We start from the raw sequence: 144,179 nt of genomic DNA on the forward strand, positions 1-144,179 counted from the left end.
GTATTAATGATCAACTGATGTTATTTCTTGATAGGTTTAGTATTTTACATTCTTCACAATATGGTTTTCGAAAGGGTCATGACACGGAGACAGTCTTAGAAGTTCATAATAAAAACAAAAATACGTCTAAAAAAACCATCTAAATCAGCACTTGGATAACCTAACAGGTCGTTCAAGTGCTGATAATCGAAATGGGTTTTAGATGTATCAAGAGGCATCTTAGGCCTTTTGACTGCCCCTGTGTGACCAGAGCGAAAAGGGGCATTTTTCAAAGAGTGGTTAGGGTGAGAGATGGGCGGGATGTGGCCCAACCACACTTAGGGCTCCTTTTACTAAGCTGTGATAGCAGTTTTGGCACACGCTTAAAGCGTGCTGAATTGCCTTGTGCACTAGACCTTAATGCCAGCATTCAGCTGGCGTTAGTTCTAGCTGTCTAGCATGGGTTTAGCGCACACTAAAATCCTTTGCGCTAAAAACGCTATCGCAGCTTAGTAAAATGAGCCCTTAATTATCCTGCAGCGATAATCGAAAGTTTGACAAGACTGTCTAAATGGAACTTATGCATTGTGACTTAGGCGATCTAAAAACAAGTATAAGTGCCCAGAAGGTATCCAAAGTGACCAGATAACTACTGCAGGGACAAAGTACAGAACTCCCCCCCCCACACTTCCCCAGTGATCAGTGACCCCTCCCCCACCGTCATAAAAAAATCAGAATAAAAATGTACATACCTGCCCTCTGGAACTCTGGGAAGTAGAGTAATTCAATGACATCTGAATTAATACTTAAACAAGCACTTACTTCTATCAGAAGCTTTGTTCACTGAACCCTATCAGCAGAATTTCAAATATTTCTCAATCCACTACCCTATATGCCCAAAGGGAGAGAATATTGTGTACAATTCTGGAGACCGCATCTTCAAAAAGATATAAAAAGGATAGAGTCAGTCCAGAGGAAGGCTGCTAAAATGGTATGTGATCTTCATCATATGGTGACAGACTTAAAGATCTCAATCTGTATACTTTGGAGGAAATGTGGGAGTGGGGAGATATGATAGAGACATTTAAATACCTATGTAATGTAAATGCACATGAGTCGAGTCTCTTTAATTTGAAAGGAAACTCTGCAATGAGAGGGCGTAGGATGAAGTTAAGAGGTTATAGGCTCCAGAGTAATCTAAGATGGTAGATGCATGGAACAGTCTCCCAGAAGAGGTGGTGGAGACAGAGACTGTGTCTGATTTCAAAAGGGCCTGGGATAGGCACGTAGGATCTCCTGGAGAGAGAAAGAGATAATGGTTACTGCGGATAGGCAGACTAGATGGGCCATTTGGCCTTTATCTGCCATCATGTTTCTATGTTTTTATGGACTGGAGTTTCAGGTGGCATAGTGGAGAGATTGCTTGGAACTGGAGCAGCACAAGGTGCTGGGCCAACAAGCAACCTCGAACAACAAAATGTGCATAGTATAGTGGGGACCAGTCGCGTAGTAAGGGAGGTGCAGGGGAGGGGGGTGGTCCGCTCTGGACATGGTCTTCCTCGGGGCACTATTACTCCTCATGCTCTCTGCTCCCCCTGCTGTTCATGCCCCTTTCCTTCCATACCTTTTTATCTTCAGCACAAGTAGCCACGAAGACTGTGACGGGAGCTCACAGCAGCCATTTCCTATGAGTGATCTGCATGGGGCAGGAGTGTAGGAAGATCCCTCCTGCCCCAAAAGCCCGCTAGACCACCAGGTACAATTCTGGGAAATCTCAAAGGGCTTAAGGTAAGGGAATCCGGGGGAAGGTGGTTTTATAATATTCGCGGGCTGGCTCTGCCTCTAACCCTCGCAAATATTGAGGGAGAAATGTTCTGCTAGATTGCTGCAATAAAGACATCACTCCATGAATTATTAGGGAGACTGAAAAGGTTGGAAACGAAATCTGGAGTCCTGAATGACAGAGTGGAGCTGATGTTATATCAGTAGTTGGGATTACTGGACCTTCTTCAAGAAAATCAGGGTCTTTCATTTAAGGTGGAGGCATTAGAAAACAAGACTTGGAATTTGACGTTTTAAGTAGAGAATAACATGGGGACAATTTTTTTCCCGTCCCCGCAGGAACTCAATTTCCCTGTCCCATTCCCGTGAGTTTTGTCGCTGTCCATGCCCCATTCCTGTAAGCTCTACCTTAACGCAAAGCAACAAACCAAAACCAAGGAGGAAACCAAGGTTCAACTGTCCGCAGTGTAAAAACAATCCAGAACAAACAAACCAAAAAAACTGCAGACCTTGTACACGATGCAGGCAGACTTTATTTTACCCTTACCTGGTAAAAGGTTTTTAATCAAAGATTTACTTGTCATAATAAAGTCTGCCTGCATCGTGTACAAGGTCTGCAGTTTTTTTGGTTTGTTAGCTCTACCTTAACCGCATAAGCCTCAAATACTTATGATTTTAAAGTGTTTGAGGCTTGTGCAGATGAAGAATGGGGCAGGGACAGGAAAACAACTCACCAGGTCGGGAAAATGAGTTCCCGCGGGGGACGAGGAAAAATTGGTTCCCGTGTCATTCTCTAGTTTCAAGCTCTTAATATTCCCCAAAGATTCTGTATTGGGCCCTAGAGATGTACTTAAAAATATGACTGAGGTTCTTAAAGTTGCAGCAGAGACCATCCCTCCTTTGAATAACATATTTTATTTAGCAACTAGGAAGCATTCAGATAAAAAGAGTAATTCCTCAGCTGAAATCTCCCAGGTGTCTGTGGACAGTTCGGATTTAGAAGCTATCCTTGAGAGTTCTGATATGTCAGTGGCAGTGGATGCTACTTTGTTAGTTACATTTGTTTTTGAGGCTGACCAAATCAATATTTTGAGACTTTACTTTCATGCTAGGAACATGGTTTATAGGACTGACGATCTGGCTATTTCCAGATTTTTTGCTGATCAACTCAAATTACCCCAGGAGGCTGTTTGTTTTCTGGTTTTTTTTTTTTTCTTTTCAAAATCTAACCAAATGTTTGATAAAGTTAAATAATGTTTTACTGTTTGTTTTTTGGTTTGTTTTTTTTTCTTTTCAAAATCTAACCAAATGTTTGATAAAGTTAAATAATGTTTTAGATATAGGGCTCCTTTTACTAAGCTGTGTTAGGGCTTTAACGCATGGAATAGCGGGCGCTACAATGCGGCGCACGCTAGACGCTAATGCCAGCATTGAGCTGGCATTAGGTCTAGCCGCGTAGCGCGGGGTTAGCATGCGCTAATCTGCTGCGTGCGCTAAAAACGCTAGCGCACCTTAGTAAAAGGAGCCCATAGTTTATTTTTCAATCCTAAACATCTTAGACAATTTCTTGACAAGAAATCACAGACTTGCCACTTCATTAAACTTTTCATTCTGTTCATCAGGGTGCTCACATTTGTTTTTCCTTTGTGAGACTTGTCTTTCTGCTTTGAAGTATTTGGGGTTTCCTAAGACAAGAAATCTTCTATGCTTGCCGGATACTTTTCTTACAGTTACTTTATTTGATATATAATAATTATTAACAAGATTGTTAAACCAAAGCAGTTGATAGATACCTTTGGAGTTATTCTTCTTAATATAATTGCTCCTGTCTTTAGTGTTGTTTACTTTTCAAAAACGACCTATTTTGGACATGTGATGAGGGTGAATTCACAAGAAAGGGAGGTGCTACTCGGAATGGTCGGTGGTAAAAGGAAGCGGGTTTTAGTTTTTAGTTCTAGTTTATTTAAAATTTGATACAAACGCTTATAAAACATTTCAAAGCGATGCACATAATAAAATTAGGGGGAAACATGGAAGTCATAAAAATACGAACAAGGACAGACTCAAACGACAGACGAACAGAGACAGGAGGATACCAAAGGCCCTTTGGCTGAATACCATGAATGACAAGTGAATGGACATCACGCAATTGAAAGAAGCCGTGGAAAACAGGGAATCATGTCGAGGACTGGCCTACAGAGTATCTAAGGGTCGGACACAAGGGAATGGATAGTAGTAGTACACTTCTCCCTCCGTATTCGCTGTGATAGGGGATTAACAGAACCGCAAATACAGAAAAATCACAAATAACTTTTTCATATGTTATTTGCTGTTTTCTATTAAAAATCATCATGAGTATGGTGAAACCGTGAATAATATGGTGGGAGACCTGGCCTGTTCCTGAAGGACAGGCAAAACATGGTGAAGAAAGTGTAGGAATCGGTGATTTTCTCTGTAAACGCTTAGAATCGGTGATTTTTCTATGCAAACTGATGTAATTTTAGGAGAGGAGTCAGCAAACTAAAAAACGTGAATAATCGAAACCATGAATGCTGAAACTGCGAATACGGAGGGAGAAGTGTAGTAATAGTAGTTTTCAAAAAGAAAAATAATTATTGACAATTTGTGAGCGATCTCTTTTGGAATAACGAATCTCATGCATGCTTCAAGCTTACTACTGCATTTTTCCTTTAGAGGGTGCTCAAAACATGTTCAATGCTGAAAAGACTACTCATAAAACTTAGCATATTTACTTGTAATTATCTTCTTGAAATTCTAAGTTATTTCTATGATGTGTTTCCTTTTCTACTAATCGTAGAAGACGTCTTGCGGAAATAATTCTTGTCTTGTTTCATGATTGTATTTAACATGTACGTGATAAGATAATCATCTTTATTTTTAGCTCTTTTTGAACTGATTATCATGAAAGTTCCCCATTTAGAGTCTGCTTTATGCAAAATGTAGACATAAGAAGCTAAAAGCTACATTTAATCTAATAGACATCAAAGAAACCTTTGCCAGTTGCTGTATCTAAAAGGGGAAGCATTAAAACAAAATTAATTACCACAGTGAAAGAAGTCTGTATGTAATACAAATATATGATTTTACAAACAGAGCTTACGTGCTGAAAAAACTGCAAAATGTCCCAATATGTACTCAAACTCCAACATTTCGGTGACATACCAGACTAAGCTAGTTAACAATTAGCACCTTGTAATTGATGTAAATTGCACTTAATTGGATAGTAGGCACTTACTACTTTGAGGTAGACTCCTGGCATGGTTAGGGATTGGATCGTGGATCGTGGGCATGTTTTTTTCATGTAAGCACCTGATTTGGACTTAGGTGCACTCATTTAGGCCATGAAAACTCTGGCAAAAATAGGATGCACCTAAGGTTTGGATGCCTATCAATGCCTAAGGTCACTTAAGGCACCAGTATGCGCAATTCTATAAAGTGTTTCTACCTTTTACAGAATCGCACTTAAGTGCCACACAACATGGCACCTAAATTTTAGGTGCCATCTATAGAATTGGGCCTTCATACATAGGCTCTATTTGTGAAAAAAACATATTTGTCATGCATAGTTTGAGATGAACAAAATTTTACTAGACTTTTAATTAATGACCTTGTGCAAAGTGATATCATAAAAGCATTTCATTAATTCAGAATTATATGAAAAGTGACATGCACAGAAGTCTGCAATAGGCCAGGCCTTGTAAATAATTTTTTTTGCAACAGTTAACTATGGAGCTCATTTCCATCCATAGGACATTTTCACTGGAACAGGGCCATTACCGTATTTTCACGCATATAACGCGCGCGTTATACGCGTTTTTACCTACCGCGCATACCCCTCGCGCGTTATACGCGTGAGCGCGGTATACAAAAATTTTTTTACATAGTTCCCACCCCGCCCGACGCCCGATTCACCCCCCCAGCAGGACCGCTCGCACCCCCACCCCGAACGACCGCTCGCACGCGCTCCCACCCGCACCCGCATCCACGATCGGAGCAAGAGGGAGCCCAAGCCCTCTTGCCCGGCCGACTCCACAACTCCCCGACAATATCGGGCCAGGAGGGAGCCCAAACCCTCCTGGCCACGGCGACCCCCTACCCCCACCCCGCACTACATTACGGGCAGAAGGGATCCCAGGCCCTCCTGCCCTCGACGCAAACCCCCCTCCCTCCAACAACCGCCCCCCCCAAGAACCTCCGACCGCCCCCCCAGCCGACCCGCGACCCCCCTGGCCGACCCCCACGACACCCCCACCCCCCTTCCCCGTACCTTTGGTAGTTGGCCGGACAGACGGGAGCCAAACCCGCCTGTCCGGCAGGCAGCCAACGACGGAATGAGGCCGGATTGGCCCATCCGTCCCAAAGCTCCGCCTACTGTACAAAGGAAAGAATGGGCACAGGATATACAGTTTATTGAAGGGACATAGAAAGAGGGAAGATGCCATATAGAAGAGAGAGGGTGGGTAGTGGATGGAAGGGGCAGAGAGAGGGTGGACAGTATATGGAAGGGGTAGAGAGAGAAGGCAGAGGCTGGGTGGAAGGAGCAAAGAGAGAGGGCAGATGTTGCATGAAAGAGAGGACAAACATTGTATAGAAAGAAGAGAGCAAAGAGAAGATGATTAAAGCAGAAACGACAAAAGGTAGAAATAATTTTTTTTTGTTGCTTTATGTAGAATCAAATATTATTGCAACTGTATTGATAAAAGTTTATAAATAGGAAATGGAAATAAGGCAATTTTTTTGGGACTAAACCCCTTTCCTCATGTCAGGGCAGGATACCATAACAGCAGTATACTGTACTGTCCTGAAGAAAGATTTGGCCTCTGAAAGCTAATTGAAAAATGGATTAGTCCAATAAAATGGTATATTCTTATTTCTCATATTTGTTTTATTTCTATTTGTTAATTTGTAAAGTGGTGATTGTTATGTATCAGTTTTTTTTTCAAATTTACATCTATTGTCTTCATATTTTGCACAGTATTAGGGGACATGTGTCACCGTTTCTGTGGTGTTGTATTGTATGCAGAGTCTGCATCTTCGGGTTTCATTTTTATATATTAGTACTTTTAGGGCTCCTTTTACGAAGCCACATTAGCGGTTTAACACACGTAATAGCGCACGCTAAACTGCTGTCCGCGCTAGCCGCTACCGCCTCCTCTTGATCAGGCGGTAGTTTTTCGGCTAGCGCAGGGGTTAGCGTGTGATAAAAAGTCACGTGCGATAAAGCCGCTAATGCGGCTTTGTAAAAGGAGCCCTTAGTTTGCGGTCCTGTGTTTGCATAGGGGTTATTATTTGTGTTCTGAATGTGTAGGAATGATGAGAAGCATACAGTGTGTTTTGATGTAGTTTTGATTTTGTGGTTAACTGTGTTGTTAATAAGATTATACTGTATGTATATATGAAAATGAATGGGAAAATGGTATTACAATTAGTACTATTATGGGGGCAGGGTCTGGGTTTGAACTTTCAGGTCCCCCCAAACAAAAAAGCGTTCTGCTGCCTCTAGCTGTGGGCCAGTTGTGTTCACAATGCTTTAATTTCCTTTATATGGATTTCATAATTTACGGTGAGTCAAGCTCCCCCAATCATTCTGAAAAATTGGCTTCTATATATTCCTATGATACAAAAAAACTGGAAACTTCTATAGCCATCGCTGGAGACTACATTGTTCAACTTGCTTTCCAAACCACCCTCATAAATGTAAAACAAATTGGAGGAAATATTTTATTACACAATGTGTAATTAAGCTCTGGAATTCATTGCTAGATAATGGGTTAAGAAAAGTTCCTCAAAGAAAAGTTCAGAAACCATTATTAAAGTAGACTGGGAAAAATCTATTACTCATTCCAGGGATAAGGAACATAAAATCTGTGTTTCTCTTGTAGGATATTGCTAAGTACTTGTGACCAGAATGGGCTAGTGTTAGAAACAGAATACTGGGCTTGATGGATCTTTCATCTGTCCTAGTACGGCAATGCTTATATATTTATAAGGCAAAATTATGAGAGGAAAAAGGAAGAATAAGAACCCAAATGAGAGAAAGAGATAGAAGAGATACAGGGGAGAAGAAGGGAAATGTGGGATGTTAGAATAGAGGTTAAGATGAGAAATTAGATAATACATATGGAAAGAAGTTGGAGGAAAATGGAGAAAAAGGGAAGACTGAGGAAAGAAGCATATACTAGAGGGAGGAAAGAAGAGAGGAAAGGAGATGTATAAGAAGGACAAAAGAATCAGTTAGAGAAGCAGCGATGGGTGAGAAAAGGTAAGAAACATGTGGGAGAAGAAACAGGCTACAATAAAAAAGTAAGATACGGAAGGAGGAAAAAGAAAGGACAATGAAGAAAGAAGAATAAAAAGTAAAACAGAAAAGTGAAATGAATTGAGAAAAGATGGAAAAAAAACCCATATTTAGCTAGATACACAAAAGGATGGAAAATTATTTGAAAGAAACTTATTTTACATTGTATGAATATAAAATATTTGCATATATATGTACAGCTACCACAGAATCACTACAGAATTAATTACAAAAATAATGTACAAAATAATGTACTATTATTTATTTATTTATTCAATTTTTTAGCCTGTCCTCCCAAAGGAGCCCAGAACAGGTTACAAAGTACATTCATAATAATCAAGACAGGACAGAGATGACATGGGGCTCCTTTTACGAAGGCGAACTAGGGCCTTAACGCACAGAATAGCGCACGCTAAATTGCCCCATGTGCTAGCTACCGCGCGCTATAGCACGCACTAATCTGGTATGTGCGATAAAACTGCTAACGCACCTTTGTAAAAGGAGCCCATAATTTGCATAAATTACAATATAGACATGACAATAAAACATATGCACTAAGTAGCATCTGGTGAGATTATTAATGATATAAAAAAAATAATGTACTATTAATGATATTTTTGAAATTAGTGGGCAAGAGATACATAGACTATCTGGAAATATGGTGCAGAATAAAGGCAAGATGCTTGATGTAAGAGACTTTTTTAAAACTTAAATATAGCTGAGGCATGTAATGAGCATATAGATTTGAAGCTACAGACAGTAGAAGGTTAATGACAATTTAATGATCATCAATAGAATGTGAATACTAAGAATAAAGGAGCCATTCTTGCCCCTACTGTAATGAGCTCACCAGTATTTCACTTCCCTTCTCTGGAGAAATGATAAATCTAAAGCAGAGCTGTGCAAATCTGAAAGAATATAACCACTAAAGCTTGTATGGGCACAGAAAAATTATTCTTTTTTCCCCCCTTCTAATTGCTGCAATGTACAAAGGCTTATTTTGTCAAAATCATGTTTTAAAAAAAAATCCCAAAATCAATATCTTCTGTTCAGATGGCGCACTTCTGAATAGAGCAGAGGTTCGTGTGGGATAAGTATATTTGATTTAAGGTTTAAACCTTTCACAGTTCTGTGCCGATAAGATAACATTTAAGTGGAGGCAGTTCCAGGCATTCTGTTCAACAAAAGTACCTCTCTTTCTATACTCACCCAGGGTTTCCTATGAAAATTGACGAGTGAAGTTGAGAAATAGAATATTCAAAATCCAGGGTCATTATCCTAGGCCAGGGCCAATTAGTTTTTCTAACAGACTAGTAATTTCGAGGATAAAACATAATCAGAAATACTACTCTCTTCCACTGCAAGGGGAAAAACAGCCTGCAAAGCTAAAAAAAAACTATACAGCAGGTGGAGAAAAAGACCTCAGTTAAAGCCACAAGTGGTTAGGCCACAAGTGGTTAAAACCAATGCCATTTTTTACCACAGTTTGGCAAAAAGGTCCCTATGTTCCGTTTTACAAATTGCCACTAAAACCCGCACTATGGCCCTCTTTTACAAAGGCATGTTAAGCATTTTAGCACAGAATTAGCGCACGCTAGATCGACGCATGCGCTAACCGCTAATGCGTCCTTAGGATAACATGCACGCATTAGCGTTTAGCATGTGTTTAGCACACGTTAATATTTAGCGTGTGCTAAAAAGCTCAGCGCGCCTTTGTAAAAGAGGGGGTATGTGTTCATAAAAGTGGGGTAATTTGATCCAAAATCTATGAGACTCCAATTGTAAGTCGTGATCTAATGAGGCATAATTTTGGTAAAAAAACAAACAATAAAAAACCTGTCCTAATCACAGAACTAAGTTGAGGATGTAAAGATGAGGAAGAATCTACATGGGGGGAGGGGAGCGGGAGGGGTGGTATATCTTGTTTTGGTATTATTCTTGATGGTAATGATGGATGGGGGAGGGAATTTTTATCTTTTGTATAGATACTGATTGATTATAAGTGCTTGGTTGATTATTATTTGTATATAAATTGTATTGCACTTTGGCATTAAAAACTAAATAAAGTTAAAAAAAAAAAAAGAATCTAAAAGAACTCCAAGATAACATATCTCTGTCAAAATTGGGATGGAACAATGATTACGTTAGGTATGTTAGACATAGATTATCGTAATGCCCTTTACAAAGGCATAACAAAAAAGGAAATAAGGCATGTTCAGATAGTGCAAAACACCGCGATTAAAATCATTTTTAATGCAAAAAAATACGATCATGTTTCCCCACTTTTACCAGTAGAACATAGAATCAGCTATAAAATTCTATTATTAACTTTTAAAACTCACCAAAGTAATCAGCCCAAATTTATCGACAGACTCTCCATTCCTTACAACCCAACTAAAGCTCTTTGCTTCATGACTCAAAATCTCTGTACCATTCCATCTTTGCAACAAATTTATACCATTGGATCAAACATTTTCGCTGTTACCGCTCCCTTCTTCTGGAATTCCATACCTAACTACTTACGTGAAGAGTCATCCTTAAATCAATTTATATCAAAACTAAAAACATTTCTGTTCCAGGATGCTTTTGAACCATAACTGTCCTTTCAAGGACTATAAAATTTCTTTTTTTCTTTTTTGTTCTATCCTTACCTATTGTTCTTCCCTCTTTTTGTTTTCTTTTTCTACACATATTGTTATTCTTACCCTTCTCCCTTATGTTTACGTTCGTCTGTGGATTAACCCCTTCTTTTACCAAGGTGCGCTAACCGATTAGCGCACATTAATCGATTTAGTGTGTGCTAAACGCTAACATGCCCATAGACTAACATGCACACGTTAGCATTTAGCTCACGCTAAATCGATTAGCGCGCCTTAGTAAAAGAGGGCCTAAATTACTTGTTTTACTAATAATCCCTAGGGTTCCTTTTACTAAGATGCGCTAGCGTTTTTAGCGCACGCAGGATATTACCATACACTACGCGTCTAGAACTAACGCCAGCTCAATGCTGGCGTTAAGGTCTAGCGCGTGAGGCAATTCAGCGCGTGCTATTCCTTGCATTAATGCCCTAACGCAGCTTAGTAAAAGGAGCCCCTAGTGATATCTGTTATTGTTATTTTTGAACCTTGTTTTATTATATTTGTACTTTGAATAATCTTTTATTGTTGTACACCGCCTAGAAGTCCGATTGGGCAGTAGAAGAAATTTTAAATAAACTTGTAACTTGATCCCATAAGTAATTTTTGTACAAATAATGGGATTAAATCTAGTCAATAAAAACAAAAAAGATTTGAGTTTTATATGCATTTAAGCCAAATCTATTAGCAGAATCCATTGTCAAAAAATAAATTTCTGTCAATCAAATGTATTATCACTGCATCAGTTGATGTGGCAAATGGAAAATAAACTGTAAATCATCAGTGCAAAATCAATAATTTAATCCTAGACATGAAAATAATGTACTGATTGGTGTCATGTAAATTTTAGAAAGTAATGCAGAAAGTGCAAATGCCTAGGAAACTCATGACATAATCATACATCATTTAGAGGTATCTTAACTTTGTATTGTTTGAAATTAAAATTAGAAAGAAAAAAAATAAAATAGAACCATGACAGAACTGTTCCTCAGTGCCTAAATTAGAGAGATTATATTTCTCCACCTGTTTTATAAGTCTGGTAGCTTTGCACGCTGTTTCTCCCCTTGCAGTGGAAGAGAGCAGTATTTGTGATTTTGACTGGGATTTCCTACTCTATCTTTTTGGAAAATATTTCGTGTATGCACTAGAATTGAGGATAGAACATACTCATAGGTTAAATGAAAAGCAGGTATAATGCCATGTGTATATTTGGCATGGTGAATATTAAGTAGATCAAAGCAAAGGGAAGAAGACAGTAGAAGAATGAGGGACATTTTTGTTGTCAGGATAAACTCACAGGTCAGAAAAGTATGTTAAACAGCAGCATGAATGCCACTTAGTATAAGGAAGAAAGGGGTTAGCATTCCGAAATTGATTTGACCAGATCTGGAAATGTGTGAATGTGACACAAAGAGGACCAGCAAAAATAGGTTTGCAATAAGAGTAGGAAATAGGAAATAGGAGTTGTATGTACACAGTACACGATACTAAATATGGATGTTTATATATATATAAATAATAAAATGCTAGCCGCGCATGCGCAATTGTCTTGCGTGTTCCCTGATCCCTTTTCTGTCGGGATGTGGCAAGACAAGTGCGCATGCGCGCTTATTACGTCACTGAGAGCAGCGAATGCAGGAAGCGGAGTAAAAACAAACAAACAACCCAGCGAGCTGGGCCGCTGAGAAAGCGCGGGAGGCCTGGCCCGGGCTGCGGACGGGTAAGGAGCTGGGGCAGTGAGCCTTCCCTGCGGCTGAAATGGAGCCGGCCCACCCTCCGCTACAGACCACAGGAGTCCGTGTCCTTTTCCGCTCACCCCCCTTCCCGCGGACCCGAATACCTTGGCGATTCAAGCAGCGTGTGCACCAGTCTTCACATGCTGCTTCGGGCCCTTCTACTTCCCTGATTTGCTCTGCCGCGTCTCTGATGATGTCATCAAGGACGTGCCAGAGTAAATCAGGGCAGTAGAAGGACCCGAAGCAGCGTGTGAAGACTGCTCACACGCTGCTTGAATCGCCGGGTAGGTAGTCAGGTCCGTGGGAAGGGAAGGGAAGGGAAAGGGGGGGGGGGCAAAAGGACTCTGGGGAGAATGGCAGACACCGGCCCTGTACTAACTCCCGTGGACAGGGGGAGCAGGAAGGGGTGCTGATGGCAGGGGGGGGGGAGAAATGAAGGGAGGCCTATTGCTGGACAGAGGGACCAGGAATAGGTGATGATGGACAGGGGGGGAAAGAAAGGGAGGCTTATTGCTTGACAGGGGGAACAGGAAGAGGTGCTGATGGACAGGGGGGAAAAATGAAGGGAGGCCTACTGCTGGACAGGGGGAGCAGGAAGAAGTGCTGCTGGACAGGGGGGAAATGCTGGACAGGGGGGAATGAAGGAAGGCCTACTGCTGGACAGGGGGAGCAGGAAGAGGTGCTGATGGACGGGGGGGGGGAAAGGAATGGAGGCCTATTGTTGGACAGGGGGAGCAGGAAGAGGTGCTGATGGACACGGGGGGGGGAAATGAAGGGAGGCCTACTGCTGGACATGGGGAGCAGGAAGAGGTGCTGATGGACAGGGGGGGAAATGAAGGGAGGCCTACTGCTGGACAGAGGGAGCAGGAAGAAGTGCTGCTGGACAGGGGGGAAATGCTGGACAGGGGGGGAATGAAGGAAGGCCTATTGTTGGACAGGGGGAGCAGGAAGAGGTGCTGATGGACACGGGGGGGGGGGAAATGAAGGGAGGCCTACTGCTGGACATGGGGAGCAGGAAGAGGTGCTGATGGACAGGGGGGAAATGAAGGGAGGCCTACTGCTGGACAGAGGGAGCAGGAAGAGGTGATGATGGACACGGGGGAAAAATGAAGGGAGGCTTTCTGCTGGACAGGGGGAGCAGGAAGAGGTGCTGATGGACAGGGGGGAGGTAAAACAAAGGGAGAAGGGCTGCTGCTGGATAAGGGGAGCAGTGAAGGGGTGGTGGTGGACACAGGGGAGGTAAAAATAAGGGAGAATGGACAGGAAAAAGCGGCTAAGGAGACAGAGAGAGAAAGAAATAAAGACAAACACACATATATTCTAGCACCCGTTAATGTAACGGGCTATAAAGCTAGTATATATATATATATATATGTATGTATAAGAAGGTATAATATGAATAAAAATATTATATATTTTATATAGGTATATACAAGTACTATGTATATGCAGGTAGATTGATTATATATTATAGGCAGAAATAAGAAAGAGGATTGATATGGTTTAAGAGGGCTGTATTGAGAACCAACTCAGAAAACGCTTACTCTGTACTGTAACACCTTAACAAAAGCACAAGTATTGATTACAGTTTAATAATGCTTTGATTATGGCTTAATAATGTTTGTATTGAAGCCATCCCAGGAAATGCAAACTCTGTATTGCAACACCTTTACAGAAGCTCATCTATTGTAATACCATTACAGAAGTTCATATAAACCGCTCTGAATTGACTCCCCCCAGTCATTAGCAGTGGTATAGAAGCTTTCAATGAACAATAAAAGCTATGGCTATGTCAGCAAAGACATGGAACTAAGAATTACAGATTAGTAAGATCTGACTCAGTCTATGTTGTGGAATACATTGTTGGTCTTGTTTGAGTCTTTTCATAATTATGTTTTGATGTGGGGCATATCTATCACTGAGCAAGCCAAACAAAAAGCTGGCAGGGCCACTCGATAATAGGGGCTATTTCCTCTGTCCTGACAGGCACTCAACAGAATGCTCCCCACCGGGTACCAGATGCATGCATCAGAAATTTGGTGCACGTAAATTTTAATTAGTGCCAATAATTGCTTATTAATTGACAATTATCGGCATTGATTGACTAGTTAACTAATTAAGTGGCAAATTGGCAACGCGCACAGATTTGCGCATGCAACTTTGGCCACTAAAGAAAATCTGGCCCTCATTGCACATTAGTAAAATAGTCCCTTTTTCATATTATTTATGTTGGCATAAAAGTTTGGAAGTGTCATTCCAGCATCTCTCAAAATTTGCCACCTTTTATGGGGAAACACATTCCTAGAAGCCACCCTATTCCCAGGAATTTCATCTCCACTAATTTTGGCAACTGATCTGCAAAATAAATTTTGTTGAACACCTTTCTTTGACATAACCCTGTAGCTCTCCCTTGTGTAGAGTCTTGCACATCTCACATCATTTATCACATGCTATTGTTCCCTGTTTATCACCCCAGGCTGCCAGAACATGCTGTGAGAACTACAAAACTTTGTATCTTATCATTCCTGGCAGGTACTACATCAGCCACACTATCTCCACACATTCTTCATTTACAGTGGGCAGGCTCTTTTTTTCTATGAAACTGTGGTTTGTACAGGCTGGCCACCTCTATCTGCAGAAGGCAATTTTTTTCACTAAAGGTAAGCATTCTGAGGGACAAAGGAAAAATTACTCTTGTAGATTAGTTTCTTATTTTTTAATGAAATTAATTCATTCTGGTGGAACTCATGTGACTTGAAGCGGCACTTATCTCAAAAATTAGCACAGAGCCCTTTTTGGCACCTATTTTGTAGGTGGTAAGGGATCATGCAACAATCCCATGATAATCAGTTAGCATGCAGTAATGTGACTATGCTGATTTGTGCTGTCATAGTAACATAGTAGATGATGACAGATAAAGACCCAAATGGCCCATCCAGTCTGCCCAACCTGATTCAATTTAAATTTTTTAAATTTTTTCTCTTAGCTATTTCTGGCCAAGAATCCAAAGCTGTATCCGGTACTGTGCTTGGGTTCCAACTGCTGAAATCTCAGTTTAAACCTACTCCATCCCATCTAAACCCTCCTAGCCATTGAAGCCCTCTCCAGCCCATCCTCCCCCCAAACGGCCATATACAGACACAGACTGTGCAAATCTGCCAAGTACTGGCCTTAGTTCAATATTTAATATTATTTTCTGATTCTAGATCCTGTGTTCATCCCACGCTTCTTTGAACTCTTCCACCATTTTCCTCTCCACCACCTCTCTCGGGAGCGCATTCCAGGCATCCACCACCCTCTCTGAATTTCCTAACATTGCCTTTGAATCTACCACCCCTCAACCTCAAATTATGTCCTCTGGTTTTACCATTTTCCTTTCTCTGGAAAAGATTTTGTTCTACGTTAATACCGTTCAAGTATTTGAACTTCTGAATCATATCTCCCCTGTCCCTCCTTTCCTCTAGGGTATACATATTCAGGGCTTCCAGTCTCTCCTCATACGTCTTCTGGCACAAGCCTCCTATCATTTTTGTCGCCCTCCTCTGGACCACTTCAAGTCTTCTTATGTCCTTCGCCAGATACGGTCTACAAAATTGAACACAATTCTCCAAGTGGGGCCTTACCAATGACCTGTACAGGGGCATCAACACCTTCTTCCTTCTACTGGCAATGCCTCTCTTTATACAACCCAGCATCCTTCTGGGAAGCTGCCTTGTCACACTGTTTTTTCGCCTTTAGATCTTCAGACACTAACACCCCAAGGTCCCTCTCCCCGTCCGTGCATATCAGCTTCTCATCTCCCAGCATATACAGTTCCTTTCAATTATTAATCCCCAAATGCATTACTCTGCATTTCTTTGCATTGAATTTTAGTTGCCAGGCATTAGACCATTCCTCTAACTTTTGCAGATCCTTTTTCATATTTTCCACTCCCTCTTCGGTGCCTACTCTGTTACAAATCTTGGTATCATCTGCAAAAAGGCACACTTTTCCTTCTAACCCTTCAGCAATGTCACTCACAAACATATTGAACAGGATTGGCCCCAGCACTGAACCCTGAGGGACTCCACTACTCACCTTTCCTTCCTCCGAGTGACTTTCATTAACCACCACCCTCTGGTGTCTGTCCAACAGCCAGTTTCTAACCCAGTTCACCACTTTGGGTCCTAACTTCAGCCTTTTAAGTTTGTTCAACAGCCTCCTATGAGGAACCGTATCAAAGGCTTTGCTGAAATCTAAGTAAATTACATCTAGCATATGTCCTCAATCCAGCTCTCTGGTCACCCAATCAAAAAATTCAATCAGGTTCATTTGGCACAATTTACCTTTTGTAAAGCCATGTTGCCTTGGATCCTGTAACCCATTAGATTCAAGGAAGTACACTATCCTTTCTTTCAGCAACACTTCCATTATTTTTCCAACAACCAAAGTGAGGCTCACCAGCCTGTAGTTTCCCGCTTCATCCCTGTGACCACTTTTGTGAATAGGGACCACATCCGCTCTCCTCCAATCCTCAGGAACCACTCTCGTCTCCAGAGATTTGTTGAACAAGTCTTTAATAGGATTCGCCAGAACCTCTCTGAGCTTCCTTAATATCCTGGGATGGATCCCGTCTGGTCCCAACGTTTTGTCCACCTTCAGTTTTCCAAGTTGCTCATAAACACTCTCCTCCGTGAACAGCGCACTGCGGCAGTGAGGGAGCCAGCCAGAATATAACACCAGGGGTGGCAATGAAAACGTTGCATTGTACCCCAGGCCTTATAAAATGGCCAGGCGGGAGCCGGCCAGGAGGTAAGACACCCGCTGGAGGGAGGCACCTATTTGAGGCACAGCATTGAGGAAGGGAAGCAACAAAGGTAGGGGAAAAGATTTTATTTTCAATTTAGTGATTGAACTGTGTGAATTCTGAGAATTTACATCTGCTGTTTATATTTTGCACTGTTCAGGATGAAATGCATTTGTTTCTATTTCTGTGGAGTTGTACTGCATGCAGAGTCTTGAATCTTAGGGTTTCCTTTGCATATATTAGTAATTTTAGTTTTTGATCCCGTATTTGCCTAGGGGTTATCTGTGTTCTGGTAGGAATGAATGTTGAGAAGCATACATTGTGCTTTGTGTAGTTTAATTTTGTTGTTAACCATGATGTGTTGTTAATAAGATAATATTGTGTGTGTATATATGAAAAATGAATGGAAAAAATGGTATTACAATTAGTACTATTATGGGGGTGGGAACAGAGATTGGTCTGGTGCATGATTTAACCTGTGCTTTGGATTTCAGCCCCTTAATGTGAATGAGTTTGACACCTCTGGCTTAGTAAAAGGAACCCGTAGTATGTTGATTTCCTATTTAAAAATAGAAATAAAACTATTCCTGACTTTTAGTGTGTTCTTCTAGTGTTTCTTTGTGTACAAGTATTTGCTGATCAGTGTGTCTGTCATTATTTTTACCATAGTCTAATTGGGGAAAAAAGTCACCTAGAAAAGCATTTATGTAACAATAGGGGATCTTTCTTTCTTCTTTTCTTTTTGTATCTGTATTGCAAATCCAGAGCTAATAGTATTTCATTAACCTTTTAAGAATAGATTTACACCAGCTTTTATCCACAAGATCAGTTAGGCTCAGTACTAATTAATGTAAGAAATCACAACACAGTTTGTTCAAATCAATTCATGAGCTCCTTCATCTACAGGTGATGCTGTCTATTAGAGTAATTTTAGAACCGTTTGCTTTAGATGAAAATACATGAATACCTTTCGTGATGTGGACTTTGCCACATTTTCAAAGCAAAATTAGCCCAGGAAAACATGTACACATTAATGTCTGCTATTTGGGGTGCACAGTTTTTCTGGATTAAAATATGTGTGTATGAAGAATATTTCAAAAGTGTGGTATATTAAAAGCAAGAAACCGGGAAGAGAATCAATTGGACCGCTAGACAACCGAGGGATAAAAGGAGATCTTAGGGAAGACAAGACCATAGAGGCGAGATTAAATGAAAGTTTTGCCTTGGTCTTCACCGAGAAAGACATGGGGAACTTACTAGTACCAGAAATGGTGCTGACAGAATTGAAAATTGAACTTGCAGAGCTATTGTTAGTAATTAGTAATTTTTATTTAAAATCCAGCAAATTACCCGAAGTCTGAAGGGTGGTCAACATAACACTGATTTTTAAAAAGAGGTGATCTGGGAAATTATAGACCGGTGAGTTTGATGTTGGTACCGGGAAAAATGGTAGAGGATATTATAAAGAACAAAATGATAGAGCAGTGGTTCCCAAACCTGTCCTGGGGGACCCCCAGCCAGTTAGGTTTTCAAGATATCCCTAATGAATATGCATGAGAGAGATTTGCATACCTGTCACTTCCATTATATGCAAATCTCTCTCATGCATATTCATTAGGGATATCTTGAAAACCTGACTGGCTGGGGGTCTCCCAGGACAAGTTTGGGAACCACTGTGATAGAGCATATATTGTAAACGGCAGTAGAGTCTAGCCATGGGGCTCTTTACTGCCCCTAGTGGTTACAGCAAAACTCGCACCGGCGTGTGATTCAGTAAGGAGTCACCCTGCAGACACTGTATTAATAAGTAAATTAAACAAAAACCAGAACCAAAGCACACAGCTCCAAGGTTGTTTCATCAAAGGAAAATTTAATTATCAGAATGGCAAAGTGCAAAACAAATACTGCACCTTGAAGAACACAAAACAAAAATATTCAAAAGGAAAACCCTGGTTGCTTTCAGGATTTTCTCCTCATCAAAGTCAGTATTGAGCTCTGTGACTCTGCTCTCTCCTTACAATAAGGCTTCTAAAAGCCTGCACTTAGCAGGTTTCTCAAAATGCAATTCTCCTGCTTTAATGTCTCGAACACGCTCAGTCTCAGCACAAGCCTTCAGCTTATTTTGTAGCACTGCTGGGTTCAGGGGAGTGTCTCAGATTTGCCTTGCCAAAAGCACTAAACAGCTTTCAAAAATCCCTTCCAGTTTTTAGCAAATCTCTCCCCACTAAAACAGTCCAAGCTTCTTAATAAACTGTTCAGAGAACAAAACAGTGCAGTAACCAAAAAACTCTCACAGTAGAAACAGTCCAAGAAACTGGCTGGAAAACAAAACCACCTTAGCCAAAATAGCAAACAAAAAAAAAACCTCACAGTTTGCTCAGTCCTGGAAAAAGGTTGCCAAGCCTACTTCCATTGGCTCGGGAGTCACTTCCAAACCCTCAGGGACCAGCTCTCCTTGCAACTCCAGTTGCATTTTTTCCTCTGCTTAAAATAGCTCTGGAGTGGATCCGGTTTCTTCCACTTCCTCTTCCCTCCTGGCACTGGGAAACTCCTCTTTAGGAAGAGACCTGAACTTCCTTCCTAACCTATCCCCTTGCTTGCTAGCCTCTACTGGCTTTTCAAAAAGGGCACCACACCCTGCTCTAGCTGAGCTTTCTCTCCCAGGGGCTTCTCTCCGGCTCCCCCAGTGGACATTAGGGAAACAGCCTTCCTGACTATTCCTGGAAGGAGGTTTAAAACCCTTGTCCCTAACCCTGCTGTGTGCATGGTGGTGAAAGTGAGGGGGCTTCCTCTTCCCCCCATTCTGGGACAGTGTCATCCTCTAGTGCAGGGGTGTCCAATGTCGGTCCTCGAGGGCCACATTCCAGTCGGATTTTCAGGATTTCCCCAATGAATATACATGAGGTCTATTTGCATGCACTGCTTTCATTGTATGCTAATAGATCTCATGCATATTCATTGGGGAAATCCTGAAAACCCGACTGGATTGCGGCCCTCGAGGACCGACATTGGACACCCCTGCTTTAGTGGGTCAATTTGGTACTGGTAGCTATCCCTGGCAATCCCCTTTATGGGCTTCTCAGTACCCTTTCTTCCAGCTTTCCACGGGACCTTGGCAGGCACAGCGCCTGGCTGGTCACAATATTTAATACGGAGTGGGCCATGGAAAAGTAGCCCATCTATAGAAGAGCGAATTGTGTGCAAGGGGTTATGGCCATCACATTCCCCAGACTTTTCCACATGCAATTTTTATCTGTGGGGTAATTTAAAGCAGAAAGTATACGCCAACAATCTACAAACCCTAGATTAACTCAAGGAAAGCATCACAAACACTATTTGCAGCATCATTGTTGAAGAGGTACAAACAGTATCAGCCAACATGATCCGACATGCCCAAAAGGTGTATAAACGTGAACGGGGACCATTTGTGGGTAAGTGTATAAAAACAATCCACTTGTTTGTTCATCTTGTCATACATTGCTGGAGGCTACTTTTCTGTGGCCCACCCTGTATAATATAATACAATAAAAAAAATAACCAACAAATATTCAGAATAGAGCTGCTAATAGTGGAAGGTAACAGGCTGAAAGGCAAGTAACTAACATGGAGAAAAAGACTTCAGCGTTTCAAGGAAACAACCAAGAAACTATATGTTCAGTTATAATCTGCCATACAAAACACATCCCAGGTCAAAAAACTCCATGGAAAAGATTCATAAAGATACAGTTTAAAATACACAAATTAAACTGCAAAAAACAGCAAAAGCTATGAAAACTTGCACTTATCTGCCATTCATCTCCCACAAGCAGTGGAATAAAATATCCGTTGCTCCAATACGGAACCAAACACACTTTTCAAAGAATGAACTCAGTATTCCCGACAGGCCCTTTTTCGCCAAGTGGCTGCGTCAGGGAAATATCTTTAGAAAGAGAGCAACAGCTTCAAAAAATCTTCCGCGGGAAAAAAATACAATGACATATATACCACAATCTTCTGCAAGGGATCTATGTGGTTTACAATAAGATTTAGATCATTTAGAAGTTACATTGTTAGAATGAGAGGTAGTTGTTAGGAGGAAGGGGTAGAGGATAAGAGAGTGGCTATAAGGGGAAGAGATATGTCTTAAGTTTCTTCCTGAAGTCATGGTAGGTGGTGGGTTGTCTTAGGTGTGTTAGTAATTTGTTCCAGATGAGGGGACCTTGGTATTCAAAGATAGCCTCAAACATCTTCCACCGTACTTGTTGAGGTGATGGGAAGGGTCGTTTGAAGCATTGCAATACAAGTGAATTGAAGAAGGAGTATGGGACTTTAATGTCTATAACAGTGTACCTAAATTGCATAGCATGAAACTTTCAGGAGGACATAGATGTGGATAGAGCATGAGTGTGTCATGGGCATGTCACCAAATGACTCACACAACTTACAGAATACTATTTGTTACACATGTTACATGGTGCACTTAAGTGCCCACTTACACCAGCCATTGGCCTGTTATAAGTGGGCACACTTACTTTTTGTTTGCCAATGTGGCTTTGTATTCGAACTTTATAATGGTTATGGTGCACCTTTAAGCCCTTATAGATTTGCCAGCAAGTGCACACCTTTGTGCCACCTAAAATGTGGTGCCAAGTGATAGAATTGGCTCCCAGATAAGATATGTGTATATATTGCCCCATATTCAAAGTGATTTAAGCAGGCAGTAGAGGCTCCTGCCTGCTTAAAATGCTCAGGGCCACCCAACCACTGATATTCAGTGCTTCTGATTAACGGCTCTGACCAGCTGTAAAAAAGTGGGTCAGTCAGGGGCACTATAGGGGGTAGCACTGGGAAGGAGCCAGCTGTTATGCGGGTGCCAGCAATATTCAGTAATGACACTTGCATAAATAATGAGTGAATTTAGGACAGCTCAAAAGTTTCCTAATTTGGTTCAATTAGCTAGTTAGGTGCCAGCATAATTTTTAATATTGGTCACCACTTGCATAATTTTTTGCAAAAATTCCCAGGACCTCTGACCTCCTCTTCCAATCCCCTCCCCCAAAACAACCCCCATTCAAATCCTTCCACCCCCAAAATGACCCTTTTCCCCCTCTCAACAGGAATACCCCATTTCAACCTCCCCCTGGCATCTCTATAGGCCCTCCCCAGCTTAACCTAGCATCCCTAGTGGTCTAGAGGGGGCAAGAGTGAACCCCACTCGCTCCTGCCCCTAGCAGCTGCTGAAACAAAATGGCTGCTGCAATCTCTAGCGGCAGCTTTCTGGCAGGCTGAGAAGCAGGGAAATCCAGTTCAAATTACAATGTGGCTCCTTGTGATTTTGGGCAAGACAATTAACCCTCCATTGCCTTGGTGCAAACTTCCAAATTTCTAAGTTTATTAAGATTGTCTGTGGGCGGCTTACATTCTAAAAATAGTAGGGAAGAGATTGAGGGATGGAAAAATATCTATTGTCGCTTTCAGGCTATATAATAAATTTAAATAAATAAATACTGGATGTGTCATGCAATGAGGGCTGTACAAGAAACTATTACAGGTGAAAGGCAATGTCTCCAGTGGAAAGATAACAAAATGGATCCTTGAGACTCCAACTAAATACCAGGGACGAAAAAGGAGAATGCAAGGAGGAAAGTTTCTTCACTTATAGCTGCAGTGATTTAAGGACATCTTTTACAGCAGTAAATCCACTAATGTTGTGCAGCTGATGACTTGTGACAGGATAGCATAAGGGATATTTACCCCCCAAAATAAAATAAAATTATTTTTCTCAGTGTGGTAATGATTGCAATTGCTAATATAATAAGAGCATTCATCCTTGTCATTACAGCCCAGATTAAATAGCCCCACGAACCACTGAAACAGCATTTTTCTGATTAGGGTGATGTGTATTTACAGTCCTTAATGAAACATAATACAGTCATTTATAAAAAGCATGAGCATATTGTGAACCCAAATGGTCACATGACTAGGCTACAATTTCATATTTAACAGCATCACATTTGAATTTATTGGCAAAGTAATATGAAATGCTCTAGAAAGAATTGTCAATGGTAGTTTAAGTTTTGAGAAAATAGAAGCAATTTTATTATTCTTGTTCTTCACGTTGCTTAAATAATTTAATTTTTCTCTACAATTTATATTTTCTACTTCTGCTTACAATACAATAAAGGCACATTTTAATTTGTATTTTTAATGTTACACCTTAAAGGATTGTCTGATCTTAGAAACAGGAAAGGGAAAAAAGTACCAGCATGTTCTGTCTGTTTGCTTGCTCAGATGTAAAACAATCCTTCTTTGGTTGAAAAGGAAACATTTCACAGAAAAATTTAGAAGACAAACTTGTACAAAGAGCTTCGTGGGACTATTGCAGAAAACCATTTTCAGACAAGACAGGTGGAAATCATTGCATAAGATTTTACTTGTACAATTTTTTCCCCTGAGGATTTTCTAGCTGTCTTCAACTCATATGAAATTCATGGCATACGATCAGTATTTCATATCATGAAAGCAAGCAGACTTGTAGGCTTTTTTGAATTATCAGTTTGCCCAGCTTGTAAAACCAGCTCATAATAGAGTATTAAGTACTGAAACAGTGAACATAGTAAATAAGAATCATATGCCCATCTGGTCTACCCCATTCCTGATAAAATACTGCAGTTTACCAGATCTCGGTCTTTATTTATTTATTTATGATTTTATTTGCCTATTAGGGGGGAAGTTATCAAAGTGGGTTATCCTGCCATAACGCAACAACAAGGAAAGACAAGGGAAATGTCCTTATCAACCAAAACAGTCTTTATTCAAAATAATAAGTTCTTTATTTACTTCAATAAGGAACAACTAATTTTGAATAAAGACTTGTTTTGGTTGATTAAGACACCCCCCTTGTCTTTCCTTGTTGTTGCGTCTGTACCCTAAGCCGAGGGGCTCTTCTGTTTTGCCTGCTTGCGTTATCCTACCATAAGTCATGCTGTTTAATGTTATGAGACTCTATGAGAAAAAGTAGCCCAAGTTGAGGTAAAATAATCTGTCTTAATAACTCCTTCCCTTTTAGTAGAACTTTATATTCTACAAGGTCAATCACAAACTAAAGCAGTATACATTAAATCAAAACAGTAATCTAAGATCCTGTGAGCATATTGTAACCCATATCATATGAACATGTAAAAAAGGATGTTTGACATATAACAACCATTTGGGTGTATGCTGGTGACAGCCAAGCACTAGGGATGACTCTCCATTGCGGGCTGTGAGACTGAGGACTCCCCCACATATATATTTTAACTGGGTTCTATAGCGCTGCCGTCCCCGCCCCCCCCTTAGGGTACGAGGGGAGATTTTTTTTCTACTTTTCATATGAACATAAAAACAGCTTTACTGGGTCAGACTAATGGTCCATCTAGCCCAGTAGCTCATCCTCACGGTGGCCAATCTAGGTCACTAGTACCTGGCAAAAACCCAAAGAGTAGCAACATTCCATGCTACCGATCTAGGGCTAGCAGTGGCTCCCCCTATGTCTGTCTCAATAACAACACCATGGACTTTTCCTCCAGGAAATTGTCCAAACCTTTCTTGATACCAGATACGTTAAGCACTCTTACCACAACCTCTGGCAACATATTCCAGAGCTTAATTAGTGAAAAGATATTTCCTCCTATTGGTTTTAAAATTATTTACCTGTAACTTCATTGAATGTCCTCTAGTCTTTGTATTGTTTGACAGAGTAAAAAAATCAATCCACTTGTACCCGTTCTACACCACTCAAGATTTTATAGACTTCAATCATATCTCAGCTGCATCATTTCCAATTTGAAGAACCCTAACCTCATTAGTCTTTCCTCTTATGAGTGGAGTTCCATTCCCTTTATCATCTTGGTCACTCTTTGAACCTTCTCTAGTTCCGCTATATCTTTTTTGAGATAAGGTGACTAGAATTGAATGCAGTACTAAAGGTGAGATAGCACCATGGAACAATACAAAGGCATTGAAACATTCATCCCTTTTTAAATAATTCCTAGCATCATATTTGCATTTTTGGCCACTGCCACAAATTGGGTGGAAGGTTTCAGCGAATTGTTTACAATGACACTCAGATCTTTTCCTTGGGTGCTGACTTCCAAGATGGATCCTAGCATCTGGTAACTATGATTTGGGTTATTATTTCCAATGTGCATCACTTTGCATTTGCCTACACTTAGGGCTCCTTTTACTAAGCTGTGATAGCGGTTTTAGCATGTGCTTAGCGTGCACAGAATTGCCGCATGTGCTAGACGCTACCGCCAGCATTGAACTGGTGTTAGTTCTAGCCATGTAGCGCAGGTTTAGCGCATGCTAAAAACGCTATCACAGCTTAGTAAAAGGAGCCCTTAATTTCATCTGCTATTTGGACACCCAGTCTTCCAATTTCCAAATATCTGCCTGCTCTGCATGTGTTTAATGTCATTTGCCAAATTTAATCACCTCACTCATTACACTCCACTCTTTACCCTCCTTCATTTAGAAAAATGGCCACTTAACCCTACCCTCTGTTTTCTGATAACCAGTTCATAATCCACAACTGAACATTGCCTCCTATCCCATGACTCTTTAATTTTCTCAGTAACCTTTCATAAGAAACTTTGGCAAAAGCTTTCTGAAAATCTAGATACACTATATCAGCTGGCTCACCTTTATCCACATGTTTATTCACACCTTCAAAGAAGTCAAGCAATTTGGTGAGACAAGATCTCTCATGGCTGAATCCATGCTGAGACTGTCCCATTAAAACATGTTTGTCAATGTGTTCCACAATTTTACATTTTATAATTGTTTCCACTATTTTGCGTGGCACTGAAGTCAGGCTTACCAGTCTGTAATTTCCCCAATCTCCCATGGAGTAACATTGGCCACCTTCCAATCTTCAGGTACTACAGACAATTTTAGCAAAAGGTTACAGATTGCTAACAGCAGGTCAGCAATTTCATGTTTGAGTTCTTTCAGTACGCTAGGATGTATACCATCTGGTCCAGGTGACTTATCACTTTTTAACTTGTCGATTTGGATTAGTACATCTTCCAGATTCACCAAGATTTCTTTCAGTTTGTCCACATAATCACCCTTGTAAATCATTAATGGTTCAGGTAGATCTCTTATTTCTTATTCCATGAAGACCGAAGCAAAGAATTCATTCTGTCTCTCCACTATGGCCATATCCTCCCTGAGCACCCCTTTTGGCTCCTTGATCAACCAATGGTCCCACAGATTCCCTCTCAGGTTTTCTGCTTCTGATTTACTTAAAATTGTTACTCTGAGTTTTTGCCTCTTTGGCAAGTTTCTCTTCATATTATTTTTTGTAGCTTTCTTTATCAATGCTTTGCATCTAACTTGCCAGTGCTTATCTCACTTCTTATTTTCTTTATCTGGATCCTTTTTTCATTCTTTAAAGGATATTTTTGGCTTTAATAGGCTCTTTTACTTCACCTTTTAACCATGCCAGCTCTCGTTTTCTTTCTTTCCCATTTGTTAATACAAGAAATCCTGGGCTTCCAGGATAGTATTTTTAAATAGCATCTACACATAATTTACAGTCCTAACCTTTGCCAAAATCCTTTTAGCTTCTTTTTAACCATTTTCCTAATGTTATTGTGGTCACCCTTTCAAAAATGAAATGCTGCTACAGTAGATTTCTTTAGTGATGTTACTCCAGATATCAGCTCAAATTTAATTATGTTATGATCATTGTTTCCCAGTGGACCCAAAACAGTTACCTCCTATACCACTGTTCTTCAACCGCCGGTCCGCGGACCAGTGCCGGTCCACAGGAAATTTCTGCCAGTCCACGCAGGGCCGGCGAGATTGATGAAGTTCAATTTCCTGCCGGTCCGCGCAGGGCCAGCATGATCGACGAGATATTTTTAGCTTGTCCGCTGGGCAGGAGAGATCATGGGGAGCCTCCGACAGTGACTTTCGCCCCTCTGCAGCTCTCCTTTACTTCCCAGCGCAGCAATTCACGAAGGCAACCTCGGGGCTTTTGCTGAGATGCGGCTGCCTCTGATAATGCAACTTCCTCTTTCCTCAGAGGCGGCGCAACCCAACAAAGGACCCGAGGCTGCCTTCCTGAATCGCTGCGCTGGGAAGTAAGAAGAGCTGCTGGGAGGGGAGAAAGCCACTATCAGAGTCTGGGAAGCTGCTGGGCAAGGGAAAAAAAAGGGACAGCTGCTACTGGAGAGGGAGAAGGAGAAATGCTTCTGTGAGAGGAGGAGGGAAAGGAATCTGGGAAGCTGCTGGGCAAGGAAAAAAAGGACAGCTGATACTGGAGAGGGAGAAGGAGAGATGCTGCTGGGAGGGGAGGAGGGAAAGGAATCTGGGAAGCTGCTGGGCAAGGAAAAAAAAAGGACAGCTGCTACTGGAGAGGGAGAAGGAGAGATGCTGCTGGGAGGAGAGGAAGGGAAGAGTTACTGCTGGACAGGAGGAGGAGGGAAGGGAGAAGGGAAAGAGGAAGGAAACAGCTGGCAGGGAGATTAGAGTAGGGGAAGGGGAGAGACAGGCATGAGAAAGTAGAGAGATTGATGATGGGAAGGGGTCAGCAGAGAAATAAGCAGAGAGGGACGATGCTAGATCTGGTGTAGGAGAGATAAAAATGAAGAGAGCAGTGACGCTGGAATGAATCATGTAAAAAGGAGAGAGGGGGCACAGGCTGGATGGAAAGGGGAGAGCGGCATAGAAAGAAGACAGATACCATATGGAAGGGGGAGAGGGCAGACAGTGGATGGAAGGGGCAGATGCTGGATTGAAGAGACAGAGAGGGCAGATGCTGGAGGGAAGAGAGTGAAAAGAAGATGAAAGCAGAAACCAGAGACGACAAAAGGTAGAAAAAATAATTTTATTTCTATTTTGTGATTAGAATATATTAGATTTGAAATATATATATCCTGCTAGAGCTGGTGTTAGACAAAACTGGGGACTGCAAAGCCTAGGCAGTGCTTCTTTAGTTTCCAGCTGGCTTAGGTTGCTCTCTGACCAGGGGGCAGTTGCCCTAGTTGCATTCCCCTAACACTTTTCCTGTCATGTATGACTGCAGTATTCTGTTAGCATAATATTTCTGTGTAGCATTCTGTAATAATTTGGCTTGTTCAGTTTTCTTGATAGTAGAGGGGATATATGTGAAGGGGAGGGGAGACAGGTGGTTTGTTGATCGTTGTTCTGTATTATTTGTATTTATAAAATGACAATTGTATAGAATATTGTTTCTTTTTATACTTTAATAAAATACATTCAATATAAAATCATAACTGAGGCTTGTACGGATGGGATCAGAAGATTTGTGGGGACCGAGCTTGCGAAGATGGGGCAGAAACGGGGTTTTAAAATTTTTGTCCTAATTGTTTGCCGGTCCACAAAATAATTCTTTTATTTCTGCTGGTCCACGGGTAAAGGTTGAAAAACACTGTCCTATACTACCATCCCATCCCAACCCATCCAGTTTCTTATACCCCACAAAATTTCAGCAAGGATTAATTGCGGTTTACAATAAAAATTTGAGATTAGTCATTAAAGTTGACAAGGAGTTTTAGGACAAAGACGGGTAGAGGTCATGAGGGATTAGAAGGAGAAACATATGTCTTTAACATTTTTCTGAATTCATTGAAAGAAAGGAATTGAGGCAGACATAGAGTCAGGCTATTCCAAACTTTGGGACCCTGGAATTTGAAAGTAGGCTTGAATAGTTCGAGTCTACTTTCGAATTCCAGGGTCCTAAAGTTTGGAATAGTTTCTTCCACGGTTTCTACTATGCCCTGCATTCCACTAAGGACCAAATCTAATATGCCTCCTTGTCATGTCGGTTCTGGACCAGTTGCTCCAAGAAGCAGTCATTTTACCTCCCTAGCTCTCACTGATGTAACAATTATCAAGTCAATGTTAGGATAATTGAAATCACCAAAATTTATAAATCACTGAATAATTAACCACTACATACTACATACATATATTCACTACATACATATATTCACTAGAACTACTCTCCCTTGCTCATCCAGCCAAAACACAAACAAAAATAGCAAAGTGGATAAAAAACCTCAGTTAATCTTCATGGGTTAAAAAACCTCACTTTGGAGGTTTGGGGTTTTTTTTTTGATTATTTGATATGTGATAATGTTCTGCTTATAAGTCCCAGGATATCAGCCTTCAAGGAGAGAATCAGTTCCATAATGTTCAGTTTCCAATTCATATATATTAGCAAGAATCAAAATAGAACAACAGGGGGACAAATAGCTGCAAACCTCATAACACATGCCAGTCCATCAACTTCATAATCTTCTCTGGTGCGCTGCCGTGTCCCACTACCAATAGGGAATCCCTGCTTTGCCAATAAGCTGTGTCAGTCGTTTGTCCTCTGCCTTGCAATCAGGAATATCTCAGCTCAAACATGGAACTGGCTCCCTCCAATTTGATCTGCTCTATCATTGTGATATAATTTGTACCAGATAACACAGTGTCATTATCCTCATTTCACCAGGTCTCTGAGATGCCTATTATATATATCTCATCATTAAGTACTATATACTCCAACTCTCCTATTTTATTTTTTAGGCTTCTAGTGTTTGTATACAGACACTTCAAATTGTTTTTTCCCCTTGTATCTATAACTTGCTGAGGAGATGACAGGGATAATTTGAGTCTTTTCCTCTGCCTCCCTCTTTTTTTTTTTTTTTTTTAATAATTCTTTATTAATTTTCAAGTCAAGTTCAAAAGTGCATTAGAATTTACATACAAGTATTATCATAAACAATAACAATACAAAATATATTTCTCCCCCTCTTTTCCACTATATCCAGTCAAGATAGATAAAAAATATATTTCCCCCCTCCCTGGATGTGTGTGCAAATCAAATAGAAAATAAAGGCACTAATCAGAAGAGTCCAAGAAGGTAACACAAAGGGAACTCAAATGTATGTATACGAACGCTAGAAGTTTAAGAAACAAAATGGGAGAATTAGAAGCAATAGCAAAAAAACGACAAACTGGAAATCATTGGCATAACAGAAACCTGGTGGAATGACTAAAACAAATGGGATACAGTACTACAGGGATACAAACTGTACAGAAGAGATAGAGTGGGGCAGAAAGGTGGATGTATTGTCCTATTTGTTCAGGAAGGAATAGAATCTGTAAGAGAGACTATAATGGAAGAGAAAGAGAAGCTGGAATCCCTCTGGATAAAGATTCCCAGTCACAACGGTGATGACACAAAAATTGGCTTTTACTACCGACCGCCAGGACAGAGGGAGGAGACAGACTCGGAAATGATAGTGGAAATTAGACACAAATGTAAGACAGGTAATGTCGTAATCTTGGGGGATTTCAATTTCCCGAGGATAGACTGGGACCTGGGAACCTCTAACTGTGGCAAGGAGGCAAAGTTCCTGGAAGTACTAGGGGACTGCTTCCTGGAACAGTTGGTGGGAGAGTCGACAAGAGGAAACGTCACCTTGGACTTGGTCCTAAATGGCATTACGGGACCGGCAAAGGAAGTAGAAGTCACGGTCCCGCTGGGGACGAGCGATCACAATATGATCAACTTCAAACTTGATGTCGGGAAGGGGAAAGGTATCAAAACCTCAACCATGACTTTAAACTTTAAAAGAGGAAGATACGATAGCATGAGAGCCATGGTGAAACAACGGATCACGAAAAAGATGGACAAAGTCAAAACGGTAAAACAGGCATGGTTCTTACTTAAAAATACTATCACGGAAGCACAAAGCCTCTACATTCCAAGGATGTCCAAAGCAAAGAAAACTAAAGGCAAAAGAGAGCCGGCGTGGCTCACTAAAGAGGTGAAGGAAGCCATAAAAGAAAAGAAGGACTCCTTTAAAACATGGAAACGCACGAAAACAACTGATGCTTGGAACAAACACAAAGATGATCAGAAGAAATGTCACAGGGCGGTGAGGGATGCCAAAAAGGACTATGAGGAGAAAATAGCTCATGAGGCCAAAAACTTCAAGCCCTTCTTTAGGTACATAAAAGGGAGGAAACCCGCAAAAGAGGCGGTGGGACTGCTGGACGACCAGGGAAGGAAAGGGTACATCAAGGAAGACAAACAAATTGCAGACAGACTAAATTCCTTTGCGTCTGTCTTTACAAAGGAGGACAACGCAACAATTCCAGAAGCAGTGAAAGTGTTCAAAGGAGCAACAGAGGACAGCCTCACCACAGTAGAAGTGGACTTGGACCAGATTTACCACCAGATCGACAAACTCAAAAGTGACAAATCTCCTGGATCAGACGGAATTCATCCGAGAGTCTTGAAAGAGCTGAAAGTGGAAATCAGAGAAATATTGCAAAAACTTGCCAACCTCTCAATCAAAACAGGACAGATACCGGATGACTGGAAGATAGCGAACGTCACGCCGATATTTAAAAAAGGATCGAGAGGAGTGCCAGGCAACTATAGACCTGTGAGTCTCACGTCAGTCCCTGGGAAGATGGTTGAGGCGCTGATCAAGGATAGCATAATCCGGCACAGACACACATGACCTGATGAGAGCCAGCCAACATGGATTCAGGAAAGAGAAGTCATGTTTGACGAATCTTCTTCAATTTTTTGAGACAGTGAACAGACAAATTGATAATGAAGAACCGGTGGATATTATATACTTGGATTTTCAGAAAGTGTTCGACAAGGTTCCACATGTAAGACTTCTCAGGATACTGCAAGGCCATGGAATAGAAGGAGATATACTAAGATGGATAAACAAATGGCTGGAGAACAGAAGGCAGAGAGTGGGCATAAATGGGAAGTTCTCAGACTGGGAGAAGGTGACTAGTGGTGTACCCCAGGGCTCGGTACTTTGGCTCATCTTATTTAATATTTTCATCAATGACCTAGAGGATGGAACATCCAGTGAGATCATCAAGTTTGCAGATGACACAAAGCTATGCCAGGCAATCAAATCGCAGAAGGACAGTGAGGAACTCCAGAGCGACTTGAGTCGATTGGAGAAATGGGCAGATAAATGGCAGATGAAGTTTAATGTGGAAAAATGCAAAGTGATGCACTTAGGCAGAAAGAAAAGGGAACACAATTATAGTATGTCAGGTGCAACTCTGGGAAAAACCGAACAGGAAAAGGACCTGGGTGTACTAATTGATAGGACCCTGAAACCATTGGCGCAATGTGCGGTAGCAGCGAAGAAAGCAAATAGAATGTTAGGCATGATAAAGAAGGGAATCACGAGTAGATCGGAGAAAGTAATAATGCCACTTTATAGAGTAATGGTCAGACCACACTTGGAATACTGTGTCCAACATTGGTCTCCATACCTAAAGAAGGATATAAAACTGCTGGAGAGGATGCAGAGACGAGCAACAAAGCTCGTGAAAGGTATGGAGAACCTGGATTACGAGGAACAACTTAAGAGACTGGGGTTGTTCTCCCTTGAGGAGACTGCGAGGGGATCTGATCGAGACTTTCAAAATACTGAAAGGAATTGACAAAACAGAGCAGGAAAAACAGTTATTTACAATGTCCAATGTGACACGGACTAGAGGGCACAGACTGAAGCTGAGAGGGGACAGGTCCAGGACAAATATCAGGAGGTTCTGTTTCACGCAGCAAGTGGTGGACACCTGGAATGCTCTCCCAGAAGAGGTAATTGCGGAATCCACTGTTCTAGGATTTAAGGGTAAGCTAGATACACATCTCCTTTTGAGTGGCATAGAGTGATACGGGCACTAAAACTATGCGAGGGTTCACCTGGTGGGGCCTCCTTGTGTGCGGATTGCTGGACTTGATGGACCTAAAGTCTGATCCGGAGATGGCAATTCTTATGTTCTTATGTACCTATAAAGGCAATATAAAAGCACTATAAAGGCACTAATCAGTTACTAAAATTCATTAATGGACCCCATGTTGTTTTAAATAATTTATTATGACCCAATACATCTGAATTCATTTTTTTATATCTATAACATAAACATAAAGTTTCCCACCAAAAATGCTTGCAGTTATGTGCCTAACTACCTTCAATTAGATCAGGGATCTCAAAGTACGTCCTTGAGGGCCGCAATCCAGTCAGGTTTTCAGGATTTCCCCAATGAATATGCATTGAAAGCAGTGCATGCACATAGATCTTATGCATATTCATTGGTGAAATCCTGAAAACCCGACAGGATTGCGGCCCTCTAGGAGGGACTTTGAGATCCCTGGTCCAGAGGAAGACTACTAAAATGGTATGTGGTCTTCATCATAAGGCGTATGGGGACAGACTTAAAGATCTCAATCTGTTTACTTTGGAGGAAAGGCGGGTGAGGGGGAGATATGATAGAGACGTTTAAATACCTACGTAATATAAATGTGCATGAGTCGAGTCTCTTTCATTTGAAAGGAAACTTCAATGAGAGGGCATAAGATGAAGTTAAGAGGTGATAGACTCCGGAGTAATCTTAGGAAATACTATTTTACAGAAAGGGTGGTAGATGCGTGGAATAGTCTCCCGGAAGAGGTGGTGGAAACAGAGACTGTGTCTGAATTCAAAAGGGCCTGGGATAGGCACGTGGAATCTCTCAGAGAGAGAAAGAGATAATGGTTACTGTGGATGGGCAGACTAGATGGGCCATTTGGCCTTTATCTGCCATTATGTTTCTTTATATATATATATATATCCTATATAATAAAAAGCTAGCCGCGCATGCGCACTCAGACCTGTGTGATCTGTCTTCCCTGATGCGTAGGTCCGTGGCCAGAGTGCGTATGCGGCGGACAGATCGGGAAAGCACAGCACAGCCGGCGACTCCTCCCCCCTCCCGCCCTCACTCAATGCCCAAACCACCACCTCCTCCTTCTCGCCGGCTCACTCGCTTCACCCGCTTTTAAAAATAAAGAGAAAAGCACTACACTGTGCTAACGCTGGCTTTGCTGTCTTCTGTCCACTGCGGCCCGCCCTCTCTGACTACTTCCTGTTTCCGCTAGGGTTGGCCGCAGTGGATAGAAGACGCCGAAGCCAGCGGCTGTAGCCGCCGATCTCCGTTCCTCCGGGGGGGGGGGTGTCTGGGAGGAGAGGGTTCGCGGCCACTCAGCGCCCCCACCGAGGAGCCCTGCAACTTTCCGCTGCCCGGGACCCGAGTCATTTGCCGCCCACCCTCTTCCCTTACCGCGGGCCCGACTGGCGATTTAAGCAGCGTGTCAGCAATCTTCACACGCTGCTTCGGGCCCTTCTACTGCCCTGATTTGCTCCGGACGTGCCAGAGTAAATCAGGGCAGTAGAAGGACCCGAAGCAGCGTGTGAAGAGTGCTGACACGCTGCTTAAATCGCCAGTCGGGCCCGCGGTAAGGGAAGGGAAGGGGGGGCGGCAAACGACTCGGCCCCCCGCTTTTGTAGTCGCAACTGTGGAAAGGGAAAGGGGGTAGAGGAAACGCTACAAGAAGAAAGACACAGGGGAAGATGCACCGGGAACTGGTGTGGGGGGAGGGAAATGGAGGGGGAGGGAATGCTGCTTCGGACAGACAGACAGACAGAGGGAGGAAGGGACACAGAAAGAAAAGAAGAAAGACACAGGGGCAGGGAGATATACAGAAAGACAAACAGACAAAGGGGGCCAGGAACAGAGACAGACAGAAAGAAAGACAGCGGGAGTCGCGTCAGGAGGGGTGCGGGATGCCGCAGAGGGAACTTTTCCAATGGGTGCAACTGGGCGGCTGTCGGGAGCCTCTGGTCAGAGGCAGAGCAAGGTAAGTGTATCATAGGGATAAGAAGGAGGAGGGGGGGAGAAAAAGGAAGGGACGCCTACTGCTGGACAGGGGGAGAAGGAAAGAGGTGCTGATGGACAGGGGGGGTGAAGAAAAAGGAACGGAGGCCTAAATGTTGGACAGGGGGAGAAGGAAGGTGCTGCTGGACAGGGGGGAGGTAAAACAAAGGGAGAAGGGCTGCTGCTGCATAAGGAGAGCTGTGAAGGGGTGGTGGTGGACACAGGGGAGGTAAAAGGAAGGGAGAATGGACAGGGGGAGCAGGCAAGGGGTGGTGATGGACAGCCAAGGAAAAAGAAAGACAGAAAGAAAGAAAGCGACAAAGGAGAGAGAGAGAAAGAAATAGAGAGACACACACACATATTCTAGCACCCGTTAATGTAACGGGCTATAAGACTAGTATATATATATATATATATATATATATAAATATATATATATATATATATATACACAGTATATACGATTTATTTAAAATTTAGCATACAATGCTTGCTGTAAACATAATAGGGTGGTTTACACACAGTAAAAAATAAATATCAAAAGCATTCAGAAAATGGAATGAGGAGTGTCAATTTAACAGGAAAGGAACATTACTGCATTGGAAGTATAGAGAAAGATGTCTATAGAAGTAGTAGTAACCCTTTAACATATGCTGCCCTGCAGCAAAGTTTAACCTGCTTTCATATATACGGTAGTTTTGAATATTGATGAGATGTTTACATTAACAATATTCACTGCTGGCAAAAAACCCATTTAGAGTCAACTACCAAAAATAAATCTGAGGTCTGAGAACAGCATTGGCATATGTATTATGTGGCTATGTATGCTGAAGCTATCTGCCAGTGTTTCAGACATTAAAAAAGGCCAACATTCCTTTCTTTTTTGTTGTAACTCAAAGCTATAAATCCTGAAGCTATTTTAACAACTTGTAAATACTAATGCCCATTTGAGGATGAGCTCTTTATACAGGAGTTCACAAAAACCTATAAATAAAAGCTTTGCCAAATGTAGTTTTGTCAGCACATTAGTGGCAAATTAAAGCAACTTCTGCTCTTCAGAGGAAGCGCTTCAGTGCTGCACTTTATGACTTGAACTGCCTGTTTAATGGACTGTGAGATCCTTCCCAATTGCTCTGCACAGAAATAAAGGAAATCTGCTTGGCACTCCAAAAATTACTGGTTCCAGTTAAATCCCTGGCTGAATTGAAAATTAGAAAATTATAAGTGCAGCCATCAATCTTGATGAATATTCAAATGTGGAACGCCCTAGTATTTAAGTAAAAAGGGTGCAATAAAAGTGAACTCCTTTACTGCTCATTAGAAAAGTATCATCTGCATTTTAAGGGCAAATTTGATATCTACGTATATATTTATAATCGATTTAGATATATTTTCTATATTTAGACAGAGCAAGCAAGAGAGAGATGTGAGAGCAAATTGGAAATCCTGCGTGTTTGTCTTTGCAAATGTGATTGCAATCTCACCTTTTGACATTTTTTTTAAAAGGGACAAACCACAATCTCCAAATATATAACTGCTATATGTACTTAAAAAGATTAAAAAAAAACAGTAATAGGCAATGGGTTCTTAAAGGGGACCAACCTGCATACAAAAGCCACTTACCAGCAAACGATTATTTAAATAATACCTTAATTAATTTGCGAAGCAGGGTGTCCTCAGTGTGAGAGGTCAGTGAAGGGAGAAAATTCTCCAACACTTCTTAAGATAATACTATGAACAAGACATATTCTCTTGGATTTTATAGATGGCAACTGAAGTTGCGTATGCAAATCTAGCCACACAGCCAAAATGTGTGTGCATTGTTTAATGAGCCAGTCAGCACTGATAATTGACCAAAAACGAGCAACAATTGGCATGAGGTAGAATTTATGCACACAACTTTCTAAGCATATTCTATAAATTTGTGCGCATAAATTCTAATCTGCGGGCCTGAAAAGGGGGCATGGCCAGGGCTCCAGTTTGAGGCTCTTTTGGTGATTGAAAGGACACGCAGGCCCCGATACTCTAAAGCTTTCAGTGGCTGTAAGACTCATTAAAGCAGGGGTCTCAAAGTCCCTCCTCGAGGGCCGGAATCCAGTCAGGTTTTCAGGATTTCCCCATTGAATATGCATGAGATCTATTTGTATGCACTGCTTTCATTGTATGCTAATAGATCTCATGCATATTCATTGGGGAAATCCTGAAAACCCAACTGGATTCCGGCCCTCGAGGAGGGACTTTGAGACCCCTGCATTAAAGCAATCTTACTTGCTTGGAGAGCTCCCCTCCCGATGCACCAAAGGGTTCTCCATGGACACGATCTTGAGAGAGGTCAGCGTGGGAGCCCTGCTCCGCACCTCTCCTGCCCAGCAAGGGAGCCATTTAAATTTTCAGCGCGAACGGTGCACACCCTCAATCGGGCCCCTTACTAGCCACCAGCAGGATCCTACAGAGCGCCGGACACGATCCTGAGAGAGGTCAGCGTGGGAGCCCTGCTCCGCCCCTCTCCTGCCCAGCAAGGGAGCCATTTAAATTTTCAGCGCGAACGGCGCACACCCTCAATCGGGCCCCTTACTAGCCACCAGCAGGATCCTACAGAGCGCCGGACACGATCCTGAGAGAGGTCAGCGTGGGAGCCCTGCTCTGCCCCTCTCCTGCCCAGCAAGGAAGCCATTTAAATTTTCAGCGCGCACAGTCGTTCGGTGCGCCGTTGAAGGCGCGCGACAAAGGTGCATGCGCCTTAGTGCGCGCCTTTGAGAAGCGACTGCAGGGACGACTGCCGGAATTCCGAAGTTGCCAATTCCAGTTAACTTAGAGGTGAGTGAGAAAAACCACCTAACACTATATGGAAATCATCCTAGAACTCCAATAACAAAACCAAACAACCAATCACTCAGGTGACTCGACCTACGAACAGTATCTAGACTTGCCTAAATACCGAGGCCCCAAAACTACCAGCAAATTCCACAACAACCACTCTCTACCACGCATACAATGGATACAAGCACACCCAAACTCATCCTTGCCCTACTACTGCTTTCACTCTTCATAGATAAATGGAAAACAGCAGGATACCACACACAGCCAATCCCAATCATCACAGTACCACACAAATCATTCCAACAAACCAGGAAACCCCAAACCCCAAGAACCTTGATCCTTTGTTCATCATCCAGCCAAGTAAGCATACCCACAATCTGGGGAAAAAGACATACAACAAATGCCAAGACAAGCTCACAAAGACTTCAAACATCACAAAACATACTCACAAATATAGCTCCTACCCCTATTCCGCTCACAAAATTCACATCAATAGCATGCTCATACCTAAATATACGATCGGTAAGCCCTAAGACAGAACTAATCAAAGATTGGCTAATTAAAGATGATCTAGGATGCCTCTTCCTTGCTGAAACCTGGCTCACATCTGACACAGACCCTCACATTATTGAAATTTGTCCTAACGGATACAAAATAGAATTAGTATGCCGAGCTAATAGAAGAGGAGGAGGGCTAGCAATCATAGTAAAAAACAACCTCAACATCAAAGTCCTAGCCAAGCACTCCACCCCTCACTTAGACCTTCTAGCCTGCCAACTTTCTGACACCACCCTTACAGGAAATCTAAACTGCCTTCTATGCTACATCACCCCAGGAAAATGGAACACCACTAAACAAGAACTAGAAGAGTTCATCCTCCAGAACTCGCTTTCCTCTACAAATAATCTGATGCTTGGAGATTTAAACCTCCACCTAGAAGACCACACCTCCAAACAAGTAGTAGATATTCTATCCTACCTCAACACCCTATCGTACCAGATCCTCAATCCTGAACCAACACACGAAAAAGGTCATCAACTTGATATTGCAGCATACTCATCCCCAAACCTCAACACACAAAATATCCAAATCACCAACGGCGCTTGGCAGCCCACCCTATGGTCAGACCACTATAAATACAACTTCACCATCAACTGGGAGCACAACAAAAATAAACCCACCCCTCCCAAAACAAGCATTATGATCAGACAGAAAATCGACCCCACCACATTCTTGAGCGCAGTGGACCCAGCAATAGATTCCAGCAACCCTAGTGAATTCATAAACACCTGGCGGTCTCTCAGCGAATCGACCTTGAACAAACTAGCACCACTAAAATCAAAAAATAAAATATGTAGACAATCAGACAAATGGTTTGACACTGAACTCCTACAACTAAAAAGGAAATGTAGACAACTAGAAAGGACATGGAAAAAACAGAAACAAGATAACACTAAAACAGAATGGAAAATCCAAATCAAGCAATACAAAATCAAACTGAAGGAAAAACGAAAAGACTATTACTCCAACCTCATTGGCACCGACAAACCAGACACAAAAAAACTTTTCAACCTAGTAAGAAACCTCACCGACACTAAACCATGCCTAGCCACCCAGGGAAACCTAACACCTACAGCCTCTCAACTAGCAGATCACTTCAAAAATAAAATCATCACAATCAGAACAACATTCAATAACTCACAAAACAACACAGACGAGATTCTAATAAAACCCACAACAGATGAAGCCATATCAGCAGACAGGTCCTGGACCAACTTCCCTACAACCCAGTGGTCTGAACTGGACAGGCTCTACAAAAAATATTGCAAATCCTCATGTGATCTGAACAACTGCCCACCATACCTACTAGCCACAGCTTCCACCAATTTCAAAGCTAGCTACATGCTGTGGCTGCAAACCGCACTCAGGGAAGGCCAGTTCCCACCAGACCTTGGTGAAATCATAATTACTCCTATACTGAAAGACCCCAAAGGTCCAATAAATAACCCATCAAATTACAGACCAATCGCTTCTATCCCAACATACATCAAAATAATAGAAGGGCTAGTAGCACAACAAATGTCCATGTACCTAGAAGCCCATAACATCCTACATCCATCCCAATCCGGATTCAGAACCAACCACAGTACAGAAACTCTACTGGTATCTTTACTAGACATAGCTCGAAGACACCTCAGCCAAGGAAACAGACTGCTAATCATCCAACTTGATCTCTCAGCTGCATTCGATCTAGTGGACCACTCCATACTTCTCCAGATACTAGACGCAATAGGAATCTCAGGTAAAGTTCACAACTGGTTCCAAGGCTTCCTTAAAACAAGAACATATAGAGTCAAGTCAAAAAACAATCTATCTGAACCATGGTCCAACCCTTGCGGAGTGCCACAAGGCTCTCCCCTCTCTCCCACATTTTTCAACCTTTTCATAGCTTCCCTAGGCACCACCCTGGACGCCCTAAATATTACTTCTTTCAGCTATGCAGACGACATAACCATCCTCCTTCCATTCGACATCCATAACCCAACCTCCATAGGACACCTGAAAAATACAATGGAAACAGTAGAAAAATGGATGACAAATCATAAGTTGAAGCTGAACTCAGACAAAACTAAATTCCTACTACTAGAGAAGGACAAAAAACCATCCCTAACAGAACTGGAAGTAAACTCAATCAAGTACCCAATACAGAGCTCCCTCAAAATCCTAGGTATACAATCAGACAGATGCTGTACAATGCAAACACAAATCCATAAAATCATCCAAAAAGCATTCTTCACAATGCGAAATCTAAGAAAAATCAGAAAATTCTTTAATAAAGACCAATTCAGGATCATTGTCCAATCCCTTGTGCTAAGTATCGTAGACTACTGCAACAGCCTTTACATACCTTGCCCTACCAACATAATAAAAAAACTACAGACCATCCAGAACACAGCCCTCAGACTCATATACTCACTCAGCAAATACGACCACATTACCAATGCATACTTAGAATCTCACTGGCTACCAATAAAAGCAAGAACGCAATTCAAATTCTATTGTCTCCTTTTCAAAGTAACCCACGGCATGGCACCCAGTTACCTAAACAACCGTTTTCACTACTACCTCTCACCCAGAAGGAGAACACAGAACCTTTTCACCTACCCACCTCTCAACGGTACTCGACTTAAGAAACTTTACGACAACCTTCTGGGGACATAGGCAGCTAAAATTGACTCTGACATCTCAAAACAACAGACATAAAAGAGTTCCGAAAAGAAATAAAAACACTACTGTTCAAAAAATATCTCCCATCACTCTAACCACCATCTAATGAGTTCCCAATCAATGCCTTTGGGAACACCCACCTATAGTACCTCTTTGTCTGTGATCTAGAATGTACTGCAACTCTTTTACTTTCCGCCCGATGTAACTTGATTCAGATGATATGTACTATCCTCTATGATATTGAGGTATCTTAATTCTTTACTGTTCTTGTAACTTTCTCTTATCCTGTAATGTAATTCTACTGGAAATGCCCAGATATCTTCTAAAATTGTAATCCGCCTAGAACCGCAAGGCACAGGCGGAATAGAAATCCCTAATGTAATGTAATGTAATGATCCTCGTAGCATCCACCAAGAATCCTATATTAATACATTACAAAGGAATCATTAGTATTTCAATGCTCTAAACTTTATGCCCACTTTTTATGGGCAAAATTTTCTGGCAGGGTCTGAGCTGTCATAACCTTACTTTCCTGTCAGGAAACATCCAAAGTCGGACTTAGACATCCTATCAATAATTCCCCTCAATATGTGTTTCTACAAAAGATGCATAGATGACATTTTTATATTATGACATGGTACTTTCGAGGATTTAAATTCTTTTTATGTGTGGCTTAACACCAGAAATGTCAAGATAATCATAATGAAATATAATCATAATGAAATCAACTACCTGAATATTCTGATTAAAAAAAGTCCTTATTGCCTCACTATAATTCTTTACAGGAAACCTACAGATAGGAATGCTTTTTGCACTATACCAACTTTATCAAACATTCCTCAAGGCAAACTTCCCATACTGTCAATTCCTTAGATTAAAGAGACTATGTACTGCCATTGATGAGTCTGATAAACAATCTAGTCATATGATACAAAGGTTTTACCATAGGGGTTACCCAAAGAAACATATTGGAGAAGGCCTCCTCAATGAAAAAATGCAAAATAGCTCAGGAAGCTAGACCTACATCATATGTACTTTAATTTTTCTCACCTTGCCAGCACTATACAGTGTATTATCTGGAAACGCTGGCATATTCTTGAATCATATTCATGTTTCAGAAATAAGAAACTGGTCGTTGCATATTCAGGGGGCAGACATTTAAAAGAAAGATTTGTGCCTTCCGCATTACCTGAAATATCAACTCTATCTTAACATGTAGATACCAAGTGCCATATATATGCCTTGTGGCAAAAGCAGTGTAAGTAGACACTGTATTGTTCCCTATACTGTCACAAACCCTAAAACACAGTGGATATACACATTGAGACGTACATCCAACTGCAACTCTATATTGGAAAGACAAAAAGGATGACTAAAAGGCACATAATACAACACCAGAACTGTATCAGTAGAAATTTCACCTCTGCTCCATTAATAAATCATTTGTGCAAAATGAATCAAACAACTGATGACCTCAAGTTTTTAGTGTTCAAGGTCATCAGATACAATTGAAGAGAAGGTAACCCAGACCTGACTTTATTCCAACAAGAACAGAGACTTATTTTTCATGTTAGATCCATGATGCCATACGACCTTAATTCAGAGATTGATTTGATACCCTTCCTTTAAGTTTGCCTTTACTTAAGGTGGCCGTTAGTCTACACTTTGTAGACATATATACATCGGTTGGCAGTGTTCAAAGCCCGTTTAAAAGCCCTACTCTTTGAGAGTGCTTTCCTAATTCCTCTCACTTTGGGTTCTGCATCCCCAACCCTATATATTATGCATGTCTGTCCAAGTTAGATTGTAAGCTCTTCCGAGTATGGACCATCTATAAATGTCAAAATGTACAGCGTTGCATACGCCTTTCAGCGCTATATAAGTGATAAGTAGTAGTAGTAGTAGTATATTTATGTGTGTAGATATTTATATTGACTGGTAATCTGTGCTTGGTACATACAATATGGGGCTCATAATAAAAAAAAAAAAAAAAGTCTAAAAAGTGGCCTAAATGGCTACTTGGATGATCAAAAAGCCTGATCGTTCAAGTACCCATAATAAAAAGCTGGGTTTAGATGTATCTAAAACCAGCTTAGGCCTTTCCCCTGCCTCTAAACGCACAGAGAGAAAAGAGGTGTTTTTAGAGGAGGAGAAAGGGCGGGCGGTGGGCGGGAGGTGGGCCGACCTACACCTAGGCGTACAACACGTATAACCAAAGATTTTGACAGGTTGCCTAGTTGGCACTTATACATTTTGACTTAGACCAAGTTAAAACAGGTATAAGTGCCGAAATAGGGGCCGCTGAGCTGATGGCAGCTGGCGCGATCAGTTCAGCAGCCTGGCAACCTACCCCCCCCCCCCACCGCAACCATCGCAGGTGTTTAAACAGCTGAATGTAGAGGCAGGCCATTATTAAAAAAAAAAAACTCCTTTTGGATGATAATGAACATTTTCCCTGCTACTACTTTCAATGTTTAAGGCCTTAGGCCAAAAGGGGACTTAGACGTTTTTTTTAAATTATGCCCCTCCACATGTGTATGTGCCAATATTCCCTCTAAGGATTGGCCAGGTGCATACAAATTTTTTCCCATGTAAGCGACAAGTTCTAAAAATTTATTTGTGTGAGCAACAAGTTCTAAAATCCAAGATTTGCAAATTGTTTTTGTGAGTGACACCCCTAGAATGTATGAGCAATTGCTCACATGCTCAGCTTAGAAGGAACATAGGTGTGTGTTTATATATGTCCTTTCACAGAGGTATCTCTCATTGCCCGAAGGTTTTGTGCATGAACTCCTGATCAAGATTTAGGGGCCCTTTTACTAAGGCGCGCTAACCGATTTAGCGTGCACTAAATGCTAACACGCCCATTATATATATTCTATGGGCACGCTAATCTTTAGCACGCCTTAGTAAAAGGACCCCTTATTTCTTAATTAACAATGATATGGTGTGCAATTCTGTTCCTGTAGTGATCCCCTCAATTGTGTATTAGTTACCTTTGCAGCTAATAGAATTCATGAGCATCAGAGCAGTGTCGGAGCATTTAGCGCTCCAGGCCCCAGTAGAACCCCCTACCAAATTAGTACTATTATGGGGCTTAATAAAGGAGGGCCTATGTTTTGCAATTTCATCAATATTCCTGTAAACAATCATTAAGTATGGATAGAATACGGCATTGTTTCACAGTTACTGGGAAAATGCAATTTCCTCCATAGGTTTTTAAATCAATATACAGTACATTAGCAGTAGTTATCATCTGCATTATAATGATAGAGCAATCATATTGTCTCAATGGCTTATAATCTCTGCAATCAAATACCCTGAAGGACAGCATTTTATTCACTGGAGATGTTATGCTCCTTTTACTTTAGAAGTATGTATTAATTATACTACATTGTGTTTATGACTACAGAGGTTTTGATCTTTTTAACATTGCTTTTCCAGACCTTCTTTATTTTATTTCTTTATTTTTTAAAATAATTTTTCCTTTAGGTACTTTGATAACAGATTTCTTGTCCTGTTGGGATAGATTTTTTTTTTTAATGTGGAAGACTGAATGCCCCTTTGCCATATCGATGTACTGCAGTGTTAGATATCCATATCTTGCCTTTGTAAAATGCCAGTTTTGCCTTTGTAAAATGCCATATCTTGCCTGTGTCTAAATGCCAGTTTTCAGACATCCAAAACAAGAATAGAGCTTCTAAAACAACCACCATAATCTTTAGCTTTCTGTAAGAAATATTCAAAACTACTAGTAGGTTACTATAAGGCTCATTTTCAAAAAGAAAAACGTCCAAAATGTGGTATAAAGAGGCAGATGGATGCTTTTCTCACCAAACACTTCCAAGTCTCTATTTTCAAAACCTATGCTCTAGATGGATTTCTTTGGTGGTTGTCTGCAGTGCGTCTAAATCTCAAGGGTATGTGGTAGAGGCGTAGTTTGGATGGGAGTAGGGTTATCTAATGATTTAGATGTTTTTCTGCAATAATCAAATATTATAGAAAACATCCAGGGCACAGTTTGGACATTTGGGGCTAGATCTGTTTTAACAACAAATAAGTGCCAAAAAGACACCCAAGCTGATCTGATGAAGGCATGACCTCCCATACTCTCCCAATGGTCACTGACCCCCTTCCACCCCCTCCCAAAGATGTGAATGAAACAATACATACCTGTCTGTGTGATAGCTTCAGATGTTAGTAGAGCAGCAAACAGGTTCCTGACGATACTCGAGAGGGTTCAGAGGAGAGCGATACGTCTGATAAAGAGTATGGAAAACCTTTCATACACTGAGAGACTGGAGAAACTGAGGCTCTTTTCCCTGGAGAAGAGAAGAATTAGAGAGGACATGATAGAGACTTACAAGATCATGAAGGGCATAGAGAAAGCAGAGAGGGACAGATTCTTCAAACTTTTGAAAACCACAAGAACGAGAGGGCATTCGGAAAAGTTGAAAGGGGAGAAATTCTAAACCAATGCTAGGAAGTTTTTCTTCACCCAACGGGTGGTGGACACCTGGAATGCACTTCCAGAGGGCGTGATAGGACAGAGTACGGTATTAGGGTTCAAGAAGGAATTGGACAGTTTTCTGAAGGAAAAGGGGATAGAGGGGTATAGATAGAGGACTACTACACAGGTCCTGGACCTGTTGGGCCACCGCACGAGCCGACTGCTGGGCACGATGGACCTCTGGTCTGACCCAGCAGAGGCACTTCTTAGAAACATAGAAACATAGAAATAGACGGCAGATAAGGGCCACGGCCCATCTAGTCTGCCCACCCTAATGACCCTCCCCTACCTTTGCCTAGTGAATAGAGCCCACGTGTCGATCCCATTTGGCCTTAAAATCAGGCACGCTGCTGGCCTCAATCACCTGCAGTGGAAGACTATTCCAGCGATCAACCACCCTTTCAGTGAAAAAGAATTTCCTGGTGTCACCTCGTAGTTTCCCGCCTCTGATTTTCCACGGATGCCCTCTTGTTGCCGTGGGTCCCTTGAAAAAGAAGATATCTTCTTCCGCTACGATGCGGCCTGTGAGATACTTGAACGTCTCGATCATGTCCCCCCTCTCTCTGCGCTCCTCAAGCGAGTATAGCCGCAGTTTGTCTAACCTCTCTTCGTACGGGAGATCTTTGAGTCCCGAGACCATCCGGGTGGCCAGTCTCTGAACCGACTCCAATCTCAGCACATCTTTGCGATAATGTGGTCTCCAGAATTGCACACAGTATTCCAGGTGGGGCCTCACCATGGATCTATACAATGGCATAATGACTTCCGGCTTACGGCTGACGAAACCCCTGCGAATGCAACCTAGGATCTGTCTTGCCTTGGATGAGGCCTGCTCTACCTGGCTGGCAGCCTTCATGTCCTCACTGACGATCACCCCCAAGTCCCGTTCTGCAACCGTTCTTGTTAGGATCTCACCATTAAGAGTATAAGTCTTGTATGGATTGTGGTTGCCTAGGTGCATGACTTTGCATTTTTTGGCATTGAAGCTGAGTTGCCAGGTCCTAGACCAGCGCTCCAGTAGGAGTAGGTCGTGCATCATGTTGTCGGGCATTGAATCTTCGTCCGTTGTGCATTTTCCCACTACATTACTTAGTTTGGCGTCATCGGCGAATAATGCTATTTTACCTCGAAGCCCTTCTGCCAAGTCTCTTATAAAGATGTTGAATAGGGTCGGTCCCAAGACCGAACCCTGTGGCACTCCACTGATCACCTCCGTCATTTCTGAGGGGGTGCCGTTCACCACTACCCTTTGAAGCCTACCACCAAGCCAGTTCCTAACCCATTTCGTCAATGTGTCACCTAATCCTATAGAACTCATCTTGTTCAGCAACCTGCGGTGTGGTACGCTATCGAATGCTTTGCTAAAGTCCAGGTACACGATGTCCAGGGACTCCCCAACATCCAGCTTCCCCGTCACCCAGTCAAAGAAGCTGATCAGGTTGGATTGACATGATCTTCCCTTAGTAAATCCATGTTGACGGGGGTCCCGTAGATTTTCCTCATCCAGGATCTTATCCAATTGTCGTTTGATCAGAGTTTCCATAAGTTTGCTCACTATAGATGTTAGACTCACTGGTCTGTAGTTTGCTGTCTCCATCTTTGAGCCTTTCTTGTGGAGTGGAATGACGTTAGCCGTCCTCCAGTCCAACGGGACGCTTCCCGTACTAAGGGAGAGGTTGAAGAGTGCCGACAGTGGCTCTGCCAAGACATCACTCAACTCCCTAAGCACCCTGGGGTGTAGGTTGTCAGGCCCCATTGCCTTGTTAACCTTGAGTTTTGACAGCTCATCGTAGACACTGCTAGGCGTGAATTCGAAGTTACTAAATGGGTCAACTGAGTCTGCCCTTGTCTGTAGTTGAGGGCCAAGCCCCGGCGCTTCACGGGTGAAGACTGAGCTGAAGTATTCATTTAATAGCTGGGCTTTTTCGGAATCCTTTTCCACATAGTCTCCGTTTGGTTTCCTTAGACGTACAATCCCGCCAGAGTTTTTACTTCTATCACTGATATACCTGAAGAAGGATTTATCTCTCTTCTGGATGTTCTTTGCCAGAGACTCCTCCATGTGAAATTTAGCCTCTCTGACTGCTGTTTTGACTGCTTTTGACTTGGTCAGGTAGTCTGCCCTAGAGTCTTGTTTCCCCGATTGTTTGTAAGAGATGAAAGCTTTTTTCTTTTCCTTGATGAGGTCCGAGATCTCCGCAGTGAACCATTGCGGCTTGTTGTTTCTTCGCCGCTTACTTACTAATTTAACATAGCGGTTTGTCGCTTCTTGTATGGTGGCTTTAAAAGTCGACCACATTTCTTCCACGCTATCGGTTTTTGCTTGGCTTTGTAGCGCCTGGTGAACAAAGGAACCCATGTCTTGGAAGTTTGTGTCCTTGAATTTGAGGACCTTGGTCAGCGTGTTAGATTTAGTGAAACCTTTCCTAAGATTGAACCATACCATGTTGTGGTCACTGGAGGCCAATGTGTCGCCCACCGAGACCTCTATGACACTTTCTCCGTTGGTAAGTAATAGGTCCAGTATTGCCTGATCCCTTGTTGGGTCTAACACCAGTTGCTTCAGACCAGCTCCTTTCATAGAGTTTAATAGCCTCCTGTTGCTGCCAGAATCGGAGGTTAGTGTATCCCAATCCACATCAGGCATGTTGAAGTCACCTAACAATACTGTGTCTCCCCGCAAGGTGATATTTTCTATATCCCCGATTATTTCCATATCCAGGTCAACCTGTTGTCTTGGGGGTCTGTAAATTACGCCAAGATACAAGCATTTGTCCTTCCCTCTGGCCAAATTAACCCAAAGGGATTCTCCAGTGTATTGGACATCTGAGATTCTTGTGACCTTAATGTCATCTTTAGTATATAATGCTACACCTCCTCCCAATCTGCCTTCTCTGTCCCGGCGAAGCAAGTTGTAACCCGGTATGACCATGTCCCACCCATGGGAGTCTGTGAGCCAGGTCTCAGATATCGCCACCACATCCAGGTCGGCATTCCTTATTTCTGTTTCCAACTCCAGGATCTTGTTTCCCAAACTGTGTGCGTTGACGTACATAGCCCTCCATGTTGTATTTTTGTTACATATCAGTGGGGATATACCTGCTTGAGCTACTTGAACACCGTTATATATGTTATATATGTTCCCCCTAGACCCAGCAGTCTTTGCATTGTATATGTTCCCCCTGGACCCAGAACTACAATGTGTATTCCCCACAGACCCAGATCTACAATGTGTATTCCCCAAAGACTCAGAATTACAATGTGTACTCCCCCTAGACCTGGAATTACAATGTGGCCCATACTTATGATTTGAACCTATCCCCGACTCGAAGGTGTGTGTACTCGCCCCTGACCCAGACTTTCGGTGACTTCTTACCACATCCTCAAAACAGTATTTACAGTTTAGTTCGTTAGGTATGCTGTTTGTGTCTGTACCCTCCCCCGACTTACCTAGTTTAAAGCCCTGTGAAGTAGGCGGGCTAGACGGTGTCCAAGGACATTCTTCCCTCTTCTGGTCAGGTGTAGGCCGTCGTGTCCATGTAGTCCGTTCAAAGCTTCCCCATGGTGCAGGAACCCGAAGTTCATCTCCTTGCACCATCCTCGCAGCCAGTCGTTTGCCCTCTGTATTCGATCATCTCTGGCTCTGCCCTTGCCCCTCACAGGGAGAATCGAGGAGAAGACCACCTGCGCATTCATCCTCCTCAGCTTCTCCCCCAGGGCTCTGAAGTCCTCAGGTATGCTGTTCGTGGTGCTCCTGGCGGTGTCGTTAGTTCCGACGTGGATTAGAATCATGGGGAAGTGATCACGGGGCTTGATGAGTCTGTCAAGGCAAGCGGTTACATCCCGGATCCTGGCCCCTGGCAAACAGCAGACCTCTCTTGATTGTAGGTCTGATCTGCAAATTGGTCCCTCGGTGCCCCTCAGCAGCGAATCCCCGATAACCACCACTCTGCGCTTCTTGGGGGTGGGCCGTTCTGTTGATTCCGGAGCTGGGCAGTCCCTAGTGGGCAGTGTCGTCAACCACAGAGATGAAGATTTACATAGGTCCATACCCTACTCTAACTACTACACGTACGGTGAAATATGTGTTCCTTCCAAAATCTACCCAAATCCCATTGTTCCTACATATGGGTGATACCTGCAGGTATAAGTGCTATTGGCATGGTATACAATTGGATCCAGTGGGTTTTGGAGGGTTCACCATACAATATAAGGGGGGTAACCTGGGCCTTTTTATGTGAAGTTCACTATAATACCCCTTAAAGTAGGGTTACCATATGGCTCTAGAAAAAGGAGGACAGATTGAGACATCCAGGTTTTACTTCCATTAGTTTCAATAGAAGTAAAGCCCAGTGCTGCTCACACCAGGAAAATTAAAGAGGAAGGAAAGGGGATGTGCGCATGGTGGTGGTGGTGGTGGGGGGGGGGGGGGGGGGTCGGGAAGGAGCGGAGGGTGGGGGAAGGATGCCACCACCCCGGATATCACTCATCCTCAATAAGTACTAATTTTAAAAACCTTGTATGAATGAACTTATATATATTGAAATTGTTTGTTTGCACTATGGTAGATAAAGATTTACCAAAAAAAAAAGAAAAATGTTCACCGTGTAAGGGTCAAGGTATATGTGTATTTTTCACAACACATACTTCCATCTACTGTGAGTGAAGGCATTCCTAGGGATTAGGACAGGGAATACAGCAACACACATACTGTACTTTTGGTCAGAAAAAGTAACCATGGGAAATGCAGGTTCAGGGATCTGCGAGTACTGTTTCATCTGGTGATTTTCAAAGGGAAAGTAATTTAATTTTAGCTATATTTTGCCTAACCAAAAGTCCAAAGTGGACCACAATAACAAAATAACAATTTCCTGAATATAATGTGCATGGTAGAGAGGAAAGAATTAATATATAAAATTCCAGGTAACAGTGCAACCCAAAGTCCCACATCTGTTTACTACAGGATCAGTGTCTATCTAAAAGTGCATATATAGAAAAAAACAAACAAAAAAAAAAAAGAAAATAAGCTGATACTTTTTTTATTGGACTAACAATGCATTTTTTATTAGCTTTCAAAGGTAACACTTCTTCAGATCAGAAATAAGCAAATGTTGACAAATACCAGTATATACAAGTGACGGAAAAGCGTGGGATGAACACAGAGGTCTAGAATCAGAAAATAATAGTAAATATTGAAGAACTACAGCCAGTACTGGGCAAACTTGCACGGTCTGTGTCTGTATATGGCCGTTTGGGGGAGGATGGGCTGGGGAGGGCTTCAATGACAGGGATGGTGTAGATCAGTGGTCTCAAACTCCTTTACAGAGCCACATTTTGGATTTGCAGGTACTTGGAGGGCCTCAGAAAAAAATAGTTAATGTTGTATTTAAAAAAATGACAATTTTGCATGAGGTAAAACTCTTTATAGTTTATAAATCTTTCCTTTTGGCTAAGTCTTAAATAATAATATTTTAATTTATAAGCTAAAGAGACATATGATCAAGAAACAGCTTTATTTTACTTTTGTGATTATGATAAACATACTGTGGGCCTCAAAATAGTACCTGGCGGACCGTATGTGGGTCCCCGGCCGTGAGTTTGATAACACTGGTGTAGATGGACTGGAGTAGCTTTGATGGAGACTTCAGTAGTTGGAACCTAAGAACAGTACCGAGCAGAGCTTTGGATTCTTGCCCAGAAATAGCTAAGAAGAAAAAGAAGAAAAAAAACAACAAATTTTTTTAGACTGAATCAGGTTGGGCAGACTAGATGGACCATTCAGGTCTTTATCTGCCATCATCTACTATGTTATGTTATATGTTACTATGTCTCAATCTGTCCTCATTTTTCTGGAGCCATATGGTAACCCTATACTTGGGTGCCCACTGCTCTGCTGTGTGTCCAATCTACTAAAAATTCTGGCCCCTCCTACATCTCAATGGCTTGTTTTGCGCTTTTTTCTTTTGGACTTTTATTTTTCCAAATGGTTCAAAAAGATAGAAGTGCTGAGGACAAACACATCTGAGAAATGGCCATTTTTGAAACACATAAGTAGATGTTTTTCTGTTTCAAAAATACTCAAGTTTGCTATTGGATTTTTGTGCGTGTTCCAAATTCAAATTTAGACGTCATATCGAAAATGCCCCTCTATATCATAAAAAACGATTATATGTTTCATCTACTTGGGGAAGATGAGTGGCTGCCAATAACTCATAGAATCAAATTTAAAATTTTGATCCTCGCATTCAAGATTATGCAACCTGATCAACTACATTCCTTCTGCACATCCTTGTTCTCTTACATGATCATTGTGATCTCCGAATGATGAACTCTTTTATATTCCCTCTCCCACCCATTCGTACCTTGAATCAAGTCATAATCCAGCTTTCTATAGTTTAGCTCCAAGTTTGTGGAATTCACTTCCTAGATACTTCTGCATTAAATTTTTTTTTTAATAAGTTTAAATTTGACCTCAAGGTATTTTTCTCTCAGACTTTTAGCGATTGAATACCTGGATTTGGGTTGGATGGATGGGCGAACACAATGGATCTTATTTTATTCCCTTTTCCCTACTACTCTTTCATATTATATTTTTCTTTCACCATCTCCTTTCCTTCTTGCACTATTAAATGCTTTTGTGAACTTCTGTGATGTCTCATAAGTGGCAATGTATTAGCTTTTTTTTTTCCAATTCTTTATTCATTTTAAAATCAAACAAGTGCACATAAATATATCATAAATTGATTCCAATATAGCACTTTAAAATCTAACAAATAAAATCTAATAGACCATTAATGATAAAACCCTACCCACCCACCCTTCATCAGTTATTCTATATAAAATATATTATACTATTATTATAAACATAATTATAAAATTTCCTCCCTAAATCCTCCCTCGAGTGTGCATATAATAAATCTAAAAAAGGAAGAAAAATGATGCCTATTTATTACAATACTTTTCCAATGGTCCCAAATCTTTACAAATTTATTATAATTCCCTTTTTGCAACACTATTGCTCTTTCCATCTTAAAAATATGACATAGCGAATTCCACCAGAATGTGTAATTAAGATTATTGTAATTTTTCCAGTTATTGGTAATATGTTGAATGGCAACCCCTGTCATAATTAATAAAAGTTTATTGTTGTGTGATATTTGACTCTTTTTTCTCATAATCATTCCAAATAAAACAATATCATAGGAAAGCGCAACATGGTTTTCCAATAGAAAATTTACTTGAGTCCAAATTGAATTCCAAAATAACTTAATACAGGGACAATAATAAAGTAGATGATCCAATGTCCCTGGTTCTAGATTACAGTGCCAGCATCTATTAGATTTAGCGCTATCTAACTTTTGTAAACGAACAGGGGTCCAAAACGCTCTATGCAACAAAAAAAAACCAAGTTTGCCTCATAGATGCTGACACTGTACATTTCATTCTCCAAGACCAAATTTGTGGCCACTGAGATGCAGAAATTTAATGTATTAGCTTTTAATAAAGATAAACATAAATTAATGTCACATATGAAACAAGGGGTTAAGAACATAAGAATTGCTGCTGTTGGGTCAGACCAGTGGTCCATCCTGCCCAGCGGTCCATCCTGCCCAGCAGTCCACTCACGCGGCAGCCCTTAGGTCAAAGACCAGTTCTCTAAATGAGTCCAGCCTCACCTGTGAACGTTCCAGTTTAGCAGGAACCTGTCCCAACTTTGTCTTGAATCCATGGAGGGTGTTTTCCCCTATAACAGACTCCGGAAGAGCGTTCCAGTTGTTTAACACTCTCTGGGTAAAGACGAACTTCCTTACATTTGTACGGAATCTATCCCCTTTCAGCTTTAGAGAGTGCCCTCTCGTTCTCATAGCCACTAGGATAAATAGAATCTTGGATCACTATCTGAAGTTGAATAGTTGTAGACTGGACTACGACATGAATACCTTGGGTATGTTTGCAGTGTGCTATGACGGGACAATATAGGAGAAAAGCTGTAAGAGCAGTTGCTTTTGTGTGCCGGTCATTTGTGATCCAGTGAGTGAGTGATATACCATTTCAGGCAGAGGCTAGGGACAGATAAAAACATTTTATTGTAGGGAAGTCAGCTCAGTACTTATTTTTTATCACACTGTAGTGACAATGAAAGATGTCATGTCCCAGTCTCAGTCAAAGAGAGAGTTTGTCTTTATTGCCCATCTACTGTGTCTCTGAAACCCTTATTTTATCTAGCTTCAGAAAACATAATTTATAGTCAAGTCTCTAATTGTGTAGACACTGACATAAAATAAATAAGCAATGTGTAACAGGCGACACTGTCTATTAATGACTTTGGCATTCCTCTGCAATTCAGTGTCACACTAATGAAGAATTCATGTGGAACCTGTAAAGCTACAGCCTCAGCACCCTGGGGTTGTGGGTTCAAACCCATGCTGCTCCTTGTGACCCTGGGCAAGTCACTTAATCCCCCGTTGCCCCAGGTACATTAGATAGATTGTGAGCCCACCAGGACAGACCGCTGGTGACTGCTTGCGCCAAAGTTAAAAAGGTACTGGGGAAGGGAAGGGAGGGGGCACATACATGGCAGGGGGAGGAGTGGGGAAGGGGGTGCCGGTGTCCCGAATATGATGACACCCGGGGCGGACCGTCCCCTTGCCCTTACTATGCCATTGCACATATGTGCTGTCATTTAGACATTTGAGGGTGGGTGGGAGGTGTTTAGTGACCACTGGGGGTTGTGTGGGAGAGTCATACCTTCATGCATCCAGTGGTCATCTGGTCAGTTTGAATACCTTTTTGGCACTTAGATGCTTCTAAAACAGATCTAGGTCAGAACATCTAAGTTCCATCCAGGACATCTTGCAAAAGGTTCAATTATAGCCACAATATGTCCAAGTCTAAAGTGGCCCAAAGCCCACCCAAAACACACCTCTAACATGCTCCTTTATGAGTTGGACATTCTGGAGGGTGAACATCCCGCAAGACATCTAAAATATTTGTTTTGAAAATCAGCACTTGGATGTTTTGCTGAGAAAAACATCCAAATGCTGATTTAGACAATTTTGGGGACGTTTTTGTGCTTTGAAAATGCCCCTATACAAAGTCTACTTGCAACCTAGGTAGACTACAAAAAACATATACAATAAAAATATCAATAAGACCACATTAACAAACAACAAAAATCCTACCACTATACATCCTCTTTACTACTGCCCAATTGAGTAGAAAGGAGACTTTTTAAAAAGAGCTTCTTAAATTGCACAGTATCCTGACATAGTGTAACCACAGGCTAAAGATTATGGGCCGGATATCGTATAGGATGCTCAGTCTCAGAAGCCTAAGTGGCTTCTGAGAATCGCACATGGGCATCCTATAGAAAATTGTGTCTGTATGCCTAAGCCTGCCTAAGCCCGCCTAATAATCCGATTCTTTAACTGGCGTCCATATCACAAGGGCTGATTAGAGAATCGGGTTGCAGCTGAGATTATCGCAGCAAAGGATCTCCCTACAATAACTACCAGCAGGAGGGATGCCCAGTCTCTCTTGCCAAAACCCTTCCACCCTTCTGAACATCGCAGGTATCCCCCCCATTGGGCCCCCCAACCTCCCAGAACCTCCCTACCTTAAAATGTTGGCTGGCTGGAGGAATCCTTCCTGCCTCCAGCTGGCTGGCCCGCCTTCTCATGAATGGTGGGCCTGCCCCTTCCCAGATTGGCCTAGGCACTTAAGGCCCCATTTGCAGTGCATTCTGGATGCAATGGGAGTGGCCTATGATTCCAATTGACCAGATCCTTTAGATCACTCCCAATCTAGGTGGCCTGTCTCGGAAGGATTTTTTTGTAGAAACGTGCATCCTGATTGGGTGGTTAGGCAGCAGTTGGCCGCTTACAATCAGGACACCGTTTATAAAATTTGGCACTATATGTCTATCTACATATATTTATATCTATATATTTACCTGAGGGGAGATCTGGAAGCCCCACATGATATCACAGGGGCAGCCACAATACTCACACTACCAGTTTTCCAGGCTGCCCAACTTTAGAGGGATTTTCCTTATGAGATGGCGGGGATGTCACTAGTGAAAACTAGAAGAAGTCAGAAATTGCCTTGATAAATAATATATGAACTGATTTCGCATTCAACACAAACCTGTCTATGAAGTGTAATCAATATGTTTTAAGTTGCTCAGAAATGTGAAACTCAACAAGGGGGGAACGCACCCCCCTAGAATGGGAACAGAGTTTACCTCCCAGTCATTGCAACTGTTTCTGTAGAGATCACACTTCAAGCCAGGATGTTAGTTAATAAAAAATTGTTACAATCCTTGAAATGATATAAAGTATAGGATTTTCTCCTTTCTTCTTATGCTTGTTTTATACTTGTCAGAACATCACTTAAGCATGATTAATAGAATCATAACTTAGCTCAAATGAGGGGTTTGGGGTCCCAAGCCTAAGGAGACTGGCACTGATATCAGCTTTAAATTTAAATTAATAGGGGACGTCTTAAGGATATCTGATCAGTTAAAAATATATATGATGGGGTGACAAGCTGAAAAAGGTGAAGTTAAAAATTGGGAAAATGAAAGATATTTATGTATACAAAATTGTGGTTTTATGAACGTTTGAGCCTGAATCTGCAACTTCAGAATACTAGAGGAGAAATCTGATAGGCTACACAGATCATATGGGGTTCTGTTTCCTGGGGAAGGTTCTGGGGAATGGGGGGAGAAGACAGTTGGGTTGAAGTGGGTAAGGTTGGATATTTGCATGTGTGAGGACTAAGAATATTTAAAAATTGTCATATTTGGTTAAGATTTGAGAGAAGTATTAAGTTCAAAGGAGGAGTGATACTAGTACTGTGTAAGGAATATTTTCTAAGCTGAAGTTAATGTAGAAACTTAAATCTGAGTCAGGACTTGTAAATGTTCTGATAGAAAGGGAACTTTGTTTTAAATCCCTTAAATCAATGTTCTTCAACCTTCTGACACCTATAGACCGGCGGAAATAAAATAATTATTTTGTTGACTGGCACCAGTCTGCGGACCGGCGGTTGAAGAATACTGGGGTAAGTCGTGGGCTAGACCCCGCCCATCTCCACCCCAGATCCTGCCCCATAATAGTACTAATTGTAACACCATATTTTTCCATTCATTTTTCATATATACATACACACAATATAATCTTATTAACAATACATAATGGTTAACCACAAAATTAAACTACGCAAAGCATATTGTATGGTTCTCAACATTCATTCCTACCAGAACACCTGGCCTTGGTCTCACATGCAGAACACAGATAACCCCTATGCAAATACGGGACCAAAAACTAAAAGTACTAATATATACAAACAAACCCTAAGATGCAAGACTCTGCATGCAGTACAACCCCCAGAGAAATAGAAACAAATGCATTTCTTCCTGAACAGTGCAAAATATAGACAGCAGATGAAAATTCTCAAATTGATACAATTCAATCAGTAAATTAAAAAATAAAATCATTACCCCTACTTTTGTTGTCTCCCTCCCTCCATGCTGTGCCTTACCTTCTGGCCTGCTCCCACCTGGCCATTTTATGCCGCCCCCAGTGTTCTCTTCGGGTCGGCTTCCTCTTCCTCACTGACGCAGTGCACAAAGGTACGGGCAGCTGCTCCTCATGCATCCCGCGCCTCATCCGGAAGCCTTCCCTCTGATGTTGCGACGTCAAAGAGAAGTCTTCTGGTTCAGGCGCAGGTCACGCATAGGAGCCACTGCCCGTGGCTTTGTGCACTGCGGCAGTGAGGAAGAGGGAGCCGGCCCGAAGATAATGACAGATCGATCACTCTGCGGACCGGTGGCTGAAGAACATTGTCTTGGGCCTGATGCATGTGCCAGCCCTGCAGACCGGCAGAAAATTTCTGCTGACTGGCACTGGTCCACGGACCGGTGGTTGAAGAACACTGCCTTAAATCACTTTCAAGTACAAGAATACGAATTCACAGCTTCACTCAGTTGCTAACCGATTTAGCGCATGCTATAAATTAACGCATGCTAAATGCTAAGGCATCCATTATATCCTATGGGCATCTTAGCATTTAGCAGGCTCTAATCTTTAACGTGCGCTAAATTGGTTAGCACACCTTAATTAAAGGACCCCAGAATTCCTTACAGAAAAGTGATTTTTAGATCGTTCAACCGAGTGAAGCTGTGAATTCTGGTTCTTATACTTGAAAGCGATTTAAGGGATTTAAAAGAGAATATTGCTGAAAGTTTAAGAAGGATCTGTTTGTGCTTCCTAGTAATTCTGGAAGGAATTGAGCAGGATTTTTAAACTAATTTGCCAGCTCCTCTGCTTGTGCCACACAGACTGGGTTGAAGCTTCTGGATTTTGACTTCTTAGTCTATTAAAAAGAAACTATAGAAGAAAGGATATTTATTTGAACTTCTGAGTTAAACAAAATTTTCTAAGCGTGCTAACCTCAGAGGAAAGAGGAGAGATCTATGGTCTCTAGTAATTAATTAATGAGCGTAGAACAGTTTTTTAAGAGTTCTGTGAAATTAAAGGAACTGGCTTTTGTTATATCAAGCTTTTCTGATATAAGTTTGGTCAGATTAGATAAAGGAAAGTACAAACTGAATCAAAAGGGGATCTCATAAAAGGAGCTCCGCGTAAAGTGTTGATTGCTGTGCTGTGTATAAGTGATACTAAAAAGAAAAATACTTTCATTCTGGAAGAAGCCAGCCCAACCAGAAGAAAATAGAATATGGAGAATAGTGGGTCTTTAGCCCATGCTGGGAAAGTCAGAGGTCAAACTCCCAAAGATGGTTAAGGGGTTGGAGAAGCTGCCATACAGCGAAAGATTAGAGAATCTGGGCCTCTTCTCCCTCGAACAGAGGAGATTGAGAGGGGACATGATTGAAACATTCAAGGTACTGAAGGGGATAGACTTAGCAGATAAAGAAAAGTTGTTCACCCTCTCCAAGGTGGGGAGAACGAGAAGGCACTCTCTAAAGTTGAAAGGGGATAGATTCCGTACGAACATAAGGAAGTTCTTCTTCACCCAGAGAATGGTAGAAAACTGGAACGCTCTTCTGGAGTCTGTCATAGGGGAAAACACCCTGCAGGGATTCAAGACAAAGTTAGACAAATTGCTGCTGAACAAGGACGTACGCTGATAGGGATAGTCTCAGTCAGGGCGCTGGTCTTTGACCAGAGCGCCACTGCGTAAGTGGACTGCTGGGCATGATGGACCACTGGTCTGACCCAGCAGCGGCAATTCTTATGTTCTTAAAATTGCCAAGCAGGAGAAGAAGAAAAAAAGAAGAAGACGGAGCGTGCCAAGCGGCGTATGCAGTACAACCGTCGCTTTGTCAATGTGGTTCCAACCTTTGGCAAAAAGAAGGGGCCCAATGCTAACTCTTAAAATATCTTTCTATTTGCTATTTCCAATAAAGTAGATATGAATATCCAAAAAAAAAAAAAAAAGACATGAAAAGGACTTGCAAAGAGAGATTTAAGAATTTATGTTTTGTTTCAAGTAGCCATGTTTTCTCAGTGGAGGCATCCTGAAACTTCCATAGAAACACAAACACAGAGGCAGATAGGTTATGTTGTTTATTTAATGATAGATGCAGGTTCTGATCTGCATTCTTCAGCATCTGGAAAAGAAGAAGGGGCCCAAAGTTAATTGTTTGTATGTTTATTTCTCACCCGCCCTTATCCAGGGCGAGTTACATATTAACATACAAAATAAAACATTTACATTTGCTGTACAGAACACTTCAAGAACACACTATAACAAATTACATACGCACATATCAAATCAAATTACCTATAACCACAGGTCCACGGACCAGTGCCGGTCCACAGAGGTAACTGCCATCTTCTACATCCGTGTTTCTCAACTCAGTCCTGGAGTACCCCCCTTGCAAGTCAGGTTTTCAGGATATCTACAATGAATATGCATGAAAGAAATTTGCATATAATGGAGGCAGTGAATGTGAATCAAGTTTATGCATACTCTTTGTGGGTGTCCTGAAAACCTGACTGGCAAGGGGGTACTCCAGGACCGAGTTCAGATATACATTGCACATATATGGCACCAAATAGAATATACAACACAAACTGCATTGAATACCGCCTAAAAGATGGGATTCGATAATAGCGATTTGGATGTTTCGGAGCAAAAAAATCCATGCATTCTGTATCTGGATTTTCAGAAAGTATTTCACAAGGTAACTCATGAATGACTCAAGTTTACTAGTTTTTTTGTATACTGCCTATCAAGATTATCTAAGTGGTTTTACAATCAGGTACTCAAGTATTTTCCCTATCTGTCCCGGTGGGCTCACAATCTCTCTAACGTACCTGGGGCAATGGAGGACTAAGTGACTTGCCCAGGGTCACAAGGAGCAGCGCGGGGTTTGAACTCACAACCCCAGGGTGCTGAGGCTGTGGCTCCAACCATTGCGCCACACTCTTGAGGAAATTAAAAAGTCATGGAATAGGAGATAGTCATTTAGTCATTCTCCTCTCTTCACTCTTTCATTTTTCTTTCCTTTTTCCTTTACTGCTCTCTCTCATCTTTATCTTATATATCCCTTACATACATTTTTAATAATTGGAGCCTTTGCTCCTATACAGTTAAACATAGAATTATATATTTTATATACAGAAAGCTTTATTTTGTTTCTATGTACTTTAAATGATTCTTGTATCCTTTAAAATACTTAATAAAAATTATTGAACTGAAAAAAAAAAAAAAAAGGAGATAGGGTTAAAACTAGTTAAAAGATAGAAAACAGAGAACAGGGTTAAATGGTCAATATCTCCTTTGAGAAAGATAGTGAGATTCCCCAGGGTCTGACCTAGGATTATTGCATTGTAGCATATTTATAAATTACCTGGAAACAAGAATAATGAATGAGGTGATCAAATTTTGTTAACGACAGATGAAATATAATGTGGACAAATGCAAAGTGTTGTATATTGGAAAGAATAACCTAAATCATAGTTACCATATGCTAGGGTCCACTTTGGGGGTTAGCACCCAAGAAGAAGAAGATCAGGGTGTCATGTGTCATTGTAGACAGTATGATGAAACCTTGTGCCTAATGTGTGGCGGCAGCCAAAAAAAGCAATCAAGATGCTAGGAATTATTAAAAAAGGGATGGTTAATAAGACTAAGAATGTCATAATGCCTCTGTAGTACTCCATGGTGTGGCCTTACCTTAAGTATTGCATTCAATTCTGGTCGGCTTGTCTCAAGAAAGATATAGCAGAACTAGAAAAGGTTCAAAGATGATAAAGGAGATGGAATTCCTTTTGTATGACGAATGACTAAAAAGGTTAGGGCTCTTCAGCTTAGAAAAAAAATGGCTGAGGGGAGATATGATTGATGTCTACAAAATTCTGAATGGTGTAGAACAGGAATAAGTGAATCAATTTTTTACTCTGTCAAAAATTACAAAGACTAGAGGACACTCGATGAAGTTACAGGGAAATACTTTTAAAACCAATGGAAGGAAATATTTTTTCACTCAGAGAATAGTTAAGCTCTGGAACACACTGACAGAGGTCGTGGTAAGTGTGGTTAACGTAGCTGGTTTTAAGAAAGGTTTGGACAATTTCCTGGAGGAAAAGTCCATAGTCTGTTATTCAGACAGAGTCAGATAGGGGGGAAGTCACTGCTTGCCCTGGATCGGTAACATGGATTGTTGCTACTATTTGGGTTTTTGTAGATACTAGTGGCCTGGATTGGTCACCGTGAAGATGGGCTATTGGACTAGATGGACCTTTGGTCTGACCCAGTAAGGCTATTCTTATGAGTTTTTGCCTCTGACAAGTTTCTCTTCATATTCTTTTGTAGCTTTCTTTATCAGTGCTTTGCATCTAACTTGCCAGTGCTTATGCCTCTTATTTTCTTCACTTGGATCCTTTTTCCATTCTTTAAAGCAGGGGTGCCCAACGCGTCAATCGCGATCGACAGGTCGCTCGCTCAGGCGACCCCAGTCGATCGCAGAACGGGTTCCCTTCTTCCCTTCTCTTTTTTCCCCTCCTGACTGGCCCGCTCCTGAATTCTGCTGCTGCCTCCGCTGCTCTACATTTAAAACAAAAAACAAAAAAAGGCTTGGAGAACTTATGCTCCGGGGGCTAACATGTGCTTGTACCGGCTTCCCTTCGCTTCCCTCTGAAACCGGAAGTTATGTCCGGGGAGGGGGAGGGGGTAAGAAGGGAAGCCGGCACGCACATGTTAGAGCCCTGTTCGCGGGCTAAAGCGGGAGACAGGTCAGTGAAGCTTGCGATTTGCTCTTCTTGCTGCCAGGTCCTGCCTACTTTCTGTTTCCTCAAAGGCAGGACCCGGCAGCATTTTTCCCAAAATGTCGATCTTGGGCCGATCAGCCTTCCTCTTCCCGACCTCAATTGTGCCGTCGGAGAGGAAGTTCTGGCCAGCGGAACTTCCTCTCCGACGGCAAAATTGACGTCGGGGAGAGGAATGCTGGTGGGCCCGAAGCAAGGAGAGCTTGGCCGGCGGCGGGCGGCTTTGGGGGCCTGTTATCCGATGGCAGCGGCAGAAGCAGTGGCTTGTGGGTGGGCAGGGAGGGAGAAAGAGGGCAGGCAGGGAGACAGAAGGAAAGAAGAGAAACAGAAAAAAAGAATGGGGGCATGAAGAGAGAAAGAAAGAGAGGGCAAGGAGAGAAGAAGAAAACATTGGGGGGGGGGGAATGAGGTCAGGAAGAGAGGAAGCATACAGGCTAAAAGAAGGGAAGAAAGATTGGATGCACAGTCAGAAGAAGAAAGTGCAACCAGAGACTCATGAAATCACCAGACAAGGTAGAAAAAATGATTTTATTTTAAATTTAGTGGTCAAAATGTGTCTGTATTTATATCTGCTCTCTATATTTTACAATATGGTCCCCTTTTACTAAACCGCAATAGAGGTTTTTAGCGCAGGGAGCCTATGAGCGTCGAGAGCAGCGCTGGGCATTCAGCGCAGCTCCCTGCGCTAAAAACTGCTATCGTGGTTTAGTAAAAAGGGAGGGGGTGGGTATTTGTCTATTTTTGTATGGTTGTTACTGAGGTGACAGTGCATAGAGTCATCTGCTTTAACCTCTTTGAAAAAAACCCAGAATAGGAATGATAATTAACAATTGTATGCGTACAGTGTGCGTTGTGTTTTTTTTTAAAATTTTATTGTTGGTAGATCATTTTGACTTGGTCATTTTAAAAGTAGCTCGCGAGTCAAAAAAGTGTGGGCACCCCTGCTTTAAAGGATATTTTTTTTGGCTGTAATAGCATTTTTACTCCACTTTTAACCATACCGGCTCTCATTTTCTTTTATTTCCATCTTTATTAATATGTGGACATACTTGCTATGGGCTTCCACAAGGGTATTTTTTAAATAACTTCCACATAAGAACATAAGAATTGCCGCTGCTGGGTCAGACCAGAGGTCCATCATGCCCAGCAGTCCACTCCTGCGGCAGCCCCTAGGTCAAGGACCTGAGCCCTGAGTCTAGCCTTACCTACGTACGTTCTGGCAGGAACTTGTCTAATTTTGTCTTGAATCCCTGGAGGGTGTTTTCCACACTTGGGGCTCCTTTTACTAAGCTGTGATAGTGGTTTTAGCACGCGCTTAGTGTGCACTAAAATTGCCGCACGCGTTAGACACTAACGCCAGCATTCTGCCAGATTTGCCAGCATTGCCAGAATTCTGCAATATGAGCAGAAGTAGAAAGTTGTCACCAGATAGAATTTATTCATCTATGGCCATTGAAAGAGATTTTCAGGGAAACAAAAATGCACGATTAACAACTCTTCAGCATGATGGTATAGTGAAAAGGACAGTCTGCTTTTCGATGATTCACAGGAAGCTGATGTCCTATGTGTAAAATTTATTTTAACTCTGAAGAAGCAGCTTGAAAAGTGAACTCTAGCCTCCTCTTTTACTAAGGTGCGCTAACCGATTAGCGCATGCTAAACGCTAACGCGTCCATAGACTAACGTGCACACGTTAGCATTTAGCGCACGCTAAGTTGATTAACACGTGCTAATCGGTTAGAGCACCTTACTAAAAGAGGGCCTAAGGATGTGCATTTGTTAGTGCGCATTTTGTTCATTATTTTGCCTTAAAACAGGTGGCAGAAATTCTGCAATGATGTACCTGCGTATATATAGAACATTAGGGGCACACACCGGATTAGCGCACGCTATAGCACACGTTAGCTGAAAAACTACCGCCTGCTCAAGAGGAGGCGGTAGCGGCTAGCGCATGCGGCATTTTAGTGCCTTTGTAAAAGGAGCCCTATATCCCAACCAGAGGATTGAACTTCAGGTTTTACATGGATATGTATTAATCATTTTCTTCATGAGTATATTTTACTATTCTATGAAACACAAAACTAAAGAATCTAATTTTGATGTAATATTAATCACTTATGTGTTGCTAAATAAAAACCCCATGCAAATAAGACTCTTTCAAGAAGGATGTAGAATATCATGTAGCATTTAAATTGGATGCAAGTGGCAGTCAACAGGCAAATTAAGCATTCAGCTGGTAATCAGAAAAGTGAGATAAACAGTGAAAGACACGTCACAACTAAAATAACACCTAAATATGAAAGTCAGCTGCAGCCAGCTATTAAAGGCAGATTAAGGCTGTATTAAGCTCACAAATAGCAGAAAGACCATATTTATCACTCTGTACCTAATTTAGGCAGTATGAGTTACAATATATAATGAGCTCTAATTGGTCATCACTGCCCCCAAGTTTTGCTCCCATGTGCTGTAAGGAAAGGTTTGCTTTTACTTACACTATCTGATTCTATTGTACCTTGGAACTTTGATATTCTTAATAAAGTCCATTTGAGGAACATCGTCACTCCACAGTTTTTTTGTTTTTTCTGGATTTTCTTCTCTGTGAATACTTTGGGGTCAACTCTCTTCGGTTTTGGCTTATTTGATATTATTTGACAGAGTTAGGAACTAATTTACGCAGATCTAGAAAGGCAAGCTGTGGAATACATTGCTAGAAGTTGTGGTAAGAGCAGATAGCGTAGCTGGTTTTAAGAAGAGTTTGGACAATTTCCTAGAAGAAAAGTCCATAGTCTGTTATTGAGAAAGACATGCTTGCCCTGGATCGGTATCATGGAATGTTGCTACTCTTTGGGTTTTGGCCAGGTACTAGTGACCTGGATTGGCCACCATGAAAATAGGGTACTATGCTTGATGGACTGTTGGTCTGACCCAGTAAGGCTATTATGCTCTTATGTTTTTAAGGGTACAATGTTTCACTAGTTTACAATCTATTCCAAAGTCTGCTTTGAAGCATTGTACAGTGGTGCCTCGCATAACGGACGCCTCGCACAGCGAACGCTGCGCACAACGAACTTTATGTCTTGATTCGTACAACGAACTTCGTTTCACACAACGAAGTCGCCCGAGCTGCATCCTTCCGCGCAGGCACTGCGCTTAACTGCCCTCTCTCCGCCTGGCTCCCTCTTGCCCCCCCCGACTCCCCGACACGATCGGGGCAAGAGGGAGCCCAAGCCCTCTTGCCCCCCCGACTCCCCGACACGATCGGGGCAAGAGGGAGCCCAAGCCCTCTTGCCCCCCCGACTCCCCGACACGATCGGGGCAAGAGGGAGCTCAAGCCCTCTTGCCCCCCCGACTCCCCGACACGATCGGGGCAAGAGGGAGCCCAAGCCCTCTTGCCCCCCCGACTCCCCGACACGATCGGGCCAGGAGGGAGCCCAAGTCCTCCTGGCCACGGCGACCCCCTAACCCCACCCTGCACTACATTACGGGCAGGAGGGATCCCAGGCCCTCCTGCCCTCGACGCAAACCCCCCCTCCCCCCAACGACCGCCCCCCCAAGAACCTCCGACCGCCCCCCAGCCGACCCGCGACCCCCCTGGCCGACCCCCACGACACCCCCAACCCCCTTCCCCGTACCTTTCTGTAGTTGGCCGGACAGACGGGAGCCAAACCCGCCTGTCCGGCAGGCAGCCAACGACGGAATGAGGCCGGATTGGCCCATCCGTCCCAAAGCTCCGCCTACTGGTGGGGCCTAAGGCGCCTGGGCCAATCAGAATAGGCCCGGGAGCCTTAGGTCCCTCCTGGGGGCGGGGCCTGAGGCACATGGGCCCAACCCGACCATGTGCCTCAGGCCCTGCCCCCAGGAGGGACCTAAGGCTCCCGGGCCTATTCTGATTGGCCCAGGCGCCTTAGGCCCCACCAGTAGGCGGAGCTTTGGGACGGATGGGCCAATCCGGCCTCATTCCGTCGTTGGCTGCCTGCCGGACAGGCGGGTTTGGCTCCCGTCTGTCCGGCCAACTACAGAAAGGTACGGGGAAGGGGGTTGGGGGTGTCGTGGGGGTCGGCCAGGGGGGTCGCGGGTCGGCTGGGGGGGCGGTCGGAGGTTCTTGGGGGGGGCGGTCGTTGGGGGGAGGGGGGGTTTGCGTCGAGGGCAGGAGGGCCTGGGATCCCTCCTGCCCGTAATGTAGTGCAGGGTGGGGTTAGGGGGTCGCCGTGGCCAGGAGGACTTGGGCTCCCTCCTGGCCCGATATTGTCGGGGAGTTGGGGAATCGGCGGGGCAAGAGGGCTTGGGCTCCCTCTTGCCCCGATCGTGTCGGGGAGTCGGGGGGGCAAGAGGGCTTGGGCTCCCTCTTGCCCCGATCGTGTCGGGGAGTCGGGGGGCAAGAGGGCTTGGGCTCCCTCTTGCCCCGATCGTGTCGGGGAGTCGGGGGGGGGGCAAGAGGGCTTGGGCTCCCTCTTGCCCCGATCGTGTCGGGGAGTCGGGGGGGCAAGAGGGCTTGGGCTCCCTCTTGCCCCGATCGTGTCGGGGAGTCGGGGGGCAAGAGGGCTTGGGCTCCCTCTTGCCCCGATCGTGTCGGGGAGTCGGGGGGGCAAGAGGGCTTGAGCTCCCTCTTGCCCCGATCGTGTCGGGGGTGCCAGGGACCACACGGAGTCACCCACCGTACCACCCGATTCGGGTAAGCGCAGGTATCGGTGGGTGGCTGATTTGCGGGGGGGGGGGGTGCCTTATTTTACATTTTTTTCTAAAAAGGGGGGGCTGTCTTATTTGATGGCCCTGCCTTATCATCGGGGAAACACGGTAGAAAAAAAAAAAATGAACAGTTAAGTCCCAGTTTTTGCCGCTGAGACTCTGCCCTCTCTCAATGTAAAATTAGACTCTACTTAGTCTGTCTTTAAATTTAAAAAATGTGTGTTGTTTTAAAAAACAATTATGTTTTTAGATGTATCTAAATAAAAATAATAACCAAAAATTTATCTTTTTTTATGTCATCTTAGCATATTTTATGCTGCAGAACGAATTATTTTTTTTTACATGTATTCCTATGGGAAAACGCGTTTCACATAACGAACGTTTCACATAACAAACTTGCTCCTGGAACCAATTAAGTTCGTTGTGTGAGGCACCACTGTATTTCAATTAATAAATGTGTGGCTCTGGGTTGTCCTTATATTTAGATAGTGGGTGACCTGTGTATGTATAACATGTTTAAATGTGTTTATTCATTTTAACGTGCAAGAAAAACAACTACAACCAGAGTAAGTAATACAGAATACAGATATATATGCACAAAGGCAAAATCAACCATCCCAACCCCCCGTCCCCCAACATAACCCCAAACAGAAAATCCCTAAAGGAAATTTAAAAAAAAAAAAAATATTATAATTAAAATTTAACTGTTCAAGAGTCTGTTCCTGGCAGCTGGAGTAAGGGTCATCCAAAAGTGCTCCCAAATCTCAGTAAATCTTCGGCCTGGACCTGAATCAAAGTCAGTGAAGTGCCTACGTTCCAAAGAGGCATGGATGATCATCAAAGATTTCCACTGGCTGTAGGTCGGGGCATCGCTAGTTATCCATTGTAGTAGTATCGCTTTTTTACCAAACAATGTGGCTCTAGCCAAGAAGGCTGACATGCCTTTAGGTTTGGGAGAGACAATATCATAGAAACCAAATAGCGCTCTAGGGGCTGGAGACCACCGTCGACCCCAAAGAGTGGAAATGAAAGATCCCAAATGGTGCCAAAACTGAAGGACACCAGGGCAGAACCAAAACATATGGCCCAAAGATGCATTTATTTGTGAGCATTTAGGGCATTGATGAGACTGAGAAATGCCCATCCTATAGGCTCGTATGGGGGAAATGTAAAGGCGAAGAAGAAATTTCAATTGCAGTTCCCAGTGCAAGGTATTAGTAGACAGTTTGCTCAAGTTTTTGAGAACTTGCTGTATCAGACATGAAGTAAGAGTACATTGTAAATCTTCAGCCCAAGTGTCTGCTAATATAGCAAAGTTGTGTCCAGTTTGACAGTCACGAATACCCACATGGTGAAAGCAAAGTGGAATCAATTGTTGTGCAGAAAAACTGAACATTTCAGAAAGAGATTCATGGCAAGTGTTCGTAAAATGATGTGCATGGACTGTATATAGTGACGAACTTGAAAGTATGCAAAATAGTCAGTTGCAGACAGTCCGAAAGTATGTTGTAAGGAAGCAAAAGAGGCAAATCGCCCCTCGTCCGTATATAACTGAAAAATATAACATAACCCCAAAGAGGCCCATCTCTTAAAAGACACAGAATGAATACCTGGTAAAAAATCTCCATTTCCCTGTAGAGGAAGGAAGGGAGAAATCCTTGGTGACAAATGCAAACAAGTGCATATCCAACGCCAAGTTCGCCTAGCAGGCGCAAATATAGGATATTTTGCCACCACTAGACGAAGAGTCACGTGTAACAGATAACTAATATGGTGAGGGACCAACAATGAGAGTTCCAGGGGAGTGTCAGAAAAATAAGATGTACCCCTGAACCAATCATTGATGTGTCTCATCTGACAAGCCAATGCATACCACTGAATGTTCAAAAGACCATATCCCCCCCGGTCTCTGGGAAGACACATCCTAGGAAAGGTCATACGTGGTCTTTTGCCTCCCCAGAGAAACCCCTGTATCCCTCTAGCAAGTTGTGCACGAGTAGCATGCGACACTAAAAGAGGGAGTACTTGAAATCGATAGAGCCATTTGGGGAACAACACCATATTATACAGGGCCACTCGACCCGCTACTGATAAGGGAAAAACCCGCCAAGTCTGAAGCGTAGTCAAAGTATGTTCCAGTAAGGACGTCACATTACAATCATATAGAGTAGTAAGATCATGAGGTAACCACACTCCAAGATATTTAATAGAGGTCTGGGCCCAAGCGAATGGGAAATCACCCACCCATGTGTCTGGAATTGTTGAGGGAAAAGCCAAAACGGTAGATTTTTGATAGTTAAGGGAAAAACCAGAGTAAAAATGAAACTCCTCTAATGAATGTTGTAAATGACTGATGGAACGCTGTGGCTGAGTCAATGTAAAAAGCAGGTCATCCGCAAACGCCAATACTTTAATCGTCTGATGGGAAAACGGCACTCCCACTACATTTGGGTCTTTAGATACAGTTCGCAAGAACGGTTCTAAATAAAGCAGGAAAAGGAGCGGAGACAAGGGACATCCCTGCCTCGTGCCCCTACCAATCGAAAAAGCCTCCATTGTAATATTATTAACTAGCAAACGAGCTGTCGGTCCGCTATACAGGGTACGGACCGCTCTAGCATACCAGCCCGCAATACCTAAATAATCGAGTACCTCAAACAGATAACCCCAGTCTACTTGATCAAAAGCACGAGCAGCGTCAAGACTCACCAACAGCATAGGCATATTCTGTGATTGAGTATGAGCCATAGTCAAGATCACTCGACGAACATTATGGACTGCCTGTCTGCCCTTTACAAAACCCACCTGTTCCGGACTAATGATCCTAGGGAGTAGGAGAGCAAGTCTATCTGCCAAAATTTTAGCTAAGATTTTAATATCCACATTTAGGAGGGAAATAGGGCGATAAGCCTCAGGAGAACCAGAGTCCTTACCCAGCTTCAGAATAAGTGATATAAGGGCCTCATTAGTACCCTCCGGGAAACTGCTATTCATTATAACCTGGTCATAGTAGTCCCATAAAGGATTTCCAATCTGAGATGATAACAATTTATAAAATTCGGCCGTAAAGCCGTCTGGTCCGGGGGCAGAATAATTCCTCTGAAGCTATATCGCCTTTTGCAATTCCTTAAGGGTCAGGGGAGCATTAAGAAGATCTACATCCGACTCTGTTAACTGTGGAAGACCAGAATCCTCCAAGTAATCTCTCAAGAGGGGCCCCCCTGTTTGATCCCATTTTTCATAAAAGTCCCGAAAATAGTCCAAGAATATATTCACAATCTTATCCGTTGTATGACGCAATGTCCCCCCAGTGTCTCGGAGACCAAAAATGAATCGGGAATCTCTCGCCCGTTTAGTCAAGGTGGCCAACAATTTCCCCGAACGATTACCGTAACGATGATATTTGAAACGCTGATAAAATAACATCTTCATCGTACGCTCGTGTATATATGAATTAAGTGTGGTTTCTATAGACAGTAAATTCTCTTTCTTAGCAGGATTAGGATTAGCCACATATTGCCGTTTCGCTATAGCCAAATCACGTTCCAAACGTAATGTTCCTCGAGATAACCGACGATTTCTCACTACAACATAAGCGATACATTCCCCTCTCAAAACCACTTTGGCCGTGTTCCAAAATAATTCCGGTTCCGATAGATGTTGACTATTAAATTCCAAAAAATCTTTCCATTTGGTCAACAAAAATTGTTTAAAATGAACGTCAGAGAACAAATAACTCGGAAAGCGCCACTGAGAGGGGCCCCGAACAACAAAGCCAACATTTACCTCAACCCAGATCATGGAATGATCTGAAATAGCCGAAGGGCCTATAGTAGCCGCATCAATATGATGGAATGATGGTCGAGTTACCAGAATATAATCAATTCTAGAGAGTGTGCCATGGGCCCGGGATCTGTGAGTATAGTCACGCTCCGTAGTGTGAAATATACGCCATGGATCAACCAAGTCCAAGGTCTTACACAAGTAGGATATACCCCGCCTACTAGACTCAACCACAGATACATTGGGATTAGATCTATCAATACTCTGATCCAGAACCTGATTATAATCCCCAGCAAGAAATATCGAGTCAGTCATATGTTCCAGCAGTAAACTTGTGATATGTTAAAAAAGGAATGATCATATACATTATGAGCGTATAAATTTATTAAATAGAAGGAATAGGTGCCCACCATAATGGAGACCAAGATATACCGTCCCTGAGGATCCTTCTCCACCAACCAGACTTTACAGGGCAAAAATTTGTGAATCAGAATCGCCACCCCCGCTTTTTTCTGGGGTGATGATGCTGCATAAACGGCCCCTACCCAAGATTTTTTCAATTTAGAGTGTTCAATATCAGTTAGTCGTGTTTCTTGTAAACACACAATATCTGCTTTATGATGTTTAAGTTGATTGAGGATCTTTGTTCTCTTGACAGGGGAAGAAATGCCCGAAACATTCCAGGATACAATCCGTATGGAATTAGTTAAGGACATGTCAAATCCCAGAATCTAAAGTAATAGATGGCCCAATCCAAAATGTCCAAATTATCCCAGGTACCCAGCCCTACCCGGGATATAGAAATAGAAAAAGTTACTAATATAAACAGAATGAAAACAGTATGCCACATGGTCTCTCCAACCTCCAGAAAGAAAGTATTCCCATGGGTCCTAGGACCCCACCCCGTCAACAGAATATTACCAGAAACCTCCAGGAGGGATAGACTCAGCCCAGAAAGAAAGAAAAATATAAAAAAGAAAATTAAAATAGTAAACCCCCCCACCAAACGTCGCTCCCCATGCCATTCCCCACCCAGCCCTCCCATCCCCCCCTCTATCACCAACCTCCCCCTCTGTGCTAGACACATCTGCAGAAACACCGAGGGTGGTTCCAAAGATGTGTGAGGTTACGAGAAGGATGCCACCCTGAGCCCCGAGTCAACCAGTAGTATAAATTTTAGGCATGTCTACAAATATAAAACTAGCCCAACATGAACATGAAAAAAATAACATTGGAATTAAATATAACAGTCCAAACGATGAAGGTAAATCAAAGTCCAAACACTCGACGGAGGTGTTTTTTATCCAATATTACACAAATCCAATGAATGGTCTCGAAAGACCAGTTTCCAGTGAGCAAGCAAGCTAAACAAGGAACATAAGAAATGCCTCTGCTGGGTCAGACCTGAGGTCCATCGTGCCCAGCAGTCCGCTCACGCGGCGGCCCAACAGGTCCAGGATCTTCTATCTATACCCCTCTATCCCCATTTCCAGTAGGAATTTGTCCAATCCTTTCTTGAACCCCAGTACCGTACTCTGCCTTATAACGTCCTCTGGAAGCGCATTCCAAGTGTCCACCACACGTTGGGTAAAGAAGAACTTCCTAGCAACTTTTCCCAATGCCCTCTTGTTCTCTTATTTTCCGAAAGTTCGAAGAATCTGTCCCTCTCTACTCTCTCTATGCCCTTCATGATCTTGTAAGTCTCTATCATATCCCCTCTAAGTCTCCTCTTCTCCAGGGAAAAGAGACCCAGCTTCTCCAATCTCTCAGAATATGACAGGTTTTCCATACCTATTATAAGACGTGTTGCTCTCCTTTGAACCCTCTCGACTAACGCCATATCCTTCTTAAGATACGGCGACCAATATTGGACGCAGTACTCCAAATGCGGGCGCACCATCGCCCGATACAACGGCAGAATAACTTCTTTCATTCTGGCTGTAATACCCTTTTTGATTATACCAAGCATTCTATTCGCTCTCTTAGCGGCCGCTGCACACTGTGTCGACGGCTTCATTGTCATGTCCACCATTACCCCCAAGTCCCTTTCCTGGGTACTCTTATTCAATAACATCCCTCCCATTGTATAGTTGTACCTCGAGTTTCTGCTCCCCACATGTAATACTTTACATTTTTCAATGTTGAACTTCATCTGCCATTTCGCCGCCCATTCTTCTAATTTGTTCAAGTCCTTTTGCAACTTTTCGCAGTCCTCTGTAGTCCGAGCTCCATTAAATAGTTTGGTGTCGTCCGCAAATTTTATTATCTCGCACTTCGTTCCTGTTTCTAGATCATTTATGAAGATATTAAATAGCAGCGGCCCGAGCACCGAGCCCTGCGGGACACCACTCGTGACCCTCCTCCAGTCGGAGTAGTGACCCTTCACTCCTACCCTTTGTTTTCTACCCTCCAACCAGTTTCTGATCCATCTATGTACGTCTCCTTCCACAATTATGTAGTATGTGCTCTCTCAACCATTTGGACTTGGAGGCTGAAGCATATGGGTATTGAGATATGTGGCTGCATCCACTGAAGAGTCAAATGAGTGCCATTGGCCCTGATGTTGTAATTTCAGAATGGCCGGGTACAGAAACATGAATCTCACTTTTTTATCCGCCAATGTGGAACAAAGAGGATAGAATAATTTTCTCTTCTCCGTTAAAGCAGCAGAATAATCCTGAAAAATTCGAATCTCTGCCTCCCCATATTTCAACTGGTCTCGTTGTTTGTACTGCCGAAGGATTTCCACTTTATGTTGATAGTTGAGCACTTTTACAATAATCATGCTCGGTCGTGTAGCCCCGGTCTGCTCCCGGCCAATGCGATGGGCTCGTTCCAGACATAGGGGGCCCATATCACCCCGTAGTGGAAAGGTATCTCTCAACCAGGTCTCTATTGTATGTAGTAGGGCTGGTCCTGCAATAGTTTCAGGAAACCCCAGAAAACGCAGGTTCGACCTACGGGACCGATTTTCCAGGTCCTCAATGCGGTCATCCTGCTTTCTGGTGAGAGCCAATAAAGCCTGCAGCTCAGTTGATTGTGTCCCCTGGACATCCTCCACACCAGAGACTCGTGTTTCCAGCGCTGCAGTACGGCCGACCGTATCTGCAAGCTTGGATTCCAGCCTCTGAAGCTGTTCTGAGAGGCGATCCAAGCTGGGCTGCAGCGCTGAGGTCACCGCCTTAGAAATATCAGTTAGCGCCTCTGGGGAAAGGTGACTCACTGCCGGTGCCGATCCGGCCGCCATTTTCTTTTCTCCCGGCCGCACGCGTTCTCGATCCTTTTTCGCGGATCGGGAGGCCATCGGGTGAGTGGGGGACGCCAGATAGCGGTCCATACACCGCCCCAGCTGTGATCCGGTCAAAGAAGCGCTCTATGCCCTCCGTTCAGCTGCAAATTTGTGGAAGGTCGACTCGGGGCCCGGGAGCTCAGGCCAGCTGCGTCTGCCCGGGCTTACTGCATCACGTGACCCCCGTGTATGTATAACATAAGCATTTATTTCTAGACCACTATTACCGCAGAGTTCAATGCGGTTTAAAAAAGATTGGAATGAAAATGAGTTCGTTTTTAAGAGCTAAAGAACTTTGAAAACAAAAAAGTTTTCAATTGTTTTCTATAATGAAGATAGAAGATAGACTTTGATAACAACCATTTGAAATTTTTATCTCATAGTGTAACATGGAAAGAGAGAGTTCTATCATAGTATCTTTTGTACCTGCAGCCCTTAACTGGTGGAAAAATGAAAAAAGCTTGAGTACTACGTGAACAGTGTTGAGAAGAATAACAAAACAGATTTATCAAGTAAGAAGGAACCAGACCCATTGCTACCTTATAGTAAACACATCCCGGTTTAAAAAGTATTGGTGCCTCAACAGGCAACCAGTGCAGTTCGCGATAGTAATATGTTATATGATTATATTTTTTCAATCTATAGATGAGCCTGACTGCAGTAATTCTTTTTTCCCAAATGTTTATATTCAAAAATTTTCATAACCAATACACACAGTAAGCAATAAATGTACAAAACAAAATTCAAATCACAACAAACAATTATTTGCAAAATCCACCATCTCACACCCCCCCCACCCCAAACTCTCCTAGTAACCCACCCCCTCCTCACATCCATATCCACCATACATAGTATATTTCCTCCATTGCATGTACACATCCTATACATTATGAAAATCTGGCACTCTCCCTCTCCTGTGTGCCGTCATTTAGGAAATCAGACATATATAATCCATCTTAGAATACAATAAAGCCATGTCAGGAGCCTCTGGTGTCTTCCACCCCTTAGCAATTACCATCCTGGCAGCCATAAACATACTTATTGCCAGGCAATAGATCTCTCTTGGAATACCCTGAACTGGAAAGTTCAACAAACAACTCTCCGCTCTCTTAGGATAAAAGAGATAGGTATGTACTATTTCATTCATTTTTTTTTGGGGGGGAGCAGGGGTGTGAGGGGGGTCAGTGACCACTGGGGAAATGTGTGTGTGTGTGTGTGGGGGGGGTCATAATATAATCCTTCCAGTGGTCATCTGGACAGTTTGGGCAATTTTTGGCCACTTAGGCACTTTTAAAACAGGTCTAGCTCAGAACTACATGAAACTAAACTAAAACTTAAGTTTATAGACTGGGTCATCCCCAAAAATATGGAGCTCGACTCTGTTAACAGTCATAAGTTCGATAGTAATAATAGATTAAAATAAAAAGAAGCAAAAGGAATATAGACCAGAAGTCAAAGGGATGACACTAAAAAAGATTAACAGGAGTGGTTCATTAAATATTTTGAAAATAATAATGTTTTCAAGATTCTATGAATCTCTTATCATAAGTGGAATTGCATTCCAAATCTCCGTTAGTTTAAACATATAAGAATTCACCAATTTTCTAATTCCCTTAAAAGAAGGAAAGAGTTTTAATCTTTGTGTACTCTTCGCAAACATAAGAACATAAGATTTGCCGGTCCATTGTGGTCCATTGTGCTCAGCAGTCCGCTCACACGGCGGTCCTTAGGTCAAAGACCAGTGCCCTATTTGAATCTAGTCTTACTTGTGTATGTTCTGTTCCAGTAGGAACTTATCCAACCTTGACTTGAATCCCTGAAGGGTGCTTTCCCCTATAACAGCCAGTGTTCCAGATTTCTATCACTCGCTGGGTGAAGAAGAACTTCCTTACATTTGTACGGAATCTTTTCCCTTCTAACTTTAGTGATCCAGGTTAATGGAAATGTAGGTAGATTTATGGTTGTAATATAGTAGCACTAAATAAATAAGTTACGTGTCTAGTTTTCTCTAAGAATAGAGACCAAGGCTATATGAAATACTTTATTAGAGAAATATAAAAATATAATTCATAAGCCAGCTGTAAATAATAACTAATTATTGTTCACAATGTCTCTTTACATACATATATCCCATTACATAATTATTACACAATAATCCCTAAGAAAATGAGCAAAAGTAATTCTTACACACTAAATAATTCCTTATAATAATAATTCCTGATTAGCAGCAACTCTACAAATAGCTTATCACCCTAGGTACTTCACTTCCTTGTCCCGTACTACAATAGAATTCTTCTATCTAACCCCAGCTGATAAGCTAAATAAATTTCCTTATCTCACCATCCGATTAGGCCTTAGCCCAGGAGACGGAAGTCGTCTTCTCATCAGCATGAAAGATATGAATTCCCTTGGTCCAGGAACAAGAGTCCGTCAGCCATTGGAACAGCTGTAAATTAGGTTGTCAGCAAAGGTTTCCTTTATGTGATGGAATCCAGATCTGTATAAAAGTCCGGTTTCTCTCTCTCAGGCAGAGAGTCACGAGAGGTAACTTTTCAGGTTTAAATTAGAATAGAAGATGTGCAGAGAAACCTATGATAAGATGCATGTTCCCTTACATCTTAGTACAGACTTATCAATAATTAGGCACCTTCTACTTGGTTCTCGTCAGATGACCTCTCAGAACCAATCCAGAAACAAAACTTAGATGAATAGTCTTTCTGTGTAAAGTCTCGCACAGGCTGTGAAACAGAGGCGCCTTCGTTAGATAAGAACAGCACAGGAGCAATGCCTCCCCCAAGATTCACACAGGCTGAGCATGTAGGCATAGCTGGATGTCCTTGACTAGAATACAGTTCTGGTACATACCCAGAATGCATCAGACATCATAAATAGCAAAGATGTTTTCTGCTTTCTCTTCTTGCATGGTTCATGCTTTATGATGTCAGAGAGGCCTAACCTTCAGGTGTGAATAAAGAAACACCCCTACAGAACCAAAGGTTTAAAAATACTGAATAAGAGTTTAAATACGATGCATGTACATTTAAATTGAATCCTAAAGTAAGCAGGGAGCCAGTGAAGTTTTTCCAGCAGAGGAGATACATGATCGAACTTCCTTTTCCTGAAGATGAATTTGGCCGCAGTATTTTGTATTAATTGCAGTCTTTGCAAATTACCTTTGGTTAATCCTAAATAGATTGAATTACAGTAGTCCAATTGAGCAAGTATGACAGACTGAACCAAAACTGAGAAATATTGGTGATAAAAAAATCCTTAACTCTCTTTAACATACGAAGGCTAAAATAACACTTCTTAACCAAAGAATGTATTTGATCTTTGAATATGAGGAGTCTATAAGAATACCTAAAATTTTAGATGAGAATTCAACCTGTAAAGTGACTCCTGAAGCCAATGTTATAGTAGGAGGAAGATAATCCAGTCTTGGACCTATCCACAAAAGTTTGGTTTAGCCTCATTTAGTTTCATTTGTACAGACAACACCCAAGTTTGAAGTTTAGAGATACAATGGTTTACATTAAAAGCAAAATTGGAGAGATTCGAATCCACTTCAAGTAAAATGAAAATATCTCAGCGTATGTAAATAAAGTCTCCAAAGTTGACAAATTTAAATTCTTCAAAGTACTCATATAGATATTAAAGAGTATAGGAGACAATGGGGATCTTTGTGGGACCCCACAAATTGATCTCCATGAAGTTGAATAATGTTTTTGATTTAAACTTTATTGAATTTTAAATAATAGCAGTGCATTACAGAAATTATATCATGAAAAGCTTGCATAAAATACACCTTAATACACAAAATATAATGGAACAACCATTTCCCCCCCTATCATTCAACTATTAATACCTTAAATCCTATTTTATTACAAAAATATACTCATCTATTTAAACCTTCAAAATATCCCTCCCTCCCCTCTCCCCCCCCCCCCCCCCCCCCCCCCGTGTACATGTAAGGAAATCTAAGAAGAAAAAACAAAACAAAACTACAATTACAATATCCTTATTATTTGTTAACAAATGCAGTCAATGGGCTCTATTTTATTAAATGTACTAGCTGATGACCCGGCGTTGCACGGTAATTTAATTATAGCAATAACACAGTAAATGGATTCAAATAAAGATACTTTATAGTGGTGAATGAAATTATATTTTTACAGCTTTATAAAAAGTACAATATTCAAATTATAATGTGAAATATTTGACAAAATGAATACAATACAACAAACACAAAACTTGATTATAAACAACATTTTTAGTTTCACCTCCAGGAGCAAGAACATATAAATTCTTGGGTGAAGAGACCCCCAGAACATATCACCCCAGGTAGTGAGGGATCTGCATACCAAGTTTCGTTCAAATCGGTCAAGCCGTTTATTATTTACTGTGAGAATGGCAGCTGTGTACATTTTTTCCATTGACATGAATGGGTGAAATCCGATTTTATGTTTGTAGCTCCGCCCACGTGAGCAGGTGGGCCGCGAGACCCCCAGAACATATCACCCCAGGTAGTGAGGGATCTGCATACCAAGTTTAGTTCAAATCGGTCAAGCCGGTTTTGAATTACAGTGAGAATGGCAGGTTTTAACATTTTTTCCATTGACATGAATGGGTGAAATCCGATTTTATGTTTGTAGCTCCGCCCACGTGAGTAGGTGGGCCGCGAGACCCCCAGAACATATCACCCCAGGTAGTGAGGGATCTGCATACCAAGTTTCGTTAAAATCGGTCAAGCCGGTTTTGAATTACTGTGAGAATGGCAGCTTTTTACATTTTTTCCATTGACATGAATGGGTGAAATGTTAATTTCTGTCTGTAGCTCCGCCCAAGTGTGCAGGTGGACCGAGAGACCCTCAGAACATATCATCCCAGGTAGTGAGGGATCAGCATACCAAGTTTCGTTCAAATCGGTCAAGCCGTTTTTGCGTGATCGCGGCACATACACACACACACACATACATACACACATACATACCTCCGATTTTATATATATAGATTTAATTGTTTCCCATATATCCAAAAAAATTCTGTTATTCCTAGCATAACTAGGTAATCTGATACTTAATAGATGAGATAATCTGATAGGGGACATAATTTTCCACTCTAAATATAGCCAGTCTGGAAGATGTTCCATGAGTTCTGGGAGGATCCAATACATTCCCTGGCACATTATATAGGCCTGATGATACCTATAAAAGTTTGGAAAATTTACCCCACCCTCTGTAATTGGTTTTTGCAAAGATACTAAAGCAATTCTAGCTTTTATACCCAGACAAATAAATTTAATAAGAATAGTATTCAATTTTTTTAATAAAAAGACCCCTGAAAATAAACCGGTAACATTCCCATTTGATAGCAAAGTGCAGAGCCAATAATATAGCCAAAATTTTACCGTCTACATTTATCAATGAAATAGGCCTGTAATTTGAAACCAACAATGGATCTTTATTTGGCTTCGGTCAAACTATAGTTAAAGATTCTGCCATAGTACCTAATATACAACCTTTAGTTATTTGATCTTGATATAAATTTAACAAATAAGGTAATAGAGTAATTTGGAATGATTTATAAAATTCCACCGTAAAACCATCACCACCTAGAGTGGATCAAACTCTAAGGGACTTCAATGCTGTTTGCAATTCCTTTATTGATATAGGTACTTCAAGACTACCTTTTATATGCTCGGGAATTTTAGGACCTTTAATTAATTTTAAAAATTCTAATCTGTCACTTTCTTTATTTGAATAAAGCTCAGAAGAATACAAATTTTTATAAAACTTGTTTTATAAAACTTGTTTTATTGTGTTAGAATATTTCCAGTATGTGAGTGAATGTCACCTTTTTCATCTTTAACTGCAACAATTTTTACTTTCCTTTTTTTTGCCTTAAGGAAATTAGCCAGTAATCTTCCCGCTTTATTTGAGTTTCCATAATATAATGCTTGTTGAGATAACCAATCTTTCCTTGCTAGCTGCAAAGAAATTTCATTATATTTATATTTAACTTTTATTAATGTTTATAAAGTAGAATATTCCCATTTTACCGCTAATTTTGTCTCCAATTTCTTAATATCTTTTTCCAAATTAGCAAATTCCATATTAAGCTTTTTCCTAACATGTGCCGCAAATGAAATAATGTTTCCACTGAAATTTCATTTGAATTATTAATTTGAAAGTAATCCTCCATCTTTTGTTGCATTTCTTCGAGAAATTTGGGATCTGCAAGCAATGTATTATTAAATCTCCAAACAGGTCTTCCTATTTCTTCATCATCCAACCTCAATTCAATCCAGACTCCACCATGAACAGATAAAACAATTGGATCTATATCAGCTTTCATCACATTTTGCATTAATAAATCAGAAATAAAAATATAATCTATTCTTGAAAATGATTTATGAACAGGAGAACAAAATGAAAATTTTCGAGCATCAAAATGCAGTATCCTCCATATATCTTTTAAACCACATGATTGTAGCATATTATTTAATCCAATTGATTTTAATATTCTACTAGGTCATTTATCTATCAATGGATCCATGACAGCATTAAAGTCCCCCGCTACTATTATTTTATGAGCAGCCAGTGGGAGTATTAGTCTCTGTAAAGACTTAAAAAATTCAGCCTGATTAGTATTAGGCGTATAGATATTCCAAAGTGCCAAATAATTATTCCCCGAGCTCATTTCCACATGTACCCATCTTCCTGTAGAGTCTGCAGCTATTAACTCGAAAACAGCTGTACATTTCCTGTGAATTAAAATAGCTACTCCCGCCTTTTTCCCTACAGCTGGAGCAAAAAAACAATGCTTCACCCAATCTGTTTCCAGTTTTTGGAATTCTAATTCATTCAAGTGAGTCTCTTGAATAAAGCAAATATCTGCATTTTGTTGTTTTAGATAATTTAGAGTCTTTTTACTTTTAATTGGATGGTTTAACCCATTGACATTTAATGATAAAATTTTAACCTTCTTGTAATTCACAAGATCTTAAACTGAAAAAAACCCAAATCTATATTTTCTTTAAAAGTAACTGTTTTTCCTTACACATCCATTACCCCCTCTATATGATCCTCCCTTCCCTCATCCCCCCCACCCACTAAAATCATATGTAAGCTTGAAAATGCTCATATAGACACGGTAACTTCAAACTCCTCCAAGGCTAGGTCTATAATTATTCTTACATTCCCATAACTTCTTAAAATAAAATTTTTTCCATTATAATTCCATATTTCATAACACTCATTGTATTCATACTTCAAAAATTTACTAACTACAATGCATTATTCAACATATACTATTATACTATATACTATATAATATTATTTTCTTTATTGATTTCTTTCATTAAATATAATTTCCTCCAAACCTATTTCCACTTTCCTCTTATCAATTTCAATTCCATTTAGAATTTATATTATAACCACTATTTTGAACAAATAATATCTATTGTTCCAAATAAAAGGAATGAATCAATACCCATATCAATTATATTACCTATATATTCAATTATTTTATCCTAATATATTAAATCCTTAAGCTATATCATCAAATGCAATTTAAATCCTCCTGTATTAAAATCTTTTAAATGTTTCTATCTACCCACAAATTTCCAAACTTCCCTCCTTATTTTCTGATTACCTCCAATGTCTCACTTTAATTATTTAAGAAAATCCTTTCCTATGCAGAACTCTGTATTTAGAATTTTAAAATGCCAAATAACCTTAACACAAGCATATAAAACCCCCAGTAAAATATATATTATCATATTCAATCTTCTATAGGAATAAACGATATTAATATGCAATATTATTTCAAATCAATTTCGAATCCATTAAATAACCCTCACCTCTCTTAAAAATTAATAATGAATTTTATATTATGTCTCATTTCTTTTACTATGTTCTCCAATTATCAATTTCAAATTATTTAAAACATATAAAACAAAATTCCTGTATTACGTTAATAATAATAAACTAATATTCATAAAGTATCTGATAAAAGTTCATGCATAAAACCAATTTCAATTCATAAATGGCTCTAATGCTGTCTGCAGTGCTCTAATACAGCAATAAACATTACCCTATGTTACATATTTATCGGATAAAAGATCATACTTAAAACCAATACCAATTCTTTACAGAAGAACTGTTTATGTTTTTTTTTTCATTACCACAGACAATCTTTCCTTTTTCTTATATCCCAGTCCTCTTTCTCCCTTCACTTCCCCATCCCTCCCTTTTTCTTCATCACCTCCCTCACAGGTGCTGAAGGTAGCTCTCATTGTCTCTCCAGCAAGTCAAGTAAAAAATTGTCCAAACTGGGTGAAGCCGATGAGCATTGGCATCCAGGAGCAGGAGCAGGTACCGCAGCATGCGGCCATCATAATTGAGCAGTGGCAAGGGCGCGTGGGCAGCGGAGGGAGAGATGGAGCTTGGGGGCAGGTAGCACCGAGCCACCTTTCGGCGGCTCATCCTGGTATCTGTGGTCCGCGGCCATCCCGAGCTGGGTCCACCGCAGCCCTACCTTCTCTCTTCCTGTCACGGCCTCCCAATCGGCAGCAGACGGCATGGAGTAGGTGCGGCAGACTCCTCCCCATCCCGCACCCAAATGAGAGCGAGCCTTTGAGCCGCACCCCTAGAGCACAACACTGCAGAGGAAAAGCCGCAGCAGGAGCCCAGTCAGGCGCGCATCCTCGGTCGGGAAAAGTCAAGTTTCACTAGGAGAGAGAGCAGAGAAGCCTCAAAGTTCCAAAAGTCTGCCTGGCTGCTGCAATGAGAGAGACCACACAACTGCAGGCCCCCCAGAAGCAGAAGGAAACCTGCAGAGCTGGCCCACAGACAAGTTCCCCACATAGCCTCAACCGGAACAGACAAACCCAGAGTATGTTCTTTGTTTCCTGATAAAGTTAAACGTTACCAAGTTCCCATATGTCCCGCCTATCTTCTTCTTTACACAAAATCCACTTTCATTGGTTAAGACTTCATTACTGACAGATGTTATCCACCAATCCTATTCATTTGATTAGTTTTCCATTGACAGTTAAACTGATAACTTTAAAGTCTCGTGACTCCTTCTTCTGTTAATTATTCAATTAATATGAAAACAATTCGATCACCATTTAAATGACATCTTAATAAATAAAATAAACTATTTGTAGCATAAACTAAAATCAATATAATATCCATTTTTCAGAGTCATTTCTCCTTTAAATCATTGGTTCAGTTTGTTTAGCAATGTAAATTCTTAACTTCTCCGGGTCATCATATTGAGAGGTCCTATTCTCATGTGTTATTTTCATAATTGCTGGATATAAAAGCCCAAATTTGGCTCCAATTTCTCTGAGTTGCGGTCGTAAGGATAAGAATTGTTTCCTTATTGCTGCAGTCTTTTTAGCAAAATCAGGGACAAAGATCAATTTTGCTTCTTTATATTTTAAATCCTTCTTTTCTTTTGATAAACACAAAATTTCCAACGCTTGCCAGAAATGAAATACCTTAAAAATGACAGGTCTAGGGTAAGCTTGATTACTTACTCTTGCAGGGCTCTTTCAATTTTTAAAGGGTGCTTTTTTGAAAGGGGAAGCAGACTTGGAATCAGTTGTTCTAAAAAAGCAGTCATATCTGATCCCTCTGCCCCTTCCCCCAAATTTAAAATTCTTATATTACATCTTCTAGATCTATTCTCAAGATCCTCAATCTGTTTGGATAGAAATTGTACTTCCAAATGATCTTGTTGGCATTAAACCTGAATTGCTTCAGTTCTTCCCACTCGATTTTCCACACTTTCAAGCCTGCTGTTTGAAATTGGCAATTGTTTAGTTAAATTACATATCTCATTACTCATCACTTCCAGTTTATCAGAATTACTTTGGAGCAATAATCTGATTTGTTTGAACTCATCTCCTGTATCCATTTTGCCCGTTAAATCCGAAGGTAGAGGAACTTTAAAAGGTGTTTGAAGCTCCTGCTTTTGTCTCTTCATTTTCACTGTAGAGAATGCCATTTCCATAGTAGTTTGTTTACTAGTTGCCATAAATGAGTGAAAAAAGTCAAATTCTGAATGAAATATTAGCAATGAGCTGAATATAATCTGAATTAAATCCTTGGATGTGAGGAGCTCAGAAATCACTGTCCATCACCAGTGCTGCCAAGCTCCGGAATATACATCCAACAAAAATATACATCCTTCCTTAGACCACAATTGAAAAGGAGTGCAGCCTACATAATAAGAGAGAATAAATCAATTTGCATAAAATAATAAGTAAGACTTCACACTAATTCAAAAAATTTGCTACCATTAATTTATTGCACCTGTGTATACTTCATCAAGCTATCTTTTTCAGCTCCAAGAAAGATTTTAACTGATCTGGTAAAAAAAACAACACATATTTAATTTGGGTGTACTTTATAATGCATTTATAGGGGTAAGCCAGAAGGAAAGAAGCACTCAGTGATATTACGTCTTGTCTTAAAGAAAGGAACTGTTTCCTTCTTTCTTGAGTAATTTTTGTCACATCTGGGTACGCCCATATTCTTTTACCGTAGAACAGATTTTTTGAAAATTTGAAATATAATTTCATAAAAGAATCCATGTCCTGTTGAAAAACAAAAGATATCAGCAGTGTTGCTCTCAATGTTGACTCGGAGATAGATTCTTCAAGTATAGCAGATAAGTTCTTTAAATCAACCTTTGGGGGTTGAACGCTTTCCCCTTCCATGGCCTCCTGAGATTTTTTAAGAGTTGATGGTAAATAGTATAGTTTGTTCAAAGGGGGAATAAATTCTGAAGAGTAACCAAGCATTTTTTAAACATCTCATATGGTAGAATTCCAGGAGTCTTAGGAAAGTTCAATATTCGCACATTCAGCCTACGACTGTAATTTTTCATATTTTCCAACCTCCGTTGGAAACAAGTACTATCTTTTATAGCAGTGTTTTTATATTCATTTAATGATTGAACCTCAGTTTGCAATTTTTCAAGTGAGCTTTTGGTTTCAATATTCATCTGCTCAATATTTTTAATAACATTATCCAATTTGGCTCCAAGAGCCTTTACCTCCTATGCCGTCTTCATTGTGGCAACATCCAGTTTCTGGCGCGTCTTCAAGATAGCTGACAAAGTGTCCTCATTTGAGGAGAGTGAATCTCCAAAGCTGGTCTGCATCAGTAGAAGCTTGTCTTCCGCAGAACCTCTCTCAGTGGGAGCGTCGGGTGCCACTTCGGCGTCCCTTCCTTCCACTTCCTGGGCAGCAGCTTCAGCCGGCAAGGAGGCGAGACAACCGGTGCCAGCGAGAGTGAGGTCTCCTGTCCCAGCGAGAGTGAGTCCTCTCCACTCATTTCGCAGCGGGGCTAAACTTGCCGAATCTCATGCAAATTGCTGGAAAGGACTGCTCCAGCATTCGCTGAACTAAGGCAGGTGAGGGTGTTGAGGAGATAGGTACCCTCACCATACCTTTTCTCTTTGTATGCGGCATATCGCTAGTAAGAAATCTCTTCAGCGATGGGAGCGTTCTCAACGCTTCCAGCTTAGCGCTGCCATCTTGGCCACTCCCACAATATAGTATACTTATTACATAGCTGTAATTGCTGAATCCTTGAGAGTAAGGAAATCAAGAGTTTCAGTGCTGAAATTGGGACAAAAACTATGTTGAAATGGTAGAAGAACGGAGAATTTCTCTATATGAGCAGAAAGTTGACTAGAAACAATGGATTCAATCAGTTTTGTTAATAATATTAGCGATAGGTTGATAACGTGAGGAAGTAGTGGGATCCAAATCGGCTTTTTTTCAGAAGCAGTGTATGAACAAATTGTTCCATTTTCCAACACATAATTTACTAGTGCAGTCAGCCATTTAATAGCTTGGGAAGGAATATTTTCAAATAAATAAGATGGAATAGGGTCCAAGGTACATTTGTGTTTCCTCAATTTATCACATAATTGTGAAACTTGTGTTTTGGTTACTAAATCGAAAACACACCAGGGTCAATCAGCATGGGATTCCAAGATATTATTATCAGAACCCAGAGAGAGGTCATTAAAATTCTCCACAGGAAAAGAGTTCCTTATAAGGAAGATTTTATCATTGAAGAAATTTGCTAATACATCAACAGTCGGAAGGGAAACTTGCAGTGGCCTCTCTAATTTCTGATAACATGTCAGCATCTATCTGTTCATCCTGGTTACGTGGACAATAGTACATTCCTATCACTATCCTTTTCCCCCTTACACATGGAATTTCTACCCATAGGGATTCCAAGGTGTGTTTCTACTCCTGTAGAATTTTCAGTCCATTAGATTTAAGGCAATCTTTCACATATAATGCTACGCCTCCACTGATTCGATCAAGCATATCACTACAATATAACTTGTAACCTGGTATGATAGTATTCCATTGGTTATCTTCCTTCCACTAGGTCTCAGAGATGTCTATTATATCTATCTTTCATTTCATTCATAGTGCAATATATTCTAACTCTCCCATCTTGTTTCTTAGGCTTCTAGCATTTGCATACAGACATTTCAGTTTGTCATATCTATTTACAATTTGCTCAGCAATTGGCATGGATAATTTACAATCTTTAAAATCAGCATGCTATGTATATAAGGATACCTGGTCTATGGCGGCCCTCCTACTCACTATCGGGATGCATGTGCAATACGTCTCCCTTTTCTCACCTCTCCCCTTTACATGCATCCTTTCACCCTCTCATTTCCCTTCCCTTCCATTTAAGTGCATTTCCTCTTTTCCCTGCCCTCTTATCCAAATGCAGCATTTTCCCCTCTACCATCCTATTCAAGTGCAGCATTTCTCTCCTCTCCTTCCTTGCCCACCTATCCAAGTACAGCATATTCCCTCTCTCTTCCCTTCCATTCATGTACAACCTTTCTCACTATCCCTTCCAAATAAATTCCTGGCCTATACAGAAAACCTGGGCATTGCTTTACTCCCAGGGTCTCTTTTCTGGGTTGTTTTTTTTCTATTTCTTAATTCTCTTTCCAAGGTCTCCTGTCCTTTTCACATTTTTCCTCTCTCAAGATCCACCATCCATCTTTCTTCTGCATCTTTTATCTATCCTGTCCAGTGTGTCCCCTCTGTGTCCCTGTCCCTATGCTCCCCCATGTCTAACATCTACACTCTAGTGTCCCTATTCTCTCCTCCTATTAATAATCCCCCTTCAATGTTCGTATCTCTCCCCTTATGTCCAGTACTGTCTCTCTGTGTTCCTGTCCGCAACACTTTCTCCATGCTTAGTATGTGTTCTCTGTGTCCTTGTTCCTCCCCATGACCAGCTTCTCCTTTCTCTCTATCTTTCCTTTTTTACCCCATCTTTGCCTCCATGATAACATGATAAACACAGAGCCATGGTAAATGATGACAGACAAAAATCCAGTCTACCAAATAAGATGACCAGAGCAGCATCCACCACTCTGCAAGTGCCTCAGTCACCCATGATTAAATACTGGTTGTCACTAGAACAATATCCCTATCTCTCCCTACTTCCATTGGTCATGTCTCTTATTGGTTTACAAATGCATGCACTCGGCAGCTCCACAATCTCTCCTCTCTTATCTCTCCCTATACTCCTTTTCAGGAACTCCGCTCATCGGGTAAGTCTCTCCTATCTGCACCCTTCTCCTCTATTGCCAACTCCAGACTAGATCCCTTCTCTCATGCTGGAACTTACACCAGGAACAGTGCGCTTGAGTCTATACATCAAATCTAGGCTAAAAAACCATTTTTTCGAGATTGCTTTTAACTCTTAACTCCCACTCGCTTGTAAAATACCCATGTCTGCTTTATCATTCCCACTCTGAGAAACTCCCCAACCATCTACTTGTCCTATATGACTGCTTAGAAACATAGAAACATAGAAAAAAGCGGCAGAAAAGGGCTATAGCCCACCAAGTCTGCCCATTCCGTGTATCCCCCCCCTGAGTTTACTCACTTAAAGATCCCACGTGAGTATCCCATTTTCTCTTAAAATCCGTCACGCTGCTGGCCTTTATCACCTGGAGTGGGAGTCTGTTCCAATGATCCACAACTCTCTCGGTGAAGAAATACTTCCTGAAGTCGCCACGAAACTTCCCTCCCCTGATTTTCAGCGGATGCCCTCTGGTGGTCGAGGGTCCCATGAGCCGGAAGATATCATCTTCTGACTCGATGCGTCCCGTGATATACTTATACGTTTCAATCATATCTCCCCGTTCTCTTCTTTCCTCAAGTGAGTACAGTCGCAATTTCTTTAGTCTTTCCTCATACGTGAGATCCTTGAGCCCCAGGACCATCCTGGTGGCTGTTCGCTGTACCGACTCGATTCTTAGCACGTCCTTTCGGTAGTGAGGTCTCCAAAACTGAACGCAGTACTCTAAGTGAGGCCTCACCATGGCTCTGTACAACGGCATCACAACTTCAGGTCTCCTGCTGACGAAACCTCTGCGTATACACCCCATCATTTGTCTTGCCCTGGAGGAAGCCTTCTCCACTTGATTGGCAACCTTCATGTCCTCGCTAATGATCACTCCTAGGTCGCGTTCCGCTGTGGTCCTAACCAAGGTCTCACCATTTAGTACATAAGTTCTACGTGGGTTACTCTTTCCCAGGTGCATTACCTTGCATTTTTTAGCATTGAAGCCAAGCTGCCAAGTAGTTGACCATTGTTCCAGCAGCAGTAGATCGTGTGTCATATTATCAGGTAATAAGCTTCTGCCTACTACGTTGCAAAGTTTGGCGTCGTCGGCGAACAGCGATACCTTTCCCCTAAGTCCTTGCGTCATATCTCTTATGAATAAGTTGAATAGAATCGGACCCAGGACCGAGCCCTGCGGCACTCCACTCATCACGTCCGATGCTTCAGATGGAGTACCATTCACCACTACCCTCTGATGTCTGCCGCTCAGCCAATCCCCAACCCATGTAGTTAGAGTGTCTCCTAATCCTATCGATTTTAGCTTAATTAGATTGTAAACTCTACTAAGCAGGGACTGCCTCTTGAATGTTTGTGCAGCGTTGTATAGAAATAAGTAGTAGTAGTAGTAGTAATGGTCTCTTCTCCCAGTTCAGATTCTCTCTCTGCTTAACCCATAAGAACTTATGAGTTGCTATACTGGGACAGACGGAAGTTCCATCAAGCTCAGTATCCTGTTTCCAGCTGTGGCCAACCCAGGTCACAAATACCTGGCAAGATCCCAAGGAGAAAAACAGATTTTATGCTACTTATCCTAGGAATAAGCAATAGATTTTCCAAAAAAGACGTTGGGCTAGTCTCAGATGGGCAGCATGTGTGAATCGCCAACCTTTAGAACAATTAAAGATAGAATTGGGGGTGAATGAGTGCCCGCTCATCATTCTCCTCAGGCAACAGATTGCATTGGGCCACTTCTGCTCTAGACTTAGGGCTCCTTTTACTAGGGTGTGCTAGTGGTTTTAGCACGTGCTACAATGCCGCACGCACGCTAGCCCGCGTTACACGAAAATACTAATGCCAACTCTATGGAGGCATTAGCGTGTAGCACGTGCAGCAATGTAGCATGCGCTATGCGCATGCTAAAACCGCTAGCACACCTTAATAAAAGGAGCCCTTAGTATTTTTGGAGAGAGTAAACAAGCAATTCACATCTGCCTTTTCCACTTCACTCAGTATTTTATAAACCTCTATCATATCACCCCTGAGCCATCTCTTCTTCAAGCTGGAGAGCCCTAATTGCTTTATTCTTTTCTCATAGGGAAGTTGTCCCATTCCTTTTATCATTTTTGTCACCTTATCTGCACCTTTTCTAATTCTGCTATATCTTTTTTGAGATACGGCAACCAGAAATGTACATGGCCGTACCATAGAGCAATACAAAGGCATTATAATATTTTAATCTTTGTTTTCCATTCCTTTCCTGATAATTCCTAATATTCTATTTGATTTCTTAGCTACTGCTTCACACTGAGCTGAGGTTTGAGAGGGAAAAGAGGATGAGACGAAGAAGAAGAAGTCCTGGTGGGATACAGGTGAAGCAGGATAAGTCCTTTGGATAAAGGTGAAGTAACCAGACCTCACAAGAGAAAAACCCCCTCCCCTCCCTCTTGCTCTAATAAATCAGTATATTAACTGTAAAAGATATTTCATAACCCACTTGCCAGCTGGCCTATAGTGATTGAGAAATATTCTGTTTCTGAGTTAGCTATGGTAAGCAAAAACTTGTAAGAAACAAGACTTAAATTCCGATGCATGGCACCTGGCCGGATATTATGCAAAGAGGAACACAGCTCATGGTCAGAAAAACAGAGTACTCAGGAACATTATTTAGCAAGATATATCATGTGTTACCACAGCAGAGAAGGAATTTTGGACTCGGAATTGCATATATGGTAAAGGGAAAAGGGCATTTGCAGGAAAGGGTTAGGCCTTACGGCAAACTGAACAGACGTATAAGATGACACAAATAGATAAGCCAATAAATGAATCTACTTATGTATTGATGTATAAGAAAAATAACCAATAAAGATGTATCATGTGATTTAGGCTAACATGGTATTGAACACCAAGAAATGTATAAAACCAGGCCTATAAGCAGAAGTAATCAGAACAGACATCAGAGGACCCTCAGGCCTGAGGATCACATCTGTTACATTATATGCTGAATCATTTATTCTTGTAAGCTGTTACTGATTTGCTAATAAATGTATACCTATTGAAACCAGTATATAGTGTGTGGAGTCTCCATTCCGAGGTAGGCCTAGACAGCGGCCTACTTCAGGTTTCAACATATCCTCAATGATGACACCTAAATTCTTTGCCAGGGCGGTGACTCCTAATGTGGAACCCTGCATCACGTAGCTATAGTTTGGGTTCCTCTTTCCCACATGCATCACTTTGCACTTGCTCACATTAAACGTGATCTACCATTTTAATTCCCTGTCATCCAGTCTCACAAGGTTCTTTTGCAATTTTTCATAATCCACGTCTGATTTAACAACTTTGAATAATTTTGTGTCATCAGCAAATTTAATTATTTCACTTGTTATTCCCATTTCTAGATCATTGCTAAATATTTTAAAAAGCAGCGATCCCAACTTAGACCCCTAGGAAACCCCAATATTAACCCTTCTCCATTGAGAAAATTGATCATTTAAACCTACTCTCTTTCTATTTTTCAACCAGTTCTTAATTCATAATAGGACATTACTGCCCATTCCTTGGCTTTTTAATTTCTTCAAAAGTCTTTCATAAGGTACTTTGTCAAATGCCTTTTGAAAATCCAAATGCAAAATATCAACAGGCTCACCTTTATCCACATGTTCATTCACCCCTTCAAAGATAGTCAGGATAAAGCCTGTGATGCTTTTGAACTCCTTGCAAGATGGCCTCATGGAGTTGAACAGCTTTGCAAACTTTATCCTGACTATCTGAAGAAGACATTGAATGCTTGAGTTTTTGGAACACCATTGGTAGATGACTACACCAAAGTGTACGTGTTTAGCTATTAGTGAAGTATGTTAAATTTTTGTTTGTTTTCCACAAAAAAGTGCAGATATTGAAAGTTTATTTAATAAAATACTGCTAGATTTTTTCATAAAATATGTTTTTATCAATGTATCATTGCTGAGCGTGAAAACAAAAGTTATAGCTATAATACCCCCCAAATTTGTTCCATTAAGCAAAAATAATAGTAAATTTTTAAAAATCAAACCCAGAACTTTATGCATTCAGTGACTTCCATCAACCCAAGGATGGGCTTTAAAAAATTTTTTTAAATTATTTTCTGATCAAGCACAATCAAATTCTTGGGGAAAACTTCAATTTACACAGTTTTTCCAACTTTAGGTTTTTCTGGACAACCCTAATGTGCTTGAAGCACTATACCCACTGGCCTGCTTTTAGTTTATTGAAAAAAAATAATTTAGGCCCCCTTTTATCAAACTGCATTAGGGTGTTTTATCGCCAGCCACTGTGATTAAAGCCCCAATGCTCATAGAATTCCTATGATCGCTGGAGTTTTTACTGCAGCGGCAGGTGATAAAAAACCCTAACACGGCTTGATAAAAGAGGGCCTTAATGTCCATAGATTTGATTCTGCAGTCTATGGGCTCCTTTTACGAAGCCGCGTTAGTGGTTTAACGCACGTAATAGCACACGCTAATTTGCCGGCCGTGCTAGCCGCTACCGCCTCCTCTTGAGCAGGTGGTAGTTTTTTTGGGGTAAGCGCATGCTAAAAAGGTGCATGTGATAAAGCTGTTAACGCGGCTTCGTAAAAGGAGCCCTATATGTCTTTTTTTGGAACCCATCCAAAAGGTTGCCCTGGAAATGTCTCCCCCAACTGCATACTGTGGAATGGCCTTGAAAATTCTCCTCACATGTACACACTTAATTTTTAAGAATACATTTTTTCAGGTGCGTTCTGTGAGAATGATCTGTGAAGTCAGTCATTATTATAGAAATGCAAAAACTTTCCTCTAGACCTTTCAACAAAATAATAATGTTAGGGTGTTTATAAATAGCTTCTAAACTTCTTTAAGACTTTTACTCTGTGGTACAGTATGTTCGATTTGAATATAAAGCAAAATCAGACTAATGAGGTTGCAAAGTGTGCCATCAAGTGTTCACATACATACTGGGTAGCTCATTATCTTTCATCAAGCCAGCTCAGTACTGCAGCCCTCATAATGAACTAATAGATTTCCAGGTCCAGATAACACAAAAAGTTCAACCTCAGACAAGTTAAAGTTAATCAAGTACAAAAAGACTTAAATTAGCACATTTAAATTCAACTGGCAGAAACATTAGAAATGTTCTTTGCTCTCTCTTGATTCTGTTTGCAGTGGCATTAGCTGTTGGGAAGGGAATTACAGTTGAAGTATTTTACTCTTTGGGGACTTCATGCACCAGTACTTTACCACCCATGCATATGGAGCTACTAATGACAGAGAGGCTACCCATCAGGGAATGCAATTCCGCGAAGACATTTTCACCAAAATGGATTATTTCAGCCTCGTTGGTCACAGATTCTGTAGTTTTCCAGTGATTCATCTTACTATTAATAATGTCAGAGAATTTTAGGCCCTTGAATTAAATAATGATAAATAGGAGCCACTAAGCGAGCTGGGCTAAAGCAGTGCTGTTTATTTCAGTGTGAAGCTCTGTCAGGCCTGATAAATCGGATCCCTGAAATAGTTTATAAAATACTGAATTGATGTGGAGGTTGGCAAAGGAGAGAATTAATGTTAAGAAATAGGCCTGCTATCCAGATTTGATGAAAGCTGAGGAAAGCCTTTGATATAAATTCCGTGTCTGTGCAGGAAACGGTGGCATTGAGAGGTAAAAGAGCTGCACGGGGAAATAATGTTCGTTTTTTTTATTTTTTTAAATCTCTGTGGGTTCCCAGGTCAGTGAAAACCAAAATAAATGATCTGCAGAGGTCAGCAATGAAAGTGTTCTGCAGAGCGGTACACTGAAGTGCTACACATTGTAGGGTGGGCATACACTGATCATCTATAATAGAAAACTTCAAGAGCATTCGGCGTAGAAGAAAAATGGAAAAGCTACTGCAAAACTGAACTGGGGCGTTCCACATGGCCATGTTTACCATGATGCAATTACATAAGTTTTATTGTTTATATAAAAGTGACTCATATCTCTTCCACCTGAGTTCTTTGCCCATATAAGTTGAATTTATTTTCTTCTTTACAAATATTGCAAAAATTAAGCAAGCAATACATCATCTGTAAAGATAATTGAAAATATAGGCCTTAGCAGAAGAATCAATATTTTAGTAGGTTTATTGCTACTACTTCAGCTTATTTTTCTAAAGTCCTACAAGACCAGCCAGTGATGTAAAGGTACATGTATAGCAGTGGTCTCAAACTCGTGGCCCAGGGGCCACATGCGGCCCGCCAGGTACTATTTTGAGGCCCTCGGTATGTTTATCATAATCACAAAAATAAAATAAAACAGTTTCTTGATCATATGTCTCTTTAGCTATAAATTACAATATTATTATTAAGACAGCCAAAAGAAGGAAAGATTTATAAACTATTAAGAGTTTTACCTCATGCAAAATTGTCATTTCTTTAATAGGACAATAACTATTTTTTCTGAGGCCCTCCGAGTACCTACAAATCCAAAATGTGGCCCTGCAAAGGGTTTGAGTTTGAGACCACTGATATAGGATTTGTGACTAAATAATGCCAAAGAAGACACGCAGACACCGTCAGGCCACTCTCCTGAAACTGAGCGAAAAAGAGATGAAGTTGGTGTCCCAGACGAAACTGCAGGCCAGGTCAAGCTAAGGACTCCACATTATGGTGAATTTGTTTATACGCAAATAAACTTCCCATACCCAAAGGATGGAGCATGGGAAGGGAAGCCCAAGCTTTCATAGTACCGTCCGAGTCCAACAGATGTTCAAGAAGAAACATGCCCTCCCCAGACCACCATGTAAAGATGGGGTTATCTCCACCCGTAATGAACAGCGGGTTCCCCCAGATAGACAACTGATCGGAAACCTGAGGGTCTCCCCCTAACAGTACAACCAAAGCCCTCCAGCAAAAATGGAAAGACAGCATTTAAACATTCCTTCTGTTTAGTGTAGGCATTTATTTTATTTATACACTCATCTGAAGGAGCCGACAGGTTGGAGTAGTGAGCGTTCACCTCTTTAACCAGCAGTTCCACCTCTGCTAGAGTGAAGATTCTCTACCTGGTCAGTGTCTCCTTTGAAGCAGCCGTTTGGATGCTGGGATGTGGTTGTTCCAAAATGACAACATGGATGTACATATAGGCTAGTCAGTGGTGTCCCAGGTGTGGGAGTTTAGATGTTCATTAGTTAGATTCCTTAACTGAAAATAGTCCACACCTCTGGCACTCACCAACAATGGAGAATCATGCTGTTAATTTTGGATGCAGAACAACCAATGTTCCAAAGGGATAAATAGAATGTAGTAACGAAGAAACATTCCACACCTGGGAAATTACCTTACTTCTGTCAGCCTACCATTGCTAGCAATCAGCATTTTCAGTTAGCCTAACCAATGTCAGCAAAGGCCTATGGGAGATCATATCATTCATGTCTGACCTTAGGGAATATCATTGCAACAACCTTAATTCAATCAATGATTAGAGGACCTGGCAGTAAATAGGTGCGAAGAGGGGTTAAGAGGTGTTAAGAAGATGTGTTAATGTCTGGTGCTTCAGATGGACAGCTTAAGATATACAATGGGTACACAGATATTGTCAGAGGCATACTGGAAAGTGAAGGTACCTTTTAGGATAAGGCCCTCCGTTAGTAGTGCAGAGACTTGAGCCAGAGACTGAAGAGATTTAAAAAAGGCTTTTATTAAACAAGCATATATGCTGGACTTCTGGGCAGAACTGGCTGCATAAACAGAAGACCCCGAGAATTTCAGACACAAAGATTATATTGGGTCCTAACCAGTCCAAACCAGTTCTAACCAGCTCTGGCCAAAAGGTAACAGCAGAGAGAAAAACAAAACCATAAATCCATCCTATAATCTATACATCAAGGCTAACTAACATCTACATCCTGTTGCCTCCTTGCCGTGCCAGGCACTAAGACAGATACATAGAACAGGCCTGCATGCATACGTGATTTCTCAGAGCAATAAAATGGAGTCACAGGTTGTTCTTTGTACTAATTATGACCCACTGATCTAAAATGGAGTTTCTTCATCTACACCGTGACCCAGCTATGTCAGCTAGCTAGGGATCCTTCATTCCCAACTTTTCTTCTGTAGGCTAGCTGACTAGCTGGGTTATGGGAGGTCAGGGCCATCTGTATCAGAGGTGGGGACTGGGTGATAGGAGGAAAGGGCCAGGACTAGGGCGGTGGTACTTTTGTCAATCGTAGTCCTAATAGTACGGTTAAGGGTTTTCAATAAACATGGTAACAGGCAAGGAAGAACACAAAATATGACAGAGAATACCAGGAAAATTATGGTGAGGGCTTTAAAGAGTCCCGGTTTGGAGGCCCAATCAGTCAGTGAGTTGAGTCCAAACATATCAGCAGAAAAACCCTTCCAAGTCTGGACAGGAACGTGAGCTAATCTGGTAATCTTGTCTATGACCTCTTCAACCACAAATCCTTCATCATCCAGTTGTAGACAGCAGTTGGAGAGATTGAATTTTCCACATACCCCTCCTTCAGCGGCCAATAGATAGTCTAAGGCCAGTCGGTTCTGATAGATGGCGGTACGCATCATAGTGTTCGCTTTGGCCAGGGCTCCCAGGGCCCTAGCTGTTTCATTGGTGATAACTTCTAAAACCGCCTGCAGTCGTATGAGGTGGTTAAGCATGTAGATTGGAGTCCGGTACCCAAACATACCATCATCAGCCCAAGTAGCAGGACCGTAGACAGCAATGATGCGCTCCGGGGGCCAAGTGTCTTCCCATTTACCAATTTCCAGGCTTCTTTCAGAACGGGCCCGTTGATCGAATACTGGGACAGCCAGATGTTCTCCTTCGGATAACGGGAGGAGGAAGAAGGCTGGTTTGATAGTGCCCAGAAAACAAGTGCCAGTCCAATTTGAGGATAGAGTGGGGTACGCCGTTTTTCCCACAGATCCAGTAGTATCCTTCTGGTGCAGCCCAAGGGGCAGAAGCAGGCAGGTTGAGGTAGACATTTAATGTGGTAGCATTGCCAGTAGTATTCCATCGTCTGGGTATTTTTAACTTAGGATCTCCGGTCCAATAAGTCCATCCGGGCTGAGAGGTACTGTTTTTAGTCCATAAGGATTGGCACTGCAGGTGTCCAACACGAGTGGTAAAGGATGGTCCGAGACGCTGTATGCAGTGTTTTGCCAGAATGGAGTTCAGAGGTAGTCACCACTTTGGATAATATGGCTCGGGTGGTGGGCAGTCGGGTCATACCCCAAGTAGCCCAGGATACACATTTCCAGTAGTTACAGTAGTAGTGTTCGGAAGACCCTTCACAGTGGGACGGCTTCTGTCCCGCCAGGCACATGTATTTATCATTGTGCATATATTCCCTCCTCCATGCTGGGGCACCACAATGTCCAAGGAAGGTGGGGTTCTGGTCCATGGCATGGCAAGCATCAAAGAGGACTGAGGCCGGGACATAGGGATTAGTGACCAGGGTTTGTTGAATCAGGGGGCCCTGATCCCAGACTGACCTGACCTCTATCCAAGTATCCCTATTAGTTGCTCTGGGGTCGAAACAGATCTGTGAATCTCCATTATTACATATAGAATATTCAACCTTGTTATATATACATACAGGGGTCACTAATTGACCCTTACACTCATAATTAGTTTGAAATCTAATAACATTTTCCGTTTTGCCCCCATTGTCCACTAGTGCCACACAAGGGGCACACCCAGGCGTGGGAGGGGTAGGGGACATGGACAATGTTGGCAAGACGTAAATCACAAGCAGTAAATATACAACAGAGTTCATATTAAATATCTTGTCAGATCTCCGGATCAGACGTGCGTGATTACTCTTCCAGAGTGTGGGGCAGCCGCGTGATTTTCAGTTGAAGGTCAGTAGGCCCTTTTTCACAAATATACTCAGCAGCGGGCTTCACACGGCTGTAGTGAATCCAAGACTCGTGGCGGGACAATTTGACAGCTGTGGGGGAAGCAAGTAAGACAGTGAAAGGCCCTGCCCAAAGGGGTTTCAGCGGTTCTTTCTTCCATACTTTTAGCCACACTTGATCCCCAGGTTTGTAGAGGTGAACAGGGGTTGTAATTGGTAGCGGGGCTCTAGAAATGACCCAGTTCTGTAATTTCATAATGGTCTTTCCTAGCTGCTTTATCTCTGCGTCTGTGATAGCGTTCCCTATCTGTTCAAGAGACTCGGGGTCTAGACTGACTATCGGCGGGGGTCGGCCATACATGAGCTCAAATGGGGACAACCGATTGCGTTTACCTGGGGTACAGCGGATGCAAAATAGAACAGAAGGGATCAGTTTGGGCCATGGCAGGCGGCTTTCCTCTGCCGCTTTTCCGAGGAGGGTTTTAATAGTTCTGTTGATGCGTTCAACTTGGCCAGAGCTCTGGGGTGATAGGCCGTATGTCATTTCCAGGTGATTTGAAGGGCCCGAGAGACTGCTTGTGTGACTTGTGATATGTAGGCGGGGCCATTATCGCTGCCAATCACTAGGGGCAGGCCATAGCGAGGGATGATGTTATGGAGTAAAGCATTTACTATTTCCCTACTTTTCTCTGTGCACACTGGGTAGGCCTCTGGCCACCCAGTGTGGGAATCAATGAAAACCAGGAGGCAACGGAACCCATGGGAGGGGGGCAAGTGGGCAAAATCAGTAGAGAGGACTTGCATGGGGTGTGAACCGATAGGCTGGTGACCAGGAACGGGGGATCTGACAGAAGAGGGGTTGTGTCGGAGGCAAATGACACAGCGGAGTAGGACATGGGAGATGAGTTGAGAGAGATTCGGGATATAGAAATTCTGTCGGAGAAGGGTGCGGAGGGCTGGGTTACCGGCATGAGAAAAATCGTGTGCACGTTGGAAAACAGTGAGGGCCAGGAGTTGTGGAACATACAGGAGGGGGGTGGATGTGTGGGAGGAGGGTATAGTAATCCATCCGGATGGGAGGGTGCAATGGCCAGGTTGCTGCGTGGCCCACTTGCGCTCGGGGTCAGTGTACTGGGGGGAAAGGGAATGAAGGAAAGGTTGAGGGGAGGAAAGGGATAACAGAAGAGGGGGTGTGGGCGGACCTTGGAGGGCCGCCTGGCGAGCCGAGCGGTCAGCCAAGGCATTACCGCGGCTGATGAAATCACGGAGGCGACGGTGGGCCCGGCAGTGCATGATAGAAACTTTGGAGGGTAGCAAGATAGCATCCAAAAGGTCCAGGATGAGTTGGTGGTGTTGGATAGGGGATCCAGAGGAGGTGAGGAAGGAACGCTGGCGCCAGAGGGCAGCGTGGGCGTGAACAGCTAGAAAGGCAATTTAGATAGGAAAAAAACAAAAATGCAAAAAGGGAGAGAAAAATCTCCAAAAATGGCCAATGGTATAGTTGGTTTCCCCGGGGTACCCCACAAACCAAACAGATAGACAACACAAAGATTACAGGGCATAAACAAACATAGAAAACAGAAAAGGCGTGAAACTTTTCTTCCAGCTGGCAAGGATTCAGAGCTGAACTTAGATCTGCAGAGAAATGCACAGTTATACAAAAACAAACGTCCATCATAGCACGAATCATAATTGTGTGCACACAGTGGCAAAGTAAAGTGCGATATAACACATGGCATAATAATCACATAATCATAAAAGGCATCTAAATGGTTACTGGAACGTCCGAAAGAGAAAACGTAAGAATGTTATCACTCTGGCTTGGTGCCCTGCCAATTACATTCATAAGGCAGACAGGGACGCAACTGCTAGGGTGTGCTTCAATCTTGAAAAATAAGCAAAACTTACTAGGTAAAGTAAGATACAGTGTACAATGTTAAATATAGAGGTATTCTGAAGTATGGCAATGTCAATTCAAAGGAAAAAAAAGAAACATGTTAAATGTTAAGTGCAAGGTCATTTCAAGGTTACTGAAAGCAGAACATTGTCCTCCTTCTCTGGGTAGAAAAAGGCTCATTGTAACAGGTCCAGAACAGCTCTGTATGTATGACTGCGAAGACAAAGAAGAGACATTTTAACGTGACACCACCCCTGAGGTCACTTAGCCATGTTCCCTGCAGGCAGACCTGGAACCCTTGTCTGCCACCTGGGTCCCGCTACACTCTGAGGAGTGGGCACTGCTGCAGACTAGATGTAGCTACTTTACTCTGCACTGTCCTTACATAATAACTACCCCCTTCCTCTGGAGTTTGAGCTACCAAGTTTATTTGAAAGGTATTTCTGTTTCCAATTGTATTTAGAATCTGATTGATAATAACACTTTATACAAACATGCATGGGAAGAAAGAATTCATAAAGAACACCAGGATAAAGACACAATACGGGAAAGCAAGGGAGACTGTTAGCACAAAAGAAGTAATCTCAATCCATCCGTTATCAATAAAACTCATTCATAAAGGGAGAAAAAAAAAAGTTGACCACATTACACCGCTATTGATTAGCCACCGAATTACTTTTAAGATATTATTCTTGGTTTTTAAAGTTCTAGCTTTCAATGAGCCTCAATTCATGTCTAGAATGATCATTCCTTATTATGCCCCTCGTTCTCTACGATCATCATCACAAGACTTATTAACTGTCCCTTCCTTAAAAATTGTGGGTACAAGAAGAAATGACATGTTTTCTGTTACAGCGCCACAAACGTGGAATGCACTGCTACTGTACATCAGAAAAGAAAAAGATCTTATCTCTTTTAAAAAACTCTTAAAAACTTTGTTATTTAACTTTGTACTTGTGTCTTAAAATTGTTTGTCCTCTAAAATGTTGTTGTTTTTTTTTTTAATTGTTCAGCGCTTAGAATGTTTGTATAGGCGATTCATCAAATAATAATAAAACTTGAAACTTGAACTTGAATTATCAAGCCCATGTTTAGCAAATATTTCAATTTTCAGAAAAATATGGATACTTAACCTCTATCATTGTTAGTCTTGTACTTTAAATCCCCCAACACTGGGATACAAAGGCAGGGATGTGCCCAACACAAACCCCACATGTCTGACAAACGGTTGCTTTTTTTTTTTTTTTTTCTTTCTTTTTTTATTACCAGCAGACACACTTTGACAACTGCGAGAACACGTAAACTATCTGGCTCAACTTTCTTTAAATTACTCACTGTCTTTAACAAATCCACTGCACGCAACATATATCTAAAATCACAGTCCTTATTCTCGTTCATCAGTGCGAACTCACATTCTTAATTCTGTCTTGATCCACATGCATTTTACCCTGTTAAGCAACTTACACTATCCTGTCTGCAACTTTCGGCAAAACAATCATGCTGGCTTGCTTTACCAACCTTTCCCAGGTTTCCAACCTAAATGCTATTTCCATCTCCCCGGGTAATTTCTCAACATCACCAATTTCTTGTTCTCTGTGTCTTGTCAGGTGTCCCCAGAGCTTTTGTTTTATTAATTTGACAAGTATGACAAAAAGTTGATTAAATTCCAAATACTAAGCCTTTGACAACAATAAAAATAAGGATGAAGAAAACAATAAAAAATCTTAGGGTCGCCATAATCGCCAGAAAAGGCAGTTGTAAAATATTTAAGCATGATCTGAAGGGGGTCGGTGGTGCTCTGACCCATATTATACAATTTATATATGCACCCAACAAAAGTTCCAATTTCCAGAAACCAGAATCCTCTCTGTGCTTCACAACGGATTAAGAAGTTACTAGACAGAAGAGGTAGAGACAGGATAGAGAAGGAATCAACTTCTCACTTACCAAGACAGGTCCGGTACCGGCACAACAAAACCAGGAGCCAGAAATCTCCACCGATTCGTTCCTTCTCGAGGTGCAATCCGTTGTCTTCGACGAGAAACCGTTCCTGATCAACCATCAGGCTAATGCCGGCTATTACGGGTCTCGTAGGAGGCAAGGTTTGAAATCCTCCGAGGGAGACGATCGTGCCAAACAGGCTCAAGTCTGTAGATCAAGTCCCTGTTCGGCTGCGCCAAATGAAGGTACCTTTTAGGATAAGGCCCTCCGTTAGTAGTGCAGAGACTTGAGCCAGAGACTGAAGAGATTTAAAAAAGGCTTTTATTAAACAAGCATATATGCTGGACTTCTGGGCAGAACTGGCTGCATAAACAGAAGACCCCGAGAATTTCAGACACAAAGGTTATATTGGGTCCTAACCAGTCCAAACCAGTTCTAACCAGCTCTGGCCAAAAGGTAACAGCAGAGAGAAAAACAAAACCATAAATCCATCCTATAATCTATACATCAAGGCTAACTAACATCTACATCCTGTTGCCTCCTTGCCGTGCCAGGCACTAAGACAGATACATAGAACAGGCCTGCATGCATACGTGATTTCTCAGAGCAATAAAATGGAGTCACAGGTTGTTCTTTGTACTAATTATGACCCACTGATCTAAAATGGAGTTTCTTCATCTACACCGTGACCCAGCTATGTCAGCTAGCTAGGGATCCTTCAGAAAGTACATTTGACTCCAATCTATTTTTCTCCAGTCTAGCACACCTCACTCACCTTCCTGGTCAGTGAAACTAACCATTGTTTCAGACAGTTTACAAAGGATGGGGATACTTAACTTCAATAGATTCTATTGAAGTTCAATAGATTCTATATTTAGAATAAGATTCCAAGCTATAAAAGACTCCTCTCTGGAACACCCCTCTCTTGATCTATCTCTGGAACCTGAAGCTTGGAACATCACCCCCCCCACCCCACTTTTTCTCTCTACTTCTCTCTCTACCTCTTTGTCCTCACAGCACCTATTCTCTCTCATTTACAAGAGCACAGAAGCAATCTCTGTAATTGTAAAACTTATATCTCTCATTAATTGTAATGCTTAATTGTAACTTTTATGAATCTTGCTTTCTCTGCACAATGTATCTATTCTTTATGCAAACACTGTTAGTGGTCTTTGTGAGTGATTTTACTGCCTGGTGAATCTTCTGTGAGGGTATTGAACTCGGGACTGCAGATTGTAAGGCCGCTTCAACCATAACCCCTCTAACTTTATATTTTTTAGGGGGGGGTCTAACCTTACATTTGGGGGGGGGGGGCTCGTCCAACCTTACAACTACATCTTCTCCTTGTTTCCCAGGCAGCTATCAGCAGAACTCTTTCACTGATGTAAAGGCAGGTGTCATCATTTGCAAGCGTCTGAACTTAAGGTCACACCTTACAACCCAACCTAGCACTCTGGTATAAAGCAGAAGTGGGATATCTCCACAACCTAGTAGTTATGCACAATAGAGCCCAAACCCTCTTGTGGATGGAGCCAAGTAGACTCATTGGACTGTGAGGGTAGACCCAATTGTCCACAGTTGTTTGTGCATATAACAAAGCCCTCAACCATGCCTGCAGAACACACAGAATCCCATAGTCAGGTCACTGATAACAGATACTAGCTGGTTGATACCTCACTTGTCAGGTACAGCTCTCAACAGAGAGATGAGTTATTGTACAATAATAAAATATCCAGAATTTTTGGGCCATGAAGTTACGATTATGTAACCCTAGCGATACTTTTAAGAAACCTTTGAAGACACAGTTATTTGTCAATGCATTTATGTGAACAAAAATACAGTATTTCTGTGATACTTTTAAAAACTCATGAAGATTTAGTTACAGGGCAATGCATTTATGTAAACAAAATTAGTATGTTCTTAGTGTAGGATGTAGGAGAGTTTATAAGTATATATTGTATTATTATTATTTATTCTGTATGTTGTTTTGTAAACTGCCTAGACTTTAGGCAATATATACATTTTTAAAATAAATAATAAATAAATGCACAGAAAATGCAATATTTGGCCTGCTTCATGAGTTCAAGATCCCCTAATGAAGGCACCATTCCATTGCTGTCCACCTATCTGTATATAATGGGACATTTCTCATGGTACTCCATGGAGCAATAATATGGGCTCTGCATCATGTAAGTGGTCATAGGGTTATGTGACAAACATTCCTGTCCCATTGATGCCACGTGATATAGGCCAGATACATTCACAGTTTGTGAGCCCTCATGGAACAGATGACTACAAAGGTGATACAAAGGTGATGATACATGTGGAGTGCACATTCTACTGTATACTGGCAATTGCATGTGCAATTGCTGTTATAGAATTCTAGCAAAAGTCTACAGTTACATGCCTAACTTTAAGCATAAGCACTTAAGAACATAAGAAATGCCTCTGCTGGGTCAGACCCGAGGTCCATCGTGCCCAGCAGTCCGCTCACGCGGCGGCCCAACAGGTCCAGGACCTGTGAAGTAATCTTCTATCTATACCCCTCTATCCCCATTTCCAGTAGGAATTTGTCCAATCCTTTCTTGAACCCCAGTACCGTACTCTGCCTTATAACGTACTGGGGTTCAAGAAAGGATTGGACAAATTCCTACTGGAAATGGGGATAGAGGGGTATAGATAGAAGATTACTGCACAGGTCCTGGACCTGTTGGGCCGCCGCGTGAGCGGACTGCTGGGCACGATGGACCTCGGGTCTGACCCAGCAGAGGCATTTCTTATGTTCTTATGCTAGTTAAGTGACTGGTATAAATAATTACATCTAATTCAGGAATCTCAAAGTCCCTCCTTGAGGGCTGCAATCCAGTCAGGTTTTCAGAATTTCCCCAATCAATATCCATGAGATCTATGTGCATGCACTGCTTTCAATGCATATTCATTGGGGAAATCCTGAAAACCCGACTGGATTGCGGCCCTCAAGGAGGGACTTTGAGATCCCTGATCTAATTGAAGGTAGTTAGGCACATAACTGCAAGCATTTTATAAGCTATTCACATAAATGCCAACTACACTTACAACCTGCCCTTGTCCTGCGTAGGTCCATAGCTCCCCTTGCAGTTGCATGCTATGAAAATTGCATGCACATTTCGTAGAACATTGATTAAAGGCAGTTAGACATGTAACTGCTAATTTGTGCCAAATACATAAGAATAGCCTTACTGGGTCAGACCAATGGTCTATCAAGCCCAATAGCCCATTCTCATGGTGAGCAATCTAGGTCATTAGTACCTGGCCAAAACCCAAGGAGTAGCAACATTCCATGCTACCGATTCAGGGCAAGCAGTGGCTTCCCCCATGTCTCTCAATAACAGACTATGGATTTTTCCTTCAGGAAACTGTCCAAACCTTTCTTAAAACCAGCTACACTATCCGCTCTTACCACAACCTCTGGCAATGCATTTCCAGAGCTTAACTGTTCTTTGAGTGAAAAAATATTTCCTCTGATTGGTTTTAAAAGTATTTCCCTGTAACTCCGAGTGTCCCCTAGTCTTTGTAATTTTTGATAGAGTGAAAAATTGATCCACTTGTACCCGTTCCACTCCACTCAGGATTTTGTAGACTTCACTCATATCTCCCCTTAGCCATCTCTTTTCCATGCTGAAGAGCCCTATCCTTTTTAATCTTTCCTCATACTCATAAGAGAGGAGTTCCAACTCCTTTATCATCTTGGTTGCTCTTCTTTGAACCTTTTCTAGTGCCGCTATATCTTTCTTGAGATAAGGAAACCAGAATTGAACACAATACTCCAGGTGAGGTCACACCATGGAGCATTACAGATGCATTATAATACAAGTATTCTTAGTCTTGTTAACCATCCCTTTTTTAATAATTCCTAGCATCTTGTTTGTTTTTTTAGCTGCTGCCTCAAATTGGGCAGAAGGTTTCATCAAATTGTCTACACTGACACCTAGATCCTTTTCTTGGGCGCTAATCCCCAAGGTGGACCCTAGCATTTGGTGAATGTGTATCACCTTGTATTTGTCCACATTAAATTTCATCTGCCACTTGGACGCCCAGTCTTCCAATTTCTTAAGGTATGCCTGAAATTTTTCACAATCTGCATGCGTTATAATAACTTTGAACAGTTTAATGTCATCTGCAAATTTAATCACCTCACTTGTCATTCCAATTTCCAGATCATTTATAAATAAGTTAAATGGCACCGGTCCCAGTACAGATCCCTGTGGCACTCCACTGTTTACTCTCCTCCATTGAAAAAAAGTGACCATTTAACCCTACCCTCTGTTTTCTATCCGATAACCAATTCCTAATGCACAACTGAACTTTGCCACCTATCCCATGATACAATAATTGTTAGAGCCAATTAACATCTATTCAATTAAGTTATATACATAACTGACAATCAATAACTTGGTGCACTAACCTCACGATTCTGTAACTGGAGCTGAGATTTTGGTGCCAAAATTGCACATAGTTCTAAGATCCATGTGCAAATTAATTAGCTTGTGAGACTATTAATTGTGTGCTTTCTGTATTAAAGCTGTTTTCCAAGGCATGTTCTTCTCTATTGGGCGAGATCTTCAGGGCTGTTGTCCTTTTGCGAGCAGGTATGCGACCCACTGCTATGTCTTCAGACCTGTCCATTTGCTAGTTACCTCCACAAATACCTAGGCCAAGAGCTGACCATCTATTTCCTAACTCTACTGCCTGCTAGACGACTAGTTTCATCCCACTGCAGCCAGGGACTGGTAGTACAGATTCCCTCTGCCATTCTGTATGTCTAGATTAGATTGGCCAGATCTGAACTTGCATGTGCATACTCACTCACATAAATTTATAATAGCAATTTTTTTGCATGTAAATTATGCTTTACATGCAGAAAATGCCTTATATAGTTACCCCCTTTAAGTGCTTTAAGTGAGAATTTATGCCACGATATTATCACAGGCTCATCTCTTATTATCAACAATTTAAACAAATATACAGCTCTGGAGAGCGGCATGCTCTATTGAACAGAAATGAAATGAAGATTAGATCCAACGCTCTTATCGTCTGCTGACACATTTTCTACTGCTTTACTTGTATGTGTTTCTTCTTATTACCATATAGTGTGATTTAAGCTTTATGGGGTAAATTTTCAGTGATTGACATTTGATTGATTTTTAATAACTTGATATTCTGCTTATGCAACTAGGCATCTAAGTAGATTACAAAACAGTGTAAGGATTGCATTTGAAGGCACAAATAGACCAAGGGCAATTTCATACACCAATTTCCCAATTTTGAAATCTAAATCTTATGCTTGAAAATGTATGCATGTAGGTTTAGGTAAGGTAAGAAAAAAAGCAATATTAGTTGCTTATCTCCATTAGCACATTTATAAAAAAAACGTGAGTCAATATTTAAACCTTATGGTCAATGTTTGTTTAAATTGTTAGCTGCAACATACAAGAAGTCCAAAGAAACAAAAAATAAATAATGCTAAGGCTATGAGCTCTAATATCACAAATATATTGAACAATTAGAAAGTAACAAGTAGAAACTTCTTTTCCAGCGTCTGGTCATGGAAATCCAGTGCCTCCCTGTGTCGCTGTTCACAGCTTGGGTATGGCTTTGGCCATTTTTCAGTTTGTATTTTATATGACCATTAATGATGCCTTGCTCCCGATGAAGCTTAGATTCTTGAGTGAAACGGAGAAGCTCTGTAGAGCGATCAATTAGCCACTTTATATGATCTGCGTGACACAGTGGACTGTTTCAACTGCTGGATTAATCACACTATTCAGCTATGTGAACTATTGCACTATTAAGAATTTTATGGCAACGCCGAACCGAAAATTCGGATGGTACAGCATAAATGTGACAGTTTTTGAATGAAATTTCTGACTGCTTTAAGTTTTGAAACTTTTTCTCATGGTTCTCTTGATGAAGATAGTGAAACGGGGGTCTACGTTGAGGCCCGGGACACCTTTAAGATCTTTTTGAGATAAGTTTTCACGTAGCACAAGTCAGATAATAAGTTTTGAACCTACTAATCATAAGTATCCTAAATTGATATTGGAATTCATTTTCAATCAGCAACACATATGCAGTGATTAAGTGGTGGGTTCTCCTATAGGGCTTTACATTTCTCTGAGCATTTGTGCAATTGAAATTATCTTTTGTAGTTTTTTTATATTTTTCATCAAAATACTTTGGACGCATGGTATGATCATTATTACGTTGCTGAACAGATGGATTGTCTTCATGGATTGTAGTGTACTGTTTTTACACTTCAATGATTTTTTTAAAGATAATTCCAATATCCACATTATTTCTAATAAACTTTTCCTGCAACATCCAGAAACTATTGTTCTACCTCTTTTTCCCCCCCAGTTATAACATGGACCAAAGGTCTTTCTTTTTTGCTTTTGCTCTGTCTTGCATACGACTTCATCATGGCCTTTGCATCCTGGGACCATATTCTTAGTTACCTGGAAGAAAGATTACAATTGCTTTTACAAAATCAACCACCCACTGACAAAGAAGATCACATTTCTTTACCATTTCTGGAGCAATGGAAAGAAGGGATTCATTCCAATCAAAATGTCATAAGAAATGACCTACATGCAACCTTCCTTTTTTCGTTCCGTATTTTTCCGACAGAATGAAAAAAGTCGAAAAATCACTAGACTAAGTATATAGCCCTCGAAGGAGGCTGCCCCAACTTTGTTGGTTGGGTTTAGAACTTTTCAGCGGCCCCTCGTAAAGATGATTTAAATGTACAAGAATTTCCATCTTAACTTCATTGAGTCTTTGCATTTTTTTGAAAACTGATTCACTTTTATCCGTTAAATACCCTCAGGATTTTGTAGACCTCAATCATATCTCCCTCAGCCATCTGTTTTCCAAGCCGAAGAACTCTAACTTCTTAAGCCTTTCCTAATATGAAAGGAATGCAATACTCATGGTCAGGTCTCATCATGGAGTGATGAGGAGGCATTATAGTATTCTTGGTATTATTTACCATCTTTTTTCTAATAATTCTTAGTATCCTGTTTGCTTTTTGTGGCAGATGCCACACACTGGACAGAAGATTTCAGTGTATTATCTAAAATGACACGTAGGCCTCGATGTTCAAAGCTCCGACAACATGGTATTAAGTACTGTGTTGGGAGTGATTTTTTTATTTTTGTACTGGTGATGGTCAGCACAATGGCATGTGATAACTGCCTCTATAATCCCCGCATTATAGGGCTCCTTTTACGAAGGTGCGCTAGCATTTTTAGCGCACACACCAGATTAACGCACCCTAGCCGAAAAACTACCACCTGCTCAAGAGGAGGCGGTAGTGTCTAGCACGCGCGGCATTTTAGCGCATGCTATTCCGCATGTTAAGGCCCTAACGCGCCTTCGTAAAAGGAGCCCATAGAAACAAGAAGCAATAGATGATCATAGAATTAGTATTTATTTATTTATTTAAAATATTTATAGTCCACTCTGTCTACAGTTCTAGGCAGGTAACAAATGCGTTTGGTGCTGTAACGTGCACTGCTCTTTTTGTTTTTTCCTTTAGAGGAACAGCTTGACTGGGTGCTAAGTTTAAGAATTTGTGATACAAACTATTTTTTTGAACCATCTGGCCTGAATAAGAGAAACTTTGAGGGCATAATTTCTAAAAATACAATATGTATGATATGGACTCTAAACAGAATCCTATATAATAAAATGCTACCGCGCACATGCGCTCTTGAAAATTCGTGAGCGCTGGCGCCCTGAGGTGTGCTTCTGTGGCAACATTCTAAACCTCAGGGCGCATGCGGGGGCTGGAGGCGCGTGACTCCAAACCTGGCTCCAGCGGCTCCAGCGGCCCTCCACAAACCTCCCGGCTCCAGCGGCGTAGGCAGCACTATAAACACGCTACTTCACCCTTCTACTGCCGATTTCCTCTGCCGCATCTCTGATGACATCATCGGAGACAGACGCGGAAACAGAGAAAGGGGGCCAGAGAGAGAGTCAGCGGGAGAGGAAAAGGGGGCTGCTTTGGGGAGAGGGGTGTGCTTGAGGCAAACAGCTTTGCTCTGGGAGGGAAGATAGAAGGGGCCATGGAGAGACAGGGAGAGGGGGCTGCTTTGGGGGGAGGTGTGCTGGGGACAGACAGCTTTGCTCTGGGGGGGGGGAAGACAGAGAGGGCCATGGAGAGACATTTGGGGGGAGATGGGTGCTGGGGGCAGACAGCTTTGCTCGGGGGGGGGGGGAGGGGGAGACAGAAGGATACAGACAGCGGCCAAGGAGAGAGACATAAAGAAACACAGACAGACAGACACATCTATTCTAGCACCCGTTAATGTAACGGGCTTAAAGACTAGTAAGTATATAATATGAGAGAAAAGCTATTGCAGCTAGTGCAATCATAACACATATACAGAAAAGGCAATCTATTGCAAATGCATGCAAATCTGCTCATGGTGCATAGCATTAGGAAAAAAAGGCAGCAGAGAAACATGTTTATCAATGAAAGGCTAAAATAAACAAAACAAAAAAAACCTTTAGCTACAGTAGAATAGACAAAAGGCTTATTTTCAGTTTTCACCAATGCTACTGTTTTAAAATGAATATATTAATGTACATCTTAAATAATATCCCTCCACTGTTGCCTTGTTCTTTTTTTTTTATCATGTACAACCTTCAGCTTGTGCAAACTTATTTATGTCTGATATGTAGGGCTGGCTTAACCTATGAACTGGGTGAAGCTCTGGTCCAGGGTACCAGCAGTTCTTTCCTCTCCCCTTCTGCCACGGATCCAGAACCACTTCCTTGGCCTCGCTGAACACTCCTGGACCAATAAACATGACAAAAAACAAAAGGAATTGACCCAAATATCCACAAAGAAGAAAATCCAGAGAAAACAAAAAAACAACAACAAACAACCAAACTCTGTGGAGTGAGGATGTTCCTAAATGGACTTTATTTGAAAGTATCAAAGTTCCAAAGGTACACTGAAATCATCCACATAAAAATAAATCATCCACATAAGAGCCTTAAAGGACCTAGTCCGCTAGGGATACAGAACCCAACACGGTCTGCGTTTCGACAAAAAGTCTTCTTCAGGGGTCCCTGGTGGTCCTATAAAGGTGAGTACTGTCACCAACCGGCTCAGGACAATGGGCCCTGAGCGGCTGGGACATGAAAGTTGTGCTCTTGTGAGCCGCGAGGGGCTGCACAAGGGAAATAATGGAAGGAAAAAACTGTCACACCAGTCCAGGGCAGTGATTTATATTAAAAAAAACCAAAATTTCTGCTTCCCCAGCTTATGGCAAACACGAACCCCGATACAGCTTCTTCCCAGGTCTTTACTCCTGCTGCACCACTCTCAGTTCCAGTTGTAATTCACCAAAAATCACAAGCAAAAATCAACTTATTAGTCCAATTCTGTATTTCACAGTTCCAAACCCTGGCTAAGTTTCTTCTTCCACTTAGTCTCCAACACAAAGGCAGTAAAATAAAAATCCCACTCCTGATACCAAATATGTCACCAACCGGCTCAGGACAATGGGCCCTGAGCGGCTGGGACATGAAAGTTGTGCCCTTGTGAGCCGCGAGGGGCTGCACAAGGGAAATAATGGTGGAAGGAAAAAACTGTCACACCAGTCCAGGGCAGTGATTTATAAAAAAAACAGAATTTATTTTTCATTGGGAGAAAACAAAAACCTGGTCAGGATCTTTCTAGGTTTAGCAATGAGCTCCCAAAGCAATACACAAACAAAAAAAAGAAGAACCACAAAAACAGCAAACAGTCCCAAAGTATAAATGTCCAACAGTTTCAGTCCTTCTCAATTCAGGCCATTGGCTTCAGCCCATGCTTATCTTTTAGTCAAGAAAACAAAATACAAACAGTCTTAAATTGACTCTCACAGCACTAGTCAGAGCACCGCTGTGACTTACCCAGCTGCTGGAAAGCTGGGGAGGTAGTGTGCTTCACGTGATATTATACTGCCGAATAGGCCCACTATCCCACCACAAAAATACATGAGGCGAACCCCACTACCTAGGCTGGAAATAGTCCTTTCTCATAACAGAGAAACAACACAAAAAAAACTCTCAGCAAACAAAAAGTCTTTCAAATCTTCTGGAGCTTTTTGGTTTCTGAAGCTCCTGCAGGGCACAATATACTTATGGAAGTCTTTCATTCAGAAAAGGTCCCCAGTTACTCACAATTCACCAACATGCAGCTTGTCTTCACAGAAGCCAACTTCCATTGGTAGGTTCCCACTAACTGGAGCAGCAGATGAATCCAGGTCTATTTCCATGGCCTGTGGTTCTTCATTTTCCCCCAAAGAAGATACTTCACCCGCTTCCGTCAGTTCCATGCATTCAAGTGGAGAACCGCTATCAGAATCTCTCAGCCCTGACCTCCCCTCCTTATCCTGTGCCTCCCCTCCTTTTAACTGCTTCCCCAGGAGCTTTCCTCTCTGGGTAACTAGTTTGCAGCCCCGCCCCCAACCCTCAGGTGGAAAGAATTTCTTATCCGCAAGCTTGGGCCAGAGAGGGGGATGGGCATTCTGCACATGTGCTCTCCGACTCCCTCTAGAGGGCAAAGGAGAAATGGCATCCGGAGATTCATAACAAGAGGAATTGGTAACATCGGGGAGAAGGTTGGACTTCAGACAGGGCTCTGGACTAGGAACACACCTAGCAGGCATAGGCAGCGTACCACAGTACGTGGGAAACAATTGTGTGGTGAGCCGGAAGTGAGACACTGCTTGCATTTGCAATGGAAACATGACAGCAGTACTAGTAGCACGTTGCCCGAGTTGAGCAGATTCCTCCTCTCTGCAGTGTCCCGCCCCTCTGACATAATTTCCTGTTTATGTGCAGGTGGAACACTCAGAGGGAAGGAGCCAGCTCGACTGGGTGCTTATCCTTAATATGTAATAAACCATAAATAAATACGTGTTTGGCACATTCGCTTTATCCTCACTCTTCACATAGGCATTCTCAGCATCTTTCAGTCTTGCAATTTCATTCCTAGCTTTTCTCCTTTCACCAATATATCTAAAAATAGCCTTGTCACCTCTGATGCAAAATATCTGCCCGATAAAAAAAAAAAATTTAAAAAGCCGGCAGAAGCCCTGACAGCAGTGACAAGAGGCTGCTTCTCCTGTCACTACTGTCAGAGTCTGCGCATGCTCCAGGAGCGCTCTCTAACGATCCGTGCTGTGGATGGGGGGGTGGGGTGGTGGGGGGCGTGTCAACGATCATCCCTATTTGCATGCAGGCCTTTTGTGAATTTGTCGGCTTGCATGCAATCGGAAATGAATCGGAGACAGAATCGGGTTTAGCCCAAAGTCCTCTTGCATTTTTTCACAATCATCTTGTGATTTAACAACTTTGAACAACGATGTGTCATCAGTAAATGTAATTATCTTACTAGCTATCCCTATATCTAATTTGTGCTGCTAGCCGTTGCGCACACTTCTGGATGGCTGGACGGGCACGTGGTTACTCATTCCCATGAGCCTCAAAATAATAGCCAGAATGGTCCAAGGCTTAAATTCAGCAATTTCTTTATTTCTCTTGCCAAACCCCCCCCCCCCCCGCGCAATTTCTTTATTTCTCTTGCCAACCCCCCCCCCCCCCTCCCGAACTTGACCACAAATAGTGCTGTGGGGGGTGCCTGCAATAAGAACATAAGAACATAAGAAATGCCTCTACTGGGTCACACCTGAGGTCCATCGTGCCCAGCAGTCCGCTCACGCGGCGGCCCAACAGGTCCAGGACCTGTGCAGTAATCCTCTATCTATACCCCTCTATTCCCTTTTCCAGCAGAAAGTTGTCCAATTCCCTCTTGAACCCCAGTACCGTACTCTGCCCTATCACGCCCTCTGGAAGCGCATTCCAGGTGTCCACCACATGCTGGGTAAAGAAGAACTTCCTAGCATTTGTTCTGAATCTGTCCCCTTTCAACTTTTCTGAATGCCCTCTTGTTCTTTTATTTTTTGAAAGTGTGAAGAATCTGTCCCTCTCTACTCTCTCTATGCCCTTCATGATCTTGTAAGTCTCTATCATATCCCCTCTAAGTCTTCTCTTCTCCAGGGAAAAAAGTCCCAGTTTTTCCAATCTCTCAGCGTATGAAAGGTTTTCCATCCCTTTTATCAGACGTGTCGCTCTCCTCTGAACCCTCTCGAGTATCGCCATATCCTTCTTAAGGTACGGCGACCAATATTGGACGCAGTACTCCAGATGCGGACGCACCATCGCTCGATACAATGGCAAGATAACTTCTTTCGTTCTGGTTGTAATACCCTTTTTGATGATGCCTAGCATTCTATTTGCCTTCTTAGCAGCCGCTGCGCACTGTGCCGACGGCTTCATTGTCAAGTCCACCATCACCCCCAGGTCCCTTTCTTGGGTACTCTCATTTAAAAACATCCCTCCCATCGTATAGTTGTACCTCAGGTTTCTGTTTCCCACATGTAATACTTTACATTTCTCAACATTGAACTTCATCTGCCATCTCGTTGCCCATTCCCCTAGTTTGTTCAAGTCCCTTTGCAGTTTTTCACAGTCTTCTTTAGTCCGAGCTCTACTAAATAGTTTAGTGTCATCTGCAAATTTTATTATCTCACACTTCGTCCCTGTTTCCAGATCATTTATGAATACATTAAATAGCAGCAGCCCTAGTACTGAGCCCTGCGGGACCCCACTCGTGACCTTCCTCCAGTCCGAGTAGTGGCCCTTCACTCCCACCCTCTGTCTCCTACCCGCCAACCAGCTTCTGATCCATCCATGTACATCTCCTTCCACCCCATGGTTCTTCAGTTTCCAGAGTAGGCGTTCATGGGGCACCTTGTCAAAGGCTTTTTGGAAATCAAGATATATGATGTCTATGGGGTCTACATTGTCCATCCGTTTGTTAATTCCTTCGAAGAAGTGCAATAAGTTAGTTAGGCAAGATCTTCCCTTGCAGAAACCGTGTTGGCTGGTTATCAGAAGTTCGTTTCTTTCAAAATGTTCATCAATTTTTTTCTTTTATCAGTGTTTCTGCCATTTTCCCCGGTACCGAGATCAGACTCACCGGTCTGTAATTTCCTGGGTCACCTTTTGATCCCTTTTTAAAGATGGGCGTAACATTGGCTATCTTCCAGTCCTCCGGGATCACGCCTGTTTTCAGGGATAGATTGCAAATTTGCTGCAGTAGTTCCGCTATTTCCTCCTTTAATTCCTTCAGAACCCTTGGATGGATTCCGTCCGGACCCGGGGATTTGTCTGTTTTTAATTTATCTATCTGCCTGTGTACATCTTCAAGGCTCACTTCCATGGTTGTTAATTTTTCTGCCTGATTTCCATTGAAGAATTGTTCAGGTTCCGGAATGCTGGATGTGTCTTCGTTTGTAAATACAGATGAAAAGAACGCGTTAAGTCTTTCTGCCACTTCTTTCTCCTCCTTCACCACTCCCTTCTTGTCACTATCGTCCAGCGGTCCCACATCCTCCCTAGCCGGTTGCTTCCCTTTAACATATCTAAAGAACGGTTTGAAATTTTTTGCTTCCCTGGCTAGCCTCTCTTCATACTCTCTTTTGGCTTTTCGAACCACTCGGTGACATTCTTTTTGATACTTCCTGTTCTCTTTCCAGTTCTCCTCAGTTTTGTCCTTTTTCCATTTCCTGAATGAATTTTTTTTATTGCCTATCGCTTCCTTCACTGTTTTGGTTATCCACGCCGCGTCCTTTATTCGACTCTTTTTGCACCCCTTTCTGAATCTGGGGATATATAGATTTTGCGCCTCGCTCACCGTGTTCTTGAGAAAAGACCAGGCAAGTTCTACCTTTTGCCATTTTTTTGAAGTGTTCCTAAGTTTCTTCCTTACCATTTCCCTCATTGCTTCGTAGTTTCCTTTCCTGAAGTTTCCTTTCATCTTCAGCTTCAAACAGGACAAAATAATCACTTTGAAACTTAAACTATTTGTGAAAAAAAAAAATACACAAACCCTTGGCTCTAGGCAGGGCAAACTGGAACAGTTTAGCAGAGGTCTTTCCCTTCTCTCTGCTGAAAGCAGGGCTTTACAATTCTCTCTCACCAGGTCTCTTCCTGGGACAGGCATTAGTGCTTATCGTTCCAAACAAACAAAACCAAAAGCTTCATTGCCTAACTCCTTCTTAGGCTTTGGGCTAGATTCACTTAGCAAACCGATCATGTACCGATCGGTTTACGACCCCTTTACTATCAAATTTCCATCCGGCCTGATTCACTTACCTCTCCTGCGATCCACTTCAAATCTGTGCATGCAAATGAGGTGAAACGCATGCAAATTAGATAGTGACCCAATTCACTACACCAAATTTCCGATCCGACTGGACTGGCTGTTCACCTGAAGAAGCGACTGCTGGGGACCAGTCGAAAACGTCTTTCCGACTGGAAGCCCTGCTCTCTGCAATGCAATCTCTTCTGCCTGCTCGCTCCAAATGCTGCCCTCCTCTGCTCTGCCCTGCTTCTTATCTCTGCTGCTCGCCCTCTTGCTGCCCTGCTTGGCCTTAATCTTCCCTGAATCTCTCCTGCCGCATCACCATTCTCCTGTCCTCCCCCAAAGCTCTCCTACCCTTCCCCGCCCAGCGAGCCCATGGTTTTAACCCGCAGGTTTAAAGCAGGTTAAAACCACGGGCTCACAGGGTTAAAAACTAAAGTTTTAAGTTAAAAAAAGTTTTAAGTTAAAAAAAAAAAAGGTTGCGTCTCAGATGGTCTGCGCATGCGCGAGGATTGCTATAGAGCAATCCATGCAGACAGATGGGGGCATTCCTCCAATTGCCCCCATCTGCATATTTTTCGTTCCTGAATTCATTGGACCTGCCCGGATCAGGCCCAATCGGGCAGGTTAGTGATTACAGGCCTTTGTACACAGCACTAGTCCTTAATGGCATTATCAGATAAGGATTCAGGTTAGAGCAAATGGAGATAGCAATAATTCCATAGCTGGAATAGCAATAATCCCACAGCTGTCACCTAGAGTGGGGGATGGGATAGAAGCACTGATATCCCTGCAGTACCACTGAGGGAAACCCTTCCCCTCAGTGGTACTGCAGGGATATCAGTGCTTCTAATCCCCCACTCTAGGTGACAGCCACAGCAAGATTTCACAGTACACAAACAGTAGCCAGTTCACTTTTAAAGTTGAAAGAAAAGCATTTACAGTTTCTGCAGTTCCCAACCTTTTTGCTTGGGCACATGGTCGGGTTGGGCCCATGTGCCTCAGGCCCCGCCCCCAGGTGGGACCTAAGGCTCCCGGGCCTATTCTAATTGGCCCAGGCGCCTTAGGCCCCACCAGTAGGCGGAGCTTTGGGACAGATGGACCAATCCGGCCTCATTCCGTTGTTGGCTGCCTGCCGGACAGGCGAGTTTGACTCCCGTCTGTCCGGCCAACTACACAAAGGTACGGGGAAGGGGGGTGGGGGTGTCGTGGGGGTCGGCCAAGGGGGTCGCGGGTCGGCTGGGGGGGCGGTCGTAGGTTCTTGGGGGGGGCGGTCATTGGGGGGAGGGGGGTTTGCGTCGAGGGTAAGAGGGCCTGGGATCCCTCCTGCCCGTAATGTAGTGTGGGGTGGGGGTAGGGGGTCGCCGTGGCCAGGAGGGTTTGGGCTCCCTCCTGGTCCGAACAACTAGCGGGGGGGGGGGGGGGGTCGCCAGGGCCAGGAGGACTTGGGCTCCCTCCTGGCCCGATATTGTTGGGGAGTTGGGGAGTCGGCGGGGCAAGAGGGCTTGGGCTCCCTTTTGCCCTGATCGTGTCGGGGAGTCAGGGGGGCAAGAGGGCTTGAGCTCCCTCTTGCCCCGATCGTGTCGAGGGTGCCGCGGTTGGCTGGGGCAAGATGGCTTGAGCTCCCTCTTGCCCCGATCGTGTCGGGTGTCAGGTGTCGGGACCGCCAAGAGGAAGCTTCAGGACACCAGTAGGAGTTTCTACATGATTGGGGGGGACGGGAGGCTGTGGGGGTGCGAGCGGTCCTTCAGGATGGGGGTGCGGGTGCGGGTGGGAGTGCGTGCGAGCGGTCCTTCGGGGTAGGGGTGGGGGTGCGGGTGCGTGTGAGCGGGCCTTCGAGGGGGTGCGAGCGGTCCTGCAGGGGGGGTGAATCGGACATCGGGGGGGGAACTATGTAAAAAAAAATTTGTACAACGCGCTCACGCGTATAACACGTAAGGGTATGCGCGGTACGTAAAAAACACGTATAATGCACGCGTTATATGCGAGAAAATACGGTATTTCCTATTCCTGCCTTCCCCAAACCCCTTTGCTATCTGGATGCACTTAACTTCCTGATGTCTGAAAGGCCCACATTCTAAAATGGCATTTAAATATCTCAGCTTCTCCAGATGTTTAAATGCTGTCATTTAGATGTCTAGATGCTTCTAAAATAAGGGCCTGTGTGACAACTTTGTCTTCACATATACTCCTGGGCAATTCATTTTCTTATGCATATAATAATGTTGTTTTCTTACTTTAACTACAGTTTCATTGGCCTCTGTTAACATGTGTACTTTCATATAATTTTTACCCTTTTTTGACTGACACCAGCTTGGATGCCTAAGAGGAAGCAACAATAAAGAATAACTTTTCTGTATTGTGCACAAATTATAGTTGTTTCTGCTGACATGTACTTTAAGACAGGTAATTATTATTTTTTTCCTTGGCTGAGTTACTGTGGTGGTATTTATTGCGATCCTATAGGAACATTTGTAGACTACAACTTTTGCAGACTGTGGCAGCTAGGCTCCCTCCTAGATTTAATCTTAATATGTTTTTATCACTTATAGTTCATGTAATGTATTGATTTCCATTCACCAGTTGATTTATTTATTCATTCAATGTAATGTAATAATGCGCTTTATTAAATCACTGGAAAGTATGGTGCATTGCCTTGTAAGAGTTCATCTGGTAAGCCTTACCCTCTTGATGATGTAACTGGGGGATTTTCAAAACTGCCGGACTTTTGCTTATCTTTGAAATGACACTTTATTTTATGCTGCTGCTGTGACTCGGATTAAAAATGATGGCCTTGTAATTCTTCTTTCAGTAAGCCTTGTAACCTGATGACTTTGCTGGAGGGGTTTTAAAAAGTGCTGGAGTTTTTTTTGTCTAGAAAATAAACTAAACCTATGACTTATCTGAATAGTAGCCGAATGTCATCATAACATCCTACAAATTTATAGATGACATGCCTATTATGTGTTTCCCAACAGCTGGTGAATAGATAATTGGTTTTCAATATTAGGCTGAATGAAAAATCTACAGTATTAAAGTATAATTGTAGCTTCCAAAGTAATTAATGTAAAGAAAAGAAGCTTGTGTTTATAAAAGTATTCATACATTGTAATTAAAGCCACAAGACTAAACTGACCACTGTAGGCTTTCAGAGATTTTATTTGATACTTTGCAACCCTTGCAAATAAACTGGTCAGCAAATTTTGTAAGAACTTTAGCGATGTGTACTAGCTGGAAAAATACCTAATCCTAGGAAGGTATAATCATCTTGTGAAAAGCAAAGTGTGAATTGCTTTGCAAACTTTTGCATCAGAGCAGTTCATTATTTAAAAATTTACGTGAACATTTAGATGTGAATTATGTATGAAAGTTTACCACATAGCAGATTAGAAATTTTGCATATTTGCACAAATGAGCCCTATACTGTATGTGTTGAAACATTCAAAAGTGGGAGGAGAGGTTCCTGGTCCTACCTGAGGGCCTGGAGGAGGAGCTAAGCAGCTGGAAGTCCCCAAATCCTGGAAGCCCCCAAATCCTGCCACTGACATCATCATTTGGCACTTAGGAACTTTAAAAAAGATTTATTCATAGAGTTCATTGGAGGAGAGGCTTCCTGGCTCTACCTGAGGTGGCTTAGGAAGAAAGAAGAGGAGGAAGAATGTTAAACAGCAGAGTTGCCACTGATGCCATCATTCTGTACCTAGGGGCTTTAAAATGAAGAATCTTACTGTGGAGTTTGTTGAGGAAGATGCTTCCTGGTGTTGTTTGAGGCAGCCTCCAAATGAGGAGGCGTGCTTTGGCACCTGGAGTCTTTAAAAGGAAGACCTGGACATGAATCACAACCTGCATACATATGCCCATGGTCACATGCCCAAAAGGTGTGACTAAAGAGGCATATCTGGCCTCTTTGGAACCTATTGAGGAACCACCTATGGGGAGTTATCTATGTGAAGATTGGAAATTGGCTGTTTTGCACTGAGGTACTATGTTTGTCCATTTTTGTGACTTTTAAAGATGATTGGGGAAAAGGAAGTTAAGAACTCAGAACAGCCTCAGAGAGGCCTAATAAAGGATCCTATAGATTCTTATTTGAACCAACCCACTGCATGTAGCAAAGAAGATAGTGTTTGACTGAGAATATTGAGGAATCCTCTCTTAGTCTGGATATCCATTCTCCATCACAGCTATTCTGGGCATCTTTGAATGTCTGTTATAGAATAGTATTGTACCACAACAAAAAGCAGAAAGAAGACCCAATATTCCATAGTGAAAGCAATCCAAGTGATGGGAACAAAAAAATTGTGGATGTAGATGTTCTGAAAAATGATTTATTAGTTACTCTTTTCTGAACATCTACTGTACATCCACAGTTTTTTTTTTGTTCTCATAGAATAGTATTGAGCATCAAGTTTTGAGTGGCATTTATTGAATCTAGTCTTACGAGGGCAATTCTATAAGCGGGCACTCCCTTGTAGGTACCCCAAAACTATAAAGTGAGACTCCATTCTATAACTACTACTACTGTTTATTTCTATAGTGCTACCAGACATACATAGTGCTGTAGAGTCACAAAGAAGATAGTACCTGCTCGAATGGGCTACCAAACTAATCAATCAAGACAGATAAACAGGATGCATAGGCAGGGGTTACAGTTAGCGGGAATGGTTAAACTACTGGCTAGGATAGTGAGCAGAGGGCAGTGGGGTGTAGGGTTATAAGTTGAAAGCTATTTCAAAAAGGTGGGTTTTCTGCCTACTTTTGAACAAGGTAAGGGAAGGGGCATAACACATGGACTCAGTTTATTCCAGGCATATGAGGTATCGAGATGAAATGAATGAAGTCTGGACTTGATAGTGGAGAAGAGTACAAATAAAAGCAACCCGATTCATTAAAGAAGGCTTGTGAGGTCACCTGAGTGATTGATTGGCAGTTAGCGGGTGGGGCTACAGGCAGCCAGTAGGAACCAGTCAGAGGCAGCATGGGGCAAGGCTACAAGCAGCAAGAGAGGTGGGGGATGGAGAGGTTGGTCTGCAGTCAGTCCTGGAACAGAACAGAAGGATATCATATATTTTAGAATGCAGGCTAGATGGGCTGTATTGGGAGGATAGGGCCAAAAGATAGAGCAGACAGGAATAGAGGAGTTTACAATTTACTAACCGGCTGCAGGAGGAGGCCATCCAGGACAGTGGCACAATTTGAAAAAGGGGGCCGCTCTAAGAGCATTTGGAACCTAAAACAATACCAGGTGGACTTTACAGTCTATGACCCAGAAATATCAAAGAAGAGACATGTATTTTTAATGGGGATAACTAATGGGCAGACTGGATGGACTGTTCGGCTACGAGGTGGAGAAGAACAGCAGTTGCCGGGGGCTAACTGTCAAGAGTCTGGTGGGTGGAAACAGCCTGTTGCAGACTAGGGGCAGCGGAACTTCGGACTCTTTCAAATTGAACATGAAGCAGCAGGATGGTGAGAAGAGAAGCCCTCCCAAGGGCAGGAAAGACTTATCTTTTTGACAAATTTATTACCTCATAATTTTTCTTTTTACCTTTTACTTTTGTTACTTTATAATTTTCTCCTGTATTTTCTGTTGCTTGTACTTCACTGGTTGTCAGTTGTCTCTTTATTGTGAACCGCTTAGAACTTGTTATAGTATTAAAGGTATACAAAAGTAAAGTTGTTATTATTATTATTCAGGTCTTTATCTGCCGTCATTTGCTATGTTACTATTTAAGTAGATTTGTGAGGTCACCTGAGTGATTGATTGACAGTTAGCGGGTGGGGCTACAGTCAGCTGGTAGGCACCAGTCAGAGGTAGCAAAAGGCAGGGCTACGAGCAGCAAGAGAGATGGGAGGTAGAGAGTATGGTCTGCAGTCAGTCCAAAAAGCAGTATATAAAGTCCCATCCTCTTTACAATCAGACAGTTTCCAAAAGGAGTGAAGGATGAATATTATCATTTTCCCAGTTACAGTGGCAATAAATCATAACTCCTTCCTGTTCAGTTTGATATTGTCATATGACTTTAAGCAAAACTTAACTAAAGCATGCTTTTAAATGCATTTTTGATATGCATGAAGTAAATTAAAATATACTCTCTCACCAATATTCAGCCTGGAGTGGTCATCATTTTTTTTCCCAAAGAATTATTTTTATTTTTCAACATAAATATATAAAGTATACAGATAATTATTATAAATATACAAATATACAAAAGATAACTCAAACATGAAAGACTAGTTGTACGTGTCGCAGTTAATAAGCAAGGAGAAAGTATTGATTATAAGCCAATACAACCAGTGCCTCATGTCAAACAAATCCAGCAGGGCCAGTACATATAATTTTAGCTGAAAGTATACATGCGAAACATAGAAGAGAGTTCCCAATGAGCATCACAATGAGCATCACAAATGACTTAATTAAATGATAAGAAGTGACTCAATATATATTTTATGGATATTACATTGAAGTAATTTATGTCAACGGTCTAAATCACAATAAAGTTGAACAGGTCTCCATACTCTAAGGAATGAGCTAATAGAATGATGATGTTTTTCAGCTATTACACTTTCAAATTTGTTAGTTATAATAATAATAATAATAACAGTTTATATACTGCAGGATCGTGAAGTTCTATGTGGTTTACAATGATTATAAGGTATTACAGATCGAGTGGAATAAACAAAGTTCAGAGTTGGTGAATAACAGTTCTAAAGATCATTTGTTGAGGACTAAGATTGTATAGGTCAGTTACCTAAGTACTTCAGGAACAGATGTGTTTTTATATATTTCCTGAATTCCCTATAAGTAGTAGGCACGAGCAGTTGTTCCAGGTCTTTACCCCATAATGCTGCTTGATGTGAGAGAAGATGTTGGTGATGACTCAAACGGGGAAATAAGGGTCACACTAAATCAAACAGGAAATTTCCACACAGACCGGGCAAACACGAAGCATGGAAGGCTATGTACATTAATGCCCGCAGTTTAGGCAATAAAATTCTGGAATTAGAGACGGAAATGTGGAGTGCCAATCTAGATGTGGTGGCAATATCTGAAACCTGGTTCTCGGATTCTTGGATGGGATGTGGCTATACCAGGATATAATTTACTACGCCGAGACAGAGAAGGCAAAAACGGAGGAGGGGTAGCTCTATATATCAAGGAGGAAATCAAAGTTACCAGAATCACAGGTGTCAAGTATACAGGAGAGTCCCTCTAGGTGAACCTTGCCAGGGGAAGTGAAAAATGCCTGTATCTGGGCATCGTATACAGACCTCCCAAACAACAGGACGACATAGACAAATAATTAATAGAAGGCATCGAGACCATCACTCTGCATGTAGACACTGTACTGTTAGGGGACTTCAACATGCCAGATGTAAACTGGAACAAACTTTCAGCTACGACCAGCAGCAGCAGAAGACTACTAACCTCTATATGGGGAGCACGACTCAAACAAATGGTACTGGAGACCACTAGGGATCAGGCAATTTTGGACCTGATACTCACCAATGGAGATAGTGTTACAGAGGTTTTGGTAGGTGATGTGTTGGCCTCCAGCGACCACAACATGGTGTGGTTTCACCTCAGGAAAGGAACAACTAGGTTGAACACATCAACAAAAGTCCTTAACTTTAAGGGCACTAACTTCGAGAGCATGGGAGATTTTGCCTATGAGGCGCTGCAAAACCAGGAGACAACAGATAATGTGGAGGTAATGTGGTCAGCTCTGAAATCTACCCTACAGGAAGCAACCAACCTCTATGTAAAAGCCGTGAGTAAACGACAGAGAAATAACAAACCCCAGTGGTTCTCTGCGGAGATCTCGGAACTCGTAAAACAGAAGAAAAGAGCATTTGTATCCTACAAACAATCACAACAACTAAAAGTCAAAGAAGCCTATCTAGAGAAATCTAGAGCTGTCAAAATAGCGGTCAGAAACGCCAAACTCCAGATGGAAGAAAAGTTAGCTATGAATATTAAAAAAGGGGATAAATCCTTTTTCAGGTATGTTAATGATAGAAAGAGGAATACAGATGGGATAGTGCGCCTAAGGAAACCTGACAGTACCTATGCAGAATCGGACTCCGATAAAGCCAAACTGCTAAACAAATACTTCTGCTCAGTCTTTACCTGTGAGGCTCCAGGATCCGGTCACAGCTGCAAACAAGGGAGAGCTCAGAAGACCCATTCAGGAATTTTGAATTTACTACCAGCAGCATCTACCAAGAATTATCAAGACTAAAAGTGAACAAAGCCATGGGACCAGATAAATTGCACCCCAGAGTGCTTAGGGAATTGAGAGATGTCCTGGCAGAACCGTTAGCTGCGCTCTTCAATCTTTCCCTAAGCACGGGAAAAGTTCCATTAGACTGGAAAACAGCTAATGTCATTCCGCTTCACAAAAAGAGATACAGGTCAGAGACTGTAAATTACAGGCTGGTAAGTCTTACATCAATAGTGTGTAAACTTATGGAAACATTGATTAAACACAAATTAGATATGGTTCTGGATGATGAGAGGCTGAGGGATCCCCATCAGCATGGATTTACAAAGGGAAGGTCCTGCCAATCCAATCTAATCAGATTTTTTGACTGGGTAACAAAAAACTGGATAAAGGAAAGTTCCTGGATGTAGTGTATCTGGACTTCAGTAAGGCTTTTGATAGTGTCCCACACCGTAGATTATTGAACAAGATAAGCTCGCTGGGACTTGGAGAAACATTAACTGCATGGGTTAAAGACTGGCTCAGTGGCAGACTTCAAAGGATGGTGGTAAACGGCACTCCCTCCAAAACGTTGGACGTATTCAGTAGAGTACCGCAGGGCTCAATCCTGGGTCCAATCCTATTTAATATCTTCGTACGGGATCTACCTCAGGGACTTCAAGGTAAAATTGCATTATTTGCCGATGACGCTAAATTATGTAATGTGGTAGGTGGAGGTACCATACCCGACAGTATGACACAGGACCTACTTTTACTGGAGAAATGGTCTACTATTTGGCAGCTGAGCTTTAATGCCAAGAAGTGTAAAGTTATGCACCTTGTTAGCGGAAACCCTTGCAGAACCTACACTCTGAACAGTGAGACCTTAACTAGAACTGTTACAGAACGGGACCTGGGAGTAATCATTAGTGAAGATATGAAGGCTGCCAATCAAGTGGAGAAAGCTTCATCCAAGGCTAGACAGATGCTGGGTTGCATTCGGAGAAGTTTCGTCAGCTGTAAGCCCGAAGTGGTGATGCCGCTTTACAGGTCAATAGTGAGACAGCATCTGGAATACTGTGTTCAATTTTGGAGGCCACATTATCGAAAGGATGTGTTGAGAATGGAGTCGGTTCAGAGATTGGCCATTAGGATGGTCTCGGGACACATGGATCTCCCATATGAAGAATGGCTAGGTAGGTTGCAGCTATACTCTATCGAGGAACGCAGAGAGAGGGGAGACATGATAGAAATGTTTAAATATGTTACTGGCCGTATGGAGATAGAAGAAGACATCTTTTTACTTACAGGACCTACGGCGACAAGAGGGCATCTGCTAAAAATCAGGGGTGGGAGATTTCATGGGGACATTAAGAAGTATTTCTTCACCAAAAGGGTGGTTGATCATTGGAATAATCTTCAACTCCAGGTAGTAGAGGCCAGCAATGTGCTCGATTTTAAGAATAAATGGGATAAACATGTTCACTTTGAGGAAGTGCTTAGGGGGGTGGGTTATTCGAGTGGGCAGACTTGTTGGGCTGTCCGCCCTTTTCTGCCATCATACTCTATGTTTCTATGACTTTTAAATTTACAACCTCTAACCAGTGGAGAAACAAAGTTCGGATGTGAGGTTCTCCTGAATCTGTTGGTTGTGAAGGAGAAAAGGTCTGTTATATATTTAGGGGCTAAGCCGTAAAGTACCTTGAAGCAAAAACAAACCAAACTTGAATTTCACACGTGCCTCCATTGCCAGCCAGTGCAGAAGTCGGTAGGAAGGTGTCACGTGATCAAACTTCTTCAGTCCACAAAGTAACCTAACCACTGCATTTTGTACCAGTTATGCATACTGTGTTCCACCATATGATGTATTCTACAGTGCAAGATATTTTCAATAGCCAAAAACAATAGGATGTTATGTAAACGGGTATTGGACTCGGACATAGAGTATGCGAGACCATGTTGTCCAAGAATAATAATTTTAAGATGTAAAGGTTCATTAATATTTAGAATGGTGGATATGGTGTTCCAGACTTTATTCCAATACAATTTAAGGTGTGAGCATTGATATAACATCTGCGACAAGTACCTTCGAATTTTCCACAGGACCAGCATAAATTGGAACTATCTTTGGAAAATTTAGCAAGTTTATGCGGAGTCCAGTGGGATTGATGTAATAGAAATTATATTGATTGGAAGACAGGAGATGATCAAATAGACTGGAATAATCTGGTCCACACTTTCTGCCAAAGCTCATCATCAGCGGAAATGTCTAAATCTGGATGCCATGCACTCATTATTAGTGATATAGACACAGGTGAGGTTTGTCTCAATAAAGCGTACCATTTAGAGGCAACACCTTTAAGTGGAGCTATAGTAATAATATTTTGAAGGCGATCAGGTATGGATTTTTTTTAAAACGCTGACTGCCACAGGCAGAATTATCCCCAGATATTCCATGCTGGGCCATTTCCAGACAGTGGCATTGAATATTTTAGTAAGATACTTATAGGTTCCAATAGTCCAGACTGAATATTGCCCAAAACCTGCATAAGGCTATCTGTCCATGTGCTGGCCCCCTTCTGATCGTCCCTTTCACTCCCAGACCTTCACTATTCCCCTTTTTGATCCTCCCATCACTCACCCCCCCCCCAAGAAAATATCAGGAGGCCCAAGCCCTACCACTCATGTAGACCCCCCTCAGACTTACCTTTGCTATGCTCTGGTGATGTGGGGAGAAATGGGCATGAGCGATGCCCACTCGCTTCTGCCTAGTGCTGGTTTCTCATAAAAATGGCATTGATCCTGTCCATTTCCCCCTAGACTACCAACTTGGCACCAGGAACCAGCAAAGGTAGGCCTACAGGGGTGAGGGAGAGCTTGGGCCACCTGAAATTTTTCCTTGGTGGGAAGAGTGTATCAGAATGGAAAGACTCACAGGAACAAATGTGATGCTATCCAGAGGTTAACTGGGCATCAGCTGTAACTTTCCACCACATAAAGTTAGGATAACATTTTTGTTTTAACTTTATGTGGTTGTTTAGCCGGTTAGTGGACTGAATATCACTGCCTAATGGCTAGGTCATTGCTTCATAATAACTCTACCCCTAGCAAGGTCATTTAGAGGGATACTCAGCAGTACTGTCTGGTTAAGTGCCGCTGATATCCCTGAATAGCCTCATTCAAGCGATTTAAATGGCAAGAAGCCTCTCCTGGCCATTTAAATCACTTTGAATATTGATCCTATATTTATTGAAAAGCCACCAAGCTTCTTCACCCCTTTAGTACAGACATAACTCTCAAATGGTCATGCGCATTGTGAAATTAGATCTACCTATCTCCCTGTTGTCCACTTCGCCTCATTCCATCAATCCCTCTTCTTTCTCTGTCATTTCCCTTCCCCAGCATTTTTTTCTGTCATCACTCCTCTGATTTATTGCCATCCCTTCCACCTTCCCCTTTGCTCAGTATGCCACCTATCGCTATCTCTCACAACCCTCCTTTTTTCTTTCCCACACTTTCATCTCTCCCCATCACGATATTCACTTGACTTGCCAACCAATATCTGTGATGCATATTCCTTATTTTTATCTATGCTCACTTATCTGTACACCTTCCAGATTCCCTCTACCTCTCTTCTTTTTTCTTCTCTATCTTCCCCTCTATCTACTGCCATATTTCCTCTTTCCCCTGCTATCTATCTGTCCTTTGCCTCTCCTCCATTTGGCTCTTTATCCTTCTTCATTTCCCCTCTTTCCTTTTATTTTGTCAGGCCAAATAGTAGGAATCGAAGTATTGAGTAATCATGCAATTTTTCACAAAGAGGGGATCTGGACAGTGGAAAAGATACGTTAGATCATTTCATTGGTTTATATGGCCTTTCCCAGCATGCCACAACATTCTGAAAATTAGCTGCATATCTTGGAAAATATTTGAGTTAACTGAAGAATCATACCAATAAAACTTCACTTGTGTTCACCTGATTTTAACTGCTGCACAGTGAACCCATATTTGGTTTTTTTTTTTCTGTTTGGGAAATAAATTTAAATGATAACTGCGAAAGTTTAGTTTTAAACAGCTTTATAGAAAAGTTCCAATAGTGCATTTGTGAAGATTAGCACAATATAAAAATCAGTATTTTTTTTTTTTATCTGGAAAGATGCCTTTTTAATATTTTGCTCATTTTTTTTGTCATCCAGATTCTATCCTTATAATCCTTAAATCCTCAGCTTGTTCCCATCACCATAGAAACATCTGCTGGAAAGATCAGTTTTGATCTGTCACACGCTAGCCTGCTCTCTAGTTCTACCAAGCTTTATATATATATTGATATTTATATATAGCACGAAGTGGTACAAAATGGTGATTATGCAGCTCTTCATGTCCTCACTCAGGAAGTCTTACACCTATGATAATTGCATAACTAATATTCCATCTGCTGTGCTTCCTGTGTTATTCAGCAGTAGTTCTGTGTACTTGGAAAATATTGAACCATGAAACCTAACTCCTAATATATATTGTCATTAAATGGACACCTCTAAAATTTATTTGAATCCAGACACACTGATCCACAAGTACTTACAGATATTTTGAAAAACATTTGGTTTGATATCAAAACTCTTAGGGGTCCTTTTACTAAGCTGAAATAGAAATAGGCCTTAGCACCACTGTTCTCTATAAGCTGAGTGGGAGTCCTCCATCTACAGTCCTGCCAATGGAGGGGTGCTGTTTCATTATCACATTTTTAAGTAGTGGTGGACAGGCAAACATAGAAACATAGAAGATGACGGCAGATAAGGGCCATAGCCCATCAGGTCTGCCCACTCTACTGACCTACCCCCCAAGTCTACTATCCTAGGGATCCCACTCCTGGTGACAGGTTCCCTTGGCTTAACCCTCTAAGGGATCCCACATGGGCATCCCAGTTGCTCTTAAATTCTTGCACGCTGTTTACCTCGATCACCTGCACCGGGAGCTCATTCCAAGGATCAACCACTCTCTCGGTGAAAAAATATTTCCTGGTGTCGTCATGAAATTTCCCGCCCCTGAGTTTGAGCGGATGCCCTCTTGTGGCTGAGGGTCCTTTGAGAAAGAGAATCTCTTCTTCCATCTCGATACGGCCGGTAATATACTTAAACGTCTCGATCATGTCTCCTCTCTCCCTACGTTCCTCGAGTGAGTACAGCCGCAAATTTTTCAGCCTTTCCTCGTACGATAGATCCTTGAGCCCCGAGACCATCCTGGTGGCCATCCGTTGCACCGACTCTACTCTCAGCACAAATTTTCGGTAGTGTGGCCTCCAGAATTGCACACAGTATTCCAAATGAGGCCTCACCATGGTTCTGTATAATGGCATTATGACTTCAGGCTTCCGGCTGATGAAACTCCTGCGGATGCAACCTAACAACTGTCTTGCCTTAGATGAAGCCTTCTCCACATGATAAGCAGTTTTCATGTCTGCGCTGATGATCACACCCAAGTCTCATTCTGTTGAAGTTCTAGCTAAGGTCTCACCATTCAAGGTGTAAGTTCTGCACAGATTTTTGCTGCCGAGGTGCATGATCTTGCATTTCTTAGCGTTGAAGCCCAGCTGCCAGGTCGAGGACCAAAGTTCCAACAAATGTAGGTCCTGTGTTATACTATCGGGTGAATTGCCATCTCTCACTATATTGCATAGTTTGGCATCGTCAGTGAATAACGTTACCTTACCTTGAAGCCCCTGAGTTAGGTCACCTATGAATATGTTGAAAAGGAGCGGGCCCAAGACTGAGCCCTGCGGTACTCCACTGGTCACCTCCGATGTTTTAGAGAGGGTACCATTAACTACCACCCTCTGAAGTCTGCCACTCAGCCAGTCATTGACCCATGTAGTTAGTGTTTCTCCCAGCCCCATTGATTTCATCTTGCTCAACAGCCTGCGATGCGGGACACTATCGAAAGTTTTGCTGAAGTCTAGGTATACGACATCCATGGATTCTCCCAAGTCTAACTGTTTTGTTACCCAGTCAAAGAAGCTGATGAGATTGGATTGGCAGGACCTACACTTGGTGAATCCGTGTTGACTGGGATCCCATAGATTCTCCTCATCCAAGATTGCGTCTAATTTACGTTTGATTAGTGTTTCCATGAGTTTGCATACTATTGATGTAAGACCGGTCTGTAGTTTGCAGGCTCTGCCCTGCAACCCTTTTTGTGCAGTGGAACGACGTTAGCTGTTTTCCAGTCTATGGGGACTCTCCCCGAACTTAGGGAGAGATTGAAGAGTCCTGATAGCGGTTCTGCCAGGACATCACGCAGCTCACTGAGCCCTCTGCGGTGTAGATTGTCCGGTCCCATGGCTTTGTTCACCTTGAGTCTTGCCAGTTCGTAGTAGATGTCGCCAGGTGTGAACTCAAAATTCTGAAACGGGTCTTCCACACTGGGCCTTGCCTGCAACTGCGGACCGTGCCCCGGTGCCTCGCAGGTGAAGACCGAGCAGAAGTATTCATTCAGTAGTTCTGCTTTATCAGAATCTGATTCTGTGCAGTTCCCATCTGGTTTTTTAAGGCGTACTATCCCATCTGTGTTCTTTTTCCTATCACTAATATACCCGAAGAAGGATTTGTCCCCTTTCTTCATGTTCTTTGCCAGAGTCTCTTCCACTCGAAGTTTGGCATCCCTGACTGCCGTTTTGACTGCTGCAGACCTCGCCCTATGTTCTAGCTTCCCTAGTCTCCGTTCGTTTGTAGGAAATAAATGCTTTTTTCTTCTCCTTGACGAGGTGCGAGATTTCTGCAGAGTACCATTGGGGTTTGTTGTTTTTCCGCCGTTTGTGTACTGATTTAATGTAGAGGCTTGTCGCTTTATGTATGGTAGATTTCAGGGATGACCACATAGCTTCCACATCATTGGTCGTAGCTTGGTTCTGCAGTGTCCGGTGGACGAAATCTCCCATGCATTCGAAGTCAGTGCCTCGGAAGTTGAGTACTTTTGTTTTCATGTTTGATCCATGGAAACCTTTCCTGAGGTAGAACCACACCATGTTGTGGTCGCTGGAGGCTAGCGTATCTCCTACCGAGACCTTCGAGATGCTATCCCCGTTGGTGAGTACCAGGTCCAGGATCGCCTGGGCCCTAGTGGGTTCCAATACCATTTGTTTGAGTCGTGCTCCCTTTATGGATGTTAACAGTCTCCTGCTGCTGCTGGTTGTTGCTGAGTATGAGTTCCAATCTGCGTCAGGCATGTTGAAGTCCCCTAGCAGAACAGCGTCTCCCTGTAGAGTGATATTCTCTATGTCTTCAATTAATTCGGAGTCTTTGTTTTCCAGTTGTCTTGGAGGTCTATATACTACGCCAAGATACAGGCATTTTTCCCTGCCTCTGGCCAGGTTCACTCAGAGGGATTCCCCGGTGTACTTGACATCTGTGATTCTGGTAGTTTTGATGTCTTCTTTAATGTATAGTGCCACCCCTCCCCCAGACTTTTCCTCTCTGTCCTGACGAAATAAGTTGTATCCCGGTATAGCCATATCCCACCCATGAGAGTCTGTGAACCAAGTTTCGGATATTGCCACCACGTCAAGGTCGGCATTCATTATTTCGGTCTCTAATTCTAGAATCTTATTGCCTAAACTGTGTGCATTAACATACATAGCCCTCCATACCCCGTGATTGCTAAGTCCCTGTGGGGAGTTTCCCACCTGAGGTAGTGTGACTCCTAGAGAATTGTTTGCATTTAAAACTTTACAGACTAATACACCAGCATTCATAGACAGACTTTTGATTCCTCATGATCCGCCGAGAGCATTAAGATCTGTATCTCAAAACAATCTCAATATTCCATCTTTAAAAATAATAGGCACTCGTCGCACCTCCATTTTCTCTGTAACAGCCCCAACGATCTGGAATACTCTTCCTTTAGATTTAAAAGTGGAAAAAAATTTAAAAAATTTTAAAAGTAAATTAAAGTGCTTTCTTTTTAAAGATGCCTTTAATTGATTATCCGAAATTCTGAGATATACTAACTTTTATTATTTCATTTAACTTCCCAGTCCCTTTCGTGTTTTCCTTGAATGTTTCTCACATTTTCTATATCAATTGTATTTCTCCCCCCCTTTCCTAATTGTGTTTAGGAGCCTTTAGGCCCTTAATTACCCTGTATGCAATTGCCGTCAGTACAGTAAAATTTTTTTATAAAGATATGTCTTAATTGTTAATTTTGTTTTAATGTTATATTGAACTTTGTACAACGCTTTGTAGTGTCGATAAAGCGTTTAATCAAAAATCTGAACAAACAATAAACAATGGGGGCACTTACTTTGGAGTTTCGACTCACCTCGTCAGGATCGTTCCTTACTGCACTTGTATCTGAGTGGGTACCCTCCCCCGACTTACCTAGTTTAAAGCCCTATGAAGCAGGCGGGCTAGTCGGTGTCCAAAGACGTGCTTACCCCTGCTGGTCAGATGGAGTCTGTCTGGTCCCTGAAGTCTTTGCAACGTCTCTCCATGGTTCAGGAATCTGAAGTTCATTTCCCGGCACCATCCTTGAAGCCACTCGTTAGTCCTCAGTATACGCTCATCCCTGGCACTTCCTTTGCTTCTAACTGGGAGGATCGAGGAGAAGATCACCTGCACTTCTGTCTACTTCAGCCTCTCACCCAGGGCTCCAAAGTCTCTAGTTATGTTCTCCGGGGTGTTCTTAGCAGTGTCGTTTGTGCCAATGTGGATGAGGACCATGGGGAAGTGATCTTGGGGCTTGAGATGCCTATCAAGACAGGCGGTGACATCTCAGACCCTGGCTCCAGGCAGATAGCAAACCTCCCTTGACTGCATATCCGGTCTGCAGATTGGTCCCTTGGTGCCCCTCAGCATAGAGTCCCCAATGACTATTACTCGGCGCTTCTTTGGGGGGAGCTGATCAGTTGTCCCCGGAGTTGGAGCCGTGCGCTGGACTACCTCCTGCTCCTTATCGGCATCCTCCTGTTCCTTGTCGACATCTTCTACCTGTAGGATCTGGAATCTGTTCTTCAGGGTGAGTTGTGGGGTGGATGTAAAGCTGCCCTGTTGGTGAGAAAAAGAAGAAGAGGGTGAAGAGATGAGATCTCCGGTGTTTGCCCATGTAGGACTCCAAGTAACGGACATTCCTGACGGAGTTATAAAATTAGAAGTGATGCTTTATAGCATTGGTTAAAATTCAAAGCAAGGTGGTCATATATTGGGTTTTAGAAATTAGAGGAAGAAGTGCATGATGGGTGAGATGAAAAGCTGAAGTGGACTGACCAGGAAACCTTAAGCTTTCTGGGACAAGGAGCTAAAACCTTTGTTATTGAGTTCCATGTCTTACAATCATTTTCGAAAGCAACTGAAGACACATTTATTCGCAAATTAATCAATTCTCTCTACTTTGTATTATTTGTTAAATTTTGTAAATCACATCAAACTTACCGGTTATGCGGTAAAAAAAATCTCAGTGTAGCAAAACTGTGGGTTTGAGCCTGCCCCAAATTGATCACAAGGATCTTAGTTATAATGTACTTTTTATCTGTACTTATTTTAGTCGATATTATGTTATCCTTATTCATTAGTTTTAATGCTTGTATTAGTTACTCTGATTTTATTATGTATGATGTTATTATTATGTTGTATGCTGAGTACCTAATTGTGTAAACCACTATGAACTTCTGGTTAGGTGGTATATAAAAATAAATTATTATTTATTATTATTATTATTATTATGGTGGTGGTGGGGTATCTATTGTGACCAGGGGGAGGGAGAACATTTTGGAGGGGAGGAAGATCAGAGGGGCTGAATGCAGTTTCAAAAGTTATATGGGTCAGCTATCATAGGCAGGCCCCTGCTGAATATCAGCTGGAACCCTTATAAACTGACAGCCAGGCAAGTATAATTAGCCCTGGCCCAGCACTGACTATCTGGGGCTAATTTAGCTGGTGATGGTCAACGTTTAAAAAAACACTGACTACCACTTGCTGAATGATAGCTGGTAGATTCCTTCAGGAAGTCTACCTATAATCATGAAAATATGACCCCCCCAAGCTTGAAGGGCACCAGTATTTTTTTCATTATATCTTAAAGGTCCCTTCAGTAAAACATTGAAATCTACCTCCAGTTTGTATTATAAAAAAATATAAATAAATCCTTTATCCTATTTATGAAGAATATTTTAGTTGAGACAGTGAGTTTATTATTATTTTTTAATCTCATAAAAAACATCCTTTTAGTTTGTACAACAGCTTTCAAAGAAAGAAAAAAATACAGGGTTCATATGCATCTGGCAGTGGTCAGCATTTTGCTGATTGCAATCGGTGTTATACGTAACATAACATAAAAACTCACTTGTATACTGCAAATACTGTTAAGTTCTATGCGGTTCACAGAGATTAGCAATATAAATGCATAAACAACCAGTATCTAACTTCCAAAAGATTCTGTAAAGAGATGCATCTTTAAAGCACGTCAAAACTGTTGATACGAGTAGATGTTTCTGGAATTTCTTATATTTACATCCCTTTGCAGAAGGAAATGAGAATAATGAATGAGATTTTCTAGAATGTTTGGAGTTTGTAATAATGAAAGATTCCATAAGATACTCTGGGATTAGACCTGTTAATGCCGTAAAGCATATACAGCCAAACAAATTTAATCCATGCTTCAAACGGAAGCCAATGCAGTTGACGATAGAAATAGGTGATGTTCATACTTCTTTAAATCAAAAAATCAATCTAACTGCTGCATTCTGTATTATGCACAGTCTTTGAATATTTTTTTGAGCTCCAGCAAGATGGACAATGTTACAATAATCAAGCTGACTAAAGCCAATGATTGTATTAATAGTCGAAAGGAATTAATATTGAAATATGCTCTAATAGTTCTTAATTTCCATAGAGAGAAAGAGATAATGGTTACTGCAGATGGGCAAACTAGATGGGCCATTTGGCCTTTATCTGCCCTCATGTTTCTATGCTTTTATGCTTCTTTCTCTCTCCGAGAGATCTCACGTGCCTATCCCAGGCTCTCTTTAATTCAGTCACAGTTTCTGTCTCCATCACCTCTTCCAGGAGACTATTCCATGCATCTACCACCCTTTCTGTAAAAAAAGTATTTCCTTAGATTACTCCGGAGCCTATCACCTCTTATCTTCAACCTATGTCCTCTCATTGCAGAGTTTCCTTTCAAATGAAAGAGACTCAACTCATGCACATTTACATTACATAGGTATTTAAACGTCTATCATATCTCCCCTCTCCCATCTTTCCTCCAAAGTATACAGATTGAGATCTTTAAGTCTGTCCCCATACGCCTTATGACAAAGACCACACACCATTTTAGTAGCCTTCCTCTAGACCAACTCCATCCTTTTTATATCATTTTGAAGGTAAGGCCTCCAGAATTGTACACAATATTTTAAATGAGGTCTCACCAGAGTCTTATACAGGGACATCAATACCTCCTTTTTACTACTGGCCATACCTCTCCCTATGCAACCTAGCATCCTTCTAGCTTTCGCCTTCACCTTTCAACCTGTTTGGCCACCTTAATATCACCACATACAATCACACCCAAGTCCCGCTCTTCCATCGTGCACATAAATTCTTCACCCCCTAAACTGTACTGTTCCTTCGGGTTTTTGTAGCCCAAATGCATGACCTTGCATTTCTTAGCATTGAATTTTAGCTGACAAATTTCAGACCATTCTTAAAGCTTCACAAAATCTTTCATCATGTTTTTCACACCATCCGACATGTCTACTCTATTGCAGATTTTCATATCATTTGCAAAGAGGCAAATCTCACCCGACAACCCTTCAGCAATATCATTTATAAAAATGTTAAAAAGAATAGGCCCAAGAACAGAACCTTGAGGCACACCACTGGTAACATCCCTTTCCTCAGAGTGATCTCCATTGATCACTACCCTCGTAGCCTCCCACTCAACCAGTTCCTGACCCAGCCCGTTTTGGGACCCATCCCAAGGGCACTCAGTTTATTTATTAGACATCTGTATTGAACACTGTCAAAGGCTTTGCTAAAATCTAAATACATCACATCTAGCACACATCTTCTATCCAATTCTCTGGTCACCCAGTCAAAGAAATTGATCATATTTGTCTGACAAGACCTACCTCTAATGAATCCATTAGGCCTACAGTCCTGTAAGCCACAGGATTCCAGAAACTTGACCATTCTCTGTTTTAAAAGCGATTCCATTAATTTGCTTACCATAGAAGTCAGACTTACCGGCCAGTAATTCCCTAATTCTTTCTTACTTCCACTTTTGTGGAGAGGGACTACATCTGCCCTTCTCCAGTCCTCTGGTACCACTCCCGACACTAGAGACTCATTGAAAAGGTCAGTCAGTGGAGCTACTAGAACTTCCCTAAATTCCTTCAGCATCCTTGGATGTACACCATCTGGCACCATCGCTTTGTCTACCTTTATTTTAGCTAGCTCCTCAAGGACACAACCTTCTGAAAATCGATCAGGGTCTATTACTCCTCCATCCCTATTCATGTTTGTCTTCTGTGGTCCCACTCCCGGCACTTCAGCTATGAACACAGAACAGAAATATTGGTTAAGCAATTCGGCCTTTTCTTTATCAGCTTCTACATATTCCTCCCCTTCAACTTTGAGTCTCACAAATGTCACTTTTGCATTTCTTCCTATCACTAATATATCTAAAAAATGTCTTATCGCCCCGTTTTACCATGTCAGCTATTTTTTCTTCCATTTGCATCTTTGCTTTCCTGACTATATGATCAGTCTCTCTTAACTTTTCCAGATATTTTTGCCTGTCTTCCTCTTTCTGTGATCTTTTGTAGTTTATGAAAGCTAACCTCTTATTCCTTACCTTCTCAGCTACTACTTTTGAGAACCAAAGCAGCCTTATTTTCCTCTTACTTTTACTTATTTGCCTCACAAAAGGGTTTGTCACCTTTACAATCGCTCCTTTCAGGTTTTCTCACCGCATTTCCACTCCTTCCAGACGTTCCCATCCAGACAATAATTCCTGGACTTAAACCCTCATCTGAACAAAGTTAGTTTTTAAAAAGTTTAGAACCTTTGCTTTTGAATGAGCCCTCTTGATACCTATCTTAATATTAAGTCGTAGCATGCCATGAACACTGGATGCCAGATGATCACCCAGTGTAACATCAGAAACACTTTCCCCATTTGTAAGCACTAAGTACAGTATGACCCCCATCCCACATGGTTCCATTACCAACTGCTGGAACAGTTCTCCTTGTAGAGAATCCAGGATCTCCTAACTTCTAGAAGACCCCGCAATTGGGATACCCCAATCAACATCCAGCTTAAGATCACCTATTAGTAAGAACGACCTTTAGTCTTTGGAACGACCTTACTACCCCGCTGCGGAACCTGGGCTCCCTCCAATTATTCCGCAAGCAACTAAAAATCTGGCTTTTCACTAAAATGTAATTCTATCCCCCTTACTCTTCTCTTCTATATATAAGTTCATGTAAACCTTTTTTTACCTTCTCTTCCTATATTTTAAGTTCTTGTAAACCGTGCCGAGCTCCACAACATCCGTGGAGATGATGCGGTATATAAACTTAAGGTTTAGTTTAGTTTAGTAAGACTTCCCCTTTTTTATATATATTCTGAATGTCTACTATTAAATCTCTATCTACTTCTTCCTTCTGTGAAGGAGGCCTGTATATTACACCAATGTAAATATATTCACCATTCCCTCTTTCCAAATTGATTCATAGTGCCTCTTCCTTGCCCTGCAGATCCTGCAATTGTGTGAATTTAATATGATCTTTAGCATATAATGCCACTCCCCCTCCTTTTCTTTCTACCCTGTCTTTCCTGAACAGATTATAGCCCGGTATAACTACATCCCAGTCATGGTTCTCCATGAATCACGTCTCTGTGGTTACCACTATATGCAACTCCTCTTCTTCCATCACAACTTCTAGATCTAGAATCTTGTTTGCCATACTTCAAGCATTAGTATATACTGCTTTCCAGACATTGCCCCCTTTTCCCATCCGTGTAGAGGTATTCAGTGATTTGCTTACCTGAGAGCTTATACCTAAGAGCTTAGATTATCCTGCCCCATCACTTCTAGTTTAAAGCCCTCTTCAGTAGATTAGCCAGCCTGTTGGCGAAGACATTTCTTCCCTTTTTTGATAGATGCATACCATCCCTGTTTAGCAGCCCTTGGAAAATCATCCCATGATCCAGGAAGCCAAAATACTCTTGACGACACAATCCACATAGCCATGCATTCATCTCCAGGATGCGAGCTTCTCTACTCTGGCCTTTACCCTCGACAGGCAGGATGGACGAGAATACCAAATGAGCACCTGACTGTTTCACCTTCTCTCCCAGAGTCACTTTTGACACGTTCGCAGGAGTACCTTCAGTCTTGACTGTTTTGATTTTATTTTTCACTTTCTTTTTAGTTTATGATACATTTTTTAATCTCATTCATTGTTTTGCCACTTGTTTTGTTTTATTTTATCATTTAAATTTCATTGAAATTTCCCCAGAATTCTATTGTTTAAACGGTTCTCCCTTCTGCATCTATTCCTGTCTCCCCTCTTTTCAACCTTTCAAAGTCCTTTAGATCATTGTAGTCTTATTAGAATGTTTATTTTCTTATTTTTCTCCTCTATCTCTATTTTTTATTTCTTTATTACTCTACTAATTGTCATTTTTCCAGGTACTTTAGTTAGATTGTGAGCCTCGGGACAGTAAGGGAATTTCTAAGTACCTATCTTACTTATAATTTTAATGCACCCTAATGTATATTTTCTGTAAACCGCTTAAAACCTAACGGATTAGCGGTATATAAGAAATAAACTACATTACATTACATTACCTGGGAGTATCGTTAGTGCCAATGTGGATGAGCAGCATCGGATAGTAGTCATCAGGCTTGATGAGTCTTGGCAAGCTCTCCGTAACATCTTGGATTTTGGCACCAGGCAGACAGCATACCTCTCATGACCTCATGTCTGGTCTGCAGATGGACGCTTCTGTACCCCTCAGAAGGGAATCTCCAACTACCACTACTTTACGCCTCCTAGTGGTCATGGATCAAGTAATTTTTGGATCTCAGGCTTTGGTCTTTCCTCTCCTTAGGATACTCTCATCTCCTCTACTTCTAGGACATCATACCGGTTCTTCAGTTCAACAGCGGGTGGAATCACAGTACCAATCTTGCAGTGTTCCATAACTTGAGTCCAGCTGCTTTCCCTCAGCACAGACTCTCTTCCCCACTGTTGGAAATCTTTGACACCTCATGAACCATTTCATCAATGTACCTCTCATTCTCACGGATGCTTCTCAGTCTTGCCACCTCCTCTTTGTTCTTTTACTTCCTTTATGAGGGATTCAAGCTGAAGACAACTTGTACATGGAACTACTTCCTTTGCCTGAGTAACATTTTCTGTCTGCACAGAGACAGAAGTTGTAACCCAAGCAGCAGCTTTGGTGATACGATGTTTCCCAACCATACTGTGGTGCAGAAGTACATACACCTGGAAGAAAAAAAAAGAAAGGGCAGAACAATCCTACCAAACTAATGCCCTAGTTACTAGTTGGCTAGAGAGCCTATAAATTAAAAAACAAAACAAAAACAAAACTCTGCCTTGGGGTGGGTGGGAGGAAATTAAATTAACACCAGATCCTTTCCTCAACAGCTATTTGTGCCCTAATCTGATGATATGCCCTGAAATACAACCTACCATATTTTTCGCTCCATAAGATGCACTCTAGATTTAGAGTAGGAAAACAAGAAAAAACCCATTCTGAACCAAATTGTGTACTAATGTAACTAGGGTTAAAGGTTTAATATTTACCTGAGTGAAAAAACAGAGTTCAAAGAAGATTTTAAAGGGTTTTTAAAGTAAAGAAAGTCTGGAATGTAAGAACTATGTTTTTTTTTCTATTTTGAGATTTGGTTTGTGTATTGTTTGTATTGGTGCAGTTTTGAGGTTTTCTGTGGTTGATCTCTTGCAAAGGTCTGCTGTCCTAGTGCAGAGATCAGCATTAGCTGTCTGAACATTCTAACTGTTAGATTTGACAGTTGGGAGGGTGTCTTGGATCTGTGTGGAGGTGTTTTGGTTTCTGTACCTGGTGAGAAGGTAATTATGGTGGTTTTTATTTGAATTTGTGAAGGATTGTGAAATTCTGGTTAAGGTCTGAAGTTTGGTATTGATGCTGGTAATGTTTGAGAGTCTGAAGAGATTTTTTTTTTGTGATGTTCTGTGACAATCTTCTGGGAAATGTGTGAGAGATTCCCTGACTAAAGAAATATATGGTGCTGCGTTCTGAATAAAGTTTCAGTCTGCTCTTCTGTGAGAATCTTTTGGGAAATGTTTGAGAGGATCTTTGAGTGACTTCTGTGGTACTGATTTTTAGAGGAGATTTTATGAGAGATCCTGTGACAGATTGCTGTGAAATGTTGTAAGAGAATATTGATGAAAGAAAGTTGGTAAACTGTTATAGGAACCTTTTCCTGAGAATATCTGTTGTAAAGTTTATTGAGAATTTGTTTTTTTTTTTTATTATTTGAGAAATAGGAAATTCTGGGAGGGAAAAAGTATAGGGTATATCAATTATCTGTTTTTTTCCTAGCTTAGGAATTATTTTAGGAAATTTTTGGGTTATTAGATTAGGATAGGGTTTTTCCTTATTGATTTGTTTAAGTCAGAGTAGTAGGTTGGTTCCAGCAAAAGAGAGTCTGCTAGCAAGAGATTCTGCTAGCAACAGCGCACCTACGTGGTACCTCTACATAGAAAGAACATAAAGCCTCAAGTACCCAAATCTGAGGAAAAAGAAGAACTTTTCAGAGGGGAAGTAGAATCTCTTTGTTTAGATTTGATTTACAGCATTTGTTTATTACATTTTATTTCTATTTCCAATTTAGAGTCCTTAGTGCTTCTTTATATCTTTTATTATATCCTATATAATAAAACCCTAAGCGCGCATGTGCACTTAGGGTTTTGTGTTCCCTGCCGCTGTGGTGTGTGATCCGTGGCCGTGTTCCATTTTAGAACCCGGCGGCAGGGAACATTCTGGCCACTCCCCTCCTCCCGCCCTCACTCACCATTTGGAAGCCAGATAAGCTCTCTCCCTGCCCACATCCTCGGCAGGGAACACACCTCCCGCCCTCACTCGCCGCTGCCGCCACCGCTGATCCTCCTCTTCACAGCAGCCTGTCTCGCCCTCACTCGCCGCTGCCGCTGCCGCCGCCGCTGATCCTCCTCTTCAGAGCAGTCTGTGATGGAGGCCGGCTTTAAAGAACCTCGCAGGCCGCTTTCCAACCTCAGTAGCACGTTCCCTCTGACGCACGGGATCGCGTCAGAGGGAACATGCTACCGAGTTGGAGAGCAGCCTGCGAGGTTCGCTAAAGCCGGCCACCATGATCGCAGGCTGCTTTGAAGAGGATCAGGCCAGAAGACGCCGAGATGGAGGGAGGGTAAGAAGTGGATCAATACCGGGGGCCAGGGGGAGAGAGAAAGGGGTCTGCTTTGGGGGGAGGGGTGTGTTGGGGGGAGACAGAAGGGGCCATGGAGAGACAGGGAGAGGGAAAGGGGGCTGCTTTGGGGGGGAGGTGTGCTGGGGACAGACAGCTTTGCTCGGGGTAGACAGAAGGGGCCATGGAGAGACAGGGAGAGGGAAAAGGGGCTGCTTTTGGGGGAGGGGTGTGCTTGGTGCAAACAGTTTTGCTCTGGGGGGGAAGACAGAAGGGGCCATGGAGAGACAGGGAGAGGGAAAGGGGGCTGCTTTGGGGGGAGGGGTGTGCTGGGGGGAGACAGACGGGGCCATGGAGAGATATGGAGAGGGAAAGGGGGTTGCTTTGGGGGGGAGTGTGCTGGGGACAGACAGCTTTGCTCACGGGGGGGGGGGGAGGTGGGGAAGGGAAAGACAGAAGGACACAACAGCGGCCAAGGAGAGAGAGATAAAGAAACACAGACAGACAGACACATCTATTCTAGCACCCGTTAATGTAACGGGCTTAAAGACTAGTGTTTAATAAATATTTTTATTCCAAGGTTATACCATATTATTATATATTATTATTTTGTTTATGTAAATCATTACTTCTCCTGGGGGAAGGTATCAATTTAACCCTCGGTGTGCATGACTACAAAACAAATCTTATTTCAAGAGGGATACCTTTTACCTCAGTCTGAGAAGGAAGGGGTTACACTAATATATACCAGGCTCTGCACCCAGCCCCCCTCACTCCCTGCCAGGCTCTGTACCCTGTCTCCCCTTCCATGCCAGGCTGTTCCTTTCATTTTTCATACACACACAATACACATAGCAGATACAAATTCTCATATTTTGGTCACTAAATTAAAAATAAAATAATTTTTTCTACCTTTGTTGTCTAGTGATTCCATGAGTCTTCTTCCTTCCTTTCTTCACTCAGGCCCAACAATTGTCCCTTTCTATTCCCTCCCTCCTCTCTCCCAAGTTTGTGCCCCTTTCACCTCACTGCCTTCCAGCCTTTGTTCTTCATCCTCCCTCCCTCCCATGTCCTGAATTCTTGCCTTCTCACTGCCTTCCAGCTTTTGTCCTTCATCCTCCCTCCCTCCTATGTCCCGAGTTCATGCCCCCCTCACTGCCTTCCAGCCTTTGTCCTTCGTCCTCCCTGCTGCGCCGAAGCCTGCCTACCCGCCGCCAATTCCTCCTCCTCTGCCTGGTCCACTGCTGCCACTGCTGTGCCGCAACTCCAGGAAGGTAAGGTAAGGGCAGCGATTGCAGTTGCCAGCGATTGCAGCGATTGCAGCGATCGCTGGCAACTGCAATCGCTGCCCTTACCTTACCTTCCTGGAGTTGCGGCACAGCAGTGGCAGCAGTGGACCAGGCAGAGGAGGAGGAATTGGCGGCGGGTAGGCAGGCTTCGGCGCAGCAGGGAGGACGAAGGACAAAGGCTGGAAGGCAGTGAGGGGGGCAGAACTGACGTCGAGGGAAGGCTTGTGGGCCGGCGATGTACAATCGCTACACACTGGCCCTTCCCTTACCTTCCTGGAGTTGCAGCACAGTGGCAGTAAGCAGGGAGCAGCGACGGCGAGCAGGGAGCAGGAGCAGCAGGCGGATGGGGAGCAGCAGCGGGGGCGGGGAGCAGTCACCCACGTACACCCAATGAGTAGGACATTTTTAAAAAGGTACGACAGGGTGGATGGGGATGTTTAAAAAAAGGTACCTTCACTTCATAAGACACACTGAAATTCCATCCAATTTTGGGTGGAAAAAAAATGTGTCTTATGAAGCGAAAAATACAGTAAATCTAGGCTTAAACCATTTAAGTTAAGCAGTGGTAGGGCACTTACCTACTGTCTAACTAGTGGTGCCATTTTGAGATTCTGGGCCTAACTGGCCATTTTTAGGGGCACTAACTGGTTAAGTTCTGCTGAAAATGACTGGTTAATCCTGACCAAGTGATTTAATTGGCCAGAAGTTGTTTCTGGCCAGTTAAGTCACTTTGAATGTTGACCCCTACATTTTTAATGTATGTAAAGAAAACTTCTGCTATGAAATTACATTAAAAAAATGAAGATATTTTGTTCATTTGAACCATATCTACCTCCTTGTGAGCTGGAAAGTTGACATGGTTGCCATGGAAACTCAACTCTACCTCCCAAACAAAACTATTCAGTATTTTTGGATGCCACACTTTCAGTAAAATTGAAGATGAGTATATATCTAGTTGTGTTCTCATGATGTCCCTTGTTAAACTGTGAACAGATTGTTCAATTTCTATCCTAAAGTTGAACAGGAAAAATACTAAAACACTTTTTCTGCCACTGCAAATTAACAAGACTAAAAAACACCAGGAACAAACTGCTCAGTGCAGCTTTCTAATAGCATTCCAGCTGTGATTCATTCTTACATCTACAAGATGGTAAAAGATAAAGGGGGAAATTCTGTATAGGACACCGGTTTCAGCAGCCACCTAAGAAGTGGCTGAGAATTGCTCACTGACATCCTATACAGAATTGCATCTGTCCTAAGGGACAGATGCCTACCCACCCCGATTCTCTAACTGGCACCCATATCACAGGCGCCAGTTAGATAATCTTATTGCTGCTAAGCTGATTGCGGCAAGGGAATTTCCCTGCCACAATCAACTGAGTAGCTGCAGCAGTGACCGCCCCCCAACATTGTCCACGGCAGGAGGGATGTCCAATTTCTGCTGCCACCCCTGAACCCCCTTGAGTCCCGCAGCAGGAGGGATGCCAACTCCCTCCTGCTGGAACCGATAAAACAACACCCCCAACCACAATAGGAAGGAGGGATACCCAGCAGACCCCTCCATACCCATGAGCCCCCAATCTACAACCCCCAGACTCGACCCCCCACTCAGCACCCCAACCCCCCATACCCCCAAACATTTTGTAGTACAGTGGCGAGGCCTGCCTCTTCATAATGGCAGGCCTTCCCTTTCCCGGTGTATCCGGGAAGGGGCCTTAGGCCCTGATTTGCCCAGGCACTTAAGGCCTGACCCATAGGAGGGGCCTTGGGCATCTGGGCCAACTGGATTCTTAGGCCTCCTTCCCAGTGTATTCTGGGATGCACTTAGAGTGGCCTAAGTCTCCAACTAGCCAGATACCAAATGTAACCAAGGCTAAAATATATATAATTATTTGTACCTGGGTCCGGGGCTGAGGGACTCCGGGTTCGGGTGGAGAAGTCAATTTATTTTAGAGCTGTCATGCCTGAGAAAATCGGGACCTGGCGGCTGTGCTGTTGCTGTGTGCTGTGGGAGTGCCGGTGTTTTGTTGTGAAGGCTGCCAGGAGCAGGACATGGTGTCCTGTGTTGGGC

The sequence above is a fragment of the Geotrypetes seraphini genome, chromosome 2 (assembly GCF_902459505.1).
Source record: "Geotrypetes seraphini chromosome 2, aGeoSer1.1, whole genome shotgun sequence".
In the NCBI taxonomy this organism is placed as follows: domain Eukaryota; kingdom Metazoa; phylum Chordata; class Amphibia; order Gymnophiona; family Dermophiidae; genus Geotrypetes; species Geotrypetes seraphini.